At 44.6% G+C, this 144,179-nt stretch overlaps 1 protein-coding gene and 2 non-coding genes across 4 annotated transcripts; 1 reads left to right on the forward strand and 2 right to left on the reverse strand.

Moving 5' to 3' along the window:
* Nucleotides 1-24,703: 24,703 nt before the first annotated feature.
* LOC114815641 lies at nt 24,704-24,841 on the reverse strand. The gene has a single exon (XR_003763438.1). It is a non-coding gene; the product is annotated as a small nucleolar RNA SNORA7 (small nucleolar RNA).
* A 12,739-nt stretch (nt 24,842-37,580) lies between these two features.
* Nucleotides 37,581-117,613, forward strand: CAB39 (calcium binding protein 39). 2 transcript variants are annotated; one of them, XM_029065480.2, is made up of 9 exons: nt 37,581-37,682; nt 84,647-84,804; nt 92,500-92,664; nt 94,028-94,146; nt 97,239-97,407; nt 105,184-105,243; nt 108,995-109,060; nt 111,501-111,644; nt 114,965-117,613. In XM_029065480.2, the coding sequence occupies exons 2-9, from the start codon at nt 84,691-84,693 to the stop codon at nt 115,151-115,153; spliced, it is 1,026 nt and encodes a 341-aa protein (XP_028921313.1). In that variant the 5' UTR covers nt 37,581-37,682; nt 84,647-84,690; the 3' UTR covers nt 115,154-117,613. The 2 variants fall into 2 exon arrangements, with proteins under 2 accessions (XP_028921313.1, XP_028921305.1); XM_029065472.2 differs by lacking the exon at nt 37,581-37,682 and adding an exon at nt 60,557-60,617 and having other exon boundaries at nt 114,965-115,183.
* On the reverse strand, nt 42,357-42,418 carry LOC114817497. The gene has a single exon (XR_003765361.1). It is a non-coding gene; the product is annotated as a U7 small nuclear RNA (small nuclear RNA).
* Nucleotides 117,614-144,179: the final 26,566 nt, after the last annotated feature.

Below are 144,179 nucleotides of genomic sequence, written 5' to 3' on the forward strand. Positions count from 1 at the left end.
GGTTCTCCTCTTACCTCTCTGGCCGGTCATTCTCGGTCTCCTACGCTGGAGCCTCCTCCCCCTCCCATCCTTTAACTGTTGGAGTTCCTCAAGGGTCAGTTCTCGGCCCTCTTCTGTTCTCCATTTACACTCACTCCCTCGGTGAACTCATCCGCTCTCACGGCTTTGACTACCATCTCTACGCAGATGACACGCAGATCTACATCTCCGCCCCTGTCCTCTCCCCCTCCCTTCAGGCTCGCATCTCCTCCTGCCTCCGGGACGTCTCCACCTGGATGTCGGCCCGCCACCTAAAACTCAACATGAGCAAGACTGAGCTCCTCATCTTCCCTCCCAAGCCCGGTCCGCTCCCAGACTTCTCCATCACTGTGGATGGCACGACCATCCTTCCCGTCCCGCAGGCCCGCAATCTCGGTGTCATCCTTGACTCGTCCCTCTCGTTCACCCCACACATCCTATCCGTTACCAAGACCTGCCGGTTTCACCTCTACAATATCGCCAAGATCCGCCCTTTCCTCTCCACCCAAACGGCTACCTTACTATTACGGGCTCTCGTTATATCCCGGCTAGACTACTGTGTCAGCCTTCTCTCTGACCTCCCTTCCTCCTCTCTCGCCCCGCTCCGGTCTATTCTTCACTCCGCTGCCCGGCTCATCTTCCTGCAGAAACGATCTGGGCATGTCACTCCCCTTCTTAAACAACTCCAGTGGTTGCCTATCGACCTCCGCTCCAAACAAAAACTCCTCACTCTAGGCTTCAAGGCTCTCCATCACCTTGCCCCTTCCTACCTCTCCTCCCTTCTCTCTTTCTACCGCCCACCCCGCACGCTCCGCTCCTCCGCCGCCCGCCTCCTCGCCGTCCCTCGGTCTCGCCTATCCCGCCGTCGACCCCTGGGTCACGTCCTCCCGCGGTCCTGGAACGCCCTCCCTCCTCACCTCCGCCAAACTGATTCTCTTTCCCTCTTCAAAACCTTACTTAAAAATCACCTCCTCCAAGAGGCCTTCCCAGACTGAGCTCCTCTTCCCCCTCTACTCCCTCTGCCATCCCCCCTTTACCTCTCCGCAGCTAAAGCCTCATTTTCCCCTTTTCCCTCTGCTCCTCCACCTCTCCCTTCCCATCCCCACAGCACTGTACCCGTCCACTCAACTGTATATATTTTCGTTACCCTATTTATTTTGTTAATGAATTGTACATCGCCTTGATTCTATTTAGTTGCCATTGTTTTTATGAGATGTTCTTCCCCTTGACGCTGTTTAGTGCCATTGTTCTTGTCTGTCCGTCTCCCCCGATTAGACTGTAAGCCCGTCAAACGGCAGGGACTGTCTCTATCTGTTGCCGACTTGTTCATCCCAAGCGCTTAGTACAGTGCTCTGCACATAGTAAGCGCTCAATAAATACTATTGAATGAAAGGTGAAACCAGCAGGTCTTGGTAACGGATAGGATGTGTGGGGTGAACGAGAGGGACGAGTCAAGGATGACACCGAGATTGCGGGCCTGCGGGATGGGAAGGATGGTCGTGCCATCCACGGTGATGGAGAAGTCTGGGAGCGGACCGGGCTTGGGAGGAAAGATGAGGAGCTCAGTCTTGCTCATGTTGAGTTTTAGGTGGCGGGCCGACATCCAGGTGGAGACGTCCCGGAGGCAGGAGGAGATGCGAGCCTGAAGGGAGGGGGAGAGGACAGGGGCGGAGATGTAGATCTGCGTGTCATCTGTGTAGAGATGGTAGTCAAAGCCGTGAGAGCGGATGAGTTCACCGAGGGAGTGAGTGTAAATGGAGAACAGAAGAGGGCCAAGAACTGACCCTTGAGGAACTCCAACAGTTAAAGGATGGGAGGGGGAGGAGGCTCCAGCATAGGAGACCGAGAATGATCGGCCAGAGAGGTAAGAGGAGAACCAGGAGAGGACAGAGTCCGTGAAGCCAAGGTGAGATAAGTATGGAGGAGGAGGGGATGGTCGACAGTGTCAAAGGCAGCAGAGAGGTCAAGGAGGATCAGAATGGAGTAGGAGCCATTGGATTTGGCAAGAAGGAGGTCATGGGTGACCTTAGAGAGAGCAGTCTCGGTAGAGTGGAGGGGACGGAAGCCAGATTGGAGGGGGTCTAGGAGAGAATGGGAGTTAAGGAATTCTAGGCATCGATTGTAGACGACTCGTTCTAAGATTTTGGAAAGGAAGGGTAGTAGGGAGATAGGACGATAACTGGAGGGGGAAGTGGGGTCAAGAGCGGGTTTTTTTAGGATGGGGGAGACGTGGGCATGTTTGAAGGCAGAGGGGAAGGAGCCCTTGGAGATTGAGTGGTTAAAAATAGAAGTTAAGGAAGGGAGGAGGGCAGGGGCGATGGTTTTAAGAAGGTGAGAGGGAATGGGGTCCGAGGCGCAGGTGGAGGGGGTGGCACTTGCGAGGAGGGAGGAGATCTCCTCTGAGGATACTGCAAGGAAGGATGGGAAAGTGGGGGGGGGTTGTTGGGGGGGAGGGGAGAGGCGGAGGGGTGACTTTGGGGAGCTCAGACCTGATCGTGTTGATTTTCGTGAGGAAATAGGTGGCCAGATCATTAGGGGTGAGAGATGGGGGAGGGGGAAGAACAGGGGGCCTAAGGAGAGAGTTAAAGGTCCGGAACAATCGGCGGGGGTGACGGGCATGGGTGTCGATGAGGGAGGTGAAGAAGCTTTGCCTGGCGGAGGAGAAGGCAGAGTTAAGGCAGGAAAGGATAAATTTGAAGTGTGTGAGGTCGGCTTGGTGCTTGGACTTTTGCCAGCAGCGCTCAGCAGCTCGAGCATAGGAGCGTAGGAGGCGGACGGAGGAGGTGATCCAGGGCTGTGGGTTAGTGGAGCGAGAGCGGCGGAGGGAAAGGGGGGCGAGAGAGTCGAGATGAGTAGAGAGGGTGGAGTTGAGAGCGGAGACCCGCTCGTCGAGAGTGGGAAGAGAGGACAGGGCGGCAAGGTGAGGCGAGATGCTATTGTGCAGAGCACTGTTCTAAGTGCTGAGGTAGATAGAGGGTAATCAGGTTGTCCCATGTGAGACTCACAGTTAATCCCCATTTTACAGATGAGGGAACTGAGGCACAGAGAAGTTAAGTGACTTGCCCACAGTCACACAGCTGACAAGTGGCCGAGCCAGGATTCGAACCCATGAACTCTGACTCCCAAACCCGGACTCCTCCCACTGAGCCACGATATAAGCAAATCAGGTTGGACACAGTCCCTATCCCCATTTTACAGATGAAGTAACTGAGGCCCAGAGAACTAACTTGCCCAAGGTCACACAGCAGACTAGTGGCATAGTCAGGATTAGAACCCACAACCTTCTGACTCCGAGGCCTGGGGTCTATTCACTATGTACATACGTCCTGTGGGGCTAGGAGAGGGGATGAATATAACAATAATCGTAATCATAATAATGGTCTCTGTTAAGTGCTTACTCTGTGCCAAGCACTGTTCTAAGCACTGGGGGGGGGGGGGCGGGTGAAAGAGGAAGAGAGGACTTAGTCAGGGAAGGTCTCTTGGAGGAGCTGTGCCTTCAATAAGACTTTGAAGAAGGAGAGAGTAATTGCCCTGGCAGGTTGGCAGGATGGCAGAATGTAGCAGTCCGCGCTATTAAAGAGGATGACCATCTTGAATGTCCACGATACCGGTGGATTCTTACTTGGAATAATAGGCTTGAGGGGAGCACAAATATATGTATTCACTTTTCTCTTGATATCAGCTTGAGGAATATGGTTAGCTGAAGTACTTTAAGCAGATTTGTTCTGAACTAAAGTTTTTTCAACAGTAAATCTTATATATATATATTATACATAAATATATTTATGTACATATAATAGCACAGTAAATGGTGTGTATGGCAGCATTTACTGTTATAATTATCCTTTGTATTCAAAAAATACACTTCTTATGCTAATATTGGGAAACAGCATGGTGTAGTAGATAGAGCCCAGGCCTGGGAGTCAGAAGGCCATGGGTTCCAATTCTGGCTTGCCTGCTCTGTGGCCTTGGGCAAGTCATTTCACTTCTTTGTGCCTTAGTTATCTCACCTGTAAAATGGGGACTGAGGCTGTGAGCTCCACGTGGAACAAGGACTGTGTACAACCCAATTTGCTTGTATCCACCCCAGTGCTTGGCACATAATAAGTACTTAATCAATACCACAGTTATTATTATTATTACTATTACTACTACTGCAACTACTACTTTGCTGTCTCCTTCCTGAATACAGCTGGCAAATGTGAGCCGCATTAACTCGTTAACCTATTTAACGCCATCCTGACTTGCCTCTATATATGGGCAGCCTATAAAAATGGGTCTTTAAAATAGGAATGGGATTCTGAAAAGCCAAATGAACCCCAGTTGGATTTGGGGTGGGGCAGTATACCATATCATGACAAACAGGAAAAACTTAAATCCCAGCTCGGCACGTACTTGCTGCCTGACCTTGAACAAGACACTCAATTTCCCTATGCCTCAGTTTCCTCGCGAACTTGGGCAAGTCAGTTTCCTCATCCGTAAAATGGGGATTCAAAGACTGTCCTCCCTCCTACTTAGATTGTAAGGCCTATGTGGGATAGTAACTTCCATCTACCCCGGTGCTTAGACCAGTGTTTGACACTTTTTTTCTCCAACCCTACGCTGATCCTATTTCATGTAAATGTTCCTGATGACCCTCTTCCTCTCACTCCTCAACTCCCCTGACCTCCTAATCAATCCCAACTCATCATCTCTAGTCAAAACCTCTGTCTCTCAAACTCTTCCATTTCTTTTTCCTAAGGACCTGTGTGACTGTGGGCAAGTCACTTCTCTGTGCCTCAGTTACTTCATCTGTAAAATGGGGATTAACTGTGAGCCTCACGTGGGACAACCTGATTACCCTGTATCTACCCCAGGGCTTAGAACAGTGCTCAGCACATAGTAAGCACTTAACAAATACCAACATTATTATTATTATTATTACTTTGTGAATACAATTGAAAACATTAGGTTTGGTCTCCCTAAAATCTCTCCTGCTCCTCCCCAATCCTTCCATCTGCCTGCCCCCTCTTCTACTCTCCCATCTTTCCCAGCGGTATCTCAAGGGGAGATCTCCTGTCTCCCCTCAAAATCTGCACTCTCCAGCTGTGCTTTCGACTCCATTCCTTCTCACTTTATCAAAGCAATTGGCCCCTCCCTTCTCCCTGACCAACATCTTCAACCACTCGCCTTCCAATGACTCCTTCCCCACTGCTTTCAAGCATGCCCTTATATACCCTATGCTAACAAAACCCTCCCTTGACCCCATAGGCCCTCCAATTATTGCCCCATCTCCCCCCTTCCATTTCTCCCATTTCTCTCCTTGAGCCAGTTGTCTACACTTGCTGACTCCCCTCCAACTCTCTCCTTGACTCCTTCCAATCTGGTTTCCACTCCCTTCACTCCACAGGAATGGCCCTCTCTAAGGTCACCAATAACCTCCTTCTTCCCAAATCCAATGGCCACTACTCTATCCTAATCCTTCTCAACCTGTCAGATACCACCCCCTTCTCCTGGAAATATTATCTTACCTTTGCTTCACCAATCCTGTCCTCTCCTAGTTTTCTTCCTATCTCTCTGACCACTCCTTCTCCATCTCATTCATAGGCTCCTATTCTGCCTCCCGCCATCTAACTGTGGGGTACCTCAAGTCTCAGTTCTGTCTTCCCCTTTTTTATGCTATTTGTGAAGTGCTTACTATATGCCAGGCACTGTACTAAGCACTAGGGGTAGATAGAAGCTAATCAGGTGGGATGGTCCGTGTCCCACCCGGGAGCTCAGTCTTAATCCCCATTTTACCAACTAGGTAACAGGTAACTGAGGCATAGAGAAGTTAAGTGGCTTTCCTAAGGTCACACAGCAGACAGTGGTGGAGCTGGGATTAGTTTCCAGGTCCCTCTGACTCCCAGGCCCATGCTCTTTTCACCGGGCCTCACCCCTTCTATTCTCAATCAATCAATCATACTACTAAGTCCAGTGCATTGTGCTAAGTGCTTGGGAGAATACAATACAGCAGAATTAGCAGATGCGTTACCTGCCCATAGTGAGCTTATGTCTTAGAAAGGGAGACAGAAAATAATATGAATAAATAAGTCATTTATAACATATAATTTAAAGATATATACATGTGCTATGGAGTTGGGGGTGGAACAAACATCATATGCCCAAAGGTCAAAGATCCAAGTGCATAGGTGTCACAGAAGGGAGAGGGAGCAGAGGAAAAGAGGGCCTAATTGGGGAAGGCCTCTTGGAGAAGATGTGAACTTAATATAATGCTTTTAAGGTTGAGAGAATGGTAGTCTGTCATATATGGACGGGGAAGGGGTTCCAGGCTGGGGGATGATGTGGGAAAGTGGTCAGTGGGGAGATAAACGAGATTGGGGCACAGTGAATAAGTTGGCGCAAGTGGAGCTGAGTGTGCAGGTTGGGCTGTAGTAGGAAATTAGTAAATGAGGTAGAGTGGGGCTAGTTGGTGTTTTAAAGCAAATGATAAGGTGTTTCTGTTTTGATGCAGAGGTGGATGGGCAGCCTTTGGAGGTTCTTGAGGATTGGGGAAACATGAACTGAACGTTTTCACTGATAAATGATTTGTGCAGTAGAGTGAAATGAGAAGCAGTGTGACTTAGTGGATAAAACATGGGCCTGTGAGTCAGAAGGACCTGGGTTCTAATCCCAGCTCTGCCACATATCTACTGTCCGACTTTAGGCAAATCACTTAACTTCTCTGTTCCTCAGTTATCTTTATGTAAAATGTGGATTAGAGTGTGAGCCCCATGTGGGACAGGGACAGGGCCAACCTGATTAACTTGTTTCACCCTTCCTCCTATCTCTCCCCGCTCCAGTCTATTCTTCATTCCACTGCCCGGCTCATCTTCCTGCAGAAATGCTCTGGGCATGTCACTCCCCTTCTTAAAAACCTCCAGTGGTTGCCTATCAACCTCCGCACGAAACAAAAACTTCTCACTCTAGGCTTCAAGGCTTTCCATCATCTTGCCCTCTCCTACCTCTCCTCCCTTCTCTCTTTCTACTGCTCACCCCGCACACTCCGCTCCTCTGCTGCCCACCTCCTCACCGTCCCCCATTCTCGCCTATCCCGCCATCAACCCCTGGACCACTTCCTCCCGCTTTCCTGGATTGCCCTCCCTCCTCACCTCCACCAAACTAATTCTCTTCCCCTCTTCAAAGCCCTACTGAGACCTCACCTCCTCCAAGAGGCCTTCCCAGACTGAGCTTCCCCTTTTCCCTCTGCTCCCTCCACTGCCTCTCTGCCCCCCCTTCACCTCCCCTCAGCTAAGCCCCCTTTCCCTCTGCTCCTCCCCCTCTCCCTTCCCCTCCCCTCAGCACTGTGCTCGTCCGCTCATTTGTATATATTTTTATTACCCTATTTATTTTGTTAATGAGATGTACACCCCCTTGATTCTATTTATTGCTATTGTTTTAATAAGATGTACATCCCCTTGATTCTATTTATTGCTATTGTTTTTGTCTGTCTCCCCTGATTATACTGTAAGCCCATCAGTGGGCAGGAACTGTATATGTTGCCGATTTTTACATTCCAAGCACTTAGTACAGTGCTCTGCACATAGTAAGTGCTCAATAAATACTATTGAATGAATGAATACCCCAGTGCGCAGCACATAGTGCTTAACAGATTTCAGAGTCATCTCTTCTAATTAAGCATGGAATGGAGTGGGAAAAAACAGGAGGCTGTGAGGTCAGTGAGGAGGCAGATGTTGTAGTCAAAGCGGTTTAAAATAAGTGCTTGGATCAGCCTGGTAGTTTGGATGGAGAGAAAATGCAGGTTTTAGCAATGACATGAGGGTAGAAACAAGAGGATTTGGTGACAGATTGAACATGTGGGAGGAATAATAATAATGTTGGTATTTGTTAAGCGCTTACTATGTGCCAAGCACTCTTCTAAGTGCTGGGTTAGATACAAGGTAATCAGGTTGTCCTTCGTGGGGTTCATAGTCAATCCCCCTTTACAGATGAGGTAACTGAGGCACAGAGAAGAAAAGTGACTTGCCCAAAGTCACACGGCTGTTAAGTGGTGGATCTGGGATTAGAACCCACGTCCTCTAATTCCCAAGCCCGGGTTCTTGCCACTAAGCCACTCCGCTTCTTGAACAACAGAGAGAAGTCGTGGACAACACCAAGGTAACAGGCTCTTCATCTATACCCACTCCTTTTGGAGAATAATTCGCTTTTAGGGCTTCAACTACCATCTCTATGTGGATGATTCCCAAATCTACCTCTCCAGACTTGATCTCTCTCTCCTTCTCTGCAGTCTCCTTCCTGTCTTCAGGCCGCCGACACTTCACACTTAACATGTCCAAACAAAACTCCCCATCAGCCCATCCAAACCCAAGCCCTGTTCTCCACCCGACTTTCCCACCTCAATAGATCGTGCTACCATCCTTCAAGTCCTTAACCTTGGCATTATTCTCTACTTACCTCTCACATTCAACCCACACATTCAATCTGAAATGAAATCCTGTCAGTTCTACCTTCACAACATCTCTAGAATTAGACTTTTCCTCTCCACCCAAACTGCAATCCAGTTGACCCAAGCATTCATCATCTCCCCACTCCAATCCATACTTCACTCTGCTGTCTGGATAATTTTTCTGAAACAAAGTTCAATCCGTGTCTCCTGATTCCTCAAGAACTTCCAGTAGTTGCCCATCTACCTCCGCATCCAACAGAAACTCCTTACCATCACCTTTAAAGCACTAAATCATTCATTTATTTATTCATTCAATCATATTTGTTGAGCACTTACTGTGTGCAGAACACTGTACTGAATGCTTGGAAAGTACAATACAGCAGTAGAGACAGTCCCTGCCCACAATGGGCTTACAGTCTAGAAGTGGGGAGACACATATCAAAACAAGTAAACAGGCATCGATATAAATAAATTGAATTATAGATATATACATATATACCAAATCAGCTTGCCCCCCTCCTACCTTACCTCACTGATCTCCTCCCCTAGCCCAGCCTGCACACTTCACTCTAGGACCCGCTTCCTCACTGTGCCCCGATCTCGTCTATCTCACAACTGACTCCTTTCCTGTGTCCTTCCTCTGGCCTGGAACTCCCTCCCCCTCCATATACACTAGACCATCGCTCTCCCCACCCCCTTCAAAGCCTTATTAAGGTCACATTATCTGTAATTCATCTATTCATATTAATGTCCATCTCCCCCTCAAGAATGCAAGCTTGTTGTGAGAAGGGAACGTGCCTACCAACTCTGTTATGCTGTTCTCTTCCAAGCGCTTAATACAGTGCTCTGCATACAGTAAGTGCTCAATAAATATGATTGATAGATTGATTGAATCGGATCTCTTCCACCCCTCTTTTTGCTGACTCCCTCTCCCTTCAGCATCATCTATGCACTTTAATCCATACCCCTTGGGCATTTAGTATTCACCCCACCCTCAGCACTACAGCACTTATGTAGACTGTAAGCCCATCAAACAGCAGGGACTGTCTCTATCTGTTGCCGACTTGTTCATTCCAAGCACTTAGTACAGTGCTCTGCACATAGTAAGCGCTCAATAAATACTATTGAATTGAATTGAATGAATACACATCTATACATTATTTACTGACATTATTGTCTGTCTTCCCCTCTAGACTGTAAGCTCGGTGAGGGCCAGAGAACAGGTCTAGGTGAGGGTCAGGGAACAGGTCTACTAATTCTATTGTAATGTACTCTCCCAAGCGCTTAGTAAGTACAGTACTCTGCACACAGTAAGCACTCAATAAATACCACTGATTGATTGATTCCTACTTTAGCCACTCTACCAGCCTCTTTGGTAACTTTCTTGTCTCCGATTTCTCCCCCCTCCACTAGATACTTCACTCCACTGCCCAGATCACTTTTCCAAAAAACTGTTTGGTCCCTATCTCTGGCCTGGGAGTCAGAAAGTCATGGGTTCTAATCCCAGCTCCGCTATTTGTCTGCTGTGTGACCTTGGGCCTCAGTTCTCTGTGCCTCAGTTACCTCATCCATAAAATGAGCCCTATGTGGGAGGGATTATGTCCAACCCAATTTGCTTGTAAACCACTCCAGCACTTAGTACAGTGCCTGGCACATCGTAAGTGCTTAACAAATACCATAACTGTTATTATTACTATCTGCCCACTCCTCAGAAGCCTCCAATGATTGACCATCCAGCTCCACATCAAACAGAAACTCCTTACCACCCACTTTAAAGCACTCAATCAGCTCTACCTTTCCAATCTAACCTCACTCCTACTCTCCTAATCTACTACTACAACCCAACCCACTCGCTCCACTCCCTTAACCCCAAAATACTCTCTGTACCGCGATCTCATCCCTCTCACCACTGACCCCTTGCTCATGTTTTCCCTCAGGCGTGGAATTCCTTCCCCCTTCATATCCGACAGTCCACCACTCCTCCAACCCTCAAAAGCCTCCTAAAATCACATCCCTTCCAAGTAGCCTTCCCAGACGAAACCCTTTATTTCCAGTATCCGTCCTCTCCTCCGTACTGATTACGAACTTGGATGAAAGACCCTTAAGCAATTTGATGCATCTCTCCTACCCACAATGCTTATGGTATTTGTTAAGTGCTTATTATGTGCAAAGCACTGTTCTAAGCGCTGGGAAATATCCTTGTACTCTTCTATTTCCCCTACCCTTAATTTACTCTATTGTCTGTCTCCACCGAAGACTGTAAGCTTCATGTGAGCAGTGATCATTTCTACCAACTCTGCTGTATTTTCCCACATGTCTAGTAAAGTAGGAGCTCAATAAATGCCACTGATTGATTACTGATGGATACATTAAAAAAATTAACAAATACCATAATGATAATATTAGTCTATAGTAATAATATAATTCTGTAGTAACAATGATAAAAATTTTGACCATAATGATAGTGGAAGAACCATTAGAAAGGTTGCCAATTATGGCAGCGGACAGGACGTTTTGAAGAAAGTATATTCATGATGTCGCTACGAATCAGAAATGGCTGATAGCACTTAATAATAATCATTATTGTTATTCATAATAACAAGAACAACAATAATAATAGTATTTTTAAGTCCTGACTTTGAGCTAGGAACCATAATAAGCCATACTAGAAAATCAGGTCTGACATAGTCCCTGTATTCATTCATTCATTCAATAGTATTTATTGAGCACTTACTATGTGCAGAACACTGTACTAAGCGCTTGGGATGAACAAGTCGGCAACAGATAGAGACAGTTCCTGCTGTTTGATGGGCTTACAGTCTAATCAGGGGAGACAGACAGACAAGAACAATGGCAATAAATAGAGTCAAGAGGAAGAACATCTCGTAAAAACAATGGCAACCAAATAGAATCAAGGCGATGTACATTTCATTAACAAAATAAATAGGGTAATGAAAATGTATACAGTTGAGCAGACGAGTACAGTGCTGTGGGGATGGGAAGGGAGAGGTGGAGGAGCAGAGGGAAAAGGGGAAAATGAGGCTTTAGCTGCGGAGAGGTAAAGGGGGGATGGCAGAGGGAGTAGAGGGGGAAGAGGAGCTCAGTCTGGGAAGGCTTCTTGGAGGAGGTGAGTTTAAGTAGGGTTTTGAAGAGGGGAAGAGAATTAGTTTGGCGGAGGTGAGGAGGGAGGGCGTTCCAGGACCGCGGGAGGACGTGGCCCAGGGGTCAACGGCGGGATAGGTGAGACCGAGGTACGGTGAGGAGGTGGGCGGCAGAGGAGCGGAGCGTGCGGGGTGGGCGGTAGAAAGAGAGAAGGGAGGAGAGGTAGGAAGGGGCAAGGTGATGGAGAGCCTTGAAGCCTAGAGTGAGGAGTTTTTGTTTGGAGCGGAGGTTGATAGGCAACCACTGGAGGTGTTTAAGAAGGGGAGTGACATGCCCAGAGCATTTCTGCAGGAAGATGAGCCGGGCAGCAGAGTGAAGAATAGACTGGAGCGGGGCGAGAGAGGAGGAAGGGAGATCAGAGAGAAGGCTGACACAATAGTCTAGCCGGGATATAACGAGAGCCAGTAGCAGTAAGGTAGCCGTCTGGGTGGAGAGGAAAGGGCGGATCTTGGCGATATCGTAAAGGTGAAACCGGCAGGTCTTGGTAATGGATAGGATGTGTGGGGTGAACGAGAGAGACGAGTCAAAGATGAACCGCATGGAGCTCACAATCTAAAAGGAAGGGAGAACTGTATTTAATCCCCATTTTACAGATGAGGAAACTCATTCATTCATTCAATAGTATTTATTGAGCGCTTACTATGTGCAGAGCACTGTACTAAGCGCTTAGGATGAACAAGTTGGCAACAGATAGAGACAGTCCCTGCCGTTTGACGGGCTTACAGTCTAATCGGGGGAGACGGACAGACGAGAACAATGGCAATAAACAGCGTCAAGGGGAAGAACATCTCATAAAAACCGATGGCAACTAAATAGAATCAAGGCGATGTACAATTCATTAACAAAATAAATAGGGTAACGAAAATATAGACAGTTGAGCGGACGAGTACAGTGCTGTGGGGATGGGAAGGGAGAGGTGGAGGAGCAGAGGGAAAAGGGGAAAATGAGGCTTTAGCTGCGGAGAGGTAAAGGGGGGATGGCAGAGGGAGTAGAGGGGGAAGAGGAGCTCAGTCTGGGAACGCCTCTTGGAGGAGGTGATTTTTAAGTAAGGTTTTGAAGAGGGAAAGAGAATCAGTTTGGCGGAGGTGAGGAGGGAGGGCGTTCCAGGACCGCGGGAGGACGTGACCCAGGGGTCGACGGTGGGATAGGTGAGACCGAGGGACGGTGAGGAGGTGGGCGGCGGAGGAGTGGAGCGTGCGGGGTGGGCGGTAGAAAGAGAGAAGGGAGGAGAGGTAGGAAGGGGCAAGGTGATGGAGAGCCTTGAAGCCTAGAGTGAGGAGTTTTTGTTTGGAGCGGAGGTCGATAGGCAACCACTGGAGTTGTTTAAGAAGGGGAGTGACATGCCCAGATCGTTTCTGCAGGAAGATGAGCCGGGCAGCGGAGTGAAGAATAGACCGGAGCGGGGCGAGAGAGGAGGAAGGGAGGTCAGAGAGAAGGCTGACACAGTAGTCTAGCCGGGATATAACGAGAGCCCGTACTAGTAAGGTAGCCGTTTGGGTGGAGAGGAAAGGGCGGATCTTGGCGATATTGTAGAGGTGAAACCGGCAGGTCTTGGTAACGGATAGGATGTGTGGGGTGAACGAGAGGGACGAGTCAAGGATGACACCAAGATTGCGGGCCTGAGAGACGGGAAGGATGGTCGTGCCATCAACGGTGATAGAGAAGTCTGGGAGAGGACCGGGTTTGGGAGGGAAGATGAGGAGCTCAGTCTTGCTCATGTTGAGTTTTAGGTGGCGGGCCGACATCCAGGTGGAGACGTCCCGGAGGCAGGAGGAGATGCGAGCCCGAAGGGAGGGGGAGAGGACAGGGGCAGAGATGTAGATCTGCGTGTCATCTGCGTAGAGATGGTAGTCAAAGCCGTGAGAGCGGATGAGTTCACCGAGGGAGTGAGTGTAAATGGAGAACAAAAGAGGGTCAAGAACTGACCCTTGAGGAACTCCAACAGTTAAAGGATGGGAGGGGGAGGAGGCTCCAGCGAAGGAGACCGAGAATGATCGGCCAGAGAGGTAAGAGGAGAACCAGGAGAGGACAGAGTCCGTGAAGCCAAGGTGAGATAAGGTATGGAGGAGGAGGGGATGGTCGACAGTGTCAAAGGCAGCAGAGAGGTCAAGGAGGATCAGAATGGAGTAGGAGCCATTGGATTTGGCAAGAAGGAGGTCACGGGTGACCTTAGAGAGAGCAGTCTCAGTAGAGTGGAGGGGACGGAAGCCAGATTGGAGGGGGTCTAGGAGAGAATGGGAGTTAAGGAATTCTAAGCATCGATTGTAGACGACTCGTTCTAGGATTTTGGAAAGGAAGGGTAGTAGGGAGATAGGACGATAACTGGAGAGGGAAGTGGGGTCAAGAGCGGGTTATTTTAGGATGGGGGAGACGTGGGCATGTTTGAAGGCAGAGGGGAAGGAGCCGTTGGAGATTGAGTGGTTAAAAATAGAAGTTAAGGAAGGTAGGAGGGCAGGGGCGATGGTTTTAAGAAGGTGAGAGGGAATGGGGTCCGAGGCGCAGGTGGAGGGGGTGGCACTTGCGAGGAGGGAGGAGATCTCCTCTGAGGATACTGCAGGGAAGGATGGGAAAGTAGGGGAGAGGGTTGGTGGGGGGGAGGGGAGAGGCAGAGGGGTGACTTTGGGGAGCTCAGACCTGATCGTGTTGATTTTCGTGAGGAAATAGGTGGCCAGATCATTGGGGGTGAGATATGGGGGAGGGGGAGGAACAGGGGGCCTAAGGAGAGAGTTAAAGGTCCGGAACAATCGGCGGGGGTGACGGGCATGGGTGTCGATGAGGGAGGTGAAGAAGCTTTGCCTGGCGGAGGAGAGGGCAGAGTTAAGGCAGGAAAGGATAAATTTGAAGTGTGTGAGGTCGGCTTGGTGCTTGGACTTTCGCCATCAGCGCTCAGCAGCTCGAGCATAGGAGCGTAGGAGGCGGACGGAGGAGGTGATCCAGGGCTGTGGGTTAGTGGAGCGAGAGCGGCGGAGGGAAAGGGGGGCGAGAGAGTCGAGATGAGTAGAGAGGGTGGAGTTGAGAGCGGAGACCTGATCGTCGAGAGTGGGAAGAGAGGACAGGGCGGCAAGGTGAGGAGAGATGCTATTGGAAAGACGGATGGGATCGAGAGAGCGGAGGTCTCTGTGGGGCAGTAGCGAAGATTTGCAGGGGGAGGGAGTGTGAGAGATGAGGCAGGTGAGAAGGTTATGGTCAGAGAGAGGGATTTCAGAGTTGGTGAGGGAGGAGATAGTGCAGCGGTAGGAGATGACGAGATCGAGGGTGTGACCGAGTCGGTGAGTGGGCGCGGTATGGTGGAGGAGGAGGTCGGCAGAGTCGAGGAGGGATAGCAGGCGGGCGGCAGAGGAGTCGTCGGGTACATCCGTATGGATGTTGAAGTCTCCAAGGATCAGAGTGGGCAGAGAGAAGGAGAGAAGGAAGGTGAGAAAGGGATCAAGGTGGTTGAAGAAGTCGGAGGTGGGACCGGGAGGGCGGTAGATGACGGCGACAAGTAACTGGAGTGGGTGGTAGAGGCGAATGATATGGGCTTCGAAGGAGGGGAAGGAGAGGGAGGGGGGAGGAGAGATAGTGCGGAAGCGGCAACGGGGCGAGAGGAGGAAGCCGACGCCTCCTCCCTTACCGGTGAGTCTGGGGGAGTGGGAGAAGGAGAGGCCTCCGCCGGAGAGAGCGGCGGCAGAGACCATGTCTTCGGGAGAGAGCCACGGGAGAGAGAAAGTGAAGCAGAAAGGTCACACAGCAGACAAGTGGCAGAGTCAGAATTAGAACATAGGTCCCCTGACACCCAGACCCATGATCTTTCCATCAGGCCACGCTATTTCTCATTTTACGTTTACAAGGCATTGTTTTTATAAACCAATTAATTTCATTTTATGACAGATAGGCTCTGACTATAGTCACATCCAGTGAAATGAAAGCTAGGACTCCGTACTGTTCACATTCAGTACTCACCCATATCTTAATTCAAACTGTCTGAGAATCGAACTGTCTGAGAATAGTGCAGTGGTAGTACAACTTTGGCATTCTGGAATGGATTTTCAGAGAGAGAGAGATTTGAAATTAGTCTTTCAAAAAAACCCTGCCTTTCTGCATTTCCTTTGTTTTTTTGTTAATAAACTTTAGGAGCCAAAGTATTGTAAATGGTAATCCTTTTGATTTCCCTTGAGATCATTTACAACCCTCAGAAGGCAGGAGTCTATTCCATTTTATGTTATAATGCAGAGGAGCCCAAGCCAACAGCAGCAAATTGAAATCAGACCTATGCGTCCTCTCGATCCCAAGCTTGACTCTGAACACTTAAAAAGGGAAACCGCTAGCTTTGGCAAGAAAGAAGTCTCAGTGGAGTGAAGAGAGAAGAAACCAGACTATAGTCTACCAAAGGACTACAAGGGAGACAGAGGCACTTTTGAAATGCTAGAACAAAGCCACACGTTCTGATTTTAGGTCCTGTGTGAGGCCATTCTCCATCAGGACATGAGGGAAGCAAGGCCTTGGGGCAAGAAGTGCCAGGCCTCAAGGCATAATGTCAGAGGAGCCGTGTAGTGTCAGAGAGGGCAGGGAGAGAGGTACGTATATTTTAAAGCACCCGGGCTGACATATAGTTTAAAGCACCGAGGCCAAGTTGAAAGGTTGAATCGGAAGCGGTACATGAGTTAACAGGGACTCCCTGGTAAGGGAATCCAGTGGCTATGGAGCATTAGGGGCAGGAAAGGGAATTCTGGTGGAGAAATGAAGACTTCTGCAGGATGCCATTGTATTACACTGCGTGTTCCCACAGTGTAACGAGATGACATCATATAGAATTCTGCAAGTGCCCAGTGTAACACGATGATGTCATGAAGCATGAGAGGGGACGGCTCAAATTTTCCCTTACCAATTTTCCAGCCAAGTGTTTGAAGCTGACCCTGATCCTGAGCTAGCAATCCTGCGAGGGAAAGCAGTTTCCATTATAGAGTAGAATCTGGAACATTTCAACTCAGGCTCCCACCTCCCTGCTCCCATTCTTGTCCATACCGTTCGCATGGGTCGTATACCTCTGCTCTGCATTTATCTTGCCTCCAACTCCCAACTCTGGCTACTTCTTCCAGTCTTTTTAACTGGTTTTTCTTCTGTCTCTTACGTCTTAACTCAAGATTCTTTTACAGGTTCCCTTCTCTTCTCACTTTAGACTCACTCCTCTGGGGAGGTCATCCGCTGCCATGGTTTCACCCGTGTCTTTTCTATACGAAAAAAAACCCTGCCTTGGCCCCATGGTTCCTTCCAGTTATCTCCACATCTCCCTCCTACCATTCCTCTCCTAATTCCTTGAGCAAGATGTCTACACCCACTGTTTCAAGTTCCTCTCCTCCAATACTCTCCTTGATCCCTTCCAATCTGGCTTCCATCCCCTTCATTCCACAGAAACCGCCCTCTAAAAAGACACACATGATTTCCTTCTTGCCAAATCCAACAGACGCTACTCCATCCTAATCCTCCTTGGTCTCCCAGCTGCCTTTGAAACTGTCGACCTTCCCCTTCTCCTGGAAACATTATCCACCCTCAGCTTCACTAACCCTGTCCTCTCCTGGTTCTCCTCCTATCTCTCTGGCTGCTCCTTCTCAGTCTCTTTCAAGGGCTTCTCTACTGCTTCCCATCCTCTAACTGTGGGAGTCCCTCAAGGCTCAGTTCTGGGTCTACTTCTATTCTCCATCTACACCCACTCCCTCGGAGAACTTATACATTCCCATGGCTCAAACTACCCCCTCCGGGAGGATGATTCACAAATCTACAGCTCCAGCCCTTTTCTCTCTCTCCCTCTCTGCAGCCCCACATTTCCTCCTACCTTCAAGGCATCTCTACTTTGATCTTCAGCTACTTCAAACTTAACATATCCAAAACAGAACTCCTTATCTTCCCACCCAAACGCTGTCCTTATGATTTTCCCATCACCATAGACAACACCACCACCCTTCCTGTCGCACAAGCCCATAATCTTGGCGTTATCCTTGACCTCGCTCTCATTCAACCCACATACTCAGTCTCTCACTAAATCCTGTTGGTTCAACCTTCACAATATCGCTAAAATCCACCCTTTCCTCTCCATTTAAATTGCTACCACATTTTCCCAAGCACTTAGCTTATCTAGCCTTGAATACTCTATCAGTCTCCTTGCTGATCTCTCTACCTCCTGTCTCTCCCCACTCCACTCCATACTTCACATTACAGCCCAGATCATTTTTCTACAGAAACGTTCAGTCCATGTTTCCCCACTCCTCAAGAACCTCTGGTGGTTGCCCATCCACCTCTGCATTAAACAAAAACTTCTTACCATTGGTTTTAGTGCACTCAATCACCTTGCCCCCTCCTACCTCAACTTGCTGCTCTCTTACTGCAACCCAGCCCACACACTTTGCTCCTCTAATGCCAACCTACTCACTGTACCTCAATCTCATCTATCTTACTGCTGACCTCTCGCCCACCTCCTGCCTCTGGCCTGGAAAGTCCTCCCTCTTCAAATCCACCAGACAATTACTCTCCCCACCTTCAAAACCTTATTGAAGACACATCTCCTCCAAGAGGCCTTCCCTGATTAAGCCCTCATTTACTCTTACTCCACCCCCTTCTGCACTGCCCTTGTACTTGGATTTGCACATTTTACTCACCCTTCCCTCAGTCCCATAGCATCTATGTACCTATCCATAATTTATATTATTGTCTGTCTCTGCCTCTAGACTGTGAGCTCATTTTGGGCTGGGAATGGATCTACCCACTCTGTTGTATTCTGTACTCTCCCAAGCGCTCAGTACAGTACTCTGCGCAGAGTAAGTGCTCATTAAATATGATTGATTAATTGATCGATTAATTGATTCGGCTACCATTCTATGAGGGTGTCTTCCAAATCTGCCTTGACTGTCCCTGCCACTCAATTCCTTGACAATCTTGCATTTCCTCTCCACAAGAAAGTCCCGCTAGTACCTTAAGCTCAATATATTTAAATGTGAACTCCTCTCCTTCCCTCCTAAATTCTCTCCTCCATAGACGTTTCCCAACGTAGTTGGCACCCTCCCTGACTTTGAAAGTCCTTGGTATAATCCTTAACTCCGGCCTCTCTTTCAACTCTCACATTTAGTCTCATACTAAATCCTGTCAATTTTTCCTGCACCTTATTTACCAGATCTGCCCTTTCCACTCCATGTAAATGGCATCACCCGGGCCCAGTGTCGGAAAGGACCTGGAGAGCTCATTTTGTCCATCCTCCTGAAGTCAGTTAGGCCAGCATTTAGTTATTTTAGTTAGAAAAGATAATTTCTATCTTTTTTTAACAAAATCTCTGGGGAAAGCAACATCCCACATCACCCTGAGAGTCCTCTTCCAGCTTGATTTTGGGTGATTGTTAACACCTTCCAGTTGGGCACTTCAAAGAATATAGAGACTTGATAACCAATCTTGGGGTCAATCATGTATCATCGCTCTCTCTCCTCCTCTCCCCAACCACCAAAGGAACAGACAAAGAGAAACTGGTGGATAAATTAAACCACAAATGGGTAGACTTGTTGAAAAAGCAGGGCCCACATTTTATCACTCTCCAGACCAACATTTGTGTGAGGCTGTGGAAGGGAATGAGAAGTGGACGCGTAATATGCTGCCAAATTGTAAAATGAGTCATGGGCTTCTTTTGGGGCTTGGGATCTGGTTCTCTCTAGCAAACAAAACAAGACACAGTAGTTATTGAGCTATGAGGGAGGGTTATTATCAGAATTGTTTTTAATTAAGGGCCCTATCTGGGCTGGGACAAAGCTTGAGTAGACTGCTCCCCAAAAAGGTCATTTGCAAAATAGGCAACGTGTAGTGATGGCAGCCTTGCTTCCAGAACTTCAAACACTTCTATCTTTCAACATCCAGAGCAGCCAGGAAATGTTTTCTTGTCTTAATCAGATAGCCTATTAGGAAACACCTTGCTACTGCTCAAACAGCCTCAGGGAAGAAAGAACTGCTCCTTCACAGCCTTTTTTCTCTGCCTAGAGAACATTGTTCTTTCTGACTGTCTCTGTCAAGCTCAGGACCATTTTTATAGGCCCCTTTTGAAAGGCAGTATAGGAAAGCACAAATTGAAAGCAAAACTAGTAACCTAAAAGATTTATACAATGAACCAGCTGCAGAGGTTTGATTTTCTCTAACTTAATCGCAGGGCACCATGGACAAGAGGCATTGACCACCCTTTAAGAGAAAAGATTAAGGAAAGGATTCATTTAGAAGCAGGGCAGGAATGAAAGCCAGTGATAAAAGGACAGTTTTATGAAGACAGGGCACCCGACAGAGAACAAATCACCCCAAGAGCCCGGAAGTTTAGAAATCAATCTTTAGAGTAAAAAACAATAACGTTGATCCATAGTGGGAGTTGTGGTTAGAGAACATGAAGTAACCGAAGATGCAAGTAATAGAACATTGCTTTTGGCCATTATCAGGAATTCAATTTAGCCCACACTTATGCCAAAGTAGGACACTGACAATGGACATCTCCGTGACCTCAGAACCCAAGCATCACAGGGGCAGAGGGTTACAAGCTTCCTCAATACGGATTTGGTCACAATGTCCCATTCGTTTTAGCCCCTCAGGACTCTGGAGAGATAGTTCACCCCGCAGGTTCATTCAGGACTTGGCCTCGCCTTGGAGCCGGGCCAACGTTAGTCAGCTGTCGAACAGGGTTTCTTGGAATAGGGGTACCTATTCATTACGACTTGGACTGAGATCATCAAATCTTTTCCCTGCCCCTCGTGGATGGGAGCAGCTGTTACCCACTATAAACTTGGTTGGATTCACTTGACCTAAGGGTGAAATGCTCCACATTCTTTGGTTCAGATTAGGAGGAGTGGGGAATGGAGATGAAGCCCAAAGAGGACTGAAAGGTAAAACAATTAGAGGCTGTTGAGAAACAAATACTTGTCTCCCAACTAAATTACATGTGATGGGCATTGCCATTTATAGCTATGTACTATTAAAATGTGGCAATATTTATGAGTTCCAAGTTGGCTTTTCAGAAATGAATCAGCTTTATTTCTCTGTCTTTTCAGCTACACTTGGGCACATGGATATAGGTCACTTTAAACATGAAAGGAGACTAACATATATGGATATGATATAGATCTATATATATACCGGAAACAGCGTGGCTCAGTGGAAAGAGCCCAGACTTGAGAGTTAGAGGTCATGAGTTCTAATTTCAGCTCCGCCACTTGTCAGTTGTGTGACTTTGGGCAAGTCACTTAACTTCTCTGGGCCTCAGTTACCTCATCTGTAAAATGGGGATTGAGACTGTGAGCCCCACGTGGAACAGGGACTGTGTCCAAACCGATCTGCTTGTATCCACCGCAGTGCTTAGTACAGTGCCTGGCACACAGTTAAGTGCTTAACAAATACCATTATTATTATTATTATTATATGGTTAAACAGTTCCATTTATGTTAGAAAGAGAATCTATTTATGTAAGAGAATCCACGGTGAGTATCCTAATTTGCTTTTCCAATTAGTCTTCAATTTTTTTAATGGTATTTATTAAGTGATTACTTTTGTCCCAGGCACTATTAAGTTCTTGGTTGCCTTGTCTTATGCCATCAAGTCATCTTCAACCCATAGCGACGCCATGGACACAACTCTCCCATAACGCCCCACCTCCATCTGCAATTTGTTCAGGTAGTGGATCCAGAGAGTCTTCTTGGTAAAAATACGCAAGTGGTTTACCATTGCTTCCTTCTGCGCAGTAAACTTGGGTCTTTGCCCTTGATTCTCTCCCATGCCAGTGCTGCCCAGCAGAGGTGAGCTTTGACTTGTAGCAGATTGCCTTTCACTTGCTAGCCACTGCTCAAGCTAGGAATGGATGGACAGGCCTCTGCCTGACTCTTTCCTCCTGTAGTTGAGACTGGTAAAGTACTGGGAACTCTCCAGGTGGGACCCTGAGAGGGAAGTTCTTGTTAGATATAACATAATTGGGTTGGACACAGTCCCTGTCCACATAAGGCTCACGGTCTTAATCCCCATTTTACAGATGAGGAAACTGAGGCACAGAGAAGTTCAGTGACTTGCCCAAGGTCCCACAGCAGACAAGTGGTGAAGCTGGAATCAGAATCCAGGTCCTCTGACTCCCAGGCCCAGGTTCTTTCCACAGGTCAAGTTGCTCTCAATTCAATTCAAATGGAAATTAAGGAAGTTTGGAATGCAGGCATGATCTCGTGTTTCCTACCCTCCTAATTATCCACATGTAATAATAATTAATAATGACAATAATTATGCTATTTGTTGAGCACTAACTATGTGCCAGGCACTATACTAAGCAGTGGTGTGGATACAAGCAAATCGGGTTGGATACGGTCCCCATCCCATATGGGGCTCAACAGTCTCAAACCCCATTTTACAGATGAGGGAACTGAGGCACAGAGAAGTGAAATGACTTGCCCAAGATCACACAGCAGACAAGTGGTAGAACTGGGATTAGAACCCATGACCTTCTGACTCTCAGGCTCATACTCTATCCACTACGCCACGCTGCTTCTAGTACCTAGTATCTAATAACCTAAGTAGCAAGCAATCAAAGGTGACACGTATTTAGTGTACAGTGTTCAAAGCATTTAACTAAGCGCTAGGAAGAAAACATCAACATTATTTCAGACACTATCCCCGAGCCCCAAGGGACTCACAATCTAAAGTACTGAGGGTAGTGAAGTGGGAAAGCAGAGAAAAAAGGGGAAGGGGAAAATAAGGAAATAAGATTAAATAAATTTAAATAATAAGAGTAAAAATAAATGAGTAAAAATAAAAAGAGTAAAAATAAGAGTAAAAAATATTGAGTGAAAATTGTATTAGTGTAAGGTGGGGGGGGGGCAGTCTTTGGTCTCCACGGTAGCAAGGGGCTCCAGACGGACCAATGCGCTACCATCTTCCCAAAATGCCAATTCTGAGGAGGGCACCTTTGCGCATCCTCTATTCCTCCAAGGGGTGGACAGGAGGAGTAGTGTGGCTCTAACCATCAGGCTGCCCCAAATGGCTGTGGAGTACAGAGCTTGGATGTGGGGACGGGATATGAAGCTCCAGGGCTTCGGCCAACCCTCTGCTTCGGTAGGGACTGGGACTTGACTCCTGAGTTTTAGGCGGTGGACTGGGGAAAGAGGGAGAAAAGGCTTTCTTTGGTGCCCTAACTTGGATGTCACTTTAGGGATGCATTGAGATTGCCCAATGGCCCAAACAGGTCTAGCAGCATCAGTGACTCTGGTAGTAAGGAGTAGGAATGCTGTCCACTTCATTTATGAATTGTTTTTAAGGGTATTTGTTAAGTGCTTATTATGTGCCAGGCATTATAGTACTGGGATAGATGGACACAGCTAATCAGATTGGACACAGTCCACATCCCACTTAATAACAATGATATTTATTAAGTGCTTCCTATGTGCCAGGTACTGAACTAAGTGCTGGTGCGGGTACAAGCAAATTGGGTTGGAATCAGTCTCCATCCCACGTGGGGCTCACAGTCTCAATCCCCATTTCACAGATGAGGTGGCTGAGGCACAGAGAAGTGAAATGACTTGCCCAAGGTCACACAGCAGACAAGTGGTAGAGCCGGAATTAGAACCCATGGCCTTCTGACTCCCAGGCCCATGCTCAGTCCACTACTCCACGGGATTCACTTGGGATTCACTTGGGATTCACAGCCTTAATCCCCATTTTACAGAAGAGGTAACTGAGGGCCAAAGTAATGAAATGATTTGCCCAAGGTCACACAGCAGACGAGTGGCAAAGCCGGGATTAGAACCCAGGTCCTTTTGAATTCCTGGACCTGTATTATGCACTTGGCCCCTTCTGCTTCTCACTACTCTATGTCTTCCTAGAGAGGATGGAGAAGCTCTTTTCCCATGGGAGTTCACTCTATTCTCCTGCCCTTTCCTCCCTCTACGCTTTTCTGCTTGGGCGGGAAGAATAGGCAAATGGGCATTTTGGGCCTTCCCTCCCAGGCACTGCACCATCAATCAGTCAATCAGGAGAATTTATTGTGTATTTACTGTGAGCAGAGGACTGTACTAAGTGCTTGGGAAAGCACAATAGAATTGGAAGAAACTATCCCAGCCCACAAAGAGTTTATAGTTTAGGTCTAGATGAGACCCAGCCACTTCAACAGCTCTCCATGGGACTTAGCCAATGCGGAAATTTACTCTTCATTCACTTCCAATTTGATTAACTTGCTTATGAGGTAAAGCTCTTGTGTGAAAGTTCAGTGGTTAAAGAACTGTAAAAATTAGTGCACCTCCAAGGCCAGGAATAAATAAGACATAAGTCAAGGCAAAAAAACAAAAGCAAAAACCCAAAACAATCTGACTCTGGGCTAGAGAGAATTTTAAGCGCTAGAGCAGTGCTCTGCAGACAGTAACCGCTCAATAACTATGATTGAATGAATAATAAAAAGAGAAAATACAAATCAAAGCTGATCTCAATCTTTGGCAGGCCAGTAAGCACTTCACTACTTACTCCAGCCCCACAGCACTATGTGCCTATCCTTATATTCTACTCTTTCCCCTATCTGTATTTGATTTTAATTATTCATTCATTCAATCGTCTATTTTGAGTGCTTACTGTACAGACCACCATACTAAGCGCTTAGGAGAGTCCAACATCACAGTGTTGGTAGAACCATATCTTGCCACAATGAGTTTACAGTCTAGAGGGGGACTAATGTCTGACTCTCCCTGTAGACTGTAAGCTCCTTGTGGGAAGGGAATGTATCTACCAGTTGTACTTTCTCAGGCACTCAATACAGCACTCTACACACACTAAGCACTTAAATAAAAAATACCATTGACGGATACAACATTGTTAAATCATTAGAAAATGTATGATGGAATGGATGGATGGGGAAGATTTTCTTGTCTGATGCCGTCAAATCATTTACGACCCATACCGACACCACGGACACATCTCTCCCAGAACGCCCCGCTCTCCATCTGCAATCGTTCTGGTAATGGATCCTTAAAGTTTTCTTGTAAAAAAATGGAAGTGGTTTACCAGTGCTTCCTTCCATGCAGTAAACTTGAGTCTCCGCCCTGGACTCTCTCCCATGTCGCTGCTGCCCAGCATGGGTGAGTTTTGACTTGTAGCAGATTGCCTTCCACACGCTAGCCACCGCTCAAGCTAGGAATGGAATGGACAGGCCTCTGCTTGACTCTCCCTCCTGTAGTCAAGACTGGTAGAGGACTGGAAACTCTCCAGGTGCGACCCTGAGATGGGGGGAAGATTTTACAGGCTGGAAAAATAATAGTGGCCTGATGGATTTTGTTTTACCAGACCTTTCGAGAGATATGGATTAGAGTTCATCTTGGAGTTTGTCCGTAATAACCATTCAGGCTCAAAGAGTCTGGTGTCAGTGCATTTCAGTGTACATCTTCACTTCCCTGTGCCTCAGTTATCTCAACTGTAAAACGGGGATCAAGACTGTGAGCCCCACATGGGACAACCTGATTACTCTGTATCTCCCCCAGCACTTAGAACAGTGCTCTGCATATAGTAAGTGCTTAACAAATACCAACATAATAATAATAATAATAATAATATTTTCTAGAGAGTATGACTTGAGAATGACAAGTTCTGTGAAGAAGTTATCTTGCCGTGAGCAGGGAACATATCTTCCAACTCTGTGGTTAGTACAGTGCTCTGCACATAGTAATCACTCAATAAATACCATTGATGATGAGGAGGAGGAGGAGGAAAGCATAAACAAGTCACCAGAAAATGTCAAATTGCTATTTCATGTTTTAGTGATTGGCTCTGAAATTCATTCTTACCCTAGGAGTTTCTTGACAGATCTCTATTTCAGCCTCATTTACTGTGTGAAAATGCCCAAATCCCTAAAGTCTCCAGCCACTTCTTCCATTAGATCAGGCAACTGGGGAGCAGCAAAGAGATGGAACTCTGTAAAAAGGGTAGAGAAGAAATTTTAAGATGAAACAGCTAAAGCCATTTGGGAAACAGCTTCTAGAAAGTCAACAGGAGAGAACCAATCATCAATCAATCAACCTTACTTATTGAGTACTTACCATCTGTGGAGCACTGTACTAAGTTCTTGGGAGAGTACAATTTAAGAGTTGGTAGAAACTTTCCCTGCCCACAGTGAGCCTACAGTCTAAAGCTTACAGAAAAGCTTACAGACATAGGATGATGTCATTCAATGACCAGGGCAAAATTCTGACCCAAAATGTTCTTTACAGACATCGTTGTATTGTTCAGTTCCCAGCACCCACCAGGGTTTATGGGGCACATGAACTTCTATCCAAAGTGATAGCCATTGGATGGAGACTAAAGAGAGGTCATCCTCCCCCATCTCTTGTCTAAGGGACTATCGATTAGCATGAGTACATATAACCAAGTCCTAAAAGAAGTCTGGCTGTACCTGGCTGAGAAGGAGCATGGCCTCTGAGAAGTAGCATGTCCTAGGGGATAGAGCACAGGCCTGGGAGTCAGAAAGTCATGGGTTCTAATCCCACCTCTGCCACTTGTCTGCTGTGTGACCTTGCTCAAGTCATTTCACTTCTCTGTGCCTCAGTTACCTCATCTTTAAAATGGGGATTAAGACTGTGAGCCCCACATGGGACACTCTGATTACTCCGTATCCACCCCAGCATTTAGAACAGTGCTTGGCACATACTAAGTGCTTAACAAATACCATTATTATTATTACTACCCAAAAGATTATTTTAAACCTCATATCTTCTTTTGGGGAATTGTAGTAGCTGAGGCACCTAATGCATTTGATGCAAACAGAGGTTGGTTTCCTCTTAGTCTATTGATATGGGGGAAATCAATCAAGCATTCAATCACTCCATCATGCTTATTGAGTGCTTGCTGCATGCAGAACACTGTACTGAGCTCTTGGAAGAGTACAGTACCACAGAGCTGGTAGGCATGTGCCTTGCCCACAATGAGCTAATATGCTCTAGGTCCCTAAGTTCCTAGCCAGGGCAGTCCTTAGCTTAAGTCCAGATGTAACAATAATAATAATAATAATGTTGGTATTTCTTAAGCGCTTACTATGTGCAGAGCACTGTTCTAAGCACTGGGGTAGATATAGGGTAATCAGGTTGTCCCATGTGAGGCTCACAGTCTTCATCCCCATTTTACAGATGAGGTCACTGAGGCCCAGAGAAGTTATATGACTTGCCCACAGTCACACAGCTGACAAGTGGTAGAGTTGGGATTCGAACCCATGACCTCTGGCTTCCAAGCCCGTGCTCTTTCCACTGAGTTGTGCTGCTTCTCTTAACAACTGCCCTGGAGCTCATGTCTTGGGGTCGGGCCCTTCCCAGTAAGCTGGTCTCTAGACTGTGAGCTCTTTGTGGACAGGGAATGTGTCTCTTCAGTGTTATACTGTACTCTCCCAAGCACTTCTTACAGTGCTCTGCACACAGTAAAGCACTCAGTAAGTGCACATGAATGAATGAATGAATAACTGCCAAATCAGTAGATTGATCACTTGACACGAATCACCAGGTTTCAGGCATTTCCCCTTGGCCTCTGGAGTCTTGTTAGCAGGAAGGGGCAGGAGCCCACAGGACTCAGGTCCAGAGCTGACAGGAGTTTTCCCGGTGGTAGGAAGGCAGCGGCAGAATGTCTGGACTTGGCAGGATCGAGATAGGATTTCTTCGCATTACACACTTCCAACTCTCTCTCTCTCTTTCTGTCTCTGTCTCTTTGTTTCTGTCTCTGTCTCTCTCACACGTGCACACACACACACTCACATTCTTCAGAGATATTCCTGATTCTAAAGTAATGTCAGTGTGCCTTATTTACCTCTGGGAATTGCTTGGATTGCATTGGAAGCCATTCTGTGGTCCTGAAATCTCTCTAGAGATTTCTAGACTGTAGGGTATTGTGGGGAAGGAAAGTGTCTACCAATTCTGTTATATTGTACTCTCCCAAATGTTTACTACAGGCCTCTACACACAGTAAGGGCTCAATAAATACCACTTACTGACTGATGGATTGAAATCTCCGTATCCTGTAGTCTGAAGGTGCAGCTCTTTGGAATGTGGTGTTGACCTAAACATTTCCCAAGACAGCTAAGCTTCAAAACTGCACCATGATTGCTCTGCCCCACATCTTGTCAAGTGCAGTTAAACAGCACTCAACGCTGCTTCAGTCTAATTTATGGTTCGCGCTTCGTCACCGATGCTGTCATGTATCCAGGGACAGCTAGTCAGATGGACATGGGACATCTCTTTGAGGGCTGGAGGCCTGTGGACTTCATCTTTCTAGACTGTGAGCTCTCTGTGGGCAGGGAACGTGTCTACCAAATCTACTGTACTGCGTTCTCCTAAACTCCCAGCACAGTAAGCCTTCAAAAAGTTTAGATTGAACCAATCAATCCATCAATCCTCAGGGTTAGATAGTCTCCTTCGTCCCTTCCACCCTCCCCATCACCAACGATCTTGCTAGATTGCCTTTTGCTTTGCTATACAAATAACTGAGGCCCAACACCGAAACTTCAACTATGCCCAACAAAGGGTGCCGTCTACTCTAAATTTCACATTATTGTCTCAGAGGATGAACTGGGTGGCTTTTAAAAGCACTCACATATTTTCCTCTATAGACTGCCTCCATGATTATCAACTCTTCTGTATTTATTAATAATAATAATAATAATGATGATGGTATTTGTTAAGCGATTACTATGTGCCACACACTGTACTAAGCACTGGGGTGGATACAAGCAAATCGGGTTGGATACAGTCCCCGTCCCATATAGGGCTCATAGTCTTAATCCTCATTTCACAGGTGAGGTAATTGGGGCCCAGAGAAGTGAAATGACTTGCCAAGGTCACACAGCAGACAAGTGGTAGAGCCACCGGGATTAGAACCCATGACCTTCTGACTCCCAGGCCCGAGCTCTAACTACTACGCCATGCTGCTCAACTAGTTGCATATGCCCCTGATGTTGACATGGGGACATAAGTGGGGCTGAAAAGGTCACTGCAAGGCCGACAATCCCAACTACCCTCAGACCTCCAACACGAAGGCGCTTCTCTCGTTGGGATGGGGCAGCGACCAGTGCTCTTTTAATTCCTATCACCTTACCTCATGATCCTCTCTAAACGCTTGTTCAGGAGTTCATTCATTCATTCAATAGTATTTATTGAGTGCTTATTATGTGCAGAGCACTGTACTAAGCGCTTGGAATGTACAAATCGGTAACAGATAGAGACAGTCCCTGCCCTCTGACAGGCTTACAGTCTAATCGGGGGAGACAGACAAACAAGAACAATGGCAATAAATAGGTTCAAGGGGATGAACATCTCATTGAAACAATAGCAAATAAATAGAATCAAGGTGATGTACATCTCATTAACAAAATAAATAGGGTAATGAAAATATATACAGAGTTTCTGCTCCACTCTTGATCGTGGTATACCCAGATGTTCTGTCAATCGAATCGCCTTGTGAGCAGCAATCTTGTCTACCAACTCTGTTATATTGTGCTCTCCCTAGTGCTTAGTACTTTGCTTTGCACACAGTAAACACTCAATAAATATGATTGATTAGGGTCATTGGTATTATTAAAGGGAGCTGAGGAGTCTTTGTAAAATTTGCAGAGTTCCTGCGCTGCTTGGGCTTTCAAATTCCTTCCAGGCCTGCATGCAAACAGAAGTGTGGTGGGGCTCTAGGGCTACAGGGGGGCGTGCGGCTGCAGCTGAACTCCCCGAGACCCAGCGTGGACCAAGAATGTCGGGAGCAGCAGCCCCAGCTGACATGCTGGAAGGCAGAGTTACCCCTTGTTTTGCTCCGCTATCTGGTAGAACGTCCCGCTGTTCCTGTCTGAGGCTGGATTGTACCCTTAAAACATTCCCTCTGATCCTTTTGCTTTCAGATGCCCGATTTCAATTCTTCGGGAGCCATGGTTGCCTGTCCTTCTGCTGCCATCCATTTTCCTCACCCATCTTCCCCAGCAGAGCTGGGTTGAGGTGAGCATTATTTTGATGCCAGCCGCCTGACTTTATTTCAGTAAATTCACCGATCGTGTTTGAGTACTTTTAGCTTTTTGTTAATAGCATTTGTTAAGCACTTATTAAGTGCCAAGCGCTGTATTAAGTGTTGTGGTAGACACAAGCTAATCAGGTTGGACAGAGTCTCTGCCCCACATGAAGCTCATGGTCTTACTCCTCAGTGTACAGATGAGAGAACTGAGGCCCAGAGTAGTTAAGTTCATTCATTCAATAGTATTTACTGAGCACTTACTATGTGCAGAGCACTGTACTAAGCACTTGGAATGTACAAATTGGTAACAGATAGAGACAGTCCCTGCCCTTTGACGGGCTTACAGTCTAATCTAATTAATTAGATTAATTAGTGACTTACCCAGGGTCACACAGCAGACAGGTGGCAGACACGGGACTAGAACCCAGGTCCTTCTGATTCCCAAGCCCGTGCTCTATCCACTAGGCCACACTGCTTCTGTATTTATTGGGAGAGTACAATACAACAGAGTTGACAGACACATTCCCTGCCCTCCAGGAGCTTTCAATCTAGCGGGAAGCTTACACTCTCCGGGACTTTGCTGTTGGGGTTCTGGTCTTAAGTGATGCTGATGGAATGGCTCAAGGGCCTGACAGCCATATAGATGATAAGAAAACATGCCAGCTCTTTTGACTTTCAGCTTTGTTTGTTTTGAGCAGGGAATGTGTCCGTCAGGTCGATTATATTGTACTCTCCCAAACGTTTAGTACAGTCCTCCGCACACGGTAAATACGCAATAAATACTATTGACTGATTGAGGTCTGACTTCTCTGCTACAGCTTGACAGTCTTCCAAAGGCTATGCTGGCTTTCTTGATTCTCTTTTCTACTTCCTTCCTCATCCTTTGTTGCATCTCTGGCCAGAGTGCTTCCTAAGTATGCAAACCAGTCAGTGCTGACCCACTAACAGTGCTGACCCGTTGTTTGAGGAATGAGAACTATTTGCTCCAGCTAATACAGAGTCAAGGGGCACTTTGAATAGCAATCTTCCTTCCCAAGGCTGTGGGCAGGGAATGTGACTGTTTATTCATTCATTCAATAGTATTTATTGAGCGCTTACTATGTGCAGAGCACTGTACTAAGCGCTTGGAATGAACAAGTCGGCAACAGATACAGTCCCTGCCGTTTGACGGGCTTACAGTCTAATCGGGGAGACGGACAGACAAGAACAATGGCAATAAATAGAGTCAAGATCATTATATTGTTCTCTCCCAGGTGCTAAGTAATGCTAAACTTCTCACTGTGCCTCCATCACACCTATCTCATCACTGCAGACCCCTGGACCACATCCTGCCTCTGGTCTGGAACACGCTCCCACCTCAAATCCGAAAGACAATTACTGCCCCCACCTCCTACCTCCTTCAAAGCCTTATTGAAGGCACACCTCCTCCAGGAGGCCTACCCTGACTAAGCGCCCCCTTTCCTCTTCTCCCACTCTCTTCTGAATCACCCTGACTTGCTCTCTTTGTTCTTCCCCCCACCCAGCTTCACAGCATTCATGTCCCTGTCTGTATTTTATTTATTTCTATTGTTGCCTGTCTTCTCCCCTCTAGACAGGAAGCTCATCGTGGGCAGGCAATGTGCCTGCTTATTGTTGTATTATACTCTCCCAAGAGCTTAGTAAAGTGCTCTGCACACAGTAAGTGCCCAATGAATCCAGCTGAACGAATACCCGGACACTCCATAGCCCACTGTTTCATTGCTTAAATTGGCTGCTGACGGTATTTGCCTCTCGAAAGCTGAACTGTGCCTTACTAGCAATTTGTTATATTGTTCTGAAGCTGTTCTTTTTAACCTGTCGTATTTATTGAGCGCTTACTGTTTAGTAAGCACCTGAGAGTGTACAGTAGAAGAGGCGGCAGACATGTTCCTTGCCCGCTTTTTATCTGGAGGTTGTTATTCTGCAGACTTCTGGTTGCTAAACAGCCGGCGTCACTTTAAGGATTTTCATCCTAGGCCATTCAATTAAGTGGGAGTGAAGATAGCATTGTCATGCTTGGCTATCTGTTCACATGAATGCCCCTTGACATCCATGCCTCAGTTTACGATGCAAGAAAAAGTGCCTGTTTCTCTGGAGAATCACTAAACCTGGATGTTTTGTTCCATCTTTGTGATGAAATAAATGCAGGCTTCTTATTGTATGGAAAATATTTCATTTTGAAAGTTTGAACAGGGTTGTACGTAATAAAGAACTCCAGCTGGTAAAATTTAGGGTGCAGAATGGAAGTTCAGGGTGAGAATAACAACTGCCTTTGAGCCATCACATTTTTATGTGATGGTGAACCGGATAAATTTTCTTTCACTGCAGTTCCCTTTGCCCCTCTCAATATTTGGTCCCTCTGAAATAAAGCAAACAGGTGTTGGTAGCCTCACTGGCCTGAATAAAACAGCCACCCCTCCTAAAAATGATTGATTTCAGCTGCATTATTGCTCGTTAAAGCCCTACTGTCACAACCAAAAGAAAAGTGGCCTAGTGGCAAGTATGCAGGACTGGGACTCGGGGGGACCTGGGTTCTAACCCCAGCTCTGCCACACGCCTGATGATGTGTCACTTCTCTATGCCTCAGTTTCCTCATCTATAAAATGGGGATTAAATACCTGTTCTACCTCCTCCTTAGATCGGGAGACCCATGCAGGACGGGGACTGTGTTTGACCTGATTTTCTCGTCTCTCTCCCCGTGGTGCTTAAGAAATCCCAGTTATTGTTATTATTATGGAGGCCGACTACCTGTTCTCCCTCCCCCTTAGATGGTGAGCCCCACTTAGGACAGGGACTCTGACCTGAGTGTTTTAGCATGTAGCTCTTAGTAAGTGCTTAACAAATACCATGATGATTATTATATGGTTAGGGAAAGCCCCAGACTTCGCAATGGCTCACAGCAGAGCAGCTCAGGAAACTCACTCCCGAAGAGCAGCATTGCCAAATTCCTCACCTGCCTGCTGGTCTCCTAGGGCATGTAGGAAAAGAGGTCTCTGGCTCCAGCCCAGCCCAACTCAAGCCGGCCCGCCCGATACCCAAAGTCCAGAAATGGGGGTGGGGACAAAGAGGAGGGACCTAGAGTGTGGACCTTAATTTCTCCACTGGGAAACTGAGGCTTGGGGGTGGTGGGAGAAGGGAGGGAGGAGGTATCTGAAAGAAACGCTGCTCCCCTAGCCATGGTGCACTGCATTTATTGTAGCTAGGGAGATCTTTGTGTCTCCGGGTTGCTTGTGTGTTTTTATCAGCACATCTTTCGTCGTGTATCTCTCTCCAGCCCTGCTTTCCCACTCTTTCCTAGATGGTGAGCTTTGGACTGTATTCAATTCTCACCTGTGCTGTTTATCCCAGTATTTAGTAGTGGTAGGAGTAGTAAAACTACCTAGTATGTGCCAAGCACTGTAGTAAGCGCTAAGAAAGAAATCCACTGATAAAGTAGAGGCATGATCCCTGGGACCACAAAGGTAAGAAAGTGCCAGCTGATGGTATCGATGCCTGACTACTTGCTTTGTTGTCTGTCTCCCCTTTTTAATAATAATAATAATGTTGGTATTTGTTAAGCGCTTACTATGTGTTCGAAGTGCTGGGGTAGATACAGGGTAATCAGGTTGTCCCATGTGAGGCTCACAGTCTTCATCCCCATTTTACAGATGAGGTCATTGAGGCCTAGAGAAGTGAAGTGACTTGCCCACAGTCACACAGCTGCCAAGTGGCAGAGCCGGGATTCAAACTCATGACCTCTGACTCCCAAGCCTGGGCTCTTTCCACTGAGCCACGCTGACTGTGAGCCCATCGTTGGGCAGGGACTGTATCTGTTGCCGAATTATACATTCCAAGCACTTAGTGCAGTGCTCTGTACATGGTAAGTGCTCAATAAATATGATTGAATGAATGAATGATTGATGCAGGGTGGCCTAGTGGAAATAGCATGGGCCTGGGAGTCGGAGGACCTGGGTTCTAATCGCTGCTCCATTTGCCTGCTGTGTGACCTTGGACCAGTCACTTCACTTCTCTGTGCCTCAGTTCCCTCATGTGCAAAATAATAATTATGGAATTTGTTAAGTGCTTACTATATGTCAGGCACTGTGCTAAGCACTGGGGTGGTTTCAAGCAAATCGGGTTGGACACGGTCCCTGACACTTGTGGGGCTCGCAGTCTCTATCCCCATTTTACAGATGAGGTCACTGAGGCCCAGAGAAGTGACGTGACTTGCCCACGGTCACATGGCAGACAAATGGTGGAGTCGGGATTAGAACCCATGACCTTCCGACTCCCAGGACCTGGGGCTCAATCCCTGGTCTCCCTCCTACTTAGACTGTAAGCTCGTTGTGGGCAGGGAATGTGTCTACTATATTGTTATACTGTGCCCTCCCAAGCGTTTAGTACAGGGCTCTGTACATCGTCACTGCTCAATACATTATTATTATAGTAAGTGCTTAACAAATACCATAATAATACAATGTAATAATAATAATTATGGTATTTGTTAAGCGCTTACTACGTGCCAAGCACTCTTCTAAGCAGTGGGGTAGATAGAGGATAATCAGTTGGTCCCACGAGGGGCTCACATTTTTAATCCCCATTTTTACAGATGAGGTAACTGAGGCACAGAGAAGTGAAGTGACTTGGCCAAGGTCACTCAGGTTGTCCCACGTGAGGCTCCGAGTCTTCATCCCCATTTTTTACAGATGAGGGAACTGAGGCCCAGAGAGAGAAGTGAAGTGACTTGCCCAAAGTCACACAGCTTGATTCTATTTATTGCTACTGTTCTTGTCTGTCCGTCTCCCCCGATTAGACTGTAAGCCCGTCAAAGGGCAGGGACTGTCTCTATCTGTTGCCGATTTGTACATTCCAAGCGCTTATTGAATGAAGGAATGCCTACGATGGGCTAAGTCTCGTGTGGAACCTGAGGATCTATATAGCAGTGTGGCTTAATGGAAAGAGCCCGGGCTTGGGAGTCAGAGGTCTTGGGTTCTAATCCCAGCTCTGCCATTTGTCAGTTGTGTGATTTTGGTCAGGTCACCTCACTTCTCTGGGCCTCAGTGACCTCATCTGGAAAATGGGGATGAAGACTGGGAGCCCCACCTGGGGCAACCTGCCTACCTTGCATTTCTCCCAGTTCTTAGAACAGTGCTTGGCACATTGTAAGTGCTTAACAAATACCAACATCATTACTATTATTACATAGTAAGCACTTAATACCATGATAATGATAATAATATACCCCAGCGCTTAACGAAAACCCCATGATTAGGATTGTGACTATTAATAATGCTTGGCACTTGGCTTCCTGGCTTTTAATAAAGAGTAGGCTTCGCCCGAGTGAGCGAAGGGAGGGCCGGGGCGGGGCTGGCGCATGCGCGCTGGCTCGGGGAGCCGGGGAGCGAGTCCCCCCGCCTCTCCAGCGCATGCGTGGTGGCTAGGGGAGTCGGGGAGCGAGTCCCCCCTCTCCGGCGCATGCGTGGTGGCTCGGGGAGCCGGGGGCGAGTCCTACCGCCCCTCTGACGCATGCGTGGTGGCTCGGGGAGCCGGGAAGCTAGTGCCCCCATCCCCCCCCCCCTTCTGGCGCCTGCGTAGTGGCTAGGGGAGCCGGGGAGCGAGTGTTCCGCCCCCTTCCCCCCACCAAAGCCCCTCCGGCGCATGCGTGGTGGCTCGGGGAGCCGGGAAGCTAGTGCCCCCCTCCCCGCCAAACCCCCTCCTTCTAGAGCATGCGCGCTGGCTCGAGGAGCCGGGGAACGAGTCCCCCCGCCCCTCCGGCGCATGCGTAATGGCTCGGGGAGCCGGGGAGCGAGTGTTCCTCCCCCTTTCCCCCCGCCCACTGCCTCTCCGGCGCATGCGCGCTGACTCGATGAGCGAGTTTCCCCTCCCCCCCCCCCCCCGGGCCTTCTGGCGCATGCGCGCCGTCTCGGGGCGGGAGTTCCCCCTCCCACCTCCGGCCTGTCCTTCCTCGGGCGGGGGTCACTGTGGGCGGACGGCTTGCGCTGCGCGGTTTGCGCCCAATAACGGCAAATAATAATCATAATGTTGGTATTTGTTAAGCGCTTACTCTGTGCAGAGCACTGTTCTAAGCGCTGGGGGAGAGACAAGGGTCATCAGGTTGTCCCACGTGAGGCTCACAGTCTGAATCCCCATTTGACAGATGAGGGAACTGAGGCACGGAGAGGTTAAGCGACTTGTCCAAGGTCACACAGCTGACAAGTGGCAGAGCCGGGATTCGAACCCATGACCTTTGACTGCCCAGCCCGGGCTCTTTCCTTTAAGAAGCAGCGGGGCTCAGCGGAAACAGCCCGGGCTGGGGAGTCAGAGGTCGTGGGTTCGAATTCCACCTCGGCCACTTGGCAGCTGGGTGACTGTGGGCAGGTCACTTCACTTCTCTGGGCCTCAGTTCCCTCATCTGTCAAATGGGGTTAACTTAACAAATAGCACCATTCTTCTTCTTCTTCTCCGTGCCTCAGTTCCCTCATCTGTCAAATGGGGATTCAGACTGTGAGCCTCACGTGGGACAACCTGATGACCCTTGTCTCTCCCCCAGCGCTTAGAACAGTGCTCTGCACGGAGTAAGCGCTTAACCAATACCAACATTATTATTCTTAGAGAAGCAGCATGGCTCATTGGAAAGAGCCCGGGCTTGAGAGTCAGAGGTCATGGGTTCGAATCTCCCCTCTGCCACTTGTCAGCTGTGTGACCTTGGGCAAGTCACTTCACTTCTTCCCAATACCAATATTATTATTATTATTATTATTCACTTCTCTGGGCCTCAGTTACCTCATCCGTCAACTGGGGATGAAGACTGGGGGCCTCACGTGGGACAAGCTGCTTACCCTGTCTCTCCCCCAGCGCTTACCACAGTGCTCTGCACATCGTAAGCGCTTAACAAAAACCAACATTAAAATGGGGATGAAAACCGTGAGCCCCCACCATGGGACAACCTGATGACCTTGTATCCCCCCAGCGCTTAGAACGGTGCTTTGCACAGAGTAAGCGCTTAACCAATACCAACATTATTATTAAGCCCCGGGGGTTTGCGGTTGTCGGGGGGGGGGGTGGGGGGGTGGTCAGCCTGCCGGTGGGAGGGAGAAGGGGGGAGGAGGGGGAAGGGTAAAGGGGAGGGGGGAGAAGGGAGGGGGAGAAAGGGAGGGGAGCAGGGGGGGAGGGGGGAGAAGGGAGAGGGAGGAAGGGAGGGGAGCATGGGGGGAGGGGGGAGAAGGGAGGGGGAGGGGGGAGAAGGGAGGGGGAGGGGGAGGAAGGGAGGGGAGCAGGGAAGGAGGGGGGAGGGAGGGGGAGGAGGGAGGACGGGGGAGGGGTAAGGAGGAGGGGAAAGGAGGAGGGGGAGGGAGGGGGAGGAGGGAGGAAGAAGGAGGGAGGACGGGAAAGGGGGAGGAGGAGGGGGGAGGGGAAAGGAGGAGGGGGAGGGGAAAGGAGGAGGGGGAGGAAGGGGGAGCAGGGAAGGAGGGGGAGGAGGAGGGGGGAGGGAAGGGGGAGGGAGAGGGAGGGAAGGGAAGGGAAGGAGGGGGAAGAAAGGGAGGGGAGGAGGGAAGGAGGAGGGGGAGAGGAGGGGAGAGGAGGGGGAGAGGAGGGGGGAGGGGGCGGTGCCCAGCGGAAGTGGCGGCGGCGGCGCGCGCGAGGGCTTCCTTCGGGCCGGGCGTGGGCGGGCCGAGGCTGCGTGCGTGCGCGCGTCCGTCCGCCTGCGTGCGCGCGTCCGTGCGGGGGCGGGGCGGAGGGGCGCGCCCGCGGCCCAAGCCCAAGCCCAAGCCCAAGCCCCGACCCGACCCGCCCGGCGCACGGCACAGCAGCCGCGCCGCCGCCACGACGAGCCCTGTCCCCTGTCCCCTGTCCCCTGTCCCCTGTCCCCGCCGACGAGGAGGCGGAGGGGCCGGGCCGGGCCGGGCCCAGCCGAGCCGAGTCGAGTCGAGTCGAGTCGAGCCGAGCGAGGAGCGGCAGCGGGGGCAGGAAGCGGCGGCCGACACGGGGAGCGGCAGCAGGAGCGGCCGTAGCAGCGGGAGCAGCCGCCGCCGCTGCCGCCGCCGCCGCCGCCGCCTGGTTCCGGGCTCGGTCCCGGTCCGGTTGCGGCCAGGCTGACTCAGCCTCGGTGAGTGTCCGCCACGACCCGCCGCAGCCTCCATTCTGCCTGCCTGCCTGCCTGCCTGCCTGCCTTTCTGCCTTCCTTTCTGTCTTCCTTTCTGCCTTCCTTCCTTTCTGTCTTCCTTTCTGCCTTCCTTTCTTCCTTCCTGCCTTCCTTTCTGCCTTCCTTCCTTTCTGCCTTCCTTCCTGCCTTCCTTCCTGCCTTCTTTCCTGCCTTCCTTTCTTTTTGCCTTCCTTTCTGCCTTCCTTCCTACCTTCTTTCTTTCCTTCCTTCCTGCCTTCCTTTCTGTCTTCCTTTCTTCCTGCCTTTCTTCCTGCCTTCCTTTCTGCCTTCCTTCCTTCCTGCCTTCCCTTCTGCCTTCCCTTCTGCCTTCCCTTCTGCCTTCCCTTCTGCCTTCCCTTCTGCCTTCCTTCCTGCCTTCCCTTCTGCCTTCCTTCCTGCCTTCTTTCCTGCCTTCCTTTCTGCCTTCCTTCCTTCCTTTTTGCCTTCCTTTCTGCCTTCCTTCCTTCCTTTCTTCCTTCCTTCCTTCCCAATTCCCGTCCGCCCGTCCGCTTGGGGCCGGGGCGGGACCGCCCGTCCGGGCGGCTGCCCCACCCCGACCCGTCTGTGTGTGTGTGTGTGTGTGTGTGTGTGTGTCTGTCTGTCTGTCTGTGACCCGCCCCAGCCTCCGACAGACCCACCGACCTCCCTCCCTCCCCGCCTCCCTCCCTTCCTCCTCCTCCTTTCATTCACTCGTACTTATTGAGCGCTTATTGTGTGCAGAGCGCTGGACTGAGCGCTTGGAATCTGCAATTCGGCCACAGAGACCATCCCTGCCCCTTCCTTCCTTCAGTCGTATTTATTGAGCGCCTACTGTGTGCAGAGCGCTGGACTGAGCGCTTCGAATCTACCATTCGACAACAGAGAGAGACCGTCCCTGCCCATCCCTTCATTGCATCGTATTTATTGAGCGCTCATTCTGTGCCGAGCACTGAACTAAACGCTTGGACTGGACAATTCGGCCACAGATAGAAACCATCCCTGCCCATTCACTCTTTCAGTCGTATTTATGGAGCGCTTACTCTGTGCAGAGCGTTGGACTGAGCGCTTGGAGTGGACAGTTCGGCAACAGAGACAATCCCTGCCCATTCCTTCATTCAGTCGTATTTATGGAGCGCTTACTCTGTGCAGAGCGCTGGACTGAGCGCTTCGAATCTACAATTCGACAACAGAGAGAGACCGTCCCTGCCCCTTCCTTCATTCAATCGTATTTATTGAGCGCTCACTCTGTGCAGAGCGCTGGACTGAGCGCTTCGCATTCACAATTCGACAACAGAGAGAGACCGTCCCTGCCCATCCCTTCATTGAATTGTATTTATTGAGCACTCATTATGTGCAGAGCACTGAACTAAACTCTTGGACTGGACAATTCGGCCACAGATAGAAACAATCCCTGCCCATTCACTCATTCAGACGTATTTGTGGAGCGTTTACTGTGTGCAGAGCGCTGCACTGAGCGCTTGGAATGGACAATTCGACAACAGAGAGAGACCATCCCTGCCCCTACCTTCATTCAACCGTATTTATTGAGCGCTGATTCTGTGCAGAGCGCTGGACTAAGTGCTTAGAATCTACAATTGGAGAACAGATAGAAACAACCCCTGCCTATTCCTTCATTGAGTCGTATTTATTGAGCGCTTATTATGTGCAGAGCACTGAACTAAGCGCTTGGAATGGACAATTAGGCCAAAGATAAGAGACAATCCCAACCCCTTCAATCGTATTTATGGAGCGCTTACTATGTGCAGAGCGTTGGACTAAGCGCTTGGAGTGGACAGTTCGGCAACAGAGACAATCCCTGCCCATTCCTTCATTCAGTCGTATTTATTGAGCGCTTCCTGTGTGCAGAGCACTGGACTAAGCACTTGGAATGGACAATTCGGCAACAGAGAGAGACCGTCCCTGCCCATTCATTCACTCGTTCAGTCGTATTGAGCGCTCAGGATGTGCAGAGCACTGAACTAAGCGGTTGGAATGGACAATTCGGCAACAGATAGAGACAATCCCAACCCATTCACTCATTCAGTCGTATTTATTGAGCGCTTACTATGTGCAGAACTTTGGACTAAGCGCTTGGAATGAACAATTTGGCAACAGATAGAGACAATACCAGCCCACTCACTCATTTAATCGTATTTATTGAGCGCTTACCTTGTGCAGAGCACTGGACTAAGCTCTCGGAATGAAACAGTTCGGCAACAGATAGAGTCCATCCCTACCCACTGATGGGCTTACGGTCTAATCGGGGAAGACAGACGGACAAAAAACAAGACAACTTAATCACGATAAATAGAATCAATGGGATGGACACCTCATTAACAAAATAAATTCTTGTGTGGCTTCAGTGGCCAGAGCCCAGGCTGGAGACTCAGAGGTCGCGGGTTCCAATCTGGACGCCGCCACTTCTCAGCTGGGTGACTTTGGCCCAGTCACTTCACTTCTCTGGGTCTCAGTTCCCTCCTCTGTCAAATGGGGATGAAGACTGGGAGCCCCACTGGACACCACCCGATTCCCCTGTCCCTCCCCCAGTGCTTAGAACACTGCTGTGCACATAGTAAGCGCTTAACAAATACCAACATTATTATTATTATTCTCTGGGCCTCAGTCCCCTCCTCTGTCCAGTGGGGATGAAGACTGGGAGCCCCACGGGGGACCACCCGATTACCCTGTCTCTCCCCCGGCGTTTAGAACAGTGCTCGGCTTGTAGTAGGCACTTAAATACCAACATTATTATCATTATTATTCTCTTGGCCTCAGTTCCCTCCTCTGTCCAATGGGGATAAAGACTGGGAGCCCCGGGGGGGGACAACCCGATGACCTTGTATCTCCCCAGTGCTTAGAACAGTGCTCGGCACATAGTAAGCGCTTAAAAAATGCCAAATTGTTATTAATTGTTATTATTGTTATTATCCCTCTCTCTCCTCCAGGAGGGACACCGACCCGCACCCCACACCTCCAGGCCTGGCCTCCTATAGCTGGCCTCCTTTTGGAGGAGGGCGGAGGAGGCCTCCATGGGCCAGCATTCCCAAATTTCCCTATTATTCGATCCCCTCCTCCAGACGGACAGACAGCCAAGAAGCAGCATGGCCCAATGGCAAGAGCCCGGGCTTGGGCGTCAGAGGTCGTGGGTTCTAATCCCCCGCTCCGCGGCCGGTCCGCCGTGTGACAAGTCACTTCGCTTCTCTGAACCTCCGTTCCCTCCTCTGGAAAAATGGGGATTAAATAACAATAATAGCATTAGAGTTTGATAAGCGCTTATTAGGTGCCGCGCACCGTTCTAAGCGCTGAGGTCGATATGGGGTATTGAGGTTGTCCCACACGGGGGTCACAGTCTCCATCCCCATTTTGCAGATGAGGGAACTGAGGCCCAGAGAAGTGAAGTTAAAAAACATGAGCCCCTCGTGGGGCAATGTGATTACTTGGTGCTTAGTTCTCGGCACATAGTAAGCGCCTAACAAATACCAACATTATTATTGTTACTATTAACTCTGCGCCACCTCGGGCTTTATTTGTCACTTCTACCCCATGTGGGCTCTGCCGCTGGCCAGCTGTGTGACTTTGGGCAAGTCAGTTCACTTCTCTGGGACTCAGTTCCCTCAACTGCAAAATGGGGATGAAGACTGTAACCCCCACCTGGGACAACCTGATTGCCTTTTATGTCCGTTCCTCCCCCCTCCCCCCCCGCAGCGCTTAGAACAGTGCTTGGCACACCGTTATTATTAAGGGACTACAGTATCTCTGTGTCACTACAGTGTGTCTCTGTGTGTATGTGTGTCTCTGGGCACGTCCCCTCTCCCCGCCTGAAGGTTTAGACCCCTTGAGACTTGGTGTCAGCGGAGCCTGGCCAAACGGTCAGTGGTGCGTGGTCAGCGGTGGGTGTTTCCAGCGGGGTCCGGAGCCGCCCCCGACGACTCGGGGGGGAAGGGAGTCATTCATTCATTCATTCGTTCCATCAATCATATTTATTGAGCGCTTCCTGTGTGCAGAGCACTGGACTAAGTGCTTGGAATGGACAATTCGGCAACTAGAGACGGTCTCTGTCCATTCATTCATTCAATTGTATTTATTGAGCGCTTTCTGTATGCAGAGCACTGGACTAAGTGCTAGGAATGTACAATTCGGCAACCAATAGACACAGTCTCTGCCCATTCATTCATTCAATCGTATTTATTGAGCGCTTCCTTTGTGCAGAGCACTGGACAAAGCACTTGGAATGTACAATTCGGCAACAGAGACAATCCCTGCCCAACAAAAGGCTCACAGTCTAAATGATGGCAATTTGTTAAGTGCTTACAATGTTCCAAACACTGTTCTAAGCGCTGTGGGGAGGGTACAAGGTCATCGGGTTGTCCCCCGTGGAGCTCACAGTCATCCCCGAGGCAGGCCCCGACGCCACCCGCACAAACGCATGGACTAAAGGCTCGTTTGGCCAGCGCCGCCGGGAAGCGGACAGCAGCCTCTTCTACTCCACGGTAGACGACGCTGGGCCCGGCTACCATTTGGCCGCCGACTCATTCGTTCACTAGTATTTATTGAGCGCTTACTATGTGCAGAGCACTGACTAAGCGCTTGGAATGTGCAATTGGTCGACAGATAGAGACGGTCCCTGCCCAGCAACGGGCTCAGAGTCTAAACAAAGAAAAGGGCTGCCCAGCCAGTGCTGGAAAATCTACTAGACAGATTCTAAAAGAGCGGTAACACTCCGTCCCCCTGGCTTTGGCTGGTGGCCACAGCCATCCCTCCCCCAGGCCGAGCCCACCCATGCCTTTCCCCCCCCCCCAAATTCCCCGATGGCGTTGTCAGACCCCGAGGAAGCGGGTCCCTCAAACACACTCCGCCCTCCTCGGCCCTGCGGGCTCCCACCTCTTTGTCACCAAAGACCACATTGGCCTGTCCCGAGCACTTACTACAGCGCCCTGCACCCAGGAAGCGCTCGTTAAATGCCCTGGATTAAAAAGGGCCCTTTTCTTCTTCTGGAGAAGCAGCGTGGGCTAGTGGAAGGAGCAAGGGCTTGGGAGTCAGAGGTCGTGGGTTCTAATTCCGCCTCTGCCACTAGTCAGCTGTGTGTCTGTGGGCAAGTCACTTCACTTCCCTGGGCCTCAGTTACCTTCTCTGGAAAATGGGGATGAAGACTGGGAGCCCCACATGGGGCAACTTGGTGACCTTCTATCTCCCCCAGCACTTGGAACAGTGCAGGCACATAGTAAGCCCTTAACAAATACCAACATCATTATTATTATTATTATTATTATTATGTGCAAGTGGGAATGCCCCCCGAAAAGCGTGCCTTGTTAGAATTACAGGTTCGTATTTAGGTCACCAGAGCTCCAAAGGAGATGACCTCAGTGGGGTACTGAAATGTTTCTATCCCTAGTTAGAAGGGTACACCTGGACGTTTGATGGAAAGAAGAGTAGAGGGGATTTGGAATTGGCTTTTGCTTTGAGAGAATGCCAACAGGTACCAGAGGGGCATTAGCTGGAGTTTCTAAACTCTGGCGCTTTAGGTTTTACCAATTGCCTGGCTAATATTTAGCAAATCATGTGATCCCAAGGGTGTTCTTATCTGCTAAAAGGAAGTTTTGTTACCTTCCTTTTGAGAAATACTTGCCAATGTGTTTCTTTTAGGTGTTTAGACTAATTCCTAAACAAAAATTAAAAAAAAAAGTTTTTTTTTTTTAAAAGGCTACTGTATGAGAACACGTTTTCTGAAGCTAACTTTCCTTGCATTTTTTTCCCTTTGTGAGGGTACTCTGAAAGTTTACTGTTGAAATACCATTGATTGAAAGTTTACAGATATTAAATATATAAGAATACTTCATATCGTACAAATACTTCATATCGTAAGAATACCCATCCGTGGTAGGTAGTTTTATCCGAATGTTGAGCCTGAGAATCTTTTCCCTGCATCCTCATTTAACAGTACATGGACTGAGGGATTTAAAAGTTCCCTTTCAACAGGAGAGTGTATAATCGGGGGATGAAACTCCCTTCAGTGGTGTCATGAACTGTTAGAGAGAAAACATAGAAGTCAAGACTCAAGTCTAAACAAATTAACAAACAAAACCCGCTACCAAATAGAAATCCACAATAGTACATTTGTGCTTTAGAGGATGGGTAATATAGCTGCAAAGTAATTTAGGTATAATGTGACCATTTCTCCTTAAATTTATAATTTTTTACATAAATGAGTCCAAACTATTTGTTATGGCAGCTTCGTCCTTATTTGAAGTTTTAAAATTAGCAAGTTGAGAAGGGATGCTGGTAACATTTGGGCCAATCAAGATTTGCGTAGCTTTCCTAGGCTACAGAATATTTCAGTAGAAATAAATGAAAAACAGGCTCCTCTTCCTCTTTTTCCATATTTCATGTTGAATGTTGAATGGTTTTTGCCTTTTAACAATTTCAAAAGAGTTGCTTTTATTTCATTTACATATGCCACCACGTAATTAGGATTTCCTGTGAACTTAATTGATCTCGTCTATAGGGTGTGTACATAATATTTTTATCAGTTAGTGTTTCCAACGGTTATAGAAAATGTGAACCTGAAGTAGCTGTCATACCTCGATAGAAAACGAATGATAGTGTACAGTGCAGAATTTAGTTAGGTTTTTGAGTCAGAAAACTACTTACCATCATCGGCAGCATTTGAGTACCTACGCTGTGCAGAACCCTGTACTAGGCACTTAGAAACAAAAACCTTTATTCAGCAGTAAATATTTGAACGCATAGATTGTCAGTAGTTTTTACTGGGCTTGAATTCGCTTGCATTTTTTATTCAGATAGGTTGCAAATAGTAATGCCGCAGCAAGCGATTCTCCTCACTTTTCAATACCCTGTAAAATCTTTTTTAGATCTCTATTTAATTTGTGATAGCAGTATGGCAAATGTAATTTAGAAGAGTAGAGCGCTGTACAGATGTATACTGTGTTATACATTTTCTTAAGATGCTCAAAGCTTTTGTGGTCTCATGGTAATTACCAGATATACTCAGGAACTGAAAAATGTGATGACTGGAAAATAATATTAACATGATAAGTCCGCTCTTCTTCCTGCTCCTTTTTTCCACCCTTTTCTTTTGCCAATGTCCTTTTCAGTCCCCTGAAACATAACACATGCATTCACTATGGATTTTGGATTAAATGCAGCGGCCGAATTAGGGGCTGTTCTTTGGACAAGATGCACCTGTCTGGGTAGAATTGGTGGTGCACATGAGCGTGGCCCCAGGCACAGGATGAGTACTAAATTTTCCTTAATGTGAAGTTCCTCAAGAATGCAAACCCTTTGTTAAAAGAGAGTACTAATAAATAATAACAATAATAGTGGTGGTACTTCTTAAGCAAACACTGTACTAAGCATGGGAGTAGATATAGGATAATCAGGTTGGACGCAGTCCCTGTCCCATATGGAGCTCACTGTCTGAGGGAGGGTGAACAGGTGTTGAATCCCCATTTTACAGATGAAGAAACTGAGGCACAGAGAAGTCAAATTAGTAGAAAAGACTGCTAAGGTCAGCTAGTGGGCAGCTGGTGGAATTGGGGTTAGAACCGCGGTCCCCTGGCTACCAGGACTGGGCTCATTCCACTGGCCTATGCCGCTTCTCTGGGAGAACTGACACCGGATGCCACTTTGAATCATCATATTCACATTTTGTTCCTTCTGCAGCTTCCACCCTTTCCTCCGTTGAGGCTTTTGTGAACACGTCTTCATCATCAGTGGCATTTTTTAAAACACCTATTAGATATGAAGCCCAGTACAAAATCTTTAGGAAAGCGAGCTTGGGAGGAGTGAAGAGCGGGAGCCGGGAGTCGCGGGTGAAGAGACCCGACGTGTAAGGAAAAGGTGGAATCCATCGGCCGTGTTTATGGGGCGCTTACTATGTGCAGAACCCACTGTGGGAAAGCCTCGAAGCAGTCGTAAGCTACTTTTGCATGATGGGGAGCTGTTAGAAAATGTTTGAGGAGGAGAGAGATGTACCAGGTGACGCTTGAAGGGGTGAGGATTCATGTAGCAACGTTTAGTGTAGGCCAAAGGGGCAGAGATTGGTAGCAGGTTGACCCTTGAAGTTTGACAAGAGCTTGGACCAAGGTGGTAGCTGTTTGGGTGGAGAGGAAGAGGTGGATCTGGGAAATATTGCAGAGGAAGAACTAATAAGATTAGTTAAGCAGCATGGTCCAGTGGAAAGAGCGCGGGCCTGGGAGTCCGAGGACCTGGATTCTAATCCCGACTCAGCCGCTCGTCTGTTGTGTATCTTTGGGCAAATCACTTCACTTCCTTGTGTCTAGGAGTGTAGGATTTAGGGAGCCGAGAGAGTTTCTACTTGGTACAATGCTGGTAAAATGCATAGGAATAAAGAGCAGGCAGTTGATGGCTTTTCTGCTCCTTCACCGGCTGGTGGAATAACCTTTAATAATTGGATAGCAGTTGATCAGTTCAATAATGACCTAGAATCTAGGTTCTTCTAGCAGAGTAATAGTAATAACAGTTGTATTAAATGCTTACTTAATGCCAAGCACTGGGGTAAATAGGATCTGGTCATCATATTGGAAACTAGTGCTCTCCCACAAGGGGCTCAATCTAAGAAATAGGGAGAACAGCTATCTTAATCCCATTCAACAGATGAGAAAACTGAGTCACAGGGAAACCTGGTCTCTCTCCCTCTTCGACTGAGAGCCCCATGTGAGGTGGACCGTATCCATCAGATTATCTTTTATCAACTTTTTCACAGTTTGGCATACAGTAAGTGCTTAATAAATATGATCATTATTATTTATCATTATTGAGGTTGGTATATACCCCTAAGGTCGTGTAGCCAACCAGTGGCTGACCTGGTAGTAATAATAGCTTTTATTATTATTATTATCACACCACTATTATTATTATAATAATAGCTATTATTATTATACTATTATTATTATTATTTAAGTGCTTACAATGTGCCCGGCACTGTCCTAAGTGCTGGGCTGGATAGAAGCAAATTGGGTTGGACACAGCCCCTGTCCCATGTGGGGCTCACAGTCTCAATCCCCATTTCATGGATGAGGTAACTGAGGCCCAGAGAAATGAAGTGACTTGGCCAAGGTCATACAGCAGACAAGTGGAGGAGCTGGGATTAGAACCCGTGACCACCTGATTCCCAGGCCTGTGCTCCATTCATTCAACTGTATTTGAGCGCTTACTGTATGCAGAGTACTGTACTAAGCGCTTCTATCCTTTTCGCTGTGCTGCTTAGAACCATCTCTCCGGACTCCCAAACCCACGCTTTTTCCCACCAGGTGACGCTGCTCTGGGTTCAGCCTAAAAATTGGTGTGCCAGCCCGTAGGTGACATTTTGTTTTGGTGCATGTTGCATTCCCCTGAGTGATGCTGCTGCTCCTTCCGACCTTGGGTCTCCTGGACTTGCTATACTTGGACTGGCAGCTTTGAGCAAGCTGTGGTGAAGCGCCACGGTAGTAGATGGCTACAGCTAGGGAGGATGTGGTACAGAGGGTCAGAGATATGCCAAGTGGCTTGCGGAGGAAAGATAGGAAAAAGGGGCTAGGGTGTTCGCTCTGGCAGATAGGTACCCAGCTCCCCCAGCTGACAGTGATAGCTCTCTTGGTTAGAACTCTGCAAGTTGTGCATCTCTACATCTCCACATTTGGTCCCATCTGTGTTTCCACGTGTTCGTCTCGAGCGAGAGATTGAGTCCGGGGAGCTCTATTATATGACAATCTGGTTTGGACTGATAATCAATCATACCTCAGGGGGATTACCCGTCGGTCCCGTACAAATGTGTTTGCTCCAGTGAGTTGGCGGAGGGCGGTTATGCCAAGACAACCCCTCCTCCTGGAATTGTCTGATTATTATGATAAAATGTTTTTCCAGAAAGCGAAGAATGCATTTGTTTTGGTCTTCGCTAAGTCACTACTAAAACTTCCAGTTTGTTTTTAACTGGAACCTGCTGTTTCCAGAGCATCATTAGCATTGTTAGGCAGCGCGCCATCTCTCTGGGTATCAGCAGTGGTCCGTATAGGACCTAGACATTAAACTTCATTTTCAGTTCATAAGAAAATGTTCTTACGTTTCTTTGGTTGTAACTATTCGGCGCTCTGAGGTCTTGCAAGGAGTACTGACAGTGTGCTAAGTGTTTTCAGGTCACAGTTCCTTTAGTGTTTTTCCCATAAAGAGCTCTTTGCTTTTAAAAGAAAGGCTAACAATCTACCACCCTGTAATGTTGTGGATATAAAGTAAGACTTCCTGTTAGGATGAAAGAAGGAATTGGAACTAGGTAAAGTGCGCACACACTGAGTGTAAATTCTCTAAAATTGCTAGATGGGCCCTGATTTCCGTGTCACTAGAATGTAAACTACTTGGGGTCACGGCTCACGCCTCCTTGTTCTGTTGGGCTCTCCCAAGCACACGGTACAGTACTCTGCACGGAGTAAGGCTTCAAAAAAATACCAGTGATGGCTTTCTGGTTTTTGTAAAAGAAAGGACAGCAAGTGTCTGTATAAGTCATACCCAGTGCAGGTTGAAAAAGTTCATTCATTCATTCAATCGTATTTATTGAGCGCTTACTGTGTGCAGAACACTGTACTAAGCGCTTGGGATGTACAGTTTGGCAACAGATAGAGACAATCCCTCCCCAACAACGGGCTCACAGTCTAAAAGGGGGAGACAGACAACAAAACAAGTAGTCAGGCATCAGTACCATCAAAATAGATAAATAGAATCATTGATATATGCACATCATTATTAAAACAGAATAATAAATTATACAAATATACACAAGTGCTGTGGGGAGGGGAAGGGGGTAGAGCAGAGGGAGGGAGTAGAGACAATGGGGAGGGGAGGAAGGAAAGGGAGGGCTCAGTCTGGGAAGACCTCTTGGAGGAGGTGAGCTCTCAGTAGGGCTTTGAAGGGGGGAAGAGAGTTTGGTGGAGGTGAGGAGGGATGGCATTCCAGGACAGCGATAGGACATGGGCCAGGGGTTGACAGCGTGGCAGGCACGAACTGGGGACTGTGAGGAGGTGAGCAGCAGAGGAGCAGAGTGTACAGGGTAGGCAGTCGAAAGAGAGAAGGGAGGTGAGGCAGGAGGGGGCAAGGTGATGGAGAGCTTTGAAGCCAAGAGCGAGGAGTTTTTGCTTCATGCGAAAGTTCTTATGTTCTGTTAGTATCTTAATGCCATCAACAGTATCCACAGTCACGCCTGCCAGAATGCATGTTTGCACTGTCCATTTTGGCAGCAGAATTGGGGAATGTTCTTCTGACAAAGAGTGTCTTTCTAGGTAGAATGCGCTATTATGTCAGAAAAAATGTTGTGTGCTTGTGCGGGTTGTCGGAATTTCACTATTCGGTTATAACATGATGGAAGAATTAAAGCCTGCATTGCAAACCCGTTCTCGTACAGCACGATCCACGGGTTTTTACAAGTAGATTGAAGACATGATGCCGATAAACTGGGCCATTTAATTCTTTGTGTTTCGTTTTCTGTTTTTTTTTTTTTCCTGTAACTTCACAATGTTTAATATAGTAAGAAAGAAAAGAGGGTAGGGATGTAAAGCATTCTGCTCGTGGTGGACCTGGTAATATAGCAGTTTGAATCAAAAAATGCCAGTGATGGTGGCATATTCAAATGATCTGTCACCCAACCATTAATTTGCCTTGAATTAATGGTTACTCTCTCAAGGCTTTCTCCTAACAGGAAACTTCTCACGGCCCCTACATTATAGGAGTGCTTCTTGTACCTAACTCACTAAGCTCCTTGCAGTAAGCTGCTGGTGGTTTTGTCACAAGTTGGCATGCTTAAGTTTAGGAAGATGGTTTGGGGTTGTGCTGTCAGGGTGACTTTAGCCAAAAAAAAATCCCCAGTTTTGTGGAATACTTTCTAATTGGCCTGGGAGTCTACCATATTTAGTCTCTAAGCTCCTTGTGGGCAGGGTCTGTGTTTACCCACTCTGTTATATGGGTATTCTCTCAAACACTTGGTTCTGCGCTCTGCCTAGTAAGAAGCCGCATGGCCAAGTGGCAAGAGCATAGGCTTTTGAGAGTTAGAGGTTGTGGGTTCTCATCCCGGCCCTGCCACTTGTCTGCTGTGTGACCCTGGGCAGGTCACGTAACTTCTCTGTGCCTGTTACCTCACCTGTAACTGTGACTGTGAGACTGTGAGCCCCATGTAGGACAGGGACTGTGTCCCACCTGATTCCCTTGTATCTACCTCAGGGCTCAGAATGGTGCTGGCACATAGTAAGAGCCTAACAAATACCTTCATTCCTATTACTACTGTGTTCTGCACATAGTAAGCACTGAGAAGCAGCCTGGCCTGCTGGAAAGAACACGGGTCTGGCAGCCAATAATCCTGGCTCTGCCACTTGTTGTCTTGTTGACCTTGGATAAGTCACTTCAGTTCTGTGTCTGTTACCTCATTTGTAGAATGGGGATTGCATCTTCCTCCCTCCAACTTAGACTGTGAGCCCTATGTGGGGCAGAGACTGTGTCCAACCCCATTATCTTATATCTGTCCCAGCGCTTAGAACAGTGCTTGGCACATAGTAAATGCATAACAAATACCATGAAAAAGCACTAATAAATGCCATTGATTGATTGCTGTATAGTTTTTTCCTAGAATGCAAGCAGTCTTTCTCTTTGCCCACCTTACCCGAGGGTTATCTCCCTTACCTTTGGGATTACCCTGAGGCCACCCAGTCTGATAATGGGGCGGGAAGACTCTGTCAGTCCAGGGGGCACCCTGTTTTCTGGGTCTCCGAGGTGGGTTCGGAGCCTGGACTAGAGGTGTATGGCCCTAACATATGGGTCCTCGGGTGATCCTTGCTGGAGTTTTGTGCTTACCATTAGGTAGGGGGTTGGAGGGTGGCAGGAGGGGGGGAATTTGTACCTCAAATAAAATTTTCTCCAAATAGATTTTCTTCAGAAAATCCCCTTGTCTCGGGTAGACGCTATGAATGTGTCTACACTCATACACGCTCATAGTGTATTTTTTTAAAATCCCTATAGATACACCAATCTTTTTTCTATTAAAAGCTGAATGCTTTCAGAATGTCATCCATGGACCTATCTCGGTCACTTTTCTGTCAGAAATCACATGCTATAAGCCAAAATGAGAGAATTCAGTCTTCATATTTTTGTTGCATGGTGAATAAAGTCATTGTCCAATTTGTGAGTTTACTCTTGTGTTCTGTGGCTAACTCTACTTCTCCCTCCATTCCCTTATCGGATGTTGAAGAAATGCCTTTCTCCACTGGTTTTTTCAGAGTTATTATTATTAATAATAATCGTATTTATTGAGTGCTTATGTGTAAAGCAGTGTACTAAGTGCTTGGGAGAGTACAATATAACATCAGACACATTACCTGCTCACAATGAGCTCACAGTCTAGAGCATTGCATTGTGCTGCGGCCTCCACTCTACCTCAGTAGGAGTATTTTGACCATAGGATCAATTCCTGTTTGTGCCTTGCAGGGTGAAAGCTTTTCCCCATTTTCATAGGGATCTGAATATTACGTAGCCCTACCTCTTATTTCTGTAACATGGATGGAACGAAGCTGCAGAGTTTTAAAAATTGATCTGAGCAGGTGGATTGTGTTAGTTACCCAAATCGATCATAATAATTACGGTATTTGTTAAGGGCTTGCTAGGTGCCAAGCTCCGCTCTGAGCTCTCCCATAGATGCAAGGCAATCAAGTCGGACACGGTCCCGAGCCCACCAAGGGCTCTCAGTCAAAATCAGTACTGAATATTAATCCCCTTTGTGCTTCTCATCTGTTATCTTCATTTTCTGATTCTAACCCTACTGTTATTCTACTGCTGTGCTCTATTTTTGACAGGAAAAGGCAAGGAAGAAGAGGGAGATTAACAAAGGGAGTTGGGGGGTGGGGGTGGGAAGGCTGAATGAAAGCTGCAGAACGGGAAGCTGGGATTGGCATAACTAAGAAGGGAGGAGCACCATAACATAGGAAGGAGATTTTCCTGCGGCGGGGTGAGGTTATGTTTTCGAAGAAGGAGCCACAGGATACGAAGAAGAATAGAAGCGCAGGTTGAGATCCGGGAAAAAAAACCAGTGTGATTATCGTGAGAAGGACCCAGCAGCATGTGGCTTATCCAGGACTCCACTTTGTTTTTCTTCTTTCTGTTGCCTGCCTTTTTGCTCTTTCACTAGTTCCACCATAATGCATGGGATGCAGAGGTGAAGCCCTCCCAGTTTCATCCCAGGTCTGGGCACTGGTTCTTTTAAAGAGCCTAATAGCTAGTTTATTCCCCGGCATGAGTTCCGCCTTGGTCCTTGTGTTCCAGTCATCTCCAGGCTGGAGCCAACGAAACAGGAATCTTCCCTGGCAGGTAGGTGGGTAGTAGGCACCTCCCTTCCCCTCTGCACGAGGCTGGCCCGGACTCCCACTATCCACTTTTCCTTCTGGGTCCGGGGCCACAGAGGCAGGTAGAACCGAAACCCCTGTCCTGAGCCTTTTGGCTCGCCCTTCTGCCGCTGAGCATCAATCACTAAGGTGGGCTCTGTAGGGGCAGTGGTCGGGAGGTGGATGGGGTGCCCAGAGGGGATTGCGTTAGACCTAAAGTTTCGCCAATCCACCCCCGAGGACTTTCCCCAAACCCGGGGAAGGGGCACGTGGGATTAAAGGCCTTGAAGATCAGCTTCCCTCACCAGAAACCCACATACAGTCGACCCAGCCTTCAGTGAGTACTTAGAGTGAAGCTGTTGGCCAGGCTGCATAAGTCAGTATTTTGGGTGGCGGGTGTGGGGCGTGTCTCGGGCCACGGTGGTGGCGGTGGTGGTCTGAGGGGTGGGTGTGAGTAGAGTAGGGGTAACCACAGGGAGGGGAGGGGCTCTGCAGTTGGGGTGTGTGATAGAGGAGGCTGGGGCAGGGTACAGATGAAGCGCTGAGGGAAGAACCTCTCAGGATCCCTTTCTGGGCCTTTTCCCCTGCCATACCTGGGACACCTGCTCCACGTGCTCACCTCTACCTCTGTCAGTAACGGGAAGGAAAAGGGGGTGAAATGTTTTTTAGTCGAAAGTTTCGATGGGGGCTGAGGTTGAAACGCATTGTGTATCTGAGTCCCTGCCGAGGGGTAAGCACTGTACGAAGCTCGGGGGAGAGTACAATAGAAGTAAAACATCTCTGCTCTCAAAGAACTCACAGATTAATGGAGGAGACAGACAGCAATTACTTGTAGATCACGAAAGCAGGCAGAGGAACAGGGATCTGAGTAGGAAGCAGTTCAAACATCAGAACAAACAGCAGGATGGATAAACAATGTTCAGATAAAGATTAAATGCCATGCATAAATAGAAATGGTGTTGATGTTGGGAATAAAATAGACAAGTGCTGAGGTTGGGCTGTTGGACTGATGTGACAGATCCGTGGTATTTATTGAGCATTTTACAGTGTACTCATTAACAGTAAGCTCCTTTTGGGCAAGGAACACGTCTATCAACTCAGTTAAATTGTACTCTCTCGAGCTGTACTATGGTGCTCTGCACACATTAAGCACTCAGTAAATATCTTTGACTGATTTCAGAGTCCTAAAGAGCTTGGGGGAGTAGAGTACAACAGACTCAGAGACAGGTTCCTTGCCCACAAGGAGTGTACAGCTGAGAAGGGGAGACAGACATAAATATAAATAAATTAGGGATGTATACATAAGTGCTCTGGGGCTGAGGATGGGGTGAATAACAAGTGTTTAAAGGGTTCAGATCCTAGCACATAGGTGACACGGAAGGGACAAGGAGTAGGAGAAATGAAGGATTAGTTGAAGACCTCTTGGAGATGTGATTTTAATAAGACTCTGAAGGAGGGGAGAGTGATGGTCTCTTGTATGTGGAGTGGGGTGGAGTTCCAAGTCAGAGGGTATGAGATCTGTGGCGAGACAGACGAACTCAAGGTACAGTGAGTGAGTTTGGAATTTATCAGGGTAGGTGGTTTTGGGAAGGCTATGAAGATGGGGGAGGAGTTTCCAGATAGTGTGAGGGAGTGTTTGGAAGTGGGAAAGTAGAGAATGCATTCCAGTGAAAAGATGAGCTTGAAAGGATTAAAGAGTGTGAGCTGGGGCAGTGTGATCGAAGGAAAACAATATTTAAGACAGAGAGAGCTAGTGGAATGTCTTGAAACTAATAATGGTAAGGAGTGATTGATGCCCTTCTCCTCCTCCTCCTGTGGTATTTGTTAGGCTCTTACTATGTGTCAAACACTCTTTTACATGCTGGGGTAGGTACAAGTTAATAAGGTTTGGACATAGTCCCTGTCCAGCATGTGGCTCACAGTCTAAGTAGGAAGAAGAACAGGTATTTAGGCCCCATTTTACAGTTGAGGAAACTGGGGCCCAGAAAAGTTAAGTGACTTGCCCAAGGTCGCACAGCAAGCACTTGGCAGAGCTGGAAGTAGAATCCAGGTCCTTCGACTCCCAGGCCCGTGTTCTTTCTACTAGGCCCCACTGCCGCTCCCTCACCTAACGGGCGTGTCGACTCCCCTCCACGTCTTTCCGGTCCCTTAATCCTGACCTCTGCACCTCCAGGGTGGGAAAGGACAGAAGTGGCTGCAGCCATGCTGCCTTCGCAACTTTGAGAACCTCATCAAGGCTTTGGCTGCCACTGGGGCGGTTGGCCTCCAAAATTCTGTTCTTCTGGCCACAGCATCCTACAGATTTTTCTGTTTGTCTCTTGTCTTCTGGGGTGTTTTGGTGTTTTTACTGTTTCATTTTAGGTGTCTGCCACTGGTTCCCTCTCCCCACTTTAATACTTACTTTATGAACCCCTTCAGGGCCAGAAACTTGAAATTCTCACCTGTAATTTTCCCCACATTTTGTACTGTACTCTGCACACAGTAATCACTTAATAATTAAAATCATTCCCAAGAGAGTAAGGGTTACTACTGAGATTGTGGATTATCTGCATATTAAAGCTCCATTCTGTCAGAACAGATGTGTGAAATACAGTTTAAATTGAGGATTTTTTTTCCATGATATAAACACTTGAATCATATTGTGGAATTTGTGGCGTTTGCTAGCTAACCTGACTGATGAATGGGTTTTTTGGAAAGGTGCTTGAAGCTGAACTGAAGTTTGGGCATCTTGTTGTTTTTGCTTGCTTAGCCATCTTTTTATGGAGCATAAGTGCCGAGAAATACTACTCAAATGAAATTTTAAAATGAATTAATTCCCCTTGGACTAATGTTGCATCAGAACATAGACTTATGGCCACTAAAAGGTGAGAATGACAGTTACCCATGTATTTTTGTAACTTGTGGTTGCTCTATTTTGGTTGAATCTTAAATTCATCCCTTCATGGAAGTATGTTTAAACAGTGACACATTATTTCTATCTTTAAAGCAGTTAAGTTGCATACTTGTTTATTATAGGACATTCTAATTCTAATATGTGGGATGTTAATAGAGGTTTCATGTTCATTCCCCAGTGTCTATTTATGTAGTGTGTTAGAAGTTGAGATAAATTTTAGAAAATCCTGCCCATTTTTGTTGAATTCAACGAGTTTTTGTTAAAAATCGAGAAAGATAACGACTTAAAAGTGTTTTACAGTTCACCGTGGAATTTGGTTAAAAGAAGAGTGAGGTTGTTTGAGGACATTTCCTTGATGCTTTGTGGATAGAACAGGTTTCCTTTCTTGTCTTGGCTTCTTTTGAAGGGACTACTATGTGTGTATTTGTGTTTGATTACCCAGTGGCAATAGAGTTTAAAAACTGCTCACAAGTTTATCTAAAATTAAATGCACCTTATTGCTTATGTTATTTACAGATATGCAGAACTTTGTTACATAGTTTCTGTAACAGAAATGATCCACTGTTCAGAACTTGTTTTCTGTCTCTGGTATTACAGCTAATGTTTTGGAATGGTCCAAACAGAAGATTTTTTGGTAAAATTTGCCTCCTAAGGAGGGGAGCTGCAACGGCCGAAACTTCAAAAGATATATCTTTGAAAATTTCGGCTGGAAAGGATTCTGCAGAGGGATTCATTGACTTTCACAGATTTATGTAGCTTTGCATGTGAGAAAAATGCATATTTTGTTATTACAGTCACTTGTCTAGGTTATTTTTGCTCTGTGGGTGTGAGCTGATGCTTGGGTTGTGAAGTGTCTTAGAATGAATTCTTTTCAGTGGGGTGCTGAGAAAAGCCATACACTTAATATAAAAATGTTGAGAGCTCATATTTCCCTCTTCATTTCTGCCCTGTCTCCTTCCAAAATATTCTAACATTCTAAGTCTACTCTTGTGTTGTGTCTTTACTTTTCTTGTGGAGAAAAAATAGCGCGTAGGAGGGAAAGGCAGTGGGGAAATGGAGTCATTAAATGTTTTCAACGGAGTCCTGTTTTGCTTCAGTTACTGTTCAGTTGTTGGGGGTATATCATAGAAGGTCCTCCTTAAAGCAACTTTCTTCCTTGTAATGTGCTCTCCCGAGCAGTTAGTACAGTGCTGTGCATATGATAAGCACTTAATCAGTGGCATTTATTGAGTGCTTGCTATGTGCACAGCACTGTACTAAGCACTTGGGAGAGTACAGTGCATCAGAATTATTGGTGGTGGTGATGACAAGCAGGGTCTGGCATGGAAAAAGTATTCCAATGAATAGTGTGCACACACAATTCAATTCCTGTAATATTACTCTGAATGAGAGGGTCATGGAATTGCAAAATATTTCTGAAATCACAGCCTGTTGCTAATGCCAATGAAAATGTTAACCCCTATTATTTCACATTTTAAATATTTAAGTATCTTAGAGGTTTCAGTCATTTTATATTGTTTCTAAGTACAGCAGGTAGGTCTTAATTAGGTATTCCATGTAGAAATTGCTATGACTACCACGAGAGGCCTGATTAGGCTTCGCTGTTTTTACTATGACCGGTGTTTCCAGAGAGGTGTTAGGTACTCATCTTTGATGCCCAAATGTCTTTCAGGTTGACTGGATCAGTTTCCACATGTTGGTGTGAATTGTGTGGGATGAATTTGGGTTTGTGGATGCGTGGCTTGTAAAATGTCCCACCGGCATTTTTGTCACTAGTGTTTAGCTACCCGATCCAGTTGTGTACTGTAGTACTTCCTAAACTTCTTCAATCTGGCCTTTTTCGGAAGGTGATGCTTATATAAACATTGCAAGGTCCTTTCTGTGTCTCAGGCAGTCAATCAGTGGTATTTATTGAGCTCTTACTATGAGCAGAGCACTGTACCTAGCGTTTGGGAGAGTACAGTGCAGTAGGGTTGGAAGACAAGTTCCCTGCCCATAAGGAGGGAACGGGTCTGCCAACTCTCTTTTACTGTACTCTCTCAAGGCTTATTCCAGGGCCGTGCAGGTCATTAGCACTCGATAAGTGCCATTGATTGATAGATATCAACAACAGTTTGCTGGAGAAGTAGGAAAAGTGGTGAGGTACTTTAATTGAAATGATGCCAACTATATTCATGGCTTAGCCTGATTTCTTTCATCATTTCAGCGTGTTCTAGTTTGGAAATGAATCTTTGAAAGGTTTTTCCCAAGGTATGCAGTTTTGGACTAGGGGATTACCCAGATCTTCAGAGAGTACAAAACATTTGCCTCATTTTTGTGAGAAGCTATTAGAGGAACTTTTCCAAAACTACAGGTTCAAAATGTGAAAAAAGAAATAGCATTAAGTAATGCTATCTCAGGTTAAAATGACGACTCAGATAATTGTAGTTTTAGGTCTAGAATAGCAGGTATCCCACAAGGCAAGTGGTACTTGAGTTGCCAAAATCACATCTTTATAAAAACATTGCCAACTCTTGGAGCACTAGGTCTCCTGTTTTTTAAACAATCAGTGGCATTTACTGAGCACTAGCTGTGTGCGGCACACTGTACTAAGAGCTTGGGAAAGTGCAGTCAGTCGAATCAGGAACATGATCTTTGCCTGTTAGGAGCTTACACTGTAGAAGGAAAGAGACGTTAAAATACATTGCAGGTGGATGTGTACATAGTGCTCTGAGGGTGAGGTGAAAATGAAAGTGCTTAAGGGGTACAGACCCAAGTGCAAAGGTGAAGCAGCTTGGTCAGGGAAAGCCTCTTGGGGAGATGTCATTTTAGGAGGGTTTTGAAGACTGGGGAAAGTGGTGTTCAGTTCGATATGAATAGGGAGGGAAATTCCAGGCCAGAAGGAGGGCATGGACAGGGGTCAGCAGCAAGAAAGATGAGGATCAAGGTACTTTGAATCGGTTGGCTTAGGAGAGTGAAGTGTGAAGGCTCGGATGTAGTAGGAGATCATGGAGGTGAAGTTGGAAGGGGGAGGGCTAACTGGATGCGTTTTGGGTTTTACAGTTTAGAGCTTAAAACTTGAGCCAAGTGGAAGAAGTTAGAGGGCAGAGGACCATGACCAAAATGATTGAAGAGGAGGAATATATGATGAGTGGCAAAAGGAACTGGGATTCTTTAGTATTGAGAAGAAAAGATTTAAAGTCGATTTAATAACAATAATTTTCAATAAATGGGACTGTTTCGTAGGGGATGGTGACTGTGATAGCTCAGAAGGAAATGAGTATAAATCGCAAATAGAAGTGATATATTCTTATGTTTGCTAAGCCATTGATATAACGAGCACTGTTCTGAGCGCTGGGATAGTTAGGAGGCTGTCAGGTAGAACACAGTCCCTAACCAATGTGGGTGCCCTTAGTCTAAGTAAGAGGTGGATAGGTTCAAGTATTGTGATTTGAGAGGTCATAGGACACTGGAATGGTTTGCAAAGAAACTGTGGGCTCCTAAAAATATCGGGAACACATCTACTTCGGAGAGCTAGTTGTAGTCCAGGCAACTTCTGAAATCAAGCCCTACGTCAGTTAGTTAGAAACAGGGAACCCCGTCGAAGCAGGAACCTGTGTGTCTACTCTTTCCACTTTCACAAGCACCATATAATCTTTCTTAAAAGCTCTTATATTTCCTCGTACTGGAAGCAGGAACCCGCCAGGGCGTGGAAAAAAAAAAAAAAGGTAGTTGAGGCAGCCAGGGACTGCAAAGCCCGGCCCTGCCCTGCCCTTGGCCCCCTGGGGTGCCAGGGGGCCACAGCCTCTCCCATTTTACCCCACCCCAAGCAGAATGTCTCACAAGTTCAGCGGATGCCATTGCTGCTTCCCGCCCAAGCCCATTGACTACCAGAGTTGTGGGAGCTGCCGGGATACTGGTGTAAAAATAAGATACCATTTGGACTTTGTGCACTGTTTTCTCCTGCCCTCCCTACATTTGCGGCGGAAGTCTTTGAGTGATAGCGAACCTTGGTTCGCCGAGAGTTTGGAAGACTACTGCCAAATGCCTTAACTGTGATGCGCATTTAGGGGTCGCAGGTTCGTTTGATACTTTGTGATGTTGGTTGATTTCGTGGGTTTGGGAATCAGAGTATGTGGTTGATGAGGCTTGGGCACGTGTACATTGCTCTAGCAATCTTGATTCTGTTCCTGTGTGAACACACCAAAACCTATTCATTTTCTTCATCTGTAAAATGAGATAATGATGTCAACCTAATTTGCTGGTTGTCTTGGGAATGAGTGTATATTCAAAATTATGTATTTTTAAGACTCTTTTGGCAAAAAAAAAAAGGCATCGCTAAATGCTTTCATTTGCCTCAACAAAGCCAAAACGTGGAGTGGAGTCTGGCTGAAATGAAGAAAGTTTTTTTTTTTTAATTGCTGTATTTTATTGTGCAGCAGGCATTTTTTTCTTGTGGGGGAGATCTTTTAAAAAATCTGGTATATGAGTTCCTACTATTGCCAGGAATTGTACTAAATGCTCGGGTAGATACAAGTTAATTCAGGTTGGACACAGTCCCTGTCCCATTTGGGCTCACAGTCTTAATCCCCATTTTACAGATGAGGTACCTGAGTCACAGAGAAGTGAAGTGACTTACCCAAGATCACACAGCAGACAGGTGGCAGAGTGGACTTTTAGAACCTAGGTCCTTCTGACTCTCAGGCCCTTGCTCTATCCTCTAGGATATATTGCTTCTCATTGCTGTTGTGGAGTGCCAGAAATGACCTGGGCATTGCACAGTATTTGGAGAAGTAGGTGACAAGAATGCTTTGGAAAAATTAATTCTTGATGAACAAAAGCTAAAGCTTCTTCCTGCATAGCACAATCAGGTTTTTTTGTATGAGTGATAAGTACATCTTTGAGTTATTTGCATTTCTGCCATTAACATGAAAGATCTTGAAGAGGCAGATATAAAGCCATATTTTAAAAGCAGCTTTTTGTATGATAAGTATTTTTGAGCTAGTAGGTTTATAAATCATAGGATTTTACACTCAAATGACAGTTTGAAAAGGGGGGAAAACAATTAAATATTAAATCACCCTTGAAGAGCTTTTTTAAGACTGGAGGCTGTGAGACAGAAACTTCTGTGGTGACAGATTTATTCCTTATTGAAATGGTTAGGAATCATCTCCCTAACGGGTATTACTTTAATTTATAGTCAGAATTTCTCAATGTTTGCAAGTTCAGGGGGCAACCTATGCTTAAAACAAAAGTCTTGCACCACAGTAAGAATGTAAGAATTTCCTCCTTAGAACTAGGAGCAGAGGGCAGACTGAAATCTCCCTTCCTGCCTCCCTCTCACACCCTGTGTCTACAGGCTCTTCTGACGGTGGGGACTCCCCGGACCTCTCAAGATCCCCTTCTCTAGCACCAGTTCCAGGGAAATTTCCACTTCTGCGACATCCGGGATGTTGGATGGTTGTGGCAGTTGCCCGGAAGGTTGTGGCAGTTGCTCACAGGACCGTTTCTTGGCTGGGAGTTGATTGAAACTTTATAAAGTATTGTTTACTGTCCTTATGTTCTATTTGATGTCTCCCTTCCCCTGTTTTGACGTTATGTCGATTGTGGGCATTTCCCTGCTCTTCTGTCTTCTCCATTTCTCCCCTCATTCTCCCGTTTAGATTGTGGACCACGGACTGGGTAAGAACCCATAAACTCAGAGGTTGAGTCTGTTCTCTATTTCACGCACTGCTTAACGAATGCTTGTTGATCGGTTGATTCAGTTGGGACGGCTGGAGGGAAATCAACCTTTTTGGGATGATAAAATGGAGTCATCTTTAATCAAATTCGCTTCTAACAGGAGTTTGAAAGGTAAGTGGCGGTTGCAGATTGAACCTTGTGCAGCTGCCTGTGCCGATCGAGTGCTTCAGGAAGGCCCGTGGTGTTGGGAATCTGGACTGGAGACATGGCTTACGAACACTTCTGAGATTGCATATTAGAACGGGCATTGCAAAACATGGCCATTTTTGTGTATGTTTTTTTTTGGCAGAGGAAATGGTTACGTTCCCCTTGTTGATTACACCTGTATATTATAGGAAGTGAAAACAGTTCTGACTGCTCTGTGAAAAATCATTTAACCTTCCACACAGTCTAAAAGCTCATTTTGCACTGCCTTAAACTTGGTTCCCAACTCTTCAGTGTGGCTGAGAGGAGTGTTTTAAAACTAACGGAAGAAGTTGAGCTCAAGAAGATGCCCGTGATGGAAGTCTTCTGTTTAGAGCTGCAACCATCTTTTACATGAAAGAAGGAAACTACTGGGTTACACAGTGTAGTTTTTGCCTGGGAAGATGGTAGATTAGCTATATCCTGTGTGTTGATCTTACCAGGATTTCTCCATGGGGCCAACAATTTAGATGTGGGAGACTAACCCCACAGTCCTACAGTATCTTGGGGATTCTTCTGGAAAATAACAGGAAATTCTTAGCATGCAGTATACTGTAATTTTAAACATCACTATTAAAGTTGTTCAGAACCTCATGCTGCAGTATTTCAATAAAGAGGAGTTGTAATATGATTATGACTGTGTAGGAGTTGCAGAAGTAGAAGGTTGTTCTGGCTGAATGTGGTAGTGTTTTTTTTGCCATCAGTGAAGAATGTCTATTTTAGAATCGGGCTCATTCACTTTCTTGAAAACAATGGAAGACTCCGAAATCTTAACTGGTAGTGGAGAAACCCTAACTTCATCTGCGTCACAGTCTTGCACTGCTGTTTTGGATTGTTGAAGTTTGAGGTCCTCAGATTAATTTCTGCGGGATAAGATGCAGTGAATAAGCAGCATCTGTATCATCCACTGTCTAAATTAAGTCGCCATGCCAAATCATCTCCTCCTTTGCTAATAGGCTTAGAGTATCTTTAACTCTAATGTGAACTGTGGACAAAACCGTCTCTAAAATCTCGTTGTTCGTGTTTACTTAACCTGAGCCTCAGGGGAAGAAAGGAGCAGGGAAGGTGGTTCCTTGTAGCGAAACTTGGCTGGGAACATTGGGATGTGTATCGTCTTATACTGTCACGTCGTCTCCGACCATCGTGACTCCACGGACACATCTCTCCCAGAACGCCCGCTGTCCATCTGCAAGTGTTCTGGTAGTGATCCGTAGAGTTTTGCTCAGGCAAATATGTGGGGTGTATTCCTAGGTTGGTTTTATGTGGGGCGGTGGCTCTCCCTTATGACTTTGTGTTTACCTGTTTGGACTGTGCATTTTATCCTTAGGGATATTTTCAGGTTTAAAATTTTGTATTGCATTTAATGATAATAATTGTGACATCTGTTAAGGCATTTGCTCGCTGTTCCTAAGCGTGGTATTTCCCTGGGTAGATATAATAAAGAATAATAATTATCGGTACTGTTTTAAAGCACTTTACTTATGTACCCAAGCACTGTTCTAAAGCGATGGGATAGATATGGCAGTTTCATCAGGTTGGCCCACAGCTGTGTTCCCACAAGGAGCTCACAGTCTTAATCCCCATTTTACAGATGAGGTCACTGAGGCCCAGAGAAGCAAAATGACTTGCCCAGGGCCACACAACAGACGTTGTGGCCGGAGGCCAGATTAGAACCCAGGGCCTTCTGACTCCCAGGCCAGTGCTGTGTCCACCAAGCCACACTGCTGACCTGATTACTGTCTGTCACAGTCAAGATAGGAAGGAGAACAGGTGCTTAATCCCCATTTCACAGATGAGAAATTTAAGCTCAGACAAGTTGTGACTTGCTCAAGGTCGCCTAGGATCAGAACCACATTTCCTGGCTCCCAGTCCTATACTCTTTCCACTAGGCCCCACCGCTTCTCTGAAGATTTTGATATTTCTACCTTTAACTTTTTCTTCTTTCTTTTCTAACCAGTTCCTGTCATTGCCCCAGATCTCTCACATGAAAATTGTGTAACAGAGATGGCAAGGGGCCAAGGGAGGGTAAGGGCAAGAATTGCCTGAATCTTTGACAGAGCACAGTTGGAAAACTACCGAGGTAGATCTTTGCTGCAAGAATGCCTGTTTGGTGATGAAAAGGGGAAGACGGTGCAAGGTTTGGTGTCAGTGACAGGTTCCTGTAACAGACAAGCCTCTTTTGAATCTATGATCCAAGTTTCAGAATGTATTTATATTGTCCTCTCCCATAGACATGGTACAGTGCTCTGCACACGGTAAGCACTCAGGGAAATACCATTGATTCCTACGCACGTCCTATCAGGACCTGCTTAATAAGGCTTGTAGAATAATAATACAATAATATGATAACTGTGGTATTTATGTGCTTCAGCTTGGCCTAATGCAAGAGCATGGGCTTGGGAGTCAGAGGATGTGGGTTCTTCCCCTTTCTGCCACTTTGTCTGCTGTGTGACCTTGGGCAAGTCTCTTCACGTTTTCTGTTTCCTCAATTACCTCATTTGTCAAATGGGATTAAGGACTGTGAGCTCCACCTGGCGCCCCTCCTTTGAGTTTATGTCCTTTTGATTGATTTTATGAGTGAAAGTTCCACTTAGAAATACTTTCAGTTTTGTTATAACACATTTTCACTCCGTGTTTTAGGTAGACTATCATGATAGACTTGGGGAACATTCTTCCCACAATGTGCCAGCTGTCTGCATAGGGTGTGGATTTGGAAGAAAACGGTCCTGTAAATACACGTGGTGTTGCTGGTTGTATATAAAACACGTTTCCTTAAAGTGGGTCTCTCAAAGAGGACTGTCTGTTCCTACCTCAAGAGCAGACATCTCGTTCTTTGAGGTCTCCTCGGAGTAGATACTGAGCCAGAGTGCTAGAAGACTGGGTGGCTACATGGTAACGATACCGTCAGGAAAAGGTTACGGCTGGGTTTTCTCACAAAAGACATCTCTATTTTAGGCAGAAAATATTTAAAGAGGTTTTTGAAAGCTTTCCTTTAGTGTAGGTTTGTGGAGCTAATTTTCCATCTAGTTCTATCCAGTAACTCTGGCATACATGTTGATGTGTCGCAATGCGCCAGATATAAGGTGAGGTAGTTTGTTTTTCTTCCAGGAATTAAAATCTGAGTAAAGTTTCTCTGCTATATTTATGTGGAGACACTCCTCTCTTGGCCTTCTGCAGTTCTTGCTCCACAAAACTTCATGTGTAGCTGTAGGAAGCTGTTGCTCAGATGATCAATTTAATAACATATCTTATTTTTTCCAGGCTGTTTTGGGACTTGGGGTAATGGTGGGTTGGTAGGCCGAAGGGGTGGTGATGTGCATCTGTGAACAGGTCATCCATTCACTGTTTTGTTTTTTATTTCCATGTCAGTAAATATTTGAAATCTATTCAGTGCATAGGACTTCACTATGTCCTTGTACGGATCACCATACTCTCTTGGATTTGACGAATGTGAATTATGTGTCTAACTTTAGGCAGAAAATTGCAATCCAAAGCCTATGAGATAAACTGGGAGAATTAGCAAGGCATATTTAACTGTAGTGTGGGGTTAGAAATCCATTGTAGAGTATGATTTATTAGAGTTTACGTTTTCCTCTGCCCTTGTGTCCCAGTGCATTTTACTTCTGCACGAGCTTCTAATTGGATTGCACAAAAAGTTAGGTTCTTAATTAAGACATACAGTTCCGATTCAGGGGATCCGCTTCCATGTTAATGTACCCTTTGACGCCAGTGTTTTAGCCACCTTTGCTCTCCTGTTCCTTCTATATCTTCGAGTGAGTCAGGTGGTGGAACAGTTTGAATTGCCTCTAGGAACGGTCCTTGCAGAATTTAGGATTTAGGATGACAACCGTACAGGGCAAACCTTTCTTGTCCTTGGCTACTGCTTAAATTGTGAACTCTGTGTTGAGGACTTCATCTTCTCTTTGTTTTCCTGGAGCATCATGAAATGCTGTATTCACAAGTGTAAAAACTATGGGAATGGATTTTAGTATTTGTCTTTTCTAGACTTTTTAACTTAATCCAGTACCCTAACTTGATCTCAATCACGTAACCCTTTATCAAAAATCAGATTTGTTGAGATTCCATTAGTAATGCTCCAAAATTTAATTTATTTTCTTCAGTTATTTACTGGTCTTTTCAGTAATCAAGATTAGTTCCTACATGCTTTACCGAAGACCTATTTATATCTTCTATTTTCAAAGGGATTCACAAAATCGGCACATGGTTTTTAATTATTTGCAAATGCATCCCGGCTTTAATTTATGAAGATCAATATCTAAAGTGAAGCCTTTTATTTATTTGTTTTTTTCTTTTCCTCATGCACTGAGTTGCCTTAGAAAAGCTAACTAAGCCCATAAGGAAACAGAAATATCTTCCACTCATTATACATTGCATATCATTGGGATCAGTGAAGAGGCATGATCAGGTAGTGCATTCATTGGAAATGACAGATGGCAAGCAACTCTTTGGGGATAAGGAGGGGTTATTGCCCCCTTGGGGTTGGCCCTGAGGAGGTGGAACTAATGGCTTTATCTCAATAGTTTTTTGGGGCAGAGGGCAACATAACTAACCATCTCCTCTCCTTGGTGCCAGAAAGCTGGACCAGAGGTGGAGCCATGATAGTAACTCCACTTCTTGTCCCTATTGGCAGGCCATTGCTGCCATGATTTTTCTGGATGTGACTGGGCTTTAGTACTGGGCAAGAGGCTCCTTTTGTCCCAGAACACTGTGATTTTTCTTCTTAAGTAATTTGTTACGTGCTTACTATGTGTCAGGCATGGTACTAAGCTCTGGGGTAGATACAAGCTAATCAGGTAGGATACAGTCCATGTCCCTCGTAGAGATTACAGTCTTGATCCCCATTTTTCAGGTGAGGTAATTGAGGTTCAGAGAAGTAAAGAGCATGTAAAAGATAAGTGGCAGAGCTGGGTTATAACCCAGGTCCTTTAGGCCCATATTTTGTTCACTTGGGCTGCTTCTTGGGATGATTGATTGACTCCTGGTACTGGAGGGGAGGGGAAAGAGAATATCGTATCGCTGCCCCGGCTTTGGCCTGGGGATATTAGGAGGGATGTGGCCAGTGTCCAGACGTTTCCTTTGAAGGTGCCGGAATGGCTGTTGTCAAACTCCTGCCCCCAGATGCCCTGGGGATTGCTCTCCCTGGACACAGAGCCAGGCTGACCTGAGTCTAGACCGAAAGCTTGTTGGGGGCAGGGAATGTGTCCGTTTATTGTTAATAGTAGTAGTAGTAATTATGGTACTTGTTACGTGCTCACTGTGCCCAGCAGCGTTCTAAGCGCTGGGGTAGATCCAAGTTAAAAAGGTTGGATACAATCCCTGTCCCACATGGGGCTCACACTCTTAATCCCTATTGTAAAGATGAGGTAGAAGTTAAGTGACTTGCCCAAGGTCACAAGGCACATGTGGCGGAGCCAGGATTAGAACCCAGGTCCTTCTGACTTCCAAGCCTGTGCTCTATTGTACACACCCCAGTGCTTAGTACAGTGCTCTGCACACAGAGCTCAATAAATACCATTGACTGAGACTAGGAGTGTCCCCAGCCCAGCAGCCTGTCCCTCGCAGAGACACCCAGGAATGGTGGTGGGTGGTTCTCTCTCGTTCTCTCTTGCTCTCTGTCTTTCCCTCTCTCAATCATTTATTGTATGTTTACTATGTGACGAGCACTATACTAAGTGCTTACGAGAGTACAATATAACAGAGTTGTAGACAAGTGCTCTAACCACAATCCACAGTAAGCTTACAGTCTAGAGGAGGAGGCAAACATTTATATAGATAAACTATGGATATGCACATAAATCCTCTGGGATTGAGGGAGGGCTGAATAAAGGGTGCAAATCCAAGTGCAAGAGTGATGCAGAAGAGAGTGGGAGAAGAAGAAATGAGGTTTAAGTTGGGGAAGACCTCTTGGAGATGTGCCTTCAATAAGCCTTTGAAGGGGGGAGTGTGATTGTTGGATCTGAGGATGTTCCAGGCCAGAGGGTGGATGTTGGTGAGAGACTGGCGGCGAAATGGACGAGATCAAGGTACAGTGAGAAAGTTAGCATTAAAAGAGCAAAGTCTGTGGGCTGCGTTGTAGTAAAAATAATAATAATAATAATGTTGGTATTAAGCGCTTACTCTGTGCCGAGCACTGTTTTAAGTGCTGGGGTAGACACGGGAATCAGGATGTACCACGTGGGGCTCACAGTCTTAATCCCCATTTTACAGATGAGGTAACTGAGGCACAGAGAAGTTAAGTGACTTGCCCACAGTCACACAGCTGACAAGTGGCAGAGCTGGGATTCGAACTCATGACCTCTGACTCCAAAGCCCGTGCTCTTTCCACTGAGCCACGCTGCTTCTAATAGGAGGGGGCAAGGTGATCGAGTGCTTTAAAGTCAACGGTGAGGAATTTCTAACCCCACCCCAACACATCAGTCCAGCCCTGCCTTAGGAAAAATGGCCCCTTAGCCCTGGACTTGCTGCCTTCTGGGTGCAGACTTAAAAAAGTGTTTTAAAGATTCTTTGCCACAACTGCCCTCTGCAGTCCCTCATGAATTTTATTGGGCTTTCCATTGAGGACCGTTATTTACCAACATCCTGGGTAAAGCACAACCCAATCGGTGTAGGGGGCAACAGAGAGATGGGTGGACTGGCTGAGTGATTTAGAAATAGAGGGAGCGAGAAGAATTAGATCGGGGCAGAGCAAATTTGTGCGGATGCAGAAGCAGGCCGAGTCAAGGAATACACCGCTGATGGTGCCTATGGACGTGTGGGTTGGGGTTGAGGCCGGGAGGGTACCACCTGAGGGCCAAGGCTGGCTGTTGGGGCCTGGGAATCAGTGGGGGAAGCCAGGCAGACTTCCTGGAGGAAGTGGGGGAGGGGATGGGAGCTGGGTTGGGAAGCCTTCCAAACATTGACTAGTCCAGAGAGCCAGAGCATCTGCCCAATGACGGCTACTTCAGATCTGAGTAGAAATGAGGCATCCTTCAACTTGCACTTGGATCCATACCCTTTGGTCATTTGAAATTCACCCCATCCTCAGCCTCCACAGCATTTTTGTACACATCTGCAACATTGATTTATATTAATGTCTGTCTCCCCCTCCCTCCACCCTGTCACAAAGACTGCGAGCTTGTGGTGGGCAGGGATCGCATCAACTAACTCTGCTCAGTACACTGTTCAGCACACAGGAAGTGCTCACTAAATACCATTGACTGATTCTGATTCTAGGCTCTCTGAGTCATTTGTTGTCAGAGGGAATTACATTGAAGGGGAAACATGTCAGATAATCAGCTCATGAGACACCCTTTTAAGGAAAATTTTAATATCAAAACATGCATTTTTGGGGGGGAAAACACTGATTGAGGCTGCTTGAAGTGATTGGAATAATGATTTCCAACACTTTAATTTCAACTTAGTTGCCATTTTGAATACATCATTCATTACCCTCCTCAGAAACTTCCAGTGGCTACTTATTTCTCTCTACATCAAACTGAAGCTGATCTTGTTTTCAAATCGTTTCTTTCTTAGCTTTCCAATCTCCTACTACAGGCACAGCTCACACTCTTTACTCTTCCCAACCTAACCTCCTTGCACTATCTCCCTCTCTGTCTCTGACCTATTGTGCATGTCCTTTTCACCCTATGCAGACCATCTTTCCACCAGGAATCCGACAAACTTCACCTCTCCCCATCTTCAAATCCCTTCTAAAATACTTTTATAGGAGGTCTTATTTGACTGTTTCCCCCCCCCATTTCCAGAGCAGGTTGTCCCATTAACCACCTTCTTCCAGTAATTTATTAGTTTCTTTTTTACTTTTATCATCAGTTGTAGCTCTGATTTCCCTTTTATTCCCAATGTATTTTTATTATCTGTTTCTGCTTGTTTCCCCAGTAATATTGTAAATGCCTTAAGGGAGGGAATGTGGATTTACTTTGTTGTATGCTTTCAAATGGCTAGTAAGGATGGCCCTGGCCCTAGTGGAAAGAGCATGGGTCTGGGAGTCAGAGGACCTGGTTCTAATTCGGTAACCCTGTCGCTTTGCTGTGTGCCCATGGCAATTTACTTGACTTTTTTGTGCCTGTTTCCTCCTATACAAAATCTGTAGGAACTGTTCTTCCTCCCTCTTAGACTGTGAGCCCCATCAGGGACAGGAACTGTCCTCCACCTGATGGATGATTCATTCATTCACTGGTATATATTGAGCACTTACTGTGTGCAAAGCACTGTATTAAGCTCTTGGGAGAGTACAATACAACAACAAACAGACCCATTCCCTGTCCACAATGAGCTCACAATCTCAAGGGGGAGACAGACATTAATAGGCATAAATAAATAAATTACAAAAATATTCATGTGCTGTGGGGATGGGAGAATGAATTAAGGGAGCAATTCAGGGTGATGCAGAATAGAGTGGGAGAAGGAGAGGAGGGCTTAATCAGGGAAGGCTTCTTGGAGGAGATGTGCCTTCAATAAGCCTTTGAAGTGGTGGAGAGCAATTGTCTGATTATGTTTTATGTACCTCAGTAAATGTACAGTTTCATAACCCAGTTGTGCTTAAATACCACAAGTCTTTAATCAGTCATATTTTAGTGCTTACTGTGTGCAGAGCACTGTACTAAGTGCTTGGGAAAGTACACTATAACAATGTAACAGACACATTCTCTGCCCAAAAAGGAGCTTACAAGATTAGAGGGGGAGATGGTCATTAAATCTTATTACAAAGATCTGCACACAGTACATACTCAAATGCTGATGGTAATGATGTGCCCTGATTGGGGGAAAAACCCAAATATTTAATTTCTTTAATTTTAAATTGGTAGATTTTTGAGATAGTCTTGAATATGCACAAGTATTCATTTTATACCACAGTTTCCCATGCAAGATGAGGTTGCCAAATTTGATTTAATTGGAGAACAGTAGAACTTTGCCAGTATAATCTTAATTAGAAATTTTCATTTAAACAGGGTAGTTCTAAATCCCATATAAAGCAAATTTTTTTTTTATGTTTGTTAAGGGTTTCTTCTGCCATTTAGTGGATACTTTTTATGAAATCAGTGTTTTCCCCAAAGTTAGTTGTCATATATTTTTAAGGAGAAGTGATTGACATGTACTGGGGTAGGTAAGTTCACTTTATAGAAGGAGTGTGGGGCTGAAAAGGCCAATATGGGGTCCACAGTCCCGTCCACATTGGGCACACAGAAGGGTCATCTCTTGTGTTGTTTTTCATGTTTGCAGTGTTTGGCACTGTTTTCTTTTTCTCTTCTCTGTCTCTATTTCCATAGCAAAATTTTGCTGTAAGAACTCCTTTCTTGAGGGCATTGCGCCATACAGATATTTGTATTCATGTCTGACTCTGCCTCCACACAGACTGTAAGTTCATTGTGGGCAGGGAATGTCACTGTTTATTTTTGTATTGTTCTTTCCCAAGCGCTTAGTACAGTGCTCTGCACACAGTAAGTGCTCAATAAATATGATTGAATGAATGCCTTCAGCAGTTGCCCCCAGTTTTCATCTGGGATGCAGCATGGCCTGAGACTTGATCTTGCCATGTCCTTAAACTGCATTCCTGTGCCCTGTTTGCTTTCAGTTTCTCAGTTTCAACTCTCCATCCCACAGCTGCTTGCTATTTTGCGCCACTCCTTATCTTCACGGGTCCCACCCAACATTGGTTAAGGTAAGCATGGCTCCAAGGCTAGGAGCCTGACTAGACTCCAGAACTGCATTGTTTGCGGTCTCATCTTGCCATTTGCTCTGGAGTGCATGGCCAATAAATGATGCCACTGATGGAACTGCTCATGTAGCCGAATATGCCTTTGTGGGATCCGGGGCACGCCATCCCAAAGAAGGTTAGACAGCACTACAGCTCTGTTGGTCTTTAGTTCGGTCTGAGACCAATTCCTCCACTGCTGCCATGTACTGTTTATCAGTCTCAATTAATCGGTGGTATTTACTGAGTGCTTACTGTGTGCAGAGCGCTGTCCTAAGCGCTTGGGATGTTGGCCTTCTTGATTAGGCTTTCTGTTTATCGATCGTTGAGTCAATATAGAGTTACCTGCCTTCCAATATCAACTTGGGCCCCGCGTTCCTTTACGTCTGATGGTTTCTGCCAGTGCTCGTTAAACACTAGGGGAGTAGGATGTCAGGCGACCAAGGGGATAGGATTTCAAATGCTCTGGGCTCTCCAGCTAGAGCCAGTTAGGCTGTGTCAGGGTCTGGCCCCTCTGTTTTTTTCCTTCCAGAATGCTTTCCACTGCCAATCTTCCCTCGTTCTGTCCAGAGGACTTCTGAGACCTGACACCTCCCCCTCCTGCCCCAGTACACATTATCCAGCCTTCACTATCTCTAACTCTACTCCCCTTGTACTAGTGCCTTTGACTTTATTTTCTTTCATCTCTTAAAAACACTTGGTCCTATCCTTCTCCCCTCTCTTACAGCTATCTTCAGCCTCTTTCCTTGGCTGCCACCCTATCTCTGTCTTTCTCCCACTTTCCACCTTCAAACATCCCCAGTCTCCTCCCTCCCCAGTCACCCTTGGGAAAAATACCTATTTCCAGATCCCGCAGTGCCCTCTGTCACCTCAACCCTCTATTGCCTTTCCTCACCAAGCTCCTTTATTAGAGTTGTTTATGCCCACTTTCTTCACCCAACTGTCCTTTTACAAGACAGAAGTTTCATCCCCTTTAATCCATCACAACTGCAGTCTCCTCAGTTACTCTTGACCTCATAGCCAAGCCAATGGGGTCTATTTTGTCCTCTCAGCAGGCGTAGTCACTGTGGACCACCCAATTTTATTGTATTATGCTCTTGTGCATATAGTACAGTGCTCTGGACACTGAGTAAAGCGCTTAATAAGTAATACTAATTGATTCTCCTTAGAATGCCGCCTCCTATTCTGTTTCCTTTGATCCCTTTTCACTTCTCATCCCCTAACTGTGGGTTTCCCATAAAACTTTGTGCTGGGTTCCTTTCTTTTCTTCCCCTATGTTCACCCTTTTGGGGAACTCATCCATTCTCAGCTTGAGTTCTCCCTCTCTAGCCAGATGGTTTACCAACCTGCTTTTTACTTACTCCAGTGTTAACCCTGTCTTCAGCTTCCTCTATCCTCTACAGTCCGGACCTCCTCCTCCTGTGCCTTAATCTCCTATTTCCCCTCTCCTTACTCCTCAAAGGTTGCACATTTCCCTTTCCAGCCAGCTTGAGACTCTCCACTTCATTTATTGGCTCTCTTCATGGGCTACTACCTGCTCACGCTATTATATTAGCTCCTCCAAAGCCCATTCATTCAGTTGTATTTATTGAATGCTTACTGTGTGCAGAGCACTGTACTAAGCGCTTGGAAAGTACAGTTTGGCAAGAAAGAGATACAATCCCTTCCCAGCTACGGCCATCACCTGGCTGTACCCTGCTCTCAAGCAGTTAATCAGTTACTAGTTTTTACTGAGCATGAAGACAGAACACTAGGCTAAATGCCTGGGAGAATACAATAGAATTAGTGGACATCATACCTGCCCTCAGTGAGTTTGCAATCTAGTGAGAGACAGATCTTAAAATAAATTACAGATAGGAGGAAGTGGTTGAGTGGAAAGGTTTGTTCATAAATGCTCTGGGAGCCTGTGAGGATTTAACTTTTGCTCATGAGAAGCAGCGTGGCTCAGTGGAAAGAGCACGGGCTTGGGAGTCAGAGGTCATGAGTTTGAGTCCCGGCTCTGCCACTTGTCAGCTGTGTGACTGTGGGCAAGTCACTTAACTTCTCTGTGCCTCAGTTACCTCATCTGTAAAATGGGGATTACCTGTGAGCCTCACGTGGGACAACCTGATTACCCTGTATCTACCCCAGCGCTTAGAACAGTGCTTGGCACATAGTAAGCGCTTTACAAATACCAACATTATTAACATTATTATTACTACTAGTGCTAAAGTTGTTATAAAATTAATTTAATTTTACCTCTTGAAGGAATGGATCAGTTTTTCACATGATGTAGCTAATGAACAAAAATATATATAGCTTTGTGATTTCAAACACAATGAAAGCAATCAATGACCTTTATTGAGCATGTACCCTATGCAGACCACTGCACTAAGCACTTGGGAGAGTACAATATAACAGTTGGAAGGGACATTCCCTGCCCACAAGGAGCTTAAACAGCGTGGCTTAGTGGAAAGAGCATGAGCTTGGAAGTCAAGAAGATGTGGGTTGTAATCCTGGCTCTGCCACTTGACTACTGTGTGGCCTTGGGCAAGACACTTAACTTTTCAGTTACCTCATCTGTAAAATGGAGATTAAGACTGTGAGTCCCACATGGGACAACTTGATTACCCTGTGTCTACTCGACCGTTTAGAGCAGTGCTTGGCACCTGGTAAGCACTTAACAAATACCACAATAATAATAATTATATTCAAGTTTAGAAGGAAAGACAGACATTAAGAGGAGTAAATGAGTTACAAACATTCATTCAGTTGTATTTATTGAGTGCTTACTTTATGCAAATCACTGTAATAAGTGCTTGGGAGTGTACAATACAACAGACAGACATATTCCTTGCCCACAATGAGCTCTCAGTCTAGAGGTACATGAGTGCTGTGGGGCCGAGGGTGGGGGTGAATAAACAGCTCAAATCCAAGTGCAAGGAGGATGCAGAAGGGAGAGGGAATAGAGGAAATGAGGGCTTAGTTGGGGAAGACCTCTTGGAGGAGATGTGCTTTTAATAAGACTTTGAAGGTGGGGAGAGTGGTCTGTCACATAGGAAAGGGGAGGGAGTTCCAGGCCAGAGGCAGGATGTGGGCGAGGGGTAAGCGATGAGATAGATGAGATGGAAGTTCGGTGAGTAGGGTGGTGGTAGAGGAGCCAAGTGAGCATGCTGGGTTGCAGTAGGAAATCAGCGAGGTGAGACCAAAGATGATGGTGTGCTTTCAAACCAATGGTAAGGAGTTTCTGTTGGTGGTGGACGGTGAAGTATGGACTGAAGTGGGGATGACAGGAAGCAGGGAGGTCAGTGAGGAGGCAGATATAGCAGTGAAGGCGAGAGAGGGTAAGTGCTCAACAGTCACCACTCGGTAAAGTACGAAATGCTTTTTAAAATTAAAAAAAAATGTGGTTGTGAAAGTAGTACTTGGGTACGTAGTGCGTTTTTCACCTTTTGACTTTGTGTTACCCAGTTGCACTTGAAGATAGAATGGCAGAACAGTTTAAATTTCCTCAATTCAACAGCAGTGAAACACTATGCTATTTAAAAAGATCCTTTTTTTGAAGTGAAGATTGATAAAATTGCAGTAAAATATACAAACTGGAGCTATTACAAAAGAATGTTTAAAACGCTTTCCAGAGCTGGAAAAATGTCATCCCGCAGATGTAAGGATAAATGGGGAAAAAAGGAAGACCTTTAAACCCTCAGTCGTGACTTCAGTGGGAAGTGTACTATCCCCACAGCTCCCTTTTCTGCCCTATAATGGTAGAATGATTCAGAAAATGGAATCTGTATCTATCAGAGCCAGGAAACTCAAAGTTGATTTCTGAATTTTGCTTGGGGTTATATCTCTTTTTTGAGGTCAGAGCTTTCCTCAATATAGCTTTTGTGCAACCCAGTTCCTTGGCAACTACTAAGGTTTCTTAACCTGACTTCTGTTCAGAAAATGTGTAGCATCTTTTCTCACTGGGTCACTGGAAAATCAATTGCAGGGCCAAGTTAATTTTTTTTAAATGGTAACTTTCCCCTCTCCGACCTCAGGAGATTTTAAGAAATTCATAAATGGTAGCTTGGTTTGTTTCTTTAATTGCCTGTTCAGTTTGGAGGCTTCCCTTGCTATCGTATCTCACCCCAACTTGCCATAACTGCTGAAGAAATTGGGACTGAGGAACTTATGTTAGAATAGTGCTTGGCACATAGTAAGCGCTTAACAAATACCATCATTCTTATTATAAATGGCTTTTAGAAGTACCAGTAAACTCTTAGCTCTTCAGAGTAATTGAGAAACTCTATTTCTGATAACTGAGGTACTAAAAAGTATATTTATTCTCCTCTTGGAAGGGTTGTCCTTCAGGTTGTCTTGGCTTCTCGATTTTGGCCAACAGCACTCAGCTACATGAGGGTAGAAGCGGAGGAAGCAGACTGTAGGGGGGTGATCCAGGGATGTGATGTTTTGGAATGTGAGAGGGTAGTGGAAGGGCAGGGGAGTAAAAGTTGAGTTGAGTAGAGAATGCGGTATTGCATTAGACTGTGAGCCTCATGTGGGATTGCCTGACTTGGTTATCTTGTATGTTCTCCAGTACTTTAGTACAGTGCTTGGTACAAAGTATAAAGGCTTAACAAATAGCACAGTTATCATCGAACACGTGGGCCTTTGCATCTAGGAAGGGAGTGGAGACCAGAAGAGGCGTCAGAACTAGGGGCAAGGATTTGGAGAAGGAGGCCTTGCTAGGAGCAGAGGACAGTTTGGAAGGGATGGGGATGAGGTGGCTTGCTAAATTGGCTGTAGTCCAGAGGGTGGTAATTTACTTTCTAATAGGCTTTCATGGTCATATTTTATTTCAGAAGTGGTGCTTGGCATTCTTTTATAGGCATAGTCGTCTTTTATGATGGGAGAATTAGCTGTTGACTTTTCATATTTATCAAAGAGTGAGGTAATTATCAGTTGGTATTCCATGCAAAGTCACCACAGAGCTCTGTGGGAAGATGAATGAGTGAAGAGTCTTCAATTCTGGGGCACCGTGAAAGAAACCTAATTCATAATTTCACAGTACTCCTCAAATCTAACCAAAGGTTCTGATTTCTAGAGCTGAAATATGTATTTGTATGACCTAGTCTATTAATTGAATTTGTTTAGATTTTCTCGACTGTAATGGGAAGAAAGCTACTGAAGCCAGTGAATACTAAAACCATCTTACATGCTTAAATTTTTAAAAAAAAGCCTATTTGTACATCAATTTTAAAATTTTAACTTTTTGGAGGAAAAGCTCATTTTGTCAGTGTTTGTTTCTTGAACTGAGAAATATGAGTGTATTGACAGTCACAGCTTAAACGCCCAGGTTTCCATAGCATTGTGGATTCTATACAAAGTAAATGTGTTACTTTCCTAGGAACACAAGAGTCTATAATTATGAGAATTCTGTGAGATATGGTTATATGCAGCACAACTGTATGTAAAGCAAATTATATGCAGTACAAAAAATTAATTTTGGGAAGTATGCAGTTTAGTTAACAGCATGAAATAAATGACTTCCTATTCTGTGATATAATATGAGTAGCTTGTGTAAGACATTTTCTATTGGATTTTTAAGTATCACATTTAAGATATGGAAGTATATTAATCCAAGGACAGGTAAAATAAAAACTGATTTAATTTTTTTCTAAATAGTAAAAACAGGAAAATAAACTGCTCAAATGATCTGGAATTTGGTAGATTTACATTTTAGCAACAATTTAAAAAGAAAGGTTAAATTGCAGATCCACAGAGTGACGTTAGGTTTTTGATACACTTGAGGGCAGTCAAATTTTTAGTAGTTGCCAGATCCCACACTTAATGTGGTATGATTTAGTACACTGCAGAGATATTTTACAGAATAGTATCCTAGTGGCCTGAGAGAATTCTCCAGAGACTACCCTAACCTATAGTAGATTTTTTATAAATAATGGAAAGGAAGAGGGCTATTATAATCACAATTAGGAGAGCTCATTCTATAATTGTATTTTTTTCTGCGACTATCTGTAATTGAAGTACCATGTTAACCAGGCCTTCTTAAAAAAGGAATGTGATGGACTCAGTCCTATGTCCAGCTCTTGCTTTGTGAGATTCAGCAATGGGAAACATATTCTAGGGCTTCCTGCCTGATCTCTGTCACTCTGTGTCCCAGTGGGAAAATGACAGCCTGGGCGTGGATAGAGAGAGAGTAGATCTGTGCGAGGCACGAGAACCATAATTAATTCCTCTGCTCAAGTTCTCAGCCCTGAAGTCTCACACCGAAGTTTATCCCCATTCCTGGTGGGAGAGAGAGACACATACACACACACACACACTCTCTCTCTCTCTCTCTCTCTCTCTCTCCATTCTACTAAGAAATCACAAAATAAAACTCTATTGAAATCTCTGGTTTAAAAGTGAGAAACCCTCTAGAAATTTGGTAGAACTGAAAAATAGACATTCACGTTCCATTATAAAAATCCAGCATGTTTGCAACTTTCCTTCCTCTTTGGGAAACACCATCACAGACATTTTTGTCATCAATGGTATTTATTGAGCACTTACTGTGTGCAGAGCACTGTACTAAGCATGTGGGAGAGTACAGTACAACACAGTCATTAGAAATGTCCCCTGTCCACAGTGAGCTTATAGTCTAGAGGGGGAGGCAAATGTTACTATAAACTGTAGGACTGTGTCCAACCTGTTAACCTTCTACCTACCCCATTGCTTAGAACAGTGCTTGACACATAGTAAGTGCTTAACAAATACAATTATTATTATTATTATTATAAGCAAATCATTGTCACCTTGGAAAACAGTGGTCAACTCAATTTACTATTTAGACTGCTTTCAGATGAAAACAGCCTTAGAAAGCACCAACGATCATTTGCTTGGAGAATTGATCTATGCTGGGCAAATCTGAATACAGTATCCAGTTTTTTCCTGAATTTTTACTTCATCATCCTAAAAAAATATGAGGTGCTTCTTAATTCATTAAGAGGAAAATGTATTTAAGAACGCCATCGTTGAGGTTTTCAAAAACCTCAAATTGTTACACGGTTAACACAGTTGTTTAATTGTTTAATACAGTGCCGTGCACACTGCAAGTGCTCAGTAAACACCACTGATTGTGAAACAGTTAACTTAAAGTCTCAGTTTGTTTGATATTTTTTAGTTTAATGGTATTAAGTGCTTACTCTGTCCCACCCACGGTACCAAGCATTGGGATGGATACAAAATAATCAGATTGAGTACAGTCCGTGTCCTACATGGGGTTTACAGTCTTAATCCCCATTTTACAGAGGAGGTAACTGACGCACACAGAATTTAAGTGTCTTGCCCAAGGTCATGCAGCAGAGAAGTGCATAGGTAATAGGGAAGGGGAGAGCTTAGACAAGCAAAGGGAGAGCTTAGGGAAGGCACCTTGGAGGAGATGAGGTTTTTTTCAGAGGGCTTTGATGGTGGGGAAAGTGATGGTCAGTTATGAAGTCAGGAAGAATTCTAAGCCTGAGGGAGGACCTCGGCAAGGGGTCAGCGGTGAGATAGATCGAGGTTCAGTGAGTATGTTGGCGTTAGAGGAACTGAGTGTATGGACTGGGTAGTAGGTTCCATCCCAGATAGTCCTCACCAAAGGGCCAGAGGAGAGCCTTACTCCTCCTCTCCCCGGTCATAACCCTTTTCCTTCCTTTTGTCTTTTGGGGGAGTCTACACAGGAGCCTCTGTCAGGGAAGGGGGCTCGAGGCCATCTAGTCGTTGGAGTGAGGTTCTTGGGGTTTTGGGTTTGCTCAATGCGGAAGCCCAGCGCTCTCTCCTGGGCCTCTCCCACCATCTGGCTCACTCTCCAGAATCGGCCCAAGCCCCAGACCAAGCAGATGATGGCCTGGGCCTCCATTTCCTTAGAGGAGTTTCACTTAAAGAGTAGAACACGATGTCCCCCCTGACTCAGCAGCAGCCATGCCTCCACCCTTGGGTGACAGGCTCTAAGGGGCTCAGCGGCTCAAAGCCTTCATTTTTATGGTGCTTCTGCATAAGGTTTGCTGACCCCTACACTAAGATAGCTTAGAGAGAGGAGTTTTCCAGTTTTAAGACTATTCAGTAAGGATAGTAGGAAAAATAATATTGGTATTTGCTAAGCGCTTACTATGCGCCAAGCACTGTTCTAAGCGCTGGTAAGAATCTCCAAATGTGAGACTATTAGCATTTAAGTAATATATTGTCAGATTGAGATTTCAAAGATTTGTTTTCAGTCAGGATACTGCCACGATCGTGTATTCTGTGTAATCATTACATATGTAAAATGAGAAGTGGCACTAGTGTACTCATCAAAAAATCAGGAAATTTGGCACAGCTAAGAATCCGGTTTAGATAAATTAAGAATTTGACCAGATGAAACTATTAAATAATAGGTAGTGGTAGGCTTCAATATAAGGAATGTTGATTTAAGATGAATGGCACTTAAATTTCCAATTATGCACTCTTTTGTAGCTTGACAACACTAGCATCCTTTATTGATAGAATTTTTTGTATATAATATATACAAAATGTTAACTGTATAACGAATTTGTATTCATTAAGTGCTTACTATGTGTCGATCACTGTTGCTAAGTGCCGGGTTGGATACAAGTGAATCAGGTGGGCCCAGTCCCTGTCTCACGTGAGACTAACAGCCCCCACGTCGGGAGGGAGAACAGGAACCAAACCCCCATTTTACCAATGAGGAAATAGATACAGAGAAGTTAATTGACTTGCCCAAGATCACGCAGCAGGCAAGCAGAGCTGGGAGTAGAACCCTGGTTCTCTGATTCCCAGGCCCGGGCTCTTTCTACTAGTTCACAGCTGCTTCACCCCACTAGCCTTGGGGGAGTGGGCTGCTAGAATTTGAGGGCCAGCAAACCCTTCCTGGGCTGGTAGTGGGCTATCTAACTGTACCCCTGGCCTGCGTGGAGACATCTGGACTCAAGGTAATCTATGGAGTTAACTCAAATAATTTTCTTCTGCAGCCTCCTGCATTGTGTTTGGGATAGTCATGTTCAGTTATTTAACTTCAATAGGTCTGTTCTTCCAGGCTGGTAGAGTACAGCTGTGATATGCCCCGCCTTTGGATAACATCATATGGTATATAGTCTGTACTGTCAAAGAGTTTAGGGAAGCAATCTGAATTATGCTATGGCAGTCACACTATTTTCTGACTTCAAATCATAGAAATGAGTGTGAGTTGTATATCTGCTTAATGGTGTCTTATATATTCCTGTAGACCATTTTCTTTCTTGGGAAACCAAATTTGCCAAACTAGGGAAAATCACATTTCACATTTGGCACTGTGTTAAATTACTGATGGGGTCCCTTCTGGGTCAAAGCCTTTTATAAGACCAACTCACAATTATCAGCGTTAGTCCAAGTGTCCAGGAAAAGCAAAATTCACAAGTAGGCAACCCCGTGTGTAATTAGCAAACAGCAGAAAGAGAGAGGTCTGTGAGATTAGATGTCAAACAAAATTAAGTAGATAAGCCAAAGACAGCACAGAGGGCTCAGGTACAGAGAACATCTGAGCCCTCTGTGCTGTCTTTGGCTTACCTATTTAGTTTCCAAAGCAGTATTTGTGGAGCCTTCATAATCCAGATATTCCTGGATAAATTCAGGAGTACTCTTAAAAACTTAATTTTAGCTATTTCAGCCTTCTCCCTCCCATTAGACCTTTACAGTTTCTGCCCACAGCAAAGTTAACCGATTTATGTGACATAGCATAACCCCTTGCTGTATGCCACTAATCTCTCTCACTAATCCTTGGATTTGTAAACTCATCTCTAGACTGTAAGCTTGTCGTGGGCAAAGAATGTCTGTTTACTGTTACATTGTACTCTCCCAAGCCTTTAGAACAATGCTCTGCCCGAAGTAAGCGCTTAGTAAATATGATTGACTGATGTCTCAGCTGCCTTTGATCCTGTGGACCACTCCCACATCTGGCAAAGCTCTCCGGTCTTGGTTTCACTGGCACAGTTCCCTCCTGATTTTCCTCCTGCTTCCCCAGTTGTTCTTTCACTGACTCCTCTTCTACCTTTCACCCCCACCTGTGGCTTTCCCTTAAGACTCTCTTCTTGATCCTCTCTATCCACCGTGCTTTATACTCACTAGAGAAGCAGCATGGCTTAGTGGGTAGAGCACAGTCCCTCAGGGGATATGGGTTCCAATCCCGGCTGCGTGACCTTGGAAAAGTGGCTTAACTTCTCAGTGCCTCGGTTTCCTCATCAGCAAAATGGGTTTCAACTCCGATTCTCCCTCCCCCATAGACTGGGAACCCTGTGGGGGACTGTGCCTGACATGATTATCTTGTATGTAGCTCTGTGCTTGGCATATATTAAGCACTTAGATATTACTGTTATTATTTTGGGGGGAATGTATCTTCTCCCATGACTCTCCCCCCACATACACCCCACTCCCATTTGCAATTTTGTATTTCCTTTGGCTTGCAAGACAACTCCATATAGCTGTCCTACCAGCACCTGAAACTCAGTGTGCCTAAAACTGATCTTTTCACCTTCCCTCTTAAATCCTCTCCTCTTCCTAACTTTCCCATCCCAATGTACCATACCGCTCACCTCTCTCTTTCCGAAGATTGCAACAGCAACATCGTCCTTGGCTCCTCTCTCTCTGGGGGCAAAATGCTGCTAGTCCAGAGTTGAAAATGGTGACCCGGTTTCGGTGGACAGTGACTACGAGGAGAGAGGAAAGTTGTGATGAGCTTTCCTCTTCAGAATCATAGAGCCAGATGGGTTCTCAATCATGTGGCTTTCTTCTTTGCCTCCAGGGCAATTGGATAACAAAACCATCCTGTACCGATCACGTGTATGTTGGTTTAAAAATGTCTAGGGATGGAGATTCCGAAAGTCCCTTATGAGTATTTTATCATGCTCCTTAAATCCATTCCTGACATCCCCCCTTGTTTTATTCCTTTAGAGAAGCAGCATGACCTAGAGGATAGAGCACAGGCCTGGGAGTCAGAAGAAGGACCTTGGTTCTAATCCCGGTTCCACCATTTGCTGTGTGACCTTGGACAAGTCATTTAAGTTCCCTGTGCTTGTTACCTTATCTGTTTAAAAAAAATATGGGGGTTTAGACTGTGAGCCTTGTGTGGGTCAGTGACTGTCCAACCTGATTCTCTTATATATACCCCAGCTCTTAGTACAGTGCCAGGCTTATAGCAAGCGCTTAACAAATAGCTAAAATAAGTCCTGGTTCATTTTGTTCAGGCCTCTCTGGGAATGGGAGTACCTGGTTAACATCTTCAGAAACACAGCACATTTGAAATCAAAGACAGTATAATTTTAATGCAACATTTTTTTTTCTGGCATATGTACTAAGTATTGTATTTCAGTACCTGTTTAAATTTATTTTTTAAACAATTGTGGAATTTCTGAGACCGTCTAGAACCTAATCAATTTTTCACCGATCCGATGATTCCAATGTAGGAGTCTTCCTAGGCCTGACTTCTCTGAGCAGCTGCAGTGGCGTGTAGGATTTTGCTGTAATATTCCTTCCTTTAGAGTCCCTCTAGTGCTGATATTTAGTAGTGAAATGTCCAGGATGTAGGAGAAAAACCTAATGCATTGGCATTTTATTCATTCAATAGTATTTATTGAGCGCTCACTCTGTGCAGAGCACTGCACTAAGCACTTGGAATGTACAAATCGGCAACAGATAGAGACAGTCCCTGCCCATTGACAGGCTTACAGTCTAATTGGGTAATGTTGGTATTTCTTAAGCGCTTACTATGTGCAGAGCACTGTTCCAAGCGCTGGGGTAGATACAAGCTAATCAGGTTGTCCAACATGAGGCTCACAGTCTTAATCCCCATTTTACAGATGAGGGAACTGAGGCCCAGAGAAGTTAAGTGACTTGCCCACAGTCACCCAGCTGACAAGTGGCAGAGCCTGGATTCAAACCCTTGACCTCTGACTCCCAAGCCCGGGCTCTTTCCACTGAGCCACGCTGCTTCTTTTAGGTGTTAGAGTATTTGTTAAATGCTTCTTTAGGCTAGTTACAGGAGAGTTAAGTTTGTGCAGAGACCCTGTCTCGCATGGAGTTTGCAGTCCAAGTGTTGGAATAGCAGGCGTCTTATCCCTCTATTGCAGCTGAGAAAACTGAGACCCAAAGAGATTGTGACTTGCCCATATCACACAGCAGGCCAGTTATTGAGCTGCCATCTGATACCTGTTTACTTGTTTTGATGTCTGTCTGGCCCCTTCTAGCTGTAAGCCCAGTGTGGGCAGGGATTGTACCTTCCAACTGCTTTGTACAGTGCTCTGCACACAGTAAGCGCTCAGTAAATACAGTTGAATGAATGAATGAACCTGAGTCAGCTAACTCCGTCTCATACTCTTTACTTGAAATCATTTTGCCATTCTATAAATAATCAGAGTTGAGATTAAATTTCAAGTGCAATGTATTTTGCCATTTTATTTTTTTAAGGGGAAGGTTGTCATTGTGTCATTTATGTATGTAGATCAGTATTCTAGATAAAATTTACTCCGGATTTGCTGATTATTGAAAAAAATGATGATTTCTAATCTCAAATGATCAATGTAGCGTGATGAATTCAAGAATTTGACATTTAGAAAGGTGTAAAACTGCTAGTCTTGTAAAAATTGAAACTTGAAACTTGCATGGCTTCAGCTACCATCTCTGCACAGATGATCCCCAGTTCTGCCTCTTCAGCCCTGACCCCCAACCTTCTCTGCGGTCTCACATTTCGTCCTGCCTTCAGGATGTATTTGGATAATTTTCCAAAATTATCAACTAACGTTGGCTTCACTGACACTGCCCTCTCCTGGTTTTCCTCCTATCTTTCTAGCTGCTGCTGCTCACTCTATCTCAGCCTCCTACCCCCTAACTGGGGGGTGGTCCCTCAAGGTTCAGTTCTAGGTCTCCTCGTATTCTCCACCTACGCCCACTCGCAAGGAGAACTCATTCACTCACATGGCTTCAACTACCACCTCTACGTGGATGATCCCCAAATTTACTTCTCCAGCCAAGATCTCTTTTCTCTTTCCTCCTCCTCTGTAGTCTCACATTTCTTGCCTTCAAGACATCTCTACTTGGATGTCCTGCTAACACCTCAAACAGTATGTCTGAAACACTCATCTCATCTTCCCACCCAACCCCTAACCTCCCCTTGTCTTTCCCATCACCGCAGATAGCACCACTATCCTCTGTGTTTCACAAGCCTGTAACTTGGCGTTATCCTCAACTCATCTGTCTTATTCAATCCACATAGTCTGTCGCCAAATCATATCGATTTTACCTTCACGACATTGCTGAAATCCATCCAAATGGCATCCTTGCTGATCCAAATATTTATCATATCCATCTTGGACTACTGCATCAGCCTCCTCATTGACCTCCCTGCCTTTTCTTTCTTCCCATTCCAGTCCGTGGTTCACTCTGCTGCCCAGATCTATATCTATATCTCTCTCTATATATTTATATATGTATTTAGTCCATGTCTCCTCACTCCTCTCAAGAACCTCCAGTGGGTTCCCATCCAATCTCTGCATCAAATGGAAAAGCTTTAAAATACTCAGTTCTCTCTCACTTCCCTTACCTCACTGATTTCCTACTACAACTCAGTTCTCACACTTCACTTATCTAACACCAGCCTGTACTAGCCATACGTTAATCTTGTCTATCTTTCCACCAACCCCTGGCCAGAAACTCCCTCCCCCTTCATATCCAGCAGCCCACCATTTTTCCTACCTTCAAAGCCTTATTAAAAACACATCTCCTCCAAGAGGCCTTTCCTGACTGAATGTTCATTTTCCGTACTCCCTCTTGCTTCTGCATTACCTACGCACTTGGATCTGCACAATTTAAGCCCCTGATAGTCACCTCACCCTCAGCCCCACAGCACTTATGTACCTATCCGTTGTTTATCGTAATGTATCTCCCCTCTAGACTCTAAAGATCCTTGTGGACTGGGAATGTATCTGTGAACTCTGTTACCCTGTACTCTCTTAAGTACAGTACTCTGCGCACGGTAAATTCCACTGATTGCTAAAGACTCATTTTCTTTCACCTTAGGTTTGACCTCTGTTTTGTGTTCCATCTCCAGGTGAAGCAGAAAGAGAAGATAGAAGGTCCACGTAGGTTGCAGCCATGCCATTCCCCTTTGGAAAATCTCATAAGTCTCCTGCAGACATAGTGAAGAATCTGAAGGAAAGTATGGCAGTTCTAGAAAAGCAAGATATTTCTGACAAGAAGGCAGAAAAGGTAATGTATGTAACTGGACACTTTGAGTTCTTGGATTTTAACATTCTATCAACATTTAACAGTGGAGAACCATAGATTTCCCTCGTCCCAAATCTGGGGAAAAAAACCCCAAAACAGCTTTTTTCTTATTACTCTTCAAGTAGGGGCATTTTGTTCATTATAAGTGGTTTCATTCTGTGCTGGAAGTAATTCATCTGACATTTTTGCAATTGATATTTTCATAAGCATTCCTCTTAAAAGGAATCCGTTTCAACTGATCTTTTAAACATCATCATTTAGACCTCTCAAACTTTATTGTTTTAAAAACTTATCCAGGATTGTTTTGAAAATTTACCTGCATTTTCATTTGGAAAGGAAATCCAGCTCCTTGTAAATGATTTGCAATTGTTTAGCTTGGCTTCTTCCAAATCTGGTAGTCTTGTAATTTTCCTGTAATTATAACAGCTCTCAGCATTATTGCAGATCCTTTATGTGTAGTCTAAGGAACTATGTATTGAAAGAACATCTGGAGATTGGAGCAATATAGCTGTAGACAGAGGCCTGTAACAAAATTTATTGTATAAAATTTCTGTTTGGAGTACTGACTCCTGTCTGAGTCCATTCCATACCATGCCTACCACTTTGAAATTACATTACAATAAGACATAAAAGAAGACACTCTTCTCGTGAATTATATAATGCCATCCCACTGTTGAAGATGGGATATGGGTCAGGTGGATCACTGGCCCCCCACCCTGGAGTGGCGTTATGTTTCTGTCCCGCTGCACATCCACACCCATCTTCTAAAGTCACATCTTTTCTAGGAGAACTTCCCTGACTAACCTCTCATCTCCCCATCCCATTTCTCCCTCCCCCCGCTTTCTCCAATGTACACTCTTTCCACTTTGGCACTTTGGTGATTTCCTAAGCACTTGGGTAGTCCCTCCCCCGAGTAGCTCTCATATGCAAATCTTAAAAGTCAGTTGCTTCTCCCTGCCTGTAATTATTTGCAGTGTCTTTCTCCCCCCATTAGATTGAAACTTCTTGATCAATCATTTAATCATATTTATTGAGTGCTTCCTGGGTGCAGAGCACTGTACTAGACACTTCGGAGAGTACATTATAACAGAGCTTACAATCTTGGTAGAGGAGACAGATGTTAGTGTAAATAAATGTTACAGATATGTCCCTAAGTGCAGTGGGGCACTTACATACCTATGCATGTGTCCTGTTATCAAGTGCCCTTGATGACAGGGATCTTGTCATTTATTTTGTACTCATCCAGATGCTTAGCGCAATGCTTTGCATAGAATAAGGGCACAATAAAAGCTATTGATTTACTGATCATCTTCTTGGGTTAATACCTTCCATTTTTATTCTTTTTTTGGTGGGGGATGGGAGGGGTATCATTTAACTTTTCAGTTTTGTTTTTTTCCATTCATTCCTATCTTTCCTTCCTCTTTCTTTTCAATGTGAATTTCAAGTTAAAAAAGCAAACAACCAAGGACATTGGTGATTGAGTCCTCTTTGATTTCTGTGAATTTTGATGAGACGTAAACATATATTGGTGAAACAGAATGACAAAAAAAAGAATGGCAAGGCAAATGGCTAGTTCTTAAATTTGAAGAAGTCACTTAAGTTCACAAGTAGTATATAACATAGTTCATAATAATTATATATATAATATATTATATATAACATATACTAAAAGTAGTATAATTATTATGAATTATTATTATTAGTAGGAAAGCTGTTTGTATAGATTCAAAATGGACCTAAAAACAGAAGCAGCTCTCCAATAATTGCAGGGGTTCATGTTCTTCAAGATCCTTGAGTAAAGGAAAACTTACATTGTAATACCTGCCCCTTGACATACACAACGGTTTCTTCTGACATCCCATCCCATCCAGATAGTCATGTGTTACCAGAAGAGAGTTCCTTAATTACCCTTCCAAGCATACTCCAAAACCAGTAATTGTGGGAGAATTGATTGTTGTGGTAAAAGTTTGTGGAGAACTTGCCAAATACTTACTTAGGGTATTTGGTAAGTACTTACTGTGTGCCAGGCACTGTACTAATTGCTGGGTTAGACACTGTACCTTTTGCCATCAACGCCTTGCCCACGTCTTTTCTCTGGCTTGGGACTCCCTCCCGCTTCATGTTCAATAGACCACCACTCTTCCCACCCCTTTCAAACTCTCCTAAAAGCATAGCTCTTCCCAGAGGCCTTTCCCAATTAAGCCATCTCTCCTCCTATTCCCTCCCTTCTGCCCTATGTATGCACTTGTATTTTTACCCTTTAAGCACTTGATATTCATCCCACTTTCAGCCCCGCAGCACTTATGTACATATCCATAAGCAGCATGGCCTAGTGGAAGGAGCACGGGCCTGGGATCTAGCTCTGCTACTTTTGTACTGATATGACCTTACTCCTCAGTGCCTCAGTTTCCTCATCTATAAAATGGAGAGTAAATCTTATTACCCCCTACTTGTGATCCCCATGTGGTGCAGGGATTGTATCCAACCTGATTATCTTGTATCTACCCCAGCGCTTAATATAGTCCTAAATGCATAGTAAGCAATTAACAAATACCACAGTAATTATTATTACTTATTTAATTTAATGTCTGTCGCCTCCAGTAGACTGTAGCAGGAAACATGTCTACCAGCTCTGTGTTGCACTCCCAAGTGCTTAGGACAGTGCTCTGCACACAGTAAGTCCTCAGTAAATACCAGTAATTGATTGAAATTGCCACTTTTTTGTAAAAATATTTGTATGTCTGAAGGCAAATCTTGTTTTAAAAAAAAAAATAAGAAATCTGAGTTCTCAGTTGAATCCTAATTTTATTAGAATGAAAACCATCTTTGACTTTTTGAATCTACTCTTGAGGTAGCATATTTAAATTCACTCAAAATGTTTTCCCAGATTTTTGCTTTCAGACCATTTTTTTTTCCCCAGAATTTAAGATTTTGGCTGCTACATCACTCATCTATCATCTTTGACTCACCTTGGGCTTCCTTAAAATTTAAGAACCCCAAAGTCAGTTTTCCATATACCAAAAACCTGGAATTTGGAAATTTAGCATACTAGATGCCCTTGCTTGCTTTCTTAATGTTCCAGATATTTGGGGTATATATTATAATGGCTAAAACAAGCATTCATTATCATTTGTTTAACAGGTGAATTTGAGATGTTAATAAGTAGGGTGGTGGAATTTTTTATCTAAAGACTTTATTATAGTCATGTTGCTTTGGTGTCAGAATATTCTTCTTATATATGTTTGGGAGGAACTGTAATAGAGACTTTAACTGCTTTTATCACATAAACTAAAAAATTCCCACAAAGAAACAGGAAGTATAAATTTTAAAGTCTTGTTTCAAGAGTATTGTATGCTTATGTTAGGGCATACTTTCAAAAGATAGTCATTTCTTGTTCCTGAGTAAAATTCCAGAAGAAAAATAACCTTTCTGCTATATTCTTAAAGAAAGTATTGTGGTTTAGGGAATTTTTTTCATCTTCAGTGGATGATGACCAAATTTTGTTTGGGGGTTTTCAGTATTTCTGGAACCAGAAATCATAATCTCACATTTGGTTGCTGCCCTTTTCTTTCTTTTTTGCAAAATACAAAAAATGTATCTTACTATATGCATGATGTGTCTAATTGCAAGATAAAAACCACTAACATATGGTTGTAATGTCTTGTATCCACATTTTAGCACAATATAATACTCTTTAAATGAACATTAAACATAAAATATTTTCAAAAGGTTCCTGCATGGGGCTGACTCCTACTTTTATGCAGTCAAATAGGTAAATAACATTCATCACCCACTTTATAAAATTAACATTTAAAAATACAGTGAATAATTTTCTGTGACCCATCTTGTGGAGTTCCATTATCGGAGTTTAAGATTTTGGTGGTTTTTATTTTTCCATTTTCCAAGCTCCAAGATTTTGTTTAAACTCTGGATTCAAATGTAAACTTTGGCAAAGTGTGACTTTCTTGGAAGAAAAGAAATCTTAAAATGAGGTCAAATTATAGCTATAGGAAAAATATTTCTGTTTTCTTTGGATTATTAAGAGAAAATAATTATTTTTAAAACTTTTCTCTCAAATGTGAAAGGATTTTTTTCCTTCACCAAAAAAAGGAAAGTACCATCTAGTAGTGGATTAAGGATGGCAGTCATCTTTTTTAAAAAAAATAGTATTTAAGTGCTTATTATGTGTTAAGCAATGTTCTAAGCACTGGGATAGATAGAAATTAATCCGGCCAGATATAAAGTCCTCTACTCAAGCTGAGATGAAATAGTGGTTTGGCCACATGCCCTTTAAGCGTCACAGTTAAGTCTGAAGTAATTTCAGCATTTTAAGTGTAACATCATACCATTCTTTTGCTGATTGCTAGGGGTAAGAATAAATTGTATCGTGAGTCTCTTCTCTTTCCAAATCTCTAAGAAAGGAGGCATCTCAACCCTCAAATAGGCTCTTGCACACACCAAATTAGAGATAAATTTTGTCTTATGCTCTTGAGTTGTCTCCAACCCATAGCGATACCATGGACACATCTCTCCCAGAATGCCCCCACTTGCAGCTGCAGTCATTCTGGTAGTGGACCCATAGAGTTTTCTTGGTAAAAATATGGAAGTGGTTTACCATTGCCTCTTTCCACGCAGTAAACTTGATAGCTGTACTGAATTTTTATGCCGAAAGGCAAGTACATCATAAGGCAGTATAACTTAAGGAAGCAGCCTTCAAAACTTACAACCCAGCTATTATTACAGTTGATTTATAAATTCTTTTTCAGAGGCCTCTCCAGAACATGATGTTGACTATATCCCCCCTTATTGGGGCTATAAAATGTAATGTTTCTAACTTTATTTCTGGCTCTTATCTCTCCTGGACTTACAGATAAAGTTGTTATAACTTTATGTGCTGATAGTTACATTCTTAAATTTAGAATCTTTGTAGCCAGATTTTGCATTTGCGTCCCTGTGTTTAGAATTATATGTGGATGCTTTCAAAGAGATCTTGTATGATCGCTTCATCTATTTCTATGGCAGCTCTTTTAAGAGTTCATTCAGCGTACATTTTCTTACCTGAAAAAGCGCTTCATATTATTTTCCCCTTCTAGACTGTTCCTTGTTGGCAAGAGAACGTGTCCACCAACTCTGTTATATTGTACTCTCCTAAGTGCTAAATACAGTGCTCTGCACATGGTAAACTTTCAGTCAGTAGGAATGATAGTGTAGCTTTTTGTTCTTAGATAATCTTATAAAAAGCAAAAACATATGGGAACCTCCCTAGTTTTAAAATGTTGTCATTGTTGGTATAGATGCCTATGTTTAATTACACCATATTTTAATCACTTATTCTGTGAGACTGAAAATGGAATTATCAAATCCTAAATTAAAAAGAGACCTCTAACAGTCCACTGCTTGCTCTTTATCTGTTGCATCTGGTGGGATTGCATTTGCTCACACTGCTAAAAAAGTGACCAAGAGAGCAGCCTGCTGATGTAGAAATTATTTTGGTGACATGAGGAAAGAGAAGAGCCCCATAGAATCTAGAAATTTATCAATGACTCATAGTTCTAAGTTTGTTTAGTCTAATTTTAGACACCAGCAGTCATATTGGACTTTCTTGATCCATACTCTTCCAAATCAGTCAGCCAAAACACTTCCTCCTGTGGGGGTCTTAGGAGTAAATCTAGCTTTTTAATACATGGTGAGGACTATTCCACTTCCTTTACTATTTTGAATTTTGTGTTTCTGGTCACATTTATTGTTTATCATTAACTTGAAGAGTTTATGTGCTTCCTTTTCCTTATTTCTAATCAATCTATTTTCCAACCCCCTTGCCCTCTTTTCATATGATCATTTCCATTGGTCATCTTGTGGGTATTTTTACCCATCTCCTCCTTTGCCAGTGAGTTCTACAGGAGACAGCGCCTGTATCCAATCGTATTTGCTGGTATTTATCCCAACGCATAGCATCATGCTTGGCACATAGACTGTAAGCTTTTTGTGGGAGGGAATGTGATTCCCAAATATACCTCTCCACCACCAATGGTCTCCTTTTCTGAAGTCCTACCTTCAGGACATATCTATGTGGATGTCCCATCATAACTTCAAATTTAACATGTACGAGACAGAACTCCTCGTTGCCACTCAAACCCTGTCCTCCTAATGTCTTTCTCTTCACTGTAGACAACCCCTCTATCCTCCCTGTCTCACAAGCCTGTAACTTGAGCATTATCCTCCACTCATCTCTCTTATTCACCCTGCATATTCAGTCTATCACCTGTCTGTGGGTTCCATCTTCCCAGCACCATTAAAATCTGCCTGTTCCTCTCCATCCAAGCTGGTACTGTGCTGACCCAAGCAATTGACTACCGCATCAACCTCCTCACTGACCTTCCTACCACCTATCTTTTCCCCACTCCAGTCCGTACCTCACCCTTCTGCCCAGATTATTTTTTTTTTGAAGAAAGTTCAGTCCACACCTCCCCAGTGGTTGCCAATCCGCCTCCACATCAAACAGTACCTCCCTACCTTCAACTTTAAATCCCTCAGTCAGCTCTCCTCCTTATCTTACCTCACTGATTTCCGACTACAAACCAGTTTGCACCCCTGGCTCTTCTAGCACCTACTTACTCACCACGGTATCTTGATCTAGTCTCTCTTCCCCGGCCAACCTCTTGCCCACATCCTCCCTCTGGCCTGGAGTTCCCTCCCCCTTCCTGTATGACAGACCATGGCTCTCCCCACCTTCAAAGTCTTCTTAAAAATCACATCCTCTCCAAGAGACCTTCCCCAATTACGCCTTCATTTCCCCTACTCTCCCTCCCTTCTGCATCATCATTAAGTGCTTAGTGCAGTGCTTTGCACCCAGTAATCCCTTAATAAATACGATGGGATGAATCACATATGCACTTGGATCTGTAACCCTTTAAGCACTTGATACTCACTCCACCTTCAGCCCCACATCACTAATGTTCACCACTGCAGTTTCTTTTAATGTCTGTCTCCCCTCTCTAGATTGAGTCTTGTGGTTAGAGAACATGCCTACCACTCTCCTAAATGCTGAGTACAGTGCTCTGCAAACAGTAAGCACTCAATAAATACCTCACCTTGCTACTTTCTTACTACAACCCAGTCCATACAGTTCGTTCCTCTATTGCTAATCTTTTCACTGTACCTCGGTCTCATCTATCTCACCGCTGACCTCTCCCCCACATCCTACCTCTGGCTAAAACGCCCTTCCTCGTCATATCAGACAGATAATTGTTCTCCCATGCTTCAAAACCTTATTGGAAGCACATCTCCTCCAAGAAGCCTTCCCTGACCAAACCCTCCTCTCCTCTTCTCCCCCTCCTATCTGCGCCGTTCTTACTTGCTCCTTCATTCATTCTCCCTTCCATCCCCACAGCACATATGTATAATCTGTATATTTATTTATATCAATGTCTGTCTCCTCCTGTAGGCTGTGAGCTCGTTGTGGGCAGAAATGTGTCTGTTGTTATATCATACTCTCCCAAGCGCTAAGTACAGTGCTTTGTGCATACTAAGCGCTCAATAAATATGATTGAATGAATGAACTATTCACCTACATGGAAGAAAGAACCCGTACTCTTAAACACTCAAGAAATTCTCTTGCTTGATGGATTTTAGTTGTCTTAGCTTTGATATTAATAACCAACTCTCTCTCTCCTTCAGGCCACAGAGGAGGTTTCCAAAAATCTCGTTGCCATGAAAGAAATCCTTTATGGCACAAACGAGAAAGAGCCTCAGACAGAAGCTGTGGCACAGCTTGCTCAAGAACTCTACAACAGTGGCCTTCTCAGCACCCTTGTAGCTGATTTACAGCTCATTGATTTTGAGGTAATAAAATCATTTCTCACTGCCATTGCCAGATTCAGGATTGCAGATTAGGGTGGGGAGGCTTTTGTTTGGGCTGCTTTGAACTACTAGGCAGTAGTGATACTCCACGCCTTCACTAATTGATCTGTATTATTTTGGCAACTGCTAGCACCAACTTTACTGAATCCTGAATAAACTGTAGGACTGACATCCTTGGGGAACTTCATTTGTGGATGCAAAAATCAACCCAAATTAATTTCGTGCCCTCTAGTAGAAAAAAGGTTTAGTTAATTGGAGGCTCAGCACAGCAGATGGAGCTCTTGAGTGAATTTCTGATGGTTTCTAATGCCCCTGCAGAGTATTACAAACAGGGGGAAAAAATGGGCAGCATCAGATATTGCTACCAAAATAGTGCAAATATTTTGGATATCTTCTCTTGTCACTGTGTCAGGCATTTGGATAAAATTGCAATGAAATCCTAACGTAACTAACTTTGTTCTAATGAAGTAATTCAGCACAGCAATATTTGTAAGATGCCAGCTGAATGCCACTGCCTACGTAGCTTTCAAATTCCAGGATAGTGACCCGTGAAACCCAGTATAACGTAAGCTCTCCCTTCATTAAGTAATACTGGGAGGGGATCTAAAGCCCATGGTGATTAAGGTCCATGTAGCAGCAGCAGCAGCAACCAGTTGCAAACGTAAATTCGAGCCCAAAGAAGCCTAAAACTCTGTTTTTCTAGCCATAGTGCCCTACTGCTCCTTGGATTTTATTTTCATATTTATCCCTGATCTTGTCTCTTATGGTTTGTGGGTTCTTGTTTTGTCTTTCCTTATGTGTCAACCGTCAATGTCCCGTCCCCCTTTATACTTAGCTTGTAAGTTCCTTGAGGGCCAGGGACCATATCTAATTCCTTCCCAAATCATAGTAGAGCACTTTGCACACAAGTGCTATTGCTGCTGCTAATGGTACAGGACTTGGAAATAGGAAGGCCAGTTACACTGCCTCCCTTGCAGTCATTCATTCAGTTGCATTTATTGAGTACTTACTGTATGCAGTGCACTTTACTAAGTGCTTGGAAAGTACAATGCAACAATAAAGAGAGACAATCTATGCTGACAACTTTATGGTCCTGTTTCACATGCCCAGAAACCACCTGAAAATCGATAGCAGAACCATGAGACCTGGATTTGGAAATTTGGAGGTGCTGAAATGAATTTTTGAAAAAAGACATGAGGATGGTTTTGAATTGCTTTAAATTCAGTACTCAGAATTTCATGTAAATTATAGGTGCCAGTGCAAAATAGCCTTTGTATTTTAATGCCCACTATACCTCTTATATTTATTTGGGAAGAAACATGTTTAAAGATTTTATTTCCATCAGGGCAAAAAAGATGTGGCTCAAATTTTCAATAACATCCTCAGAAGACAAATTGGTACAAGGACTCCCACCGTTGAATACATCTGCACTCAACAGAATATATTGTTCATGTTATTAAAAGGGTAAGTACCTTGCAAAACTGTATTCTCTAAAAACTATGGGCCATTGGAGAAAAACGAAAAGGGTGACAGATATAGCGAATACCTTAAACTTCAGTTTGTTCAGTTCCTTTTTCCACAGGTCTTCATCATAGTTTCCTAAAAGAAGGATTAGAGCGTAAATATCAGTAAATACAAAAGTAAAACCCCAACGGTGATGAGTCTATGAAATTTTGAAAATACTTGTAACAACTGTTTGTTCTATCCAGAGCTAACCCTTTGGTCATATAATACGATTGTGCTTTTATTTTCTCAGTATAAGCTATTCTTCTTAGCTCTAATCTGTAGTTATGACACACTGATTTTGTGAAGAAAAAGTAAATGAGATCTAATTCACAAAATCTTCATTGCTAAAAAATTATGAGGGCTTGGTCTGACTTCTTGAATTTTGAGGAATCGTCTGATTCAAGCTTTTAAGTTGAATATTCAAAATAGTATTTGCTTATAATAAGGCAATAAAATCTGTATAATTGAGTGAAGATTGATAACAGGAAACTTTCCCCTGTCAATTCAGGTTTCTCTTGCCTGATTTTACAACCACAATTATAAATGTGTTTGGCAATCAGGGTATTCAGTTTTGATCCAACATTGTTTTTTAACCTGTCATTTGAAACTCGCTTGAGTTTATGCTCCCATTGTACAGCAGTAGAGCATGGTAATGGTGAATTTGAAGCAGTTACAAATCCCTGGTAATGCTAATGAAGTTTTGGTACGGTGTAAAAGAAACACAGTGCTATCCCAGAATTAGAAGTAGTAAATTGGGATGCAGTCAGCTTGAAACAGGTTTGGAGTGTTTTTTTGTTTGATTTCCACAAACCTTGAATTTCACCTGAAGTGATCAAGTCATCAAGTCATTCCCTAACTCCACTTATTCCATAAACCTTTGGTTTTATCAACCACATTTTTGGCATCTGCAGCTGCTTTGAGCCACATATTCCCCCCCATCTCCCTCCGCCCCCCTCCCCCCACCTCCACCCCAGACCCTTGTCCCTCATGTTTGGCGAAGGAAACCTTTATAATCAACTAAGTACATGCTTATAATGCAATCACCTTTATTTTATAATGTGTTCAGTAACTAATCCACTAAATTTGGTAATTCACAGTGCATCTCCCTGGAATTACTTCTGGATTAAGTTTATGTTTGGTAGTCTATCAATTAAAAACTAAATAAAAAAAATTCCTTCCTCATCACTGAACCTACTTGATTGGCAAGGTAACCTACAGTTATTCCATACCATGTTTTGGTTTTTGGGTGGGGGGGTTGCCTTTTTTTTTTCCAGTTTTTAATTTTTTTTTTTTTTTACCAGCTGTGGGTATGGTTTGCTTTTCTGTTCTTAACTTTTCTAGTGTTCTGTTAAATAGGTGAGTAAACCTGCCATTGGCTTACTCTTAGTTGGAATAAACCTGCTTTTCCACTTCCTAACTTTGTGGGGCCCTTACTTCCCAGTGATTCATATCCCTGTGGGTGCACATTACCCCACAAGTTCATGCTTGTGCAAACAAAGCATGATTTGGTGCATGCCGTGCATGCCAAACCGGGCACTTGGTCCTCCCTGTTCTTACTTTAGCAGCATTGCTACATCAGAGTGTCATGCAGAACTGTTTTTGCATCAGTTTTACTGTAGCAAGCTGAAACTCCATGTCTGAATAGACAATGAAGTGTCATTTTGGTGCCCTTGGAAACAGATTGTGAAGGGTTATTGTGTGCTTAAATTAGAAAGCGCACTTTTACTTTGGCTAGAAATGGATGATTTCATTAAAGGAAAAAAAAGTTAATTAAAAAGGTGACCATCTTGGAGTTTTCACTTAGGTTAGGTAAGGCATAATATGAACTTCATTAAAAACAACCAGGTTGGATATAAGAGAGATTTTATGTTCCAGCTTTAAGTTGTTGAATTCCTGTCAGCCAATCTTGACATTTGTCCTGCAAATCGTGGTTGGATTTAGGTCAGGTACATGGTTATTATCCACTTGTATTGCTTTATGTGATTTGCTAGTGCGAATGTGCTTTTTAAGTAATAAAAGCAACTGGGTGTTTAGGTGTTGATGGGCACAGCACTCCAAATTTTGCATCTTAAATGGGAATGTATCCTTTATATAGAATAGATATTCACTTAGTGCTGTTGCGAAGGTGTCTAGCCCAGAGCCAAACTTCTTGTTTTTAAATAACTGTAGTCATCCTTTTATACCATCCTTCTGAGCTGCTTGCTGACTTTGAAGAATGACTAGGCAAGCAGTGAATCAATCTGTCAATCGATCAATGAATGAATGGTATTAGTTGAGCACTTACTGGGTACAGGGCAGTGTATTTACTAAACGTGTAGGGGCAGGGGCTGATTGCAAGTAACTAAAGTCTGGCAATGAGCCTGTACTAAAGGATGATCAACTACTCTGGGTAAACACCCTTTGTTTTGGATGTCTAGGTGACATATTGCCTCCTAAAAGCTTTTTAGTCAGGTAGCAAATCTGAGCCTCATAGAAGGAGAGTTAATGTGTTTTCTGGTTTCACCAAGTTTTAGTCTTTGCTAAGTTCTTGAAAGCACCATTTTCAGCATTGTGATCTAGCAAATAGAATGATACTTAAAAAAAGATTTCATTTGATACACCTGTCAGATTCACGGCATGCAACAACTTATAGTCTTCGATTTTGCAGTGTAGAAGTTGCATGAAAATACTTTTTTCCATTTGTAATAGGAATAAACAGCTTTACTTTAGCTTTGGGCTTTATCTAAAATGTAAAAAGTATCAAAAATAGAAGTATAAGTGATATATGCTGATATTACACTAACTTTTATTTATATATTCAGTTTCATGGTTATCATGTGATTTGTATTCATCACCAAAGGTCAACACCACATCAATTTCCAAAGTAGATTCTATACCATTGAAGATTAACTATCAGCTTGTTGGGACATTGTAGTACTGTATTTTTATTTATTTATTTTTAATTTTTTTTACTATTCTGAAGTTGCACATATGAATGTGGTAATGAGGGGTTTGGTTTTTATTTTGTTATTTTTTTTTAAATAACATTATAATATATGTTCTTCCTGAAGGTACGAATCTCCAGAAATTGCTCTAAATTGTGGGATTATGTTAAGAGAATGCATCAGACATGAGCCACTTGCAAAAATCATCTTGTGGTCAGAACAGTTTTACGATTTCTTCAGATATGTTGAAATGTCAACATTTGACATCGCTTCAGATGCATTTGCCACATTCAAGGTAATTTGTCCATCTAGTTGAAGAAAAACCGCAGCGATGTTTTTTTCTCATTTTTGTCTTTCCTTTATACACTAACACATAGTCAGCCCCACAGATTAGATCTGTCTAAGGGATGTGAGAGTGCTTCTATTTCAGTTGGTCCCCTAGCATTTGAAATCACAAGCTTCCTGCTCTCACCTACCCCTAGGCTGAGTGGGCCACACACCATTGCCCTCTAAAGAAAAGTGGAGCATACGTATGTTATAGAGCCTTGTTCTGGCTGGAAATGGGGACTCTACCGGTTCTCATCCTACCTTTCTGACTTCTCCCTCTGTCTTTTTTTTTTACTAGCTCTTCTTCTGCCTTTTTCCCTAAAGTGTGGGTGTCCCGTGAGGCCTTGTTTTGGATCTCCTCTCCTCGTCTACCTCAGCTGGCTTTGGGAGCTAGTCGGCTTCCAGGGCTTCAACTTCCTCCCTTGTACAGATTACCCATATCTGCCTCATTCAATCAGTGGTATTTATTGAGTACTTACTGCGTGCAGAGCACTCTGAGTGCTTCAGAGAGTACAGTAGAAAGGATTGGGTAAACCGGTACCCTGCCCACTGTCTAGCCCCAACCTCTCACTTCTGCAGCTTCACATTTCCCCTCGTGTCCCCAGGGTATTATTTCATGGAGAAGCAGTGTGGCTCTTCTGGAAAGAACAGAGGCCTAGGAGGCAGAGGACCTGGGTTCTGATCCTAACTCTGCCACCTGCCTGCTGTGTGACCTTAGACAAGTCACGTAACTCCTCTGGGCCTCAGTTTCCTCATCTGTAGAATGGGAGTTCAATTTCTGTTTAGACTATTTAGACTCTGAGCCCCCTGTGGATCAAGGAATGAGGCCAATCTGTTTATCTTGTATCTACCCCAGTGCTTGGCACATAGTAAGCACTTTACAAATACCATTAGCTATGCCCCACTAGCACCTGAGGTTCAATGTTTTCCTTCCCAAATCATTTCCTTCACCTCCTTTTATCATCTCAGTTAAGTAGCCTACCACCCTCCCTGTGTCTGAAGCCGCAACCTCGGTATTAATTATCTTTGACTCCTTGCTCTCTTTCAACCCTCACTTTCTTTCCGTACTATAGCCTCTCAAATGTTCCTCCACAACCTTTCTTAGATCCCTCACTTCCACTCCATGCAAACAGCTACCAAAACCATCCAGGTGCTTGTTACTAGGCTATAGTATCAGCTTCCTCACTGGTCTCCTTGCCTCTGTCTTCTCTCATTTCCGATCCATAATTCAGTCTGCTGCCTGAATCATTTCCCTAAAATATTTTTCTGCACATGATTCTTCACTCCTCAAAAACCTCCAATTCTTCCTTGAACCAAGCAGAAATTCCTGGTTGTCGACTTTAAGGACTTTGTCAGCTGTCTCCCTTTTTCATATCCACTCTCCTCCCCTACTACACTGCAGCTCACATTCTATTTTCCTTTCAAGCTCACCTTCCACAGCGCATTGATCTCAACTGTCCTATTTCAGACCCCTTGTTCACACCTTTCTCTTGCCTGGATGGTGCTAGTAATGATATTTATTAAAAGCTTATGTGCTCAGCACTGGACTAAGGGCTGGGGTAGATACAAGGTAATCGGGTTGTCCCTCATGGGGCTCACAGATGTAAAATCCCCATTTAACAGATGAGGTGACTGAGGTACAGAGATGTTAAGTAACTCGCCCAAAGTCACACAGCTGACTAGTGGTGGAGCCGGGATTAGAACCCACACACTCTGACTCCCAAGCCTGTGCTCTTTCCACTAAGCCACGCTGTTTCTCTGTAACCCATATCCTATATCACTGTATCCTAGTGGATAGAGCCTGGGCCTGGGAGTCAGAAGGATCTGGTCTAATCCCAGCTCCACCACTTGTCTGCTGAGGGACCTGGGGCAAGTCACATCACTCTTCTGTGGCTCAGTTACCTTATCTGTAAAATGGTGATTAAGACTGTGATACCCATGTTCGTTCATTCAGTTGTATTTATTGAGTGCTTACTGTGTGCAGAGCGCTGTACTAAGTGCTTGGAAAATACAATATAGCAATGAAGAGAGACAGTCCCTGCCCACAGCAGACTTACAGTCTAGGGGGCAGAAACAGACATCAATATAAGTAAAGAGGCAACAGTATAAATAAATATAATTATAGATATCAACATCTATACATACGTGCTGTGAGGTTGGGAGAAGCGGGGAAGAGCTATGGGATCAAATCAAGGGAATGCGGAAGGGAAGCGGAGCTGAGGAAAAGGGGGACATATCAGTCATGGAATGTGTCCAAGCTGATTAGCTTGAATCTACCTCAGCACTTTAATACAGTTCTTGGCACATAATAAGCACTTAATAAATATTATTAATAAATTTTATGTGGCAGCTTGAATTTACCTCAGTGCTTAGTACAGAGCCTGGTAAGTAAGTGCTTTACAAATATCATTAACAAATGAAAAGCAAAAAAACAAAAACCTCTTAACTTTCCCCAACACCTCTAGCACATAGGTTCAGGCAGACCTTCATATGTTGGTTTCTGAACACCTATCTCCTTTCCTTCTGTCCATTTGCTCTCTTTTGTGTTTTTTTTTGTGCCCGTCTCCTTCATTAGAACCATTAGATTGCAGGGTACTTAGTGGCAGAGATTACCTTCTAAGAAAGATTGTGCCTTCCCCCTTGACATGTCTTGAAATTCTCCAATTTCTCTAAAGTACATCTCCTACAGAAAGCCTTCCCTGGCTAATTTCTCATCTCCCCATCATATATTCCCTTCCTGTTGTGTTACCAAAGCACTTGAATCTACCCCCTGCCCCCAGAGTACCTATGTACATATCTACCACCTGTGACTTTACTGTCTCTCTCCCCTAGCAGATTGTACTAAAAATTGTGATATTGAAGTGCTTTGTGTCAAGCATTGTAGTATGCCCTCAGGTAGATCCAAGATAATCAGGTCAGAAGCATACCTATCCCAAATGGGGCGCTCAGTGCAAGAGAGAGAGAGAACAGATGAGAAAACCAAGGCACAGATAAATGAAGTGACTTGCCTGATGTCACCCAGCAAACAGGTGGCAGAGTTTTGAGATTGGAACCCACCTAAAACCCCGACTCTCCCCTCCCATCATGGACTCTCCTCCATTGTTGCACCCCTGACTCTGCCCTCCCTGCACACAGAAAACAATCAATCAATTAAATTAATGGTATTTATTGAGTGTTTACGTAGTGTAGGACACTGCTTGAGAGAATGCAGTACAACAGAGTTGGCAGACCTGTTCCCTGTGCACAATGAGATTACAGTCTAGATGGGAGACAAACATTAATATAAATAATTTATAGCTGTGTACATAAGTGCTCTGGGGTTGAGGGTGGAGTAGATGAATACCAGTGGCCAAAGGGCACAGATCCACGTACATAGACATCGCAGAAGGGAGAGGGAGCTGGGTAAAAGAGGGCTTAATCGGGGAAGGAAGAGATGGGACCTTAATGAGGCTTTGAAGTTGAGGAGAGTTATGGTCTGGGGTATAATGAGGGAGAGGGAGGTAAAGGCCCGAGGGAGGATGTGGGAAAGAGGTCAGCAGCAAGATGGATGAGATTGGGGCACGGTGACCAAGCTGGCGTTAGAGGACTGGATTGTAGTAGGAAATCGGTGAAGGGAGGTAGTAGGGGGAGAGCTGATTGAATGTTTTAAAGGCAAGGATAAATAGTTTCTGTCTAATCCAGAGATAGCTGGACAACCACTGGAGGTCTTGATGAGTAGGGAGACACGGACTGAAAAATTTTTTTTTTTAATGGTCCGGGCGGGAGAGTCAAGTGTGGACTGGAATGGGGAGAGACAGGAGGCAAAGAGGTAGATGCAGTAATCAAGGTGGGACAGGATAAGTGCTTGGATTAATGTGGTAGCAGTTCAGATAGAGAGAAAAGGGTGGACATTAGCAATGTTGTGAAGGTTGAACCAACAAGATCTGGTGACAGATGGAATATGTGGGTTAAATGCGACACATGAGTCAAGGATACTGCCAGGAGTATGGGATTGTGAGATGGGAAGGATGGTGGTGCTGTCTACAGTGACAAGGAACTCAGGGGGGAAACAGGGTTTGGGTGGGAAGATGAGTTCTCTTTTGGATGTGTTAAGTTTAGGTGTCAGTGGGACATCCAGGTAGAAATGTCCTGAAGGCAGAAGGAAATGTAAGACCACAGAGGAGGAGAGAGAGGATAGGGTTGGAGAGGTAGATTTGGGAACCATCTGCATAGAGAAGCAGCGTGGCTCAGTGGAAAGAGCCCGGGCTTGGGAGTCAGAGGTCATGGGTTCGAATCCCAACTCTTCCTCTTGTCAACTGTGTGACTGTGGGCAAGTCACTTCACTTCTCTGTGCCTCAGTTCCCTCATCTGTAAAATGGAGATGAAGAGTGTGAGCCTCACGTGGGACAACCTGATTACCCTGTATCTACCCCAGCACTTAGAACAGTGCACTGCACATAGTAAGCGCTTAACAAATACCACCATTATTATTATTATTTTTAGAGATGTTAGTTAAAGCTGTGGGAGCAGTTGAGTTCTCCAAGGGAAATGGTGGAAATGGAAAATAGAAGGGAACCTAGCACTGACCCTTGAGTTACTACCACAGATAGTGGGTGGGAGGCAGAGGAGAGGCCCACAGAAAAGCCTGAAAAGGAGTGGCCAGGGAGATAGGTGGAGAACCAGGAGAGGACAATGTCAGATAAGCCGAGGTTAGATAATGTTTCCAGACGGGGGTGTTCGACAGTGTTGAAGCCATGTGAGAGGTCAAGTAGGAATAGCATGGAGTAGAGACCCTTTAGTTCGACAAGGAGGAGGTCATTGGAGATCTTAGCAGAGTTTCTGGGGAGCGAAGTGGGCAGTGCATGTAGACAGTTCACTCAAGGAATTTGGAGAAGTGTGGCTGTAGGAAAATGGGTGATAACTGGAGGTAGCTGTGAGGTCAAGGGAGGGATTTTTTCTGTTTTATGAAAGGAGTACCTGTGCCTGTTTGAAAGCACAGAGGAAGGAACCATTTGAGAATGATTGGTAGAACCTGTTGGCCAGGGATGAAGGAGGGGGAGGGGGCAAGTATTTTTCTGAAATATGGAGAGTTGAAGGGCAGAAGGAAGGAGGGACTGGAGATGACCAGAGGAGATTTTGGAGTAATCACTCCTGATTGTTTTATCAATAAAGTATGTGATTAGGTTATTAGGGGCGAGAGATGGTGGAAGTGGTAGAGCAGAGGGTTTGAGGAGGGAGTTAATTGTCTTATACAGTTAGCATGAGCAATCTAAGATCACAGTGGGCAGGAAGCATGTCTGCCAACTCTGTTTATATTGTATATTGTATTTATATACTCTCCCAAGAGCTTAGTATGGTGTTCTGCACACATTAAGCACTTAATAAATACGATTGAGTTATTAAAGATGAAGAAATAATAATTTGGGCGGAGGGGAGGGCAGAGTTAAAGCAAGCAAGTATGAACTTGAGTTGGATATCAGCCTCATGTCTGGATTTCCACCAGCAGCTCTGTGCAGCTTGTGCGAAAGAAGGAAGGAAGTGTACTGTGAAGGTGATTCAGGGTTGTGGGTTAGTGATTTGAGATTGGCAGAGGGGCCGGGGAACAAGGGAGTTGAGCTCAGTAGTGATGGTGGTGTTGAGGGCATCAGTTTGTATATCAAGAGAAGGTAGTTTGGATATGGAGACCAAATGGGGCATGATGACTTTAGAAAATTGGAGAAGGTCCAGAGGTCGGAGGTCTCTGTGGAGGAAACAGAATTTGGTGGGATAGGTGGGAGAGAAGGCGAGTGAAGAGGTTGTGGTTGAATAGATGAATTCCTGAGTCGGTGAGGGTAGAAATTGTACAATGGCTAGTGATGTCGAGCTGGAGGGTGTGTTCAGGTTGGTGAGGAGGTGAAGTAAGGTGGAGCAGTTAGTCAGTGGAGGTGAGGAGTGAGAGGAAGAGGGCAGTGGAAGGGTCACTGGGAATATTCCCATTGATATTGAAGTCCCCAAAGATCAATCAGTCAATAAACATTGTTGGTTGATTCCATAGACCAGACTGTAAATGGGCCTGGGGCCTGCTCCAGGGAGGCCTTGCTTCACATTTGCAGCTCTGGGAATTGTGGTCCCCGAAATCTAGGGCATCAGTAGTGCAGCATTTATCATATAAATGCAGCAGTATCTAAGCTGCAATGTGGCCTGCCCTTTCTCCTCCTCCACCTCCCCATCTCCAGGTGGTGGATTTTGAGATGAGGGTCCCTATAACTTAATCTGATTCAGAGTTGGGTCTCCCCAAGGTTCAGGATGTTCAAGATTCTGAACCATGCCTAGTCTCTGCAGAACTCCAGCTAGCTTATTGTCCCCATTTGATTGAGTGCCCTGCCGTGCTGTGCCTCCCACAGGCTTTATAACTCTAAGGAGGTTGTCGAAGGAACAGGAAGGACACTGGGGCCTGAGGAGTGAGCGAGAAGGCTCAGGAGCCAGGGAGGGCCACAACAAATGTTGGGAGTGATGGAATGCAAACTTATGACTTTGATGGAGTTTCCACATGAGGAGACGTATTCATGAGGTTTTAAAATTTTCATTCTGTATCTTTTGAAAGTGGTTAAATATAAAATGTAATATCCTGTGGTAGTGTATTAACCTTTGTCCTTCAATTTATCATCAAGAGCATCTCCAAATACAAAAGTCTAGAAATAACCTTTTTTGCAAGGAATTTCAAGTAATTATGTGGTGCCTCCTGAAAGGAAATGTGGAATGAATGACTAGTAGAGAATTATTAATTTTGAAGAGCAGTTACAGAAACCTCTTCAAAATTTGAGAAAACTTGGTCATATTCAGGGGATGATGGTGTGAAGTGCTTTAACTTAATACTTTACCCAGGAAATTGAATTGTAATAGAGTGATTTATGCAGTTTTATGACTGCCAACGAAAACAAGTTATCTAGTGAACTACCTCCTTCACTATCACTAACCGAATAGTCCTTGATTTCATAGCCTGTTCCCACGCCCTCTTGTTGATATCCTTTCTTGAACGTCCTTGCTCCACTTCCTCTGCTGTACATTTTAGTTTCTCTGTTTTTCACTCTACAAGTTCCTTTACTTTATCCTCTTTGAGTCGTCTGAGTTGCAAGACTATGACTCTCTTCGTAGAGCCTCTTTAAACTCCTGTTACAACTTGAGAAAAGGAACACAGGTTCTGGTTTGATGAAAATGCCTCCTGTCCCCTGCAAAAAGTACTGACAGAGGTGTAAAAAGATTACTGATAATCCCTTGGTGGTGGTATCATTTTATGACAGACACAGAATAAATGGTAATTTTTCCACTGATCTAGCTGCAATTGTGTAGGACCTGGTGGAAAGGCAATATTTCCCAAGCTTGGAAATAAAAAATATAATTGTTCTAGATATACAACAAGATTTGCTGTGGCTCCTAATTGCTCATGTGCTTACTTTAGCCTTTTAGGAGAAGCATCATCTTTTGCAGCTAATTTCTCCTGTTAATGCCACTCTTAGCTATTGCAGTTTTACTAAAACTAAAAGTTAGTGGAAGTGAAATAGTTTGACCAATAAATATATTATTTTTAATAAGGTATTTCTCAATTTTCATTAAGGTTACCTAAAGAGTAGTCATTGGTATTTATTAAGCCTTACTGTGAAAAGCAGTAGGAGTTGGACATGGTACTTTGAAAAATATAATTGATTGAGCAAAATGATTTGGAATCCAAGGGTATTTAGAATCAACTCTAAAGACCATTTGAGTAAATGCGGTTTTCTTTCCTCAGGATTTGCTTACAAGACATAAGTTGCTGAGTGCAGAATTTTTGGAACAGCATTACGATAGGGTGAGTATATATCTCTCTCTCATACATACACACACACACACACACACACACACACACACACACACACACACACACACACACACACACACACGTCTCCAAGAAGACAGCACAGACCATGAAATTCACTTAAGGATGCACATGTGACTGAAAAGCCCAGTGTGGGACCCATAGACACAGCCACATTATGCATACAAAGAGATGGACTCTTGCTGTGCTGTTGTGCTTGTGGCTTCTGGCTCCTGGCACTGTTTTTGCATTTGCCTGCCTATTTCACAATCCTTACAGAGCTTCAGCTAGGGAGGGGCCCTCTCTGCCTTGATTTCAGTGTGCCGTGCTTTCCTTCTGGGATGCGGCACTGTCTGAGGCTTTGTTTTACAGTAGCTCTATGACATACTTGAATTACCTTTAATTAAAATGAAATTCTCCCTGCCTCGTTAGCATTCATTTTGGTTAGATCACTTTGTGAAATGTGGTCATTTCTGCATTGAAAAATGAATGCCCCGACCTAAATTGTCACTGACCTTATCAGCTGGGATCGGCCCAGTTCACTTCCTACCCCAGGCATCCATTCTAGTTTTGGGAGTAATCGTATCTTTACTGTGCCTGGGTATTTACATACCTAAATGTGCTAAAGATTGAGAAGAAGATGATGTTTCCTTCATGTTTTCCCTCCCCTTTCTATTGTTTCCATCATACTGCTTTCTCCTAGGGAAAAGTATATAATTGGAGAATAAAAGTATACTAAGCTCAGGTTCCAATTTCAGTACATCCCAGCCCCAACTCTCCCTGAGTACTTTCAGTATATCTTTCTTCATTAACAGTTCACTTATCCCCATGCCTCAATCAGTCAGTCAAATTTGAGTGCTTATTGTGTGCAGAGTGCTGTACTGAGTTCTTGGAAGAGTAGTTTAATAGAGTTGGTAGACCCGTTCCCTGCCCACAACGAGGGTAGAGGAGAAGACCACAGACAATATAAATTATGGATATGTACATAGGTGCAGTAGGGCTGAGGGCAGGTGACTAAAGGGTACAAATACAAGTTCAGAAGCAATACAAAAGTGGGTGGGAAAAGAAGAAATGGGGGCTTTGAAGGTGGGTAGAGTGAATGTCTGTGGGATATGAAAAGGTAGGGTGTTCCATGCTAGAGGCAAGATATGGGCGAGGGGTTGGTGGCAAGAGAGATGACTCCGAGGTAGTATGAGTAGATTGGAATTTGAGGAGCAAAGTTGCAGTTGCAGTAAGAAATCAGGGAGGCAAGGTAGGAGGGGGCAAGGTGATTGACTGTTTTAAAGCCTATGGTAAGGAGCTTGTTTGATGTGAAAATGGATGGGCAACCCCTGGAGAATCATGAGGAGTGGTTTTGTAAGACAGTGATCAGAGCAGCAGAGTGAAGTTTGGACTGAAGTGGGGAGAGACAGGAGGCTGGGAGGTCTGCAAGGAGGCCGATGCAATAATCAAGACTGGATAGGTTAAGTGCTTAGATTGATGTGCTCACAGTTTGGATGGAGAGAAAGGGTGGATTTTAGCGGCAAAGGCAGAACCAACAGGATTTGGTGACAGATGGAATATGTGGGTTGAACAAGAGAGATGAATGGAGGACAGCGCTGAGGTTACAGGTTTGTGTGTTGCACTACTCCAGTTGATTTTCATACAGCAGCCTTATCTAGGAAGCCCAGGATGTGGATGGTTGTGGACTCCACAGAATGTTGTCAAAGGGGTTGAGGCTCTAAACTACAGGCACCATGAAAGTAAGAGTTTTCAAAAACTCAGGGGGCGTTAGCTTACCTATCTTAGTGTTTCTTCAAGGAACTCTTTTGGACAAGTAGTTCAAAGTCTTTTGTACTGGTTATCCTCTTGCCCATTTATCTCAAATTCCTCTGATTGCTTGTGGGTCTTAAGTATTATCTGGGATTATAGTATGATTTTATTTTATTTTTTTTTAGAAGTTCTAGCATTCTTTATCAGATTGTGCAGTACAGGAAAGAAAAAGGAGGATGAGAATTCTCACTTTGCATTCAGTTAAACAAGGTTGACCTGTTCTTTTCCCTTAGAGAACAGTGTTTCTATTTGACTGAGAAGGTACCAACAAAATGGAATCACTTTTTAGGACAGTTATTCATTATTACTATTATTCATTCTCAAAATGATACTTCCTACATACATGTCTGGATATGTTCATGGCTATCAATTTTAGAAACCCCCACTTTTGGCTTTTTACCAAGTTTTTTTTTGGTGGTCTCCCTAAGATGTTTGAAGCATGGAATGTGTCTGGTAATTGTTATATTGTACTTTCCCCAGCGCCTAGTATAGTACTCTGCACATAGCTCTCAGTAAATACCATTAACTGATCTTGAGGCCAGCTGAAATTTGTAGGCACACTAACCTCCCTGGGATGCCTTAGTCAAGAATAATGGAAGTCTGCTTATTTTTGTAGAAAAAAAATGTTCTTCGTGGCCTGTTGGTGACTAACAATATATTAGTTAATAAATTCCTCACTGGAGAGAACCAGGTAGAATAGCCCAGCATGGATTCAGGCTGAGAGGGCCTTAACACACCCCCTTCCCTTTTTGGGGGCCTCCTCAGGTCTCACATCTGCTGACCCAGGGGAAACCAGAGGAATCATGAGTCCTGCTGGGTTTGGAGGATTGGGCCCAGCTGTCCCAAGGAGGTCTAGTTTGTCTGCTAGAATAGCAAATCTTACCAAAGAAACATTCAATCAATCAATGAGTGGTATTTATTGAGCACTTACTGGATGCAGAGCACTGTAATGAGCACTTGGGAGAGTACAAAACAGCAGAGTTAGTAGATTTGTTCCACCCTGGCCACGATGAGCATGCAACCAGAGGGCTTGGTACACAACACATTCTTGCCTGATACACTACACATGTGTGGCTTTATTGCCCTGGCAAGTAAAGTAATACCAGTCTGGGCCCTGGACTTTTAGCCCATTCTTGAAAGAAAACGTTTTTTCTTTTATCATCCTTTTCCTTGGTGATCTGACTCTACCAGATCTTTCCTCACCAAATCTCACCCAGTCACTTAATAGAACTACTAGGTGTTCAATCGAATTGACTCCACTGGCCAAAAGTAATTGCTAGAATTAAGTGGTGACTTAGGTGTGACAACTGTTCTCTTTTCTAATCAGGTAATATTTGCCTAAGTTTTGTTTTTGTGGATTATTTCTTCATTGCAAGACTCTCTCCACTAGAGGGATTACTTCTCTAACTTTTCTATTCCATTGCAAGGATAATGTTTTAGTCAGACTGATCTCTTCCTGGTTAAAAAGCACCATCTGCTGGATGTTTTAATCTTAGTTTTTTGGTTTTTTTTGTTTTTTTTCCCAAGTTGTTCTGTAAAACTGTATTGAGACTTAATAAGCTGTTTTGTGCAAAGGAGTGTTCAAAATTCGTCAGAGCGGAAGTTAGCATTATAAAAAGATGCTGATGATGAGGAGATTAAATATGTGATAGGGCTCCTTCTTTAGAAGGCACATGCTCATGATCATCAACGTTTATTTGGCATTTACTGTGGGCAGAACCCTGTAGTAGGTGGTAGAGAAAATAAACTAAAATAAAAGGCATAGTACCTGTGCTCAAAAAGCCCATACTCAAACAGAAACAGTAATATTGTAATGCCCGTCAGCTGTAGGCATTTTTATTTGCATGAATTCTCTGGCCTTGTTATACTGTCATTTATTCGGGAATGATTCTGATATTTTGAGATGCCCTGACTTGTTTTCTTGTCACTTCAGTTCTTTAGTGAATATGAGAAGCTACTTCATTCAGAAAATTATGTAACAAAAAGACAGTCACTCAAGGTAAGGAAGTTTTACTTTATAAAGCAGTTCCATTAATCATCTCTTGTAAATGGTTGGATACTAATAGTATATTGATTTATGGCAGATTTCATGATCCTGAGGCCACAGTTCTTGAATCGTACTTCCATCCTTTTTGAAATGATAATACTTTGAGTCTGTATGACCCTTTTTATGTATCAAGCACTTTCACATCATTTTAATACATTTTCACTGAATTGCTGAACCCAAGTCTACCATTTCAGATATCTGCCTTGCTTAAGCTATTTTCCCCTGGAACATCGGAGCTATTCCTTGGGTCTTACCCAAGGGAAGGGACCTTGTCCCTCGAAACCCACAATATAACCAGGGCTCACTGTGTAGTCCTTATCACACCCTACTTTGCATTCTGTCCAAACAGCCCAGCACTGTTGGAAGAACATTCCCTAATTATGCCACTGTATCCTTTCCACACGCTTAGTGAAAATACAGTTATGGCACTATTGATGATCTCATTTTATCCTCTTCACATTGTTAAAAATTAGGGAGGGGAACTGTTGATAATAATGATACTCACTAAGCATTCAGTGCCCTCCAAAAACTGTGTTTGACACTGGCGTAGATCTATAAAAATCAGATCAGACACAGGCCTTCTCCCATTCGAGGTTCACAGTTTGAGAGGTAAGGAATAAAAATATTTAACAGATGAGGAATTTGAAACAAGGAGAAGTCAAATGACTTGCCCAAGGTCATCCAGCTGACAAGTGGGAGAACCTGGATTAGAACCGAGGGCTCCTGACACTCAGTTCTGCGTAGTAAATGCTATAGGACTGTTTTCCATTAGGTCACACTGCCAGGTGGGAAAAATAGCCTTGGTGCTGGGGAGTTTTAAATGTGCTCTCTGTAACGGTCTAATCTCAACGTCTTCATTTCCTGGATATCCTCTGTTACTAAATTTTGCTTAAGAAGAATTTCATTACTGAGCTAAATTTTAAAAGAAAACCTCCTCCAGTCTCAAGGAGCAAAGGACAAGACCCACTGATTTTTAAAAATATAATACAAGCTACACCAAAAATGTTGCAAATGTCGTTGGTAAAGAAAATTATGCTATTTGATTATTTTTAAAAACATAGGACAGTTGTCTAAATAGGGCATACCTTTAGTGAAAGAGAGCGCTGATATTAAATTTAAATTTTAAGCAGAAGGCAGAGTATATCTCTGAATAAAGAGAAATTTATTCACTCCCTTCGGCATTACTGTTGTTTTATGTTTTGGTTGATAAATAATTCCCTTTTATCGGTTTACCATCTGATGAGATTGGAACTTGAATATCATCACTAATTAATTAATACAACATTGAATTCACTTGGTCCACTTCAAGTACTTTTGCGAACATTAAAGGAAGTAGATCTTTGACAGATTGTCTTCTGAACTTGTACTGCCTTTATGTTAGCCTTTATCAGACCCTAACATTTCTGCTACCAAAAAACTTAAATGGTCTCAAGTGCTACCATAAGAAATAATTACAGAAATAATTGATCCATTTAGTTTCAAGCCACACTTTTAGTTGTGTTGTTTTCATATTGTGAAGAAAGTGAATTAGAAATTTACAAAATTGTGTTTGATTAGTCCAAGAGGCAGTATTCTTTTTACTATGCAGATGAATAGTCATCTAGGAGAAGATATGTATGACTTCTCATTTTGGAATTCTTTATTTGATGGTTGAAGATGATGTAAAAATGTGGGGTTTTTTTCCACTTGGGATGGGTTTTGAGAAATGGAAGTGTAGTGAACTCAGATGTAGTGAATAGACAGTTTCTAGACCAAAATTGAACAGCTTGCCTGTACAGCAGAAGCCTAAAGTATAACTGACTGAAAAGTAGCAATGATAATAATTTACACACAATACAGGGGAAAAATTGAGGGATGTATCTATAACACGTGCTTTCACGCAACATTTTGGGAATTAGAGAACATTCTTTGGACAACACTTTTCAGCCTGGTTAGAATGTGATGACATTTTGGAAGACATGGTTGTGCTTTTGCAGAGGGCTGTAATCAGGGTTCACTTACTGTCATTTTCATTCACTAGAAAACTCTTATTTTTATTGATATTTGTTAGAATTGATTTTGTAAGTTCTGTCCCTGAAAGGTTTGCTTTTATGAGATGCATGAGCCCAAATCTTGCAGCGCCTCTCTCCTGGGATGGTCAACCACTTTTGGAAGCTGAGGGCATTCAATATGACTTTAGTGTGCTAAATACTTCCCTCTAGCCTCAGAGAATGCAACTTCCAAGGGTGCCTGGTGGAATCCCAGTGGTGCTTCAGACCCTTTGGGAATTATGTTCAGTATTTCTCATCAGTTTTAGAAGACCGTGCAAACATTTATTTGGGCTTTGCCTCCAGAAATCTACCTAAAAGTCTCTTGTTCAATTCATGATTTAATTATTGTGGTCTTTTCTCAGCTCCTTGGTGAACTGCTATTAGATAGGCACAACTTCACTATTATGACAAAATACATCAGTAAACCTGAAAATCTCAAACTAATGATGAACCTTCTACGAGACAAGAGTCGCAATATCCAGTTTGAGGCGTTTCATGTCTTTAAGGTATAGTATCACAAAACCAGAAAGTTCCTTTATGTGCTGATATAATTGATAAAACCTATATTACCAGTGAAATGCCAAATGCATTATAAATTCTAAACATGCTGTGTGAGAAGCAGCGTGGCTCAGCGGAAAGAGCACGGGCTTTGGAGTCAGAGGTCATGGGTTCGAATCCCGGCTCGGCCACTTGTCAGCTGTGTGACTTTGGGCAAGTCACTTAACTTCTCGGTGCCTCAGTTACCTCATCTGTAAAATGGGAATGAAGACTGTGAGCCCCACGTGGGACAACCTGATTCCCCTGTGTCTACCCCAGCGCTTAGAACAGTGCTTGGCACATAGTAAGCGCTTAACAAATACCAACATTATTATTATTATTATTAGATCAAAATTATCTTGTTAGGAAGCAGAGGGTTAGGGAATGTTAAAAAGTGAATTTACTGACTTAATAACAGTTATATTTTTCCTTTCTATAATAACTCTCCTTCAGTTTGCCTTCCAGACTCTGAAACTGCTTTTTACTTGAATGCAAGTGATGCTCTGTTCTTTGTTTTGCATTTATTGTTATATTGTACTCTCCCAAGCGTCTAGTACCATGCTTTGCACATAGTAAGTGCTCAATAAATACAAATGAATGAATAGAGGGTTTTATTTCTTAAATACAGCCCCTCACCCTTGAGCTATGGAACAAATTAATTCTTATAATTTTAGAAGGATGAAGGCATGTTATAGATTGAAGAACTACTGCCATTTTAGTGCTGTGTTGTATGCAAGTTTTTCTTATTAAAGTTATTTCCAAAATGATTGAATTCAGTATTAACAAAAGGGTGAGAAGCAGTTTGGTCTAGTGGATAGAGCACGAATCTGGGAGTCAGAAGAACCTGAGTTCTAAACCTGGCTCCACCACTTGTCTGCTGTGTGACCTTGGACAAGTCACTTAACTTCTCTGTGCCTCGCTTCCCTCATCTGTAAAATGGGAATTAAGACTGCGAGCCTCATGTGGACGTAGGCTGTGTCTAACCTAATTAGCTTGTACCTATCCCAGTGCTTGGTACAATACCCGGCACAAAGTAAGTACTCAACATGTATCATTTTTAAAAAAAAAAAAGTGCCTACCACTTTCTCTTAATGTTGCCAGCTATTTCATCCTTGGTAGAGAAGGGACAAAAGTGCTTAATGACAGCTTTCTATTAAAAGTGATTTAGGATCTAGCTGGTGGTCTGATGCGAGGTGAGCTACCGCTTGTCCCTGTCCCTGCCCCTGCCGTCAGCTCGCCTCTGGGCTGGAACACCCTCCCCCTTCATATCCCATAGACCATCATTCTCCCACCTTCAAAGCCTTATTATAGACACTGCTCCTTCAAGAGGCCTTCCCCCCAACTAAGCCCTCATTTCCTCTTTTATTTGCTTTCTTTTGTTATGGTACTTGTTAAATAATGTTGGGATTTGTTAAGCGCTTACTATGTGCAGAGCACTGTCCTAAGCGCTGGGGAAGATACAGGGTAATCAGGTTGTCCCACTTGAGGCTCACAGTCTTCATCCCCATTTTACAGATGAGGTAACTGAGGCACAGAGAAATGAAGTGACTTGCCCACAGTCACACAGCTGACAAGTGGCAGAGCCGGGAGTGGAACCCATGACCTCTGACTCCAAAGCCCAGGCTCTTTCCACTGAGCCACGCTGCTTCCCCAATAATGTTGGTATTTGTTAAGTGCTTACTATGTGCAGAGCACTGTTCTAAGCGCTGGGGTAGACACAGGGGAAATCATGTTGTCTTCATCCCCATTTTACAGATGAGGGAACTGAGGCACAAGAGAAGTGAAGTGACTTGCCCGCAGTCACACAGCTGACAAGTGGCAGAGCTGGGATTCGAACTCATGACCTCTGACTCCAAAGCCTGTACTCTTTCCACTGAGCCACGCTGCTTCTCTAACACTTACTGTGTGCCAAGCAATGGGGTAGAAACAAGTTAATCGGGTTGGACACAGTCCCTGTCCCACGTGAGGCTCACACTCTCATCCCGATTTTGCAGAGGAGGTAACTGAGGCCCATAGAAGTGAAGTGACTTGCCCAAGGTCATGCATCAGGCAAGTGGCAGAGCTGGGATTAGAGCCCATGTCCTTTGGACTTCCAGGCTCGTGCTCTGTCCGCTAGGCCACGCTGCTTCTCTTTTCCCACTCCCTTTTGCGACTCCCTTTATTCACCTCACCCTCACCACCACGTCACTTAGATACATATCTGTAATTTATGTCCGTCTCCCACTCTAGACTGTCATCTCCTTCTGGGCAAGAAATATATCTACCAACTCTGTTATATTTTTGCTTCCCAGAATTTAGGGCAGTGCTCTATACAACGTAAGTGCTCAATAAATATGACTGATTAATGGAGATCCTTATTTTTCTAAATATGAGTTTCATTTTAGATGTCTTTGGCCGTTTTCTATTTTGATGATTCCAAAGATTCATCAAGAGCTCTGCTCTTGTGCTCCTTACTGTTCCAAGTGTAAAAATCATGACCTGCTTAGAAACTCAGTTTTCGTTTGAATGGTTAAGCACTGTATGCATCCAAAGCAATCTTAGTAATAGTGAGTTAAAATGAAGAACGAAAATTGTGTGATCCAAGAGAATGACCATCAAATTTAAAGTTTTGAAGGCTTTTTTTTCTTCCTCGCATAATAGTATCACATACAAAGTGCAAAATTCCGAGGTCCTCTGTGATGAACCATTTTATCTTTTCCCCTACCCGTTGCTGCTGTATTGCCAACATGCTCATTTACTGCAATCTTATCTATCTCATCGCCCAACTCCTGGCCCACGTCCTCCCCCTGGCCTGGAGCTCCCTCCCTGCTTCATATCCGACAGGCCACCACTCTCCCCACTTTCAAAGCTCTACTAAAGTCACATCTCCAAGAGGCCTTCTCTGACTAAGCCTTCATTTCCTCTACCCACCCTCCCCTCTGCCTCTCCCACACACTAGTATCTGTGCCCCTAAGTACTTGATGTTCACCCCACCCAGAGTACTTAAGTACATAAATTTACAATTTACAATTTCCCCTATCTGTAATTTATTTTTACATCTGTCTCCCTCTCTAGACTGTAAGCTTCTTGTGGGCAGCAATGGTGTCTACCAACTCTATTGTATTGTACTTTCCCAAACGCTCACTTCAGTGCTCTGAACACAGCAAGCGCTCAATGAATACCGTTAATTGATTGCTTTTAGAGTTGCGTTCTTAATATGCGGTAGTTTGAAAAGAATTTAAACTTTGAATGTCCATTTTGAGTTAGCTAAAGTTTTGTTTGTTTTTTTTTTATTTTCTTGTTGTTGCAGGTGTTTGTAGCCAATCCTAACAAGACCCAGCCAATATTAGATATCCTTCTAAAGAACCAGACCAAACTAATTGAGTTCCTCAGCAAGTTTCAGAATGACAGGACCGAGGATGAACAATTTAACGATGAGAAGACCTATTTAGTTAAACAGATCAGGGATTTGAAGAGACCAGCTCAGCAAGAAGCTTAATCTCCAATAAACAACTAAAATATTAAACAGAAATTCAGCATTTGCTGTTAGATATTCAGCATCAGGCACTCTTATCGATTTCATGAGGAACATTTCTGCTAATCTGCTGTTCAGTGAACGGTTTTTCGTTTTACTTTTTTCATTTTTTTAGCCCAAGTTGAAAAACATAGCTGCTGCTTCTTGCACATTAGAGCACAATGTGGACTTTTTCTTGATATTTGTGTCATTTCCGAATTCAAAGACACTGCTTGTTTTAGGAATCCTAAAGAAATTCTAGTTTCATGAAAGCAAACATATAGATTAATAGTTTGGTTTAGGAACGAAGGTATTAATGTAGTTAAGTGGCAGGTTGCATGCTTGCAAATCTGATTCAATCTGTATGTTTGCACTATCTTGTTTGAGAGATGAGCACAATGTGACCTGTGCATACTTGGCACCATAATATAATCAGATTGTATGCCTTGATTTAAAAAAACAAATGTGCAGTGCTTTATTTGTAATCAAAGGGGAATTGTATCTACGATGTGAGCTTTTGGGGATAAACAATCGTCTTGCAAATACGTCTTGAACCTTATAAACTTTTCAAAAGTAAAAACCTCAGAGGGTTCATAAAGGAAATGTGTATATATATGCCTTTCACTGCTTTTTAGAATTTTTTTTGACTTTTGATTTTTCTGAGACTAGACTTGTAAACATTGAGGAGTTGAAGGGTTTGTGTTGTTTTAGTTTAAAGGGATTTTTAAGCAGTAGAGCCAGCAGAGACATCCTGCATTTCATTTCAACAATGCTTACTGGTTTCTTTTGTATATAACTCCTAGGCCGCTCATTTCTTTAAAATGATTTAATTTGTACAGCAGAGGAATGTTATTGTATTAGTCTGTAACTATTACCTAATATTGAGTTTTTGCAAAAGTGAACGCTCATATGGAATTGAATACTTCTGATCACCAGGAAATGCTGATTTACTATTTCCTAATTCCTGCAGCATTAAAGAGGAAAGCACCAAATTTTTTGTATTCCTTATCTAATGAGGTGCCATCAATAAGAAAAGGCCAGAATTTGGAACTGGATCCCAGGGAAACTGTATTCCAACTGGGTAGTATTGGCCTTGTTCATTTGAAATAAGTTATGAACTCATCATATCTTCAAATGATAGGGATTATTCTAGATTAATGCTGATTTGGGGTTTTTTTGAGGGGGGAAAGGGGGAGGGAGCCTCTGTAGAGCACCTTTTCATTCTTAGAGTAAGTAATCCAGTATAATAGTTGTGAGACTGAATAATTTAAAACTTTTGCTTCTCTGGGTTAAAAAGTTCTTAGCCTTAGATCCCTAAAGAAAAAAAACTTCCTTTTTCTGCCTCTTGTTCCTTTAATGCTGCCCATTATCAGTATTTATAAAGCAACACTGATTTTTGCATCACTTTTTTGTTACTGTGTCCACAGCAGAACAACTTCGACAAGAATATAGCTAGACAAAGTTATTAGAATGGTATCTGTTCATTTTCTAGTGATGCTAAGATCACAATTAATAAACTTAGAGATCTGAATTTGCCACTTTAAATTCAGCACGACTGCAGCTGATTGAAGAAGTTATACAATTATTGTCCTTCGTTAGCCTCTATACTAATTAAATTATTTTCATTTGTTAGAATCGGACTCCCAGTTGATGTTTCAGTTCATTTTAAAGCCTTCATGAGGGAAACCAGATAATGAAATGATGACTTCAGGAAATTGATGTGTTTTGTTCTGGTTAATTAAAAATGACTCTGAGTATTATAATTGGTCTTTTTTCCATGCTCTGAAACTGTCCTAGACGAGGTAATTGTAATCTGGTATTGAACTTCTGGAAAATCAACTCTCTTACATATTTTGAAAGGCTCGTCTGGCCTCGAGATAGATGGTTTTACAGCTCAGTACTTGTATGTTTAGGTTTCGTTTAAGACAGTGGTCGTGGCTGAGTGGAGGAAAGCATTACTTGCCAAGATGTTCTCCAGAACATAAAAGTCTTCCACACTGAAAATAAATAGAAATCCTGAAGGCTAATGCATAAAGCTGCAAATGGGATAAAAAGCATAGAGTGGAGCGCTACTTTCTAACGATTATATTTGGGATCTATCTGGAGACAGTTGCTATGGTACTTTTTTTTTTCCTTTCCTAAACATTGTCAAAACATTTGAGGGTTTGCATTTAAGAAAGAGTTGTATTTAGAGTTGTGATCATTTAATAGGTTCCTGTTAAAAAAAACTATTGTACTGGAAATGGTTTCTTCTCACTTCGGTATAAAGGCTTAAGATGCTAAAACAATAATTTCATGTGACTCACCCTTTAAAAAAAAAGTAGAGATGTATACAATTGTAACTACTTAAAAGCGTTTCATTCCTCTTGAGGAAAGTGGATTTCTTACCAGAAAATGTGGCTGGCCCTGTAATTTAAATTGAAATAAAATTTTGAAGAAATGAAATTGTGGTTTCTTTATATATATATATACATATATATGTATATTTGAATGTATTGGACTTTATGTGGATGTGAACCATGCTTTTAAGGGTCACACAAGTGAAGATTCTCCGCTACAAAGCCCAATAGAAAAACAAATTTCCTCTTTAAGTATGGGAACATTTCAAAACAGGGTGCTTTCTTATTTTTTTTTCTTCTGGCTGGGTCCTTATTTTAGTTTAAAGAACCTTAATGTCTCTAACAGGGGACCCTAGCAGATAAATCTTCATCCTTAAATTAGATTGTGATTAAAACTCATCACCAACGGAAGATGGGGGGCCGTGACCTTAGCAAAACTGCAGCTGTAATGAAAGAAAATCAGGGACGCATAGTGTTGGGGATAGGTAGAAGATACCTAGCAAAAATCATCCCAGGCAATTAGATGTGCTTCCCAGGAAGGCCTGTCTGCATCTTACTAGGTTTCAGAATCTACCTTCATACTTAGAAATGAGCAAATCAAAGTGAGAGGAAGGAATATCATAGTGCTAAATATACCAGATTCTTAGGACTACTGAAGATGCAAGTGCTCTGTGTTGATTAGAATTCCTTTCTTCCGTGGCCTTTGAAACAATCAGCGTGGCTTAGTGGAAAGAGCACAGGCTTGGGAGTCAGAGGATGTGGGTTCAAATAACTCTGTCTAATCCCAGCTCCGCCTCTTGTCTGCTGTGTGACCTTGGCGAAGCCACTTAACTTCTCTGTGCCTCAGTTCCCTCATCTGTAAAAAGGGGGATTAAGACTGAGCCCCATGTGGGACAACCTGATTACTTTGTATCTACCCAAGTGCTCAGAACAGTGCTTGGCACAAGCACTTAATAAATACCGTTATTATTATTATACATGTATGTTCTACCATCCTCGTGAGTTGGGATGGGGGTCAAGTAATGACCCAATTTGTTGGGTATGGAATTTCACTTGTGACAGGAAGGTAAAGGAGGAGATCAGGATTAGCAGTGTGGCCTAGTCAAAAGAGCACAGGCCTGGGAGTCAGAGGAGCTGGGTTCAAATCCGCTAGTCTGCTATGTGACTTTGGGCAAGTCACATAACTTCTCTGTCTCAGTTTCCTCATCTGTAAAATAGAGATCCAATAACTCTGAGCCCCCTGTGGGAGGGGAACTGCCCCCAACCTGATTCAGTCATATTTTTCCTAGCATTTAGAACAGTGCTTAGCATGTAATAAACACTTAAATATAGTAATTTACCAGACTAAGACTCCTCATTTGGATCTAATCATTCTAGGTAAGTTCTGTTCTCTGTAAATCTCAGAGGTTTTTATTGACCCTCGTTATCTACTTTGTGGTGAGTGCAAATCATCTTTTCTCCCATTAAAACCCAGTCTGCACACTTCACTCCTCATTCAGTCATATTTATTCAGCACTTACTCTGTGCAGAGCACTGTACTAAGCACTTGGGAGAGTACAGAATAACAGTAAACAAACTAATTCCAACCAACTCAAAGTGCCATGCTCTCCTCTCCCACCATAGACTTGTTTTGATGTCTCTCTCCCCTCTTCTAAACTGTGAACCTGTTATTATCTCATTGTTGCTGGATTGTACTTTCCAAGTGCTTAATAGAGTGCTCTGCACACAGTAAGTGCTTAGTAAATACGAATGAATGAATGTTCATGCCCTCCCTCCTGCTTCATATCCAGCAGCAGACTCTTACTTTCCCTGGCTTCAAAGCCCTACTAAAATCGCATTTCCTCCAGGAAGCGTTCCCAACTAATCTCATCACCCCATCCCATTTCCCCTCCCCTAATATGTCACCTGGGCCCTTGAGTTCCCACCCCATAAGCATCCACCCCCTCTCTCCTCAGCCCTTAGGTATTAATTTTTAAACTTGCCCTTTCCTGAAATTTATTTTAGTATGTCTCCCTTGCTAGATTATAAACTCCTTGAGGGCAGGGATCGTTTCTACATATTGCGTGGGACTCTCCTAAGATCATAGAATAGTGCTGTGCACAGAGCAAGCACTCAATAAATGCTGTTGATTAATTGCTCTCCATTGATGATGGGGAATGTAACTACCAACTCTGTTGTACTCTCCCATGTGCATAGTACAGTGCTTTGCACACAGTAAGCGCTCCTAAATACCATTGATGATGGTTGTGAAATGTGGTGCTGTCACCTGTCTTTGCAGAGCAAGGCAGAGATGAATTGGAAATAAAGCTTAGGTTGGTTCTCCCCATCCAAAACCCTGTTTCCTTGGGAGGTTGCGGGGAATAAGCCCATCCTAGATGATTGGCCGATAACTTAAACTTCTCTCCCCAGGTTTAATTGAATGAATTGCATCATAGTTTGGAACCAGCTTCCTCCTCCACATCACCAATGCTCTTTCCAAGGTAAGATACTTTGTTTAAACCCTGACACTGTTCTTTTTAGCTCAACTGTTTGGTACATCAAGTGTTGAGGATAATTTTAGCTGATCAAATGAGACCATTTTTAGTCCTGTAGTTTAGACAGTCTGGCCCAAAAGAAAGAAATTAGTATTTGCTTTGGGTTCTTTACCTGCAGGGAACTAATTACAGAATTAGGAGGGACATTTATTTTGAGTATCACTTTCAGTTACTCAATGTAAAATGAACATTGAATAGCTGAAAGTGGTTCAGAGACTAGACAGACATTTTCCACCAGCATTTGCTGAGGAGGTACTCAGCGTTGACTTTGGTTCCACCCAACGGTCTTCCTATTCTTTCCTGTAGCCTGCTGTATCCAGAAGGTGTCCTCCATTTTTCAGACACTGATGGTGTTTGCCATTATACTAGTCAGTCAGTCAGTGGTTATTTAATGAACACTTAGTGTTATACTAAGCGCTTGGGACAGTACAGTACAACACAGTTGGAAGACAAGTTCCCCGCCCACAAGGAGATCACAGTCTAGAGCAGGAGACGTTACCAATATAAAATAACTTAATCAAACCTAATGTCACAGCTAGCCCTCCATTTCTAGCTTCCAGAGTCAAGCAAGACTGAGCTAAGGATTCTAATTTCACTGTATAAATTTCTTTTCATCCTGCCAGCTACCATTTTACTGCCCTAGAATAATAATAATAATAATGATGGTATTAAGCGCTTACAATGTGCCAAGCACTGGGGTAGATACCAAGTTATCAGGTTGTACCACATGGGGCTCACCATCACCACCTCCATTTTACAGGTGAGGAAAATGAGGCACAGAGAAGTTAAGTGGCTTGCCCAAGGTTACACAGCAGACAATTGGCGGAGTCGGAATTAGAACCCACGTCCTCAGACTCCCTAGCCCGGTCTCTTGCCACTAAGCCACACTGCTTCTACAGAAGAACCGATCTAAGAGAAACATTTGACTTCCGGACATGTTCTTAGCAAGAATACATTGCCATGGTAAAGAGAAATCAAGTTCTCTTGATAATTGAGGGGTAATTTAAACCAGCATAGTAGGTTTTTAGTGCCTGTTCTTTGCAGTTTTTTTCCTTTTAGCTCACTGACAGTTCTCCCTGACTTTATTCTTTGTGAAAGTTTAACCTGTTTCTTAAGTGCATTTGTAGAAAAACTACAGTAAGCTCAAAGAGTCTGTGATGGAGCAGGTAGATTTGCATGAATGGTCAAAGATACCAAAGCTTCGTGTAAGCAAACAGCTTCAGCTTCCTTCTCCACCAAACTTTTCATTTAGTATCAGTCCATCAGTGTTGTCTATCGAGCGCTTACTCTGTGCAGAGCACTGTGCTAAGCTCTTGGGAGAATACAGTACAACAGAGTTGGCAGATGTGTTCCCTGACCACGATGAGTTTCCAATCTAGATGGTTAGACAATATAGATAATAATGTTGGTATTTGTTAAGCCCTTACTATGTTCTGATCACTGTTCTAAGCGCTGGGGTAGATACAGGGTAATCAGGTTGTCCCACGTGAGGCTCACAGTCTTCATCCCCATTTTACAGTTGAGGTAACTGAGATCAATAGATCAATCATATATAATATATCATTTAAAGATATGTCCATAAACACTCTGGGGTTGAGCATAGGGCAGATATCAAATGCCGAAGGTCACAGATCTAAGTGTGTAGACGATGCAGAAGAGAGGGAACCGGGGAAAAGAGCTGAATCGAAGAAGGCCTTTTGGAGGAGATGTGACCTTAATAAGGCTTTGAAGATGGGCAGAGTGGTGTTTGGCCCTACTAGTTCAGTCCTTGGTACATAGTAAGGGCTTAACAAATACTATTATTTTTACTGTTATTCAATCTATTCACATTCCACTTCTTGTCAGTATTTTTTGGCCTTTCCTGTTGGCGTAAGCTTCTTGTGTACGGGGGGGGGGTATCTTGTGCTTTTGTTGCAATTCCCAAGCTATCAATGCGGCACATGGCATTCAGTAAATGCTCAAGAAATACCATTGCTTCTGCGAGAAAGAAAAACAAGAGGCCTAGATAATCCACAAACTGGATGATGGGCATCAAATCAATCGTACTTATTGAGTGCTTACTGTATGCAGAGTACTGTACTAAGTGCTTGGGAGATTATAATATAACACTGTAACAGTCACATTCTCTGCCCACAACAAGGTTGCAGTCTAGAGGTAAGCTACTGTCCAGTTACTGGATTTGAACTCTGGCCGGATTTTCTTTTTTTGGGAATGATCTTGGATTCCCTCCCGTGAAGGAATCTCAGCGCCTTGGCCCCACCCTGCCTCCGCCTGGGTCCTATAGCATAGGAGTCACAGACAGGGGACTTTGAGAACGTCCCCACCCCTAGGGCGCAGCCCCGAGCCCTTTGATGGACTCTCCCCATTAAGGACCAGGCCTCACTGGCCACCAGGCCTCCCTGAGCTTCTCTGCCAGCCTCTCCTCAGTAGGTTCCAGCCCCTCTCCGGCCAGCAGGTTTCCCAGTGCCCTGAGCCCCTCTGCCAGCCTCTCCCCACTAGCGGGATTCAGGCCTGTCCGCTCCATTTCCTCGTCCACAGCTGTGGCCTCGGGCCTTGGCTCAGACCTCCCCTGGGGCTTCTGGCCAGGCCCGGCCTTCCCAGCCCCGCTCATCAGCCGAGGTCTCCCCGATGCTCCCCGGCATGGCACCCCGCTACACATCATCCCCTGGCGTGGCACCGAAGAACACCAACCGGCACGGTGCCCGGTCTTGTACCCAGCTTTACGATAGCAAACAGCACAGTGCCCAGCTTATTGGCACCAAACAGCACGGCGTCCTGAGGTACGGTGTCCAGCCCCTTGGCATCAATCAGCACAGTGCCAACTGGCACGTCTAGTCCCTTGACAGCAAATGGCACGGCACCACACGCAGCACCACAGAGCGTGGCATCCATGGGAATAATGTCTACCAGGCAGGTGGTGAACAGCGTGGCATCCGACAGCACCGGCCCCGGGCCCCCTCGATCCGGGGTACGGCCATTGGTCTTGGGCCCCTCCACCCCAGAACTCAACCCCTTTCGTCCAGGAGCATCCACTTCCCTGGTCCAACCGCCCTCTTTACTGACCCCTACTTCTCTTTCTTGGTTCCTCCCCTCAGCCCATACCTGACCCCAGCCCTTCCATCCCAGCACCGGGATCCCAGGCTATGGACTCCCCTCTAGTGGGTGCAACGTCCAGCCCAGTGACCACTCCAGTGGGCCCAGACTCTCATTCTGCCGCCTACCTCTCTCCACAGAGCCCATGGCCTCCCAGGACCTGGTGGTCCCTTTCTTGAGGCCCTGGGCGCCCCTCTCCTGCCCCCCACCACCAGCCAGAAAGTGATGGACAGAAGTTAGCTGGTGTTCCCGCCAGCCGCTCTGGTCCTGCTGCCCGCCCCAGGGGAAGAACTATAAGCAGGTGCTGATAAACGGCAAGTATGCCGACTCTGAGTTGTGACCCTCTGGTGGCTGGGCCCGCCTGGGACATCGCCCCGCCCTTGTTCCCCACATTGACCCGGCCTGGCCTGCTTAGTTTTGATCGATGTTCCCCAGCCTGATGCGATCCGGTCCAGCCCGGCAGTCACTCCCACCACTTCTGCGGTGCCTCCCCAGCCTTTCCAGCCTGAGAATTGCCCACTCCCACACCTCCCTCCCCTGCTGCCCTCCCCCCGCACCCCACATACACCCCTCCAACTGTCTGGCCGGCCGGCAACTGGGTGAGAGTGAGAGAGGGTAGCTGCCACCCCTCCCCAGATATGGCTACCTTCTCCAAGCAGTGTGTTCTATTTTAATAAACACCTGCTGGATGAGGGTCCCTCAGTCCAGCCTCGGGGGGTCCACTTTCATTCATTCAATTGTATTTATTGAGCACTTACTATGTGCAGAGCACTGTACTAAGCGCTTGGAATGTACAATTTGGCAACAGATAGAGACAATCCCTGCCCAACAACGGGCTCACAATCTAAACTGGGGAGACAGACAACCAAACAAAAAAACCAAGTAGTCTGGCATCAATATTATCAAGATAAATAGAATCTTAGATATATGCACATCATTAACAAAATAGAGTAATAAATAATATATACAAATATACACAAATGCTAATAATAATGTTGGTATTTGTTAAGCGCTTACTATGTGCAGAGCACTGTTTTAAGCGCTGGGGTAGATACAGGGTAATCAGGTTGTCCCACGTGAGGCTCACAGTCTTAATCCCCATTTTTCAGATGAGGTAACTGAGGCACAGAGAAGTTAAGTGACTTGCCCACAATCACACAGCTGACAAGCGGCGGAGCCGGGATTTAAACCCATGACCTCTGACTCCCAAGCCCGTGCTCTTTCCACTGAGCCATGCTGCTTCTTCGTGCTGTGGGGAGGGGAAGGGGGAAGAGCAAAGTGAGGGAGTAGGGGCAGTGGGGAGGGGAGGAGGGGCAGAGGGAAAGGGGGGGCTCAGTCTGGGAAGGCCTCCTGGAGGAGGTGAGCTTTCAGTAGGACTTTGAAGAGGGGAAGAGAGTTTGGCGGATATGAGGAGGGAGGACATTCCAGGTTGGAGAGAGGACGTGGGCCAGGGGTCGACAGCAGGATAGGCAAGAATGAGGCCCAGTGAGGAGGTGAGCCACAGAGGAGTGGAGTGTACGGGCTGGACTGTAGAAGGAGAGAAGGGAGGTGAGGTAGGAGGGGGCAAGGAGATGGACAGCTTTGAAGTCAGGAGTGAGGAGTTTTTGTTTCACGTGAAGCCTGATAGGCAACCACTGGAGGTTTTTGAGGAGGGGAGTGACATGCCCAGAGCGTTTCTGTAGGAGGATGATCCAGGCAGCAGAATGAAGAATAGACTGGAGTTGGGAGAGACGGGGGAAGGGAGGTCAGAGAGGAGGCTGATGCAATAATCCAGTTGGGATATTATGAGAGCTTGTACCAGCAAGGTAGGAGTTTGGATGGAGAGGAAAGGGCGGATCTTGGTAATATTGTGAAGATGAGATCAGGACGGGAGTAGCCCAGTCCCCTCAGCCCAGGCCTCCAGGCTCCACCCATGCTTGCAGGGGGTCTTCCAGTGGCCCGGCCCCCTCAGTCCAGCTTCACAAGGTCCACCCATGCATGTGGGAGTCTATCCAGTCACCACCCCCCTCAGTCCAGCCTCACGGGGTCCACCCACGCTTGTGGGAGTCCATCCAGCCCCCAGCCCCGGCCAGGATCAGGTAAGGGCCCAGTAGTCCTTCGGGAAGCAGCAACACCTGGATTCTGGGCAAAATCCAGAGTCAATCCCAGGCCACATAGTGGGTGTTCCCAGCAACCATGGGTACGCCTGGGTCCCTCCCACCACACCCCTCATAGCACTAAGCACCTCCTGGCACAGTGCTCGGTCTGGTACCCAGCTACACAGGAGCAAACAGCACAGTGTTCAGCTTGTTGGCACCAAACAACATGGCGTGCTGAGGTACGGTGCCTGATTTTTACACCTCCTGCTGCCTGCCAGTACACTTGGGCCCAGCATTGGCCCCTGAGTTAACATGGCAGAGAAAGTCCCCAAGCTACAGGGTTGACTGCCTCCCCCTAGTCTTGCCCCTCTCCCAGCATCCCCTGATGCTGCAGATCTGCCTTTGTACCGGCCCCTGTTCCTGCTGGCTCCAAACTGAAACGTGGATCTGGTGCCTGGGGCTCTGTGCGTTTGTTGGTTATGGCATGCTGAGGTGGGAAACGTGGGCATTGCCGGGGAGGGATGAGGTGAACAGGATGGGTCTTTCCTGCTGGCTGGGTGCTGAGTTGGCTATGCTCCCACTGCATTCCAGGGAGATAAACTTTGGACCCAGTTAGTGTGTTCTGCTTCCTCCGGGATAGGGGGGAAACAAGGAAGGGGCAGCATCTCCCCTCACCACTTCCATCGGACCCCCATAGGCAGCCCTGGGTCCATGGACCCTCTGGTTCCAGTGACAGACTTTCCCTCAGGTGACTTGGTGCCAGGGATTTTCCACGGCAGGGGCCGCGATTCTGAATGAGCGACCAGCTGAGTGCTCGGGCAGGAGGCAATTCTGGACATTGTCCCACCCTGGACAGGCCTGTGCCTGGCTGGACCGTGCTGTGTCAGCCCCACCCCACCGCCCTCTGCCACTTTTTTTTCCAGTGATATTTGTTAAGCACTTAAATTTGTCAAGCACTGTTCTAAGCGCTAGAGTAGATACGAGTGACTTAGGTTGGACATAGTCCCTGTCCCATGTGAGGCTCACAGTATAAGTAGGAGGGAGAACGGGGGAACTGAGGCCCAGAAAATTTAAGTTACTTGACCAAGGTCACACAACATTTGGCAGAGCTGGGATTAGAACCCAGGGTGAGAAGCAGCATAGCCTAGTGGATAGAGCTTGGGTACGTGAGTCAGATTGACCTGAGTTCTAATTCTGATCCGTCACTTGTCTGCTGTGTGCCTAGGGTGAGTCACTTTACTTTTCTGTGTCTCAGTTACCTCATCTGTAAAGTGGGGATTAAGACTGTGAACCCCACATGGTACATGGACTGTCCAACCTGATTACTTTGTATTCACCCCACCACTTAGAACAGAGCCTGACACACAGTAAGCACTTAACAAATACCATTAAAAAGAAAAAAAAGGTCCTCTGATTCCCAGGCCCTTGCTTTTTCCACTAGGTCACACCCCTTCTATCTCTGCTGGCAATCAAGGGTGGCCTACCAGGAAGTCAGTAGAATAAACCGTCCAGATTGTAATTGTGGTATTTGTTAATTGCTTACTATGTGCCAGGCACCATACTAAGCACTGGGGTGATACAACCAAATCAGGTTGAACAGTCCTTGTCCAAGGTGGGGCTCACAGTTTCAATCCCCATTTTAAAGAGGAGGTAACTGAGGCACCGAGAAGTGAAGTGACTTGCCCAAGGTCACACAGCCGTCAAGTGCCGGAGCTGGGATTAGAACCCGTGAGCTGTCTCCCAGACCTATGTTCTATCCACTTTGCCATGCTTGTAAGATCCTTAAGGGGAGGAATTGAGTTTACCAAACGCTTAGAGTAGTCCTCTTCACACAATAAGTACTCAATAAATACCATTGATTGATTCATTTGTTTTTTGGGAGCTTGAGGGAAAAAAATATACCTAATCTTCTAGCCCCTCAAAAGACTGTGTTGTGATTACACAGGATATGGCAAGCGTTTTCATCAAATTCACACTAACATTCATTAAACACTTTTAAAACAAAGGCAGAGAACTGTTCTGTAGCGGTATAAATGCCTGGACATTGATTCACACACAGTGCCTGGCCCGCATTTGGCTTCACAGCCTGAAAAGGGGAGACACTCAGGGAAAAAATGAACTAAACCAGAAATGACTACAATAAATTCTGGGTCACCCTGCTCCAAACTTTCTCATCTTGCTGCTACTTGAAATGTTGGAGAAGCAAATTTGGTTCTTGCAAGATCAATCAATGATATTTACTGTTAATAATAATAACAACAATAATAATTATGGTATTTGTTAAGCACATACTATGTGCCGAGCACTGTTCTAAGCACTGGAGTCGACACAAGGTAATCAGGTGCCAAGCACTATTCTAAGCACTGGAGTAGATACAAAGTAATCAGGTTGGATACAGTGTCTGCCATACATGGGGCTCCAAGTCTTCATCCCCACTTTACTGATGAGGGAACTGAAGCCCCAAGGAAGTGAAATGACTTGTCCAAGGTCACACAACAGACAAGTGGCAGAACCGGATTAGAACTCATGTCCTCTGACTCCCAAGTCCATGTTCTTGCCACTAAGTCATACTGTATTTATTAAACACTTAGTGTAACATAACACAACAATATGAGACACATTCCTGCCCCCAACGAGTTTACAGACAAGGAGAAAAAACTGCCCCTCTTCCCCTCTCTCTCTCTCCCTCTCTCTCCCCCTCTCTCTTTCCCTCTCTCTCTCCCTCTCTCTCTCCCTCTCTCCCTCTCTCTCTCTCCCTCCCTCTGTCTCTCTCTCCCTCCCTCCTGAAAGCTGAATTTGGGCTTTCTAACAGTGGGCACTGGGCTGAAAAGGAGACTATACTTTCCTGTTTGTGCCTGAACTGAATGTTTTAAAGCTTGGGTTACAACTTCAGGTTTACGATTAACTTAAAAATCTTCATTCTGGGTCAAAGCACCATGACCTAGTGGGAAGAGCACGGGACTGGGAGTCAGAGGAGAATTTGGGTTCTAATTCCAGCTCTGCCACTTGCCTGCTGTGTGACCTTGCACAAGTCACTAAACTTCTTTGGGTCTCAATTTCTTCATCTGTAAAATGGGGAGTCAATTCCTGTTCTCCCTCCAACTTAGACTGTGAGCCCAAGTGGGCCAGGGACTGTGTCCGACCTATCTTGTACTTAACTTGGCACTTAGTGCGGTGCAAGGCACATATTAAGTGCTTAACAACTACCTAATTAAATTAATTACTCCATCAAGGTCAACTTTTTATGTTGTTGGCAAGTGGCTCTTCAAGAAACTCATTGTTTACCTCTGTAGTAACAACAGAACAAAAAGACTGGTCCTGTTACATAAATACCTGAATCAGCAACTCAGATACTGTATGACCCGAAAGGAGTTTAGCCCAGCGTATGGAAATAACGTGTTTCAGACATCAAATGTGGATCTTGTAAAAGGATTCATCTGAGTGATTTGTGGTTTTGTTGGGGAAAATGATCAAATCAAAATCTGGGAGGTAAGAGAAAGCTGTGATTAATTCCTTTGATCTATTTAATGTATTCACCCTGCTTTTTGAGTTACTCCATGACTGACTTTGTCTCTACTATGGGATGAAGAACTTTGATCTTCTACTGCTTTTATCTTGGAAAGATAATCGTGTGCTGGCGGTAAATGGAGTTGGCCATTGCGGTGGTTTGGAATCTGTGATGGTTCCTGAAAATATATCCTGAGCACAAATGATAATTCCATCAAATTAGAAGCCTGGTGATACCCTCTGGAAAAGACCATCTGTACTGCACTTATAAACAATACCGACCTTTCAGATAATTTACTAACATAGGAAATCATTCCTGAGGAAGAAACTGCCGTTACCAGGGGACAAGAAGATCTAAAGTGCAGGTTTTGGGGGAGAGGGGTGGAAAAACTGGGTGTCAGGTGAGGCATGGGAAGTCAGAATGGTGGGAAGCAGCATGGGCTAGTGGAAAGAGCACAGAACTGGGAGCCAGAGGACCTGGGTTCTAATCCCAGCTCCACCACTTGACTACTGTGTGACCTTGGGCAAGTCATTTAACTTCTCAGAATAGTGCTTGGAATATAGTAAGCACTTAAATACCATAATTATTATTCTCTGTGCCTCAGTTTCTTCAACTGTAAAATGGGAATTCAAAATCTGTTCTTCCTCCTACTTAGACTTTGAGCCCCCGTGTGTGACAGAGACCATGTCCGACCTGATTGAGTATGTCCACCCTGGTGCTTAGAACAGCACTTGACACCTTGTAAGTGCTTAACAAATACCATAATTAATTAGATTGGTCCTTGAAGGTACCATCTCCTTTCTTTGAATCTATTGTGTTGTTCGTTACAGTCGGTCGTTATTGAGCCGCACACAGTAAGCGCTCAATAAATACGATTGAATTGATTGAATGAATGACTTCCAGGCCTGCGCTTTATCCACTACACCATTAATGTCTGTCGCCCTCCCTAAACCGCAAGCTAGTTGTGGACAGGAACTAATATACCAACCCTATTGTATTGTATTCTCCCAAACGCTTAGTACGGGATTCTGCACACAGTAAGTACTCAGTTAATACCACTGATTGATCATTTGTGAGGTGCTGCCTGCCTGTTCCCCTGAAGCCCAGACAGAATAGATCTTCTTGTGTTAAATGAATTAATCTCTACCTAAGCTATGCATAGGATTAAAAGGGAGGTTGGGTGGGTTAATTTGGTCATTAAGCTAATTTATGGGTTATTTCTATTATTCAGCCTCTTACCCAGGCAAAGCTTCCCCCCGCTAAGGAAATCCTCCACTTGGCCTGACTTCACTAGTTTGTGGTGATCTTTTCTGATTCGTGCTACTAATTAAATCTTGATTTTGCACTCATCCAGTTTCAGAATCTGGTACAGCATTGATTGCTAGGGCCTCTATATAACTAACAATTGGACCTTGGAGGGAATTCCTGATTCTAAATCTCCCTTAGTCGTCCAAAATACAAGAGGGCTGATTTTGACTGCCATCTGGGGCTATACAGCAAAGCAGCCACAACTTTGCTCTCCCATGGAACAAGTCTCGCTGGAGTCTCATATCCTCTTGCCTCCATTTCCAGCCAGAAGTTGAGGTTTCCTGAGGACCTTACAGACAAAGGGAAAAAGAGATCGATTGGGAACCAGCCCTCATCACCTGGCCCAAGAAGGAACAAAGGCATCCCATTTTCACATCTCATTTTCTGATACACAATCCACATGATTAAGGAAAACTTTACAGTTTGTCATTCCTGAGGAAGGTGTAGACTTATCCCCGCTTCTTTATTTTTATTAATTCAGTGAAATTAATGTTAAGTGAAATTTCAATTACTCTGATTATAAGGGAAAACACTGTTATGTATTTAAGGGGCTGGATAGCATTGCTAAAGTGGAGAACAGTGGCTGTCTGAGGGCCAGATTGCTGGAGCTCTCAAAGTCAACTAGTGACAGAAGAGGTCATGCAACAAAGCTTTTCTGGAATTCAATCATTTAGTAGTTTTTGAATGCCTACTGCGTGCAGAGGACTGTATTAAGTACTTGGGAGAGTGCAATAGAATTAATAGCGATGAACCCTGCTCTCACAGAATTTATAAATGTTTGGAGGAGACAGACTCTAAAATTACAGGTAGGAAATAATAGCACGTAATCAAGATTGTGAATAGTTAAGTACTTAGGGAGCGCTGAAATTCATTTATTCAAATTGCATTTATTGAGCACTGTACTAAGTGTTTGGGAAAGTATAATACAATAAACAGTGGCAATTAGGGGAATCCAGAATGGGGAGATGAGAAACTATACACTGAAGACCTCCTGGAGGAGATGTGAATTTCTGAAGAGCTTTGAAGATGGGGAGAGTGGTGGTTTTTCAGAGGCGAAAGGGGAAGGAAGACCAAGCCAGAAGAACTGTATGAGAAAGAGGCTGGTGGGAGGAAAGATGAGACTGGAACATAAGTTGATTAGTTAGGAATGAAGTGTGAGCTGGGGTGTAGACGGGAGAAGTAGGAGGGAGCGCTGATGGAGTGCCTTAAAGCCAATGGGCAGAAGATTCTGTTTGATGTTAAGAGGATGGGCAATCACTGGAGAGGTTTGGGGAGTAGGGAAATGTGTGCAGAATGATGTTTTAGAGAAATTATCTGAACAACAGAGTGAAATATGGTTGGAGAGCAGCGACTGGATATATTTATATATATTTATAAGCCCAGTGAAATGTGTTATCTTTAAACTTGTAGCTACCCCAGCGCTTAGAACAGTGCTCGGCACATAGTAAATGCTTAACCAATACCATTATTATTATTTATTGAGTTCTTTCTGTGGTGCAGAGCACACAGTGAGCTTACATTTTTGAAGGGGAGACAGGCATTAATATAAATAAATTAATTACAGATATGCACTGAAGTGCTGTGGGTCTGAGGGAGGGGTCAGTAAAGGGTATAAATACAAGTGCAAGGGTGACTCAGAAAGGAGAGGGAAAAGAGGAAATGAGGGCTTAGTCAGGGAAGGCTTTTTATTGCTGTGCCCTCAATAAGGCTCTGAAAGTGGGGAGAGTGATCATCTGTCATATGTGAAGAGGAAGGGCGTTCCAGACTAGAAGCAGGATGTGGGTGAGAGATTGGCATTGAGATAGGCAAGATAGAGGCACAGTGAACAGGCTAGCACTAGAGGAAGGAAGTGTGTGGGCTGGGCTGTAGTAAGAAAGTAGCGAGGAAAGGTAGTAGGGGGCAAGGGGATCGAGTGCTTTAAAGCCAATGGGGGAGGATGGTAAATAAGCCTGGTCCAGGGTGGTGACTGCTTGGATGGAGAGCATCAGGTGAACCCAGCGAATATGAAGGAAAACAGATAGAATTAGCGAAGAACTGATTGTGGAAGTTGAAAGTAAAGAAGCAGTGCGGCCTATTGGAAAAAGCATGGGGCTGGGAGTTCAGAAAACCTCAATCTTAACCTGGCTCTGCCACTTGTCAGCTGTCACCTTGGGCAAGTCACTGAACTTCTCTGTGCCTCAGTTCCCTCATCTGCAAAATACCTGTTCTCTCTCCTCCTTAGACTTAGGTGCTTGGATTATAGTAAATGCTCTGTAATTATCATCATCATCATTATTTTTATTATCGAAAGAGAGCAGGATGTTAGGGACAGTAGCAAAGTTGCAGGTTTTGGAGATAGGGAGAATGGTGGTGGTGTTAACGATGATGGGAAAGCTAGATGGGGTGGATTTGAGAGGAAAGATGAATTCAGTTTTAGCACTATTGCTCTTGAGGTCTGGTGGGACCATCTACATGCAGATGTCTTGGAGGCAAGAGAGCATTCCACTGGGCATTAATTTGCTGATCTCGACCACCCCCTTACTCAGTTCTTTCTATGGGAGACTCGGTGTTTCACTCCATTATTCTTTTTTATGGTATTTGTTAAGTGTTTCCTATATGTCAAGCACTGCTCTGAGCACTGGGGTAGATACAGGTTTATCGGGTTGGACACCGTCCCTTGTCCCACATGTAGCTCATGGTCTAAGCTGGAAGGAGGAAGATTAAATCCCCATTTTAAAGATGAGGTAACCGAGGTGCAGAGAAGTTAAGTGACTGCACAAAGTCACAAGGCAAGCAATTGGCAGAGTTGGGATTAGAACCCAGGTCCTTTGACTCCCAGACCCATGCTCTTTCTGCTAGGGCATGCTGCTCCATGGTGCTTGTCTAAGAGAGAGAAGCAAATAGTAGGAAATCAATCCTCAGCAAAACTACCTCGGTATCCCTCTGCCACTCTCTCTCCTCCTTCCCCATTCTTTGGCAGGTCAAAAGATGAAATGCAATTTGGGGAGACTCTGGGATTAATAGGCAGGAGTCTGCATGGGTTTCCTTCATGAACATAATTTCCCACCCCTCAATAAATATTGCCACTGCCATCCTAATTCTTATTATTATTATGGTATTTTTAAGCACTTACTATGTGCCAAGTACTGTTCTAAGCACTGGGGTAGGTACAGTGTAATCAGGTTGGACAAATCCCTGTCCCACATGGGCCTCAGTCTCAATCCATTTTACAGATGAGGTAACTGAGGCACCGAGAAGTTAAATGACTTGCCCAAGGTCACACAGCAGACAATAATAATAATAATGTTGGTATTTGTTAAGCACTTACTATGTGCCGAGCACTGTTCTAAGCGCTGGGGTAGACATAGGGGAATCAGGTTGTCCCACGTGGGGCTCACAGTCTTAATCCCCATTTTACAGATGAGGGAACTGAGGCACGGAGAAGTTAAGTGAATTGCCCACAGTCACACAGCCGACAAGTGGCAGAGCTGGGATTCGAACTCATGAGCCCTGACTCCAAAGCCCGTGCTCTTTCCACTGAGCCACGCTGCTTCTAGAACCCACGACTTCTGTCTCCCAAGCTCCTGCTCTTGACACTAGGCCAGGCTGCTTCTCAAAAATAAGTATTAATATTATATTAATAATAATAATAATGATGGTATTTGTTAAGCACTTACTATAAGCACTGTTCTAAGCGCTGGGGTAGATCCAAGCTAATCAGAGTGGATACAGTCCCACATTGACCTCACGATCTTAATCCCCATTTTACAGATGAAGTAACTGAGGCACAGATAAATAAAGTGACTTTCCCAAAGTCACAAATTGGGCAAGTGGTGGAGTTGGTTTTACAACCCAAGTCCTTCTGACTCTCAGGCCTGTGTTCTATCCACTAGGCCATGCTGCTTCCCTAACCCCAAGAATCATGGGGTACATGCATCAGAAATGGCCTCAGAGAACATTCTTGGTTGGACGATTATAAAAGTCCAAGTACAGTCTGTGAACTAAATTTGTAATCATCAGATGTTTCATTCAGTTTAAATGCATTCTGATTGCTAATATTGTACTCTGAGCTTGTCTTGAAACCCACGCTATAAAATGGAGGGAGAATTTCAAGATTTATATTTCTGTTGTCCAGCTGAAAATGAGAGAGAAGAGTAAATATATAGCATACCTGGGAAACAGAATATTAGGTTTTAAAATTCAGGGTTTTAATATTCCAGGAAAGTATTTATTTTTAATGGTAGCTGTACCTCCATTATTTTGATTGATGTGAGGAACAGAAACAGGTCAACACCTTGGTAGGAGATATTTCCATCTGCATTGCAGAGGTCCTGTCGAGTGAAATGTAAAAATCATTGAGGTACAATCCCCACCAACTATTCCACACCCATAATTATTTTCTGAAGCCCCCTCTGCCTCCTCTTTCAAACCCTGACAACCTCGCCAATTACTTCTTTGAGACCATAGAAACCAATAGACTTTTTTTGTTTTTTAGTCACACACGCACCTTTATGTGAATTTCACCATCCATAGCATCTTCAAGTATGAAGGACCGCTGAATACGTCAGTCACTAGTTTCCCAAAGTCCTCCATGGCTGTCTTACTATTCAACTACTCTACCTTCCCTCTCTCCTTCCCCTTTCCCAGCTGTTCCTCAGTAAATGCCCTGGATTCCTGCTCTGTAAATCTACCTGTTCTATTTAAGTCTTTGCCCATCACATCTTGTCCTTTAAAAGGACTCACTCCTCCTTCACTGTTGCGAAAAGTTAAGAAGGAAAGTTTGTGGGGATGGTACCCAAATATAGTCTCTACCTCACCCAAGCATGAAACAAGAGCAAAGAACTTCAGCTGCAGCAGGAGAGATTTAAGTTTGAATATGAAGGAACTGCACTGGAATTACCAGGCACATTTGCTGGAGGATTTTCACTGCAGGATAGTCTCATCTGTCTGGAATAGTTTGGGGTGAGATTTTCTTAAAAAATAGGGTGATATCTTATATGATCTCTGAAGATAACTCACTAATGATTCTGGGATTGCCCTCCTATAGCTTTAAGGAATTACAGCATTCTGAATCCCAGGAAATTTGAATTCATATCTTTCCTCAGCTACAGCTTTTCACAAAAAGTGGCAGTCAACTTGGGAAAGAAGTCGTGGTTTTTTTTCATATGCTAGTCCATTTAATCAGTTGACAGCGGCTATTAAGGGTTTACTGGCTGCAGTGCATTTTATTATGCACTTGGGAGAGTACAGTACAATAGAGTTAGTAGATATTTGATGTCAACATTGCTTTTCTATCTTGTTTGGAGCAGTGTCAGGCTCCCAAGTAAGTCACCACACTTTCTTTTCCCATATCAAATGAAAATGAAATTTCTAAACAGCAAGAAAGACAAAGTAGTGTTGTTGTTTTTTTCCCCAAAGGCACACCAGGCTAAAGGCATTCAAAGAAATGTTTGTCGGCTTTCCAGTGAAAATTTCTACAGTGATTTACTTTCTATGCTATTTTGAGGGGCCACTCCCAGTGTGTTACAGGAAACAGTTTAATGTCAGAGAGAAGTGGGCACTTTCCTGCAATAAACCAACAACAAATAGAAGGGCATTTTCATAAAAAAAACCCATCATCTCTTTTAAAGAACACAATTCCAAGCAAAAAGATCTAAATATTAAACTATTAGGAAACATTGACTCTCCACAAAAACAAATGAACTAATAAATAAATCCTGCCTCTAGACCTGTTCAGGGGTGAAACAGATTGATTTACTTGCTGCTTATAGCAGGAGTTCCGTGTAAGGATTACCAGAAGTTTCAGATATTTCTAGGCTAGGTAGCAGCACCCAATACATAATTTCTAAGTAAGTGATATTTGAAATTACTTAAAATTAGAGTAAAAGGCTAAAGCAGAGGGCTATTCCTTCAAGGTCTTATTTAGCGATTTGGTTTAGCCAGATTGGAACACTGCATCCATGTTCATTTCTGAAACTCCATCCTAATTCCAGAGTCTACGACTGCTCTTTGTATGTCATTTCTTGCTTTATGTGGAGGGGCTTCAGAGAGTGCTAAGGGATAACAACTTTGGATTTAGAAATGGTAGCACAATCCCAGAAATGGCTGCTCTATTTCAGGATGGCCTCTCAGGAGATGATCAATTAATAATATTTATTAAGTGCTAACTGTGTGCATGCAAAGCCCTGAACTAAGTGCTTGAGAAAGAACAATGCAGTTGGTAGATACAATGATTACCTACAGGGAGTTTATAATCTACTGAACTCTCCTTGGTAACTTGATGTTCAATATTACATTACACTATAATATAATAATAATGATAGTAATGATGTTGAAGTGCTTAGAGTGCAGGCCTGGATGTCAGAAGGACCTGGGTTCTCATCCCAGCTCCGCCATTAGTCTGCCGTGTGACCCTGGGCAAATCATTTCACTTCTTTGGGGCTCAGTTACCTCATCTGTGAAATGGGGATTAAGAGCACAAGTCCCATGTAGAACACAGACTGTGTCCGACCTTATTAACTTGTATGTATCCTGACTTTTAGAACAGTTCTGAATGGTTTTTAGAAATTATTACACATTGTATCAAGTGCTGGTTGTACACAGTCTCTGTCCCACATGGGAGTCACAGTCTAAGTAGGAGGGAGGACAAGTGTTGAATCTCCATTTTACAGATGAAGAATCGGAGGCACATAGAAGTTAGATGAGTTGCTCAAGGTCACATAACAGGCAAGTGGCAGAGCCAGGATTAGAACTGAGGTCCTCTGACTCTCAGAGATGGGCTCTTTCCATTGGCCATGCTCTAAAATGAGTTGGGAAGCTTGAAATGTTGGAATCAAACGTGGCTCTTGACCTTAGGCACCCACCTGCAAACTCAGGCCCACGAAGGCTCCAACCTTAGCTTCCCAATCAAGTGCAGGAGGTAGCCGGGCCCCGTCCTTTTGAGCCACAAAGGGGGATGAATAGAGGTTAAGATGGCAACTCCATGCCTCACCTGATTAATGGTAGTGTGAAGCTCAACTCCACCCTGTTCTTCCTTGGCACTAGTGTCACCTGTCACCGGGGACAGGTTCATTCGGAACCTTTGCGGCAAGAGAGAGATAGGGAGAGAGACCAGGGATGGAAAGCCTGAGTTTGTATAAAATTTATTCTGTGACGTGAATTGAATTATTTGATTATTTAGATGCAAAAAACTGAACTCCCTTTCGGGAGGAATATGATTATTGGTGGAGTTACAGCTTCCCTAACGGGAGGTATATACTTGTATGGTAGTATTAGAGCCTCCCTAATATTAGAACTTCCCTAACGGGAGGAATCTACTCACATGTTACTCGCGCCTGGCAGAACCCCGGGGCCCACCCAGGCCGAATCGACTTATGGTTTGCTTGCATGTGGTGCGGTGGCTACCTCTCACCCATGAACCCTCCCCTCATGGGAGGAATCCACTTAGGCCTTAAATGCACTTATGTGTTACTCGCACTTGGTGAGGCGGCTTGCTCCCACCATGTTCACCTCCCACTTGGGAGGAATACACTTGGGCATTAAATCCACTCAAATGTTACATACCCATGGCGAAGCATCTGGCTTCCAGCCTCACGAGCGTTTCAGCAGGACAGGACACTCACCTATCCCACGGCTCCTCACTTGGTGCAGGCAGAGCGGCCTTCTCACGCTCTGGACAGAGGCAACCTGCAGCCGGCTGAGAGCCTGTGCTCTTAGGCTATTCCAGCTTCTGGCCTCAGTTTATCCATTCTCTGCCCTCCCCCCTCCTCTATACCTAATTTGATTGGCACGGTGGAGAGGGGTACCTTCTGTATTCCCAGCTTGGGCTGTCATTCTGGCAGTTTTGGTTGTGGGGGCGGTGTCCCACCCTCACTTTCGAGTTTCGCCTGCTGGCTCAGGAGGTCACGAAATAACATTTGATCTTGAGTTGGTTGATACTCCAGAGTCACCTTGGGACAAGTAGCCACACTGTTTCTTTCTACAGAAATGCTCTAGGCATGTCACTCCCCTCCTCAAAAGCCTCCAGTTGTTGCCTATCAACCTTCACATGAAACAAAAACTCCTCACTATTGGCTTCAAAGCTGTCCATCACCTTGCCCCCTCCTACCTCACTTCCCTTCTCTCCTTCTACAGCCCACCCCATACACTCCACTCTACTGCAAACTCCTCACTGTGTCTCATTCTCGCCTGTCCAGTCGTTGACCCCTGGCCCATGTCCTACCTCTGGCCTGGAATGCCCTCCCTCCTCACAACCATCAAACTAACTCTCTTCCCCTCTTCAAAGCCCCACTGAGAGCTCACCTCCTCCAGAAGACCTTCCCAGACTAAGCCCTCCTTTTCCCTCTGCCCCCTTCCTCTCCCCATTCCTCCTACTCCCTCCCTCTGCTCTACCCCCTTCCCCTCCCCACAGCACTTGTGTATATTTGTATATATTATTTACTACTCTATTTTATTAATGATGTGTATATATAATTCTATTTATTTATTTTGATGGCATTGATGCCTGATTCCTTGTTTTGTTTTGCTGTCTCCCCCTTTTAGACTGCAAGCCCACTGTTAGGCAGTGATTGTCTCTGTTGCTGAATTGTACATTCCAAGCACTTAGGTGCTCTGCACACAGTGAGTGCTCAATAAATACAACTGAATGAATGAATGAGAAAGAACAGAAAAGCCTGGCAGGAAAGGAGACTGTTCATGCCCCAACCCATGCAGGGGGCAAGAACAGACCCTATGCCAGGTCTGAGCCCACTGATGGCCATCACAGATTTGCTAAGTGTGGGGCATGAGTGCAGTGAGTTCAGCCACTGTGCTGGGCACTGAGGACACTTGTTATTGGCCCTCGCACGAGCCAGTCTGGGACCAGCCAAGTTAAACGGTGGTGGCCAGGGAAAGAGAACAACTGGATGAAAGTTTAGTTCATTCTTTCTCTCCTTGCCTCTCTATGCCTCTCATTTCCACTCTTTCTCTTCCTTTCCTCTCCCACTCCCCCTTTTTCCCCTTCAGTAGTAGAATAGGACAAACGCCAACTTTACCAAATGGCCTAGCCGACCTTTTTCCACTGGCACTTTGTGGGTTGTAGGCTCTCCCCGGGTTGGCCCCGTGGGTAGGTTAGGAGCCAGAGAAGCTGTGAACCCAGGTTCTGGAGCACAATCCCTTGCCTACCTCCTTCCTCCCAGCTCAGCAGCCTCTCTAAGCTGGGGGAAAGGGGACTTGGGGGGCTGCAGGCAGGGACGAGGGACAGCTGAAAAGTTGCCAACTACAAGAGCATCCTGGAGGGGTGGGAATTCTCCCCGATACTGGCCAGAGTGTCCACACTCCCTCACAGAATAAATCTGGAAGAGGATTCCCCCAGGTCAGGGTGGCATGAATCTGGACCCCGAGCATTGAAATGGCGCCCACATGCCCCATCCAGTGGGGGTTGCTGAACAGCCTGCTTGGTGTCCCTTCTTCCATGTTTTGTGCCAAGTTTGATTCCAACATTTCCAGCTTCCCAACCCTTGGTTTAGAACATGGCCTAGGGGAAAGAGCCCAGCTCTGAGAGGCAGAGGAGCTCAGTTCTAAACCTGGCTCTTCCACTTGCCTGCTGTGTGCCTTGAGCAAGTCACCTAACTTATCTGTAAAATCGTGGCGCAGTGGAAAGAGCACGGGCTTTGGAGTCAGGGCTCATGAGTTCGAATCCCAGCTCTGCCACTTGTCAGCTGTGTGACTGTAGGCGAATCACTTAACTTCTCTGTGCCTCAGTTCCCTCATCTGTAAAATGGGGATTAAGACTGTGAGCCCCACGTGGGACAACCTGATTCCCCTGTGTTTACCCCAGCGCTTAGAACAGTGCTCTGCACATAGTAAGCGCTTAACAAATACCAACATTATTATTGGAGAAGCAGCGTGGCGCAGTGGAAAGAGCATGGGCTTTGGAGTCAGGGCTCATGAGTTCGAATCCCAGCTCTGCCACTTGTCAGCTGTGTGACTGTGGGCAAGTCACTTAACTTCTCTGGGCCTCAGTTCCCTCATCTGTAAAATGGGGATTAAGACTGTGAGCCCCACGTGGGACAACCTGATTCCCCTGTGTCTACCCCAGCGCTTAGAACAGTGCTCTGCACATAGTAAGCGCTTAACAAATACCAACATTATTATTCTCTGTGCCTCAGATTCCTCTTCTGTAAAATGGGAATTAAATACCTGTCCTCCTACATAGATTGTGACTCCTGTAAGGGTCAGAGACAGTGTCCGACTGGCACTTGGTATAATGTTTAGCACATAGTAAGTACTTGAACATTATGATTTTCATTATTATTATTATTATTATATTACAGTGTAGTGAACAGGCTGCTTATTCCCCTGCCTTCACTCCTTTCTCTCCTCTTCCCTTTATTTCTCTTTCCCTTCCTTTTCCCTTTCCCTCCCCTCATCCTCCCTTTGCTTTTCCTTCCTCTTTCATTTCTCATCCCTACTGGAAGCAGTACCTGTTTCAGTGGAGAAGTACATGGCACAGTACTGCTACACTGACTCCTGTGCAACATGATGTAACGATGACATATGATTTGGGGTTGTGGGTCAATAAATTGTACGACTCTTTATGCTCCCACTGCTCAAAGATTCCATTTGGTTTGGATGTTCTAAAAGAAAAAAGTTTCCTAATTCCTGACATAGAACAAAAACCTTTATTCACCCTCCCCTCCCCGTCAGCTCCACAGTATTTGTGTACATGTCTATAATTTATTTATAATAATCTATCTCCCCCTCTAAACTGTAAACTCATTGTGCCCAGGGAATGTGAATACCAACTCTCTTATACTGTAGTCTTCCAATGGCTTAGTACTGCACACAGTAGCCCTCAGTTAATACGACTGACTGATTGAAAAGCCATCTGAACTCATCCATTCGTTGGTGTTCTTAACCCAACGTTACATTACATTACATTACAGTAAATGAAATGAAGTGATTACTTGGATCTGGATTAATCCAGACCATTATGCTGTGCATTTCCAGAAATTAATTTCAAACTTTCTCAAACCAGCTCAACACAACCCTCAGGAATGGCCACTAGATTCTGGCCGATTCACTGCAGAGACACAAGGGAGGTTTCATATCCCCAGTTTAATCAGTTGTGGGATGTTTGCCTACATTTATAGCCTGAAGACTTTCAAGTGAAGGGAGCAGCTTTACTGATTTGGAACAAGAAGAAAAAATACATAGTGTAAACAAATGAACCAGTTTGGTAGAGGAGAGGTAGTTAAGTTGTCATTCTATTTGCTCTAATAGTATATATTGATAACTGACTAACTAGTCTAAAGACACTGTAAATGGATCTTAAGAACTAAAAGTGACAAATATCCGCATTCACCTTTAACAACTGCCCCACTTAGGGAGGATAAATGCACTGCCAAAAGGGACTAATTAGGTTGATGGAGAACGGAGTGAGAATGCAGCTCATTAAAAAGGTGGTTTACCTAGAAACTTAGTGTCATTAAAATCAATCTATGTGAAGTTTCCTTGAAATGCCAGCAGAAAAGCAAAAGTAACTTTCTTTCTTAACTCTTCCGTGGTATTCATGAAGCTAGGGTCAGCCATTTAAAAATGGAATTGGAGAATGAGGTTTGCAGTATGAGTGGAGAGAAGGATAATTCTGGGGTCAACTAATCAATCATATTTATTGAGCAATTACTGTGTGCAGAGCACTGTACTGTGCGCTTGGAAGAGTGCAATACAGCAGAGGTGGTAGACAAGTTCCCTACCCACAAGGAGTTTACAATCTAGAGGAGGAGACAGGTATTAAAATAAATTTTGGATGTGTATGTAAATTCTGTGGGATTGAGGGTGGGGTGAATATCAAGTGCTTCAAGAGTATAAATCCAAGGGCAAGGGTGACACAGAAGATAAAGAGTGTAGGAAAAATGAGGATTGAGTCAGGCAAGTCCTCTTGGAGGAGGTGTGATTTTCATAAGACGTAGAATTTACGAAGAATGGTGGTCTGTCATATAGGAAGAGGGAGGGAGTTCCAGGCTAAGAGAAGGTGGACAAAGAAGGGTCAGTGGTGAGATAAATGAGATTGAGGGCAGGTTGGTGTTAGAGAAGCAAAATGCATGGGCTAGGTTATAGTAGGAAATCAACAAGGTAAGATAGAAAGGGACGAGCTGACTTCTTAAAACCAATGGTAAGGAGTTTCTTTTTGATGTGGAGGTGGGGGGAGCAACATCTGGAGGTTCTTGAGGAGTGGTGAGACATGTACTAAATTTTTTTTTTAGAACAATGATCTGGACATCATCCCCATAACACTTTATGTACATATCCATTATTTATTTATTTATATTAATGTCTGCTTCCCTCTCTAAACTGTAAGTTCTGTTATTTTGTACACTCCTGAGCAACCTTAACTTTTGTAACTTTATTTCTTTATCTTTAAACCTTTTGATGCCCATTTTTCCATTTGGTGTATAAGCTCTTTGCAAGCAGGGCATGGGGTGGAATTTAAGCACTGTACTAAGTATTAAGGACATTTCTTGCTTCTGTGGTATTTTCCCCAGCACAATTGGTGCCTCGCACCCAGCGGACAAGTTAGGACTCAGTGATCTCCGGCTCTCGGCCTTGGTAGGCGGTTATCGCACATGGGTTATTTGCCAGTTAGTGGACCTCGTGGTGAGGTGAGAGAAGCAAGTTGACCATAACTGTCAATCAGTCAATCAGGAGCCTGAAGCCTGAAGTCATTGAGACCCCACAGCATGGCCTAGTGAATAGAGCATGGGCCTAGGAGTCAGCAGGTCATGGGTTCTAATCCCAACTCTGCCACTTGTCCACTGTGTGACCTTGGGCAGCAGCATGGTCTAGTGGGAAAAGCACGAGCTGAGACTGTCCCCCACCCTGCCCCTCAGTTAGCCCAGTGTCAAGAGAAGCAAGAAGTACTAAAAGAGCAGGAGAGCACATGGCTGGTTTTACATCTGTATGAATCAATGATATTTACTGAGTGCTTACTGTGTGCCGAACAATGTACTAAGCACTTGGGATAGTACCAACATAGTTGGTAGATGATGATAATAATTATGGCATTTGTTAAGCACTTACTATGTACCAAGCACTGTTCTAAGCACTCGGGTAGATACAAAATAATCAGGTTCTCCCACATGGGGCTCACAGTCTCAATCCTCATTTTACAGATGAGGTAACTGAGGTCTGGAGAAGTAAAGTGACTTGCCCAAGCTCACAAAGCAGACTAGTGGCAGAGTCGGGATTAGAACTCATGTCCTCTGACTTCCACGCCTGTGCTCTTGCCACTAGGCCATGCTGTTATGTTCCCTGCCCATAAGGAGATTAGACTAGCTCCCTTTGTTGTGCACTCACACATCACATTCACACCTCATAACTGTCCATTTCTGGTCCCAGGTCTTCCTTCTGCAGGTAATAATAAAAACTGTGGTATTAGTTAAGCGCTTACTGTTTTCTGTCCCACATGGGGCTCACAGATTTTACAGATTTTACATTTTACAGATGTGGTAATTGAGGTCCAGAGAAGTGAAGTAATAGTAATCATTAATAATAATTATGGTATTTTGTTAAGTGCTTAGTATGTGCCAAGCACTGTGCTAAGAGCTGGGGTAGATGGAAGGTAATCAGATTGTCCCACATAGGGCTCACAGTCTTAATCCTCATTTTACAGATGAGGTAACTGAGGCCCAGAGAAGTCAAGTGACTTGCGCAAGGTCACACAGCAGTCAAGAGGCGGATCTAATAATAATAATAATAATAATGTTGGTATTTGTTAAGCGCTTACTATGTGCCGAGCACTGTTCTAAGCGCTGGGGTAGACATAGGGGAATCAGGTTGTCCCACGTGGGGCTCACAGTCTTAATCCCCATTTTACAGATGAGGGAACTGAGGCACAGAGAAGTTAAGTGACTTGCCCACAGTCACACAGCCGACAAGTGGCAGAGCTGGGATTCGAACTCATGAGCCCTGACTCCAAAGCCCATGCTCTGCTCTTTCCACTGATTAGAACCCATATCCTCTGACTCCCAAGCCCGTGCTCTTGCCACTAGGCCATGCTGCTGCCCAAGGTCACACAATGGACAAGTGGCAGAGTTAAGATTAGAACCCATGACCTGGCTCCCAGGCTCGTGCTCTATTCACCAGGCATTGCTGTGGGGCCTCAGTGGCTTCAGGCTCCTGATTGCCACTCTG

Source organism: Ornithorhynchus anatinus, chromosome 1 (assembly GCF_004115215.2).
Source record: "Ornithorhynchus anatinus isolate Pmale09 chromosome 1, mOrnAna1.pri.v4, whole genome shotgun sequence".
Classification (NCBI taxonomy): Eukaryota; Metazoa; Chordata; class Mammalia; order Monotremata; family Ornithorhynchidae; genus Ornithorhynchus; species Ornithorhynchus anatinus.

Bases quoted from the DNA above. Each gene is read 5' to 3' on its own strand.
- CAB39 (XM_029065480.2), top strand. From the start codon at position 84,691: ATGCCATTCCCCTTTGGAAAATCTCATAAGTCTCCTGCAGACATAGTG. The intron at 84,805-92,499 runs GTAATGTATGTA...TCTCTCCTTCAG, and splicing joins CTGACAAGAAGGCAGAAAAG to GCCACAGAGGAGGTTTCCAA. The intron at 92,665-94,027 runs GTAATAAAATCA...TATTTCCATCAG, and splicing joins TACAGCTCATTGATTTTGAG to GGCAAAAAAGATGTGGCTCA.